The 121,896-nt window shown below is 37.4% G+C and overlaps 2 protein-coding genes across 3 annotated transcripts in view; one reads left to right on the forward strand and one right to left on the reverse strand.

Moving 5' to 3' along the window:
- The window catches only part of LOC127952436 (nucleus accumbens-associated protein 1), a 15,397-nt gene extending 15,212 nt beyond the window's left edge, over positions 1–185 (reverse strand). The window contains exon 1 of one of the 2 annotated variants that reach the window (XM_052550878.1): positions 18–185. In XM_052550878.1, coding sequence (XP_052406838.1) covers positions 18–75 — 58 coding nt within the window. In that variant the 5' untranslated portion in view covers positions 76–185. The remainder of the gene's footprint in view (positions 1–17) is intronic. The other variant, XM_052550877.1, reaches the window with a different exon arrangement.
- Positions 186–6,681: 6,496 nt separating this feature from the next.
- Positions 6,682–97,150, forward strand: LOC127951751 (protein phosphatase 1 regulatory subunit 29). Its single transcript, XM_052549751.1, has 3 exons — positions 6,682–6,855; positions 31,470–31,633; positions 86,994–97,150. Exon 3 carries the CDS (start codon positions 87,252–87,254, stop codon positions 89,952–89,954), a length of 2,703 nt encoding a protein of 900 aa, XP_052405711.1. The 5' UTR covers positions 6,682–6,855; positions 31,470–31,633; positions 86,994–87,251; the 3' UTR covers positions 89,955–97,150.
- Positions 97,151–121,896: the final 24,746 nt, after the last annotated feature.

Consider the following 121,896-nt stretch of genomic DNA (forward strand, 5'->3'; position numbering starts at 1 on the left):
AAAAATGAAGCACTCACTGTATGTTCGAGTAATCCATCTAAGTTTGCGCGCACCAGACCTGCAGGTGACGTACATCTATGTTTCTGAAGCTATACGACCGCGTGACGTCACATGCTGACCATATAGATGTCCTTACATTACCCCGGTGAGATGCATTTCCAATTGCATTTTTTTTTGCGTCTGGAAAACGTGCGCACGGGCTTCCGTAGTCACGATTTGGTGAATGTGAAAACAGTGGGTTGCCAGATTGGGGTAGGTGTAGTATCTCACTGCATTTCTTTTTGTCATGCATTTTTGTTTACTTCTGCAGAAGCTCTAAAATCAGACAGGTCCATATTATATACCATTTTAAGCGAGGGAGGTTATTTTGCGATTTCATTAGTGGATTGGACTACTAAATCATTTTTTTTTCGATGTTTGTTTTGTTGCTTTCAGTGGGGTTTTTGCTTGAGCGCTGTAACTTGAACCTGAGACACATTATCCAGTTTTGATAACTCGTGTGTTACATTGTCACTTTATATAAACAGGATCATTGTGTTTAAATGATATTAAGAGTAACTCTTAAAAAAAAAACGATAAGTGACATCTCAATTCAGATAAAATGTTCAGTTTACAACCATTACTGTAATTTTTCAAAAGTAATATTTATAAATACCGTTTGTCTATTTAATCTGTCATTAAACTAATTTACTTCTCTTTAATCAAACTAGCCATATCCGAAATTTAACTGACCATTTGTTGAACGAATAAATACATAAACATCCGGCCCCATGTTGTACCCATAGACTGTAAAAATGTAGTAGCTAATTTGAGGAAAGTGATGATGTAAAATGTATACGTTGGAAAATTCAAACAAAACGTAACACTGCCATCTATTGGCATTGTTACAACATCTCAGGATGTAGAGGGTTTTATTTTCTCTTAAAAAGAAGCTCCAACCCTTTCAAACCTTTAGTCTATGTATTCTTTCGGTGAGCGTGATTTCACCAAGAACAACATCCTTATTGATCCTGGAAGAACATTCCTATCAACCAATCAGAATTGAGGGATAACTTTTCAGGAAATGTCTGTTTTAGGCTTACATTCAGAGTTAGGTGCTTCTACACCCTTGTTAATCAGCACTCATTCCATACTGATTTTAAGAATAAATTATGGGTAGGGTTCGGTTTAGGGGTAGGGATTGGGTTAAATACACATTTTTATTTATATGTCATGTTGATCCGAGAACATGTCTTATTTGTCAAAATCAGAGCGACCATATTCTTACTGCATTCCAGTACATGGCCTTTTACGAGTCTTCCTTTTCCTTGTCATCTACTAAATTACTCATGCAAAGTCTATTAAAGTCTATTAAAGAGTAAGTCACATTTGAATATCTTGTGGTTCAGTGCCACATCTACTGCATATCAGAGACCCAGTCATTACATCCTGTGTACTATGTATATTATATAGCTAGTATGTAATGCACATACTTTGTATGAAATGTGTTAATATATGCAGGTACATTTATTTTATTGATTCTCTATGTTAGTTTTGTGGTGCTTTTTAATGTTACTATTAATATTTCACCCCTTTAATTCCTTTTGTAGTTTGGTCATATGTCATGTGTGTGCTGTTTGCAGGTGAGAAGCAGCCTCCTCTTTTTTATGCGCTTTAGCATCTGCAGGAAACAGTAAATGTGTCACCACTGATGGCAGCTGCTGTGTGGCCGGAAATGACATCCACAGTTAATTCACAGCTTGAGCGCAGATTGTCTGGAGAACAGAGTCCTCAGCTGACAGATGGCAGGGGTGAAGAGGGAAAATAGCTCCAGATGAGGTTTAACAACAGTACAGTAGGAATTGATTGGTTACTTCTGTTCACCACTTGATGGCAGCACTTGCACATTTAAACTTGGTGACTTTAAGCTGCTGGAAGAAACACTGACGTGCAGCGCTGAAATGTGGCATAAATTAACCTTATGGGTCGCGTGAGTTATGTAAAGACCCTGACAATCGTTAGAAAGCCGTTAGCTATAATAGATCCATTTGTTTCATGAGATGCTCTTTCGATTTACACTGTTTTATACAAGGTTTCTAGAACAGGTATTTTTTTATTTTTTTAGATGCTATGGCCCCCGAATACGATCATCCTGGTGTGAGGGCCCAGAGTCCTACAATTTTAAAGGCAACTATATATTTTTATTTACAAAGACAAAACTAATAGACCAAAAGGGTGTCACTGAAGCGGTATTCAAAAGGTACTGATATGTAGGCCTACACTCTTTTGTACATTTAAGGTACTAATATGCACCCTTTAGGGGGTAAATAAGGAACAAAGGTGTACTTTTTGAAAAAGATAGCGTGAAAGATACCTTTTGAAAAGACAGCTACTGCACCTTTTTTTGAGAGTTTTTTTTGTCAAAAACGAATATCGTAAACATGTAAAATATTATTTGGGGAAAAATTAAGCTTGTGTTTTGTTGCATTATTACTTTTGTCTACTCATACTGTACTATAAGATGTATTATTAATAATTTAAATTAATTATTGGAATCTTTTTGCATCTTTTTTTATTCTAATTCTTTATTTATCTGTTAGTTAATTGGAACTTATTTTTTATCATTTATTTTTACATATTTGCCCTGTTTTTCTCTAAACTTTTTCACAGAGCCCCTTTAGCACACATTCAGCTTCTGTAGACTTTTCCATCTTTTTCAGATCTTTTAAATATGAACCAATTCTTCTAGTTCCCCCGTTCTCAGATGACAGTTGAAATGGCCACACATCAGTCATCCAAACTATCCTGCTCTCCTCGCAGTCTTGTATGCTTCTGCTCAGTGCTAATTACGCTTCCCATTCTGCAGACAACTAACAGCCTTTATCCAAGAACGAACTTAGCACAGCTATTAAGGACCATGATGAAACATTGGTGTGAATTTAACAGCTGGCTAAGATTGGCCAGATGGGACGTCCTGCACTATAAAACAAGTAAATCATTCTCATTCACCTTAGCAGGCAGAGAGAGACGCTCAGGTCACGGATGTGAGTTCCTTAAGGTTTACTGTACGCCAGAATACTTCTGAAGACTTCTTAAAGGAGAAAAACAAGCACTCAGAGCCATTCAGACAGATGGAGAGAGTGGTGTGAGATGGACTTGGTGGTTAAAATTCACAAGTGTGCCGAATCTGAGAAGGAGGTGCTTGTTGAATGGATGATAACAGAATGAACAAGTGATCGGGTGAGTTCTCCACCACAGAAGAAGAAGCCTGTAGTCTACTACTCATCCCAGCGCGTTCATTTATTCACGCCATCATTTATTCATCTTTCCTCTTCTACCCTGATAATTCATTTTCAAAGTGAATTTCTAAGTCCCTCAGCGAGAGACAGGTACATGATGTTCTTTCTCCAAGAAAGTTCTCTCGTCACTCAACACAAAATAAGACCTTTGTACGTCAGCGTTGTGTATTTTTAGTACTTTGTCGGCCGTTTTACACACAGTTGGGTCTGCGTTTATGAAAACACTGTGTCTGGGTCTCCAGTGCTCCCTCAGATCGACGTGAGAGAGTGACAGTAATGGAGCGAGAGGAGGAGAAGGATCTGCCTTTTTTAAGCAGTGTCACACACGATCTTTTCGGCTCTACCTTGGCTCATTGCTTGTCTCACTTCTGCGGCACGTTGCCATGGGAACACAGCTGCAGCACTCGAGTCGTGAGTCGGGGAGGCTGGGGGATGCTATTTAGTAAACACATTCGCGTTTCTTCATTGGATTTAGCAAGTTGGAAGGGAAAAGGTGGCTTACAGAACCTACAGTCATAGCTTTGCCAATAGTGTGAGCAAATGTGTTGTTTTGTGTTAGAGGCTTGAAATGTTCTCATCTTGGAGGGGTTTACAAGTCAGCTCTCTGGAGGAGTGCTCGAGAACTCACTCTATCACTTTTTCTGGTTATCTAATGTGTTAAACATGTTTAACATGTACAGATTTCTTACTCAGACTCAATGTCAGGAGACCTTTATTGATGGGACAGGTCACTTACAAATCATTAAGCCTTTATGTTAGTCCAAACCTTTGTGATTTTTGTTTGTGAAACTCAAAAGATGATTTTATTTTGGTATAATGTATAATTTGTTTTTGTTTTTTGCTCACTGTATGGACAATATCTGTTCAGTCATTCTTCTAAATATCTTCTTTTGTGCTTTTCAAAAGTAACTCACACAGGTCGGGAACAATGATTAAGTAATCGATGACAGAAACCAAATTAGTTTTCCAATCCCTGCTAAAAATAATAATCATTTTGGAAACTTTTTTTTTTTTTTGTTCTGGGTGAACTGTCATCTTAAAGGAATAGTTCACCCAAAAATGAAAATGTTGGCATACAGTTGCTTTCCTAACTATGGAAGTCAATGGGGACCAACAACATTTTATTTTTTCTTTAGATCTTTTTTTTATGTTCATAAGAAAGAAACTCATACAGGTTTTGGAACAACCTGAGGGTGACTTAACGATGATTAAAAATGTTCATTTTGGGGCGAACTACTGTATTCCTTTAGGCTATGCGTTTAACGAGGCATTTTCTCATTTTTCTTCTCTCGTATACTTCACTCTTGTTTTATAGAGTCTCTGATGGCTTTAACTGTGCTGAATAAGAATGTCATCACTGGCATAAACACATAAAACACATACAGTCACCATACTATGTTGTTCTCCCTTTGATTAAGAGTCCAACTCTCAGCAGGCCTGTTACACATTGCACATGGCATAATGTCGATAGTACTATTTTCAAATAGAATATGTCATCAGCCATTTTTGTAGCAGTGATGGACACTGTTAACAGAGAATGCCTGAACTAAGGCTCAGTTATGTTCAAGACATGCAGTCACTGTTGCTTAGTGAGAAAACTCCTGGAAGAGCGTCAGAAGTTAGTTTCTAAGAGTTACGCTTTGTAAATGTATGCAAACTCCTAAAAATATAGGTACTGTGTGATCATTTTAAATGTGATTTCCTTCAGCATGTAAAAAAAAAATATATATATATATATATATATATATATATATATATATATGTGTGTGTGTATATATATATATATATATATATATATATATATATGACTATATATATATATGACTTAAAGATCGGGGCCGTTGCTAGAGGGGTGAAAGCTGGTGACGTTTATATGGGCGGTGCCCCCAGCGATTTCAACCGACTGCCCGAGACCAGCATAAGAGATGCTCAGGATAGCTGATGGGCAACTGCTGCACGTCATCACGAAAGCTTATCAGTTGCTTGTGTTTTTAAAGGGTTAGTTCATCCAAAAATGAAAATTCTGTCATTAATTACACCCTCATGTCGTAAGGTCCAGAAAGGTAAGAAAAACATCATCAAAGTAGTCCATGTGACATCAGAGGGTCAGTTAGAATTTTTTAAAGCATCGAAAATACATTTTGGTCCAAAAAAAAAAAAAAAAAAATTAGGACTTTATTCAGCATTGTCTTCTCTTCCGGGTCTGTTGTGAGCGTGACCATACATACATTTTCAATGGAGGGACAGAAAGCTCTCAAGACTAAATCTAAAATATCTTAAACTGTGTTCCGAAGATGTACATAGGTCTTACGGGTTTGGAACGACATGAGGGTGAGTCAATAATGACAGAATTGTTCAGTGAACTAACCCTTTAAGACTTGTCAAGAATTTAAAGCATTCAAACACAAGATGTGAAAGAAATCAACTGAGTACTTGCGTGCCATGCTCGGTGCGCACACAGAGAGCTGTGACTCAGACAGCGAAAAAAAAAAAAATTAACCGAGTTTTCCTTTGCGTCCTCCTGTGCCTGAACGAACAAATACTCCTCAACAGTTTAAACATGCAAGATGCGAAAGAGCCAAATTCAGCACCCACGTGCTGTGTTCTGTGCACACTTTGCCCACGCAGAGAGCCATGTCTCACAACCCTTGAATGCAACTGAGTTTTGCCTCTTCTTGCGCTTTAACGGACAAATACATCCAAAAGTGTCGAAATACCCTTCTCGGTGAGAATCCTCGAAAAACTGTTGGCTGTGTCTTAAGTGGTTGTGTCTTAAGTGAACAAACAGTTGAGAAAGATATCGGATGTGTATCATAATTGCATTGTCTCTTAAAGTGACTGCACCCTAATTTACTAGCTACTGTCAGTGTCCTTAACGTCAATCCAAGAAAATAAAAGATAGAAAAACATTAACTGCTCTTGATTGAATTACTTTGTAATTTTAATAAGAACTAATCTATAATTAATTTACACAAGACAATGAAGTCTATTTGATTATTCAGTTTCTGTACCTGAATACCTACCAACATTGTTTACTTTCTGTCTATTTATTTATATGTGCTATTTACATGGGTGCAACCTGCACCAGGACCCCATAAACCACATTACGGCCCGCTTAAGACATCTGTTTTGTAAGTTCCTCAGAAAACCGAGCATTTTGAAAAGCTACCGAAAGGTTCTTCAGAGGCTTTCACCAGTCTGGGGCTTTTAAAAGTAATACATACTAACAAACAAACTCGAATTTATAACCGTAAACATCATTAAGAGCAGCTTGTCCACGAAAAAACACATTAGGTGAGTGGGTGGATAGTTAGCAGTCTTTGATCCTTTGTAGATAACAGATGGTCTTTTTTAAAATGGTGACATCTTCCTCTAACATAACGGGAGGCTGCATATTGCGGTTGAGATCACGCAGGAGTGGCATCATCCCAGAGTGGAGAGGTCTACCCCGATCTTCACTCTCTCACTCCCCCTCCCATTCTCTTTCGGCATCTCTCACCGATCCCACCACAGTGTAGTAAAGCGGATAGGCAGCTAAACAAACAGCGAAATCTTTTCAGTGAAGACCGCGACAGAGGTAAGAAACTTTTATATGTTTATACCACCTAAATCCGCGATAATCGATGCTGGGAATGCCTGGGCGAAATAGATGGAGCACCTCGTTACACAGTATCGGAGATCAGGCATCGTGGTTGCCCAGACTGCGCATTGCTCTTAGGAGAAGCCACCTGCACGCGCTGCGACTCACTCGCTTTATCCAGAGATCACGGAGAAGCCGTTTTCTGTTCATATGCATGTGGCTAAAAGCATGTGGGTTTTGGAACTCAAAACCGCGATTTTTCTCGTGAATGTTACTTGTGTCGTGAAATCTGAAAGATCATGTATATTCTTACATAGGCTGTAGTTCACTGGGGGTGGTCTTAATCTATGGGCATGTAATAAACATGGAGAGCGACTGCGGGAGATGCACTTAGGGCGCACCGTTAGTTCGCCGCTGACAGATGTGCGGAGGGGATTTGGTATTAATATACCATGGCGGGGTTTTGTTGGCGAACTGCGTGACACGGTTTCGGCTCACAGCAGCATGCATGTCACCGAAGCCCCAGTATTTCATAACTTTGACATGCTTCGTTTCTTCTCATGTATTATGCATGTAAGAAAGCATTGCGTCTCCACGAACTGTGGTGGAATTACATTCCCAGCTCACAGGGTGTGCGTTTTTGTACGGGTGAGAGAGTGAGAGATTTTAAATAATGATCAGTGTTTCTTTTAATATGCATCGAGAGAAGTAACAGTGTGACACTGGCTTTGATTAGTCTCTATGACAGTACAGTTACAATGTCCAGGATAACCTGTTGGACATTCACATTATGGTAAAATAATATTTTTATTGAATTGAATTCTTGTTCTTTGCTTCTATACATTTTTTCTGTGTAAAATCAAAATAAAGAATATAAGACACATTTTAAAAATGCTTTCGATATAACCATATTAATACCACATGAGCAAAAATTCTATTGTGCTGAATTGGCCACTGGTCATTCCAGCTGTGTTGATATTCAGTGCTACAGCATAATTGTGAGTGGGATATTGCTTATGAATTATACTATATAATTTATAATGTAATGTCAAATAACCTATGGTTCAGACAAATACTGAACAATTGGTTATATCAGTATATTTCATTTCTATCAAAGAAAATATGTGTCAAAGCATCACAATATTGTTCTATAAGCAGTGCACAGCTTATAAATTGGTCTTGTGTAACATCAGTCGATTCATATCACATCATCTTGATTGGAGTTAAAGATTTAACCGCACACATTCATCAGTAAAACATCTCAATACTGAAAAGAAATGTAGAAATTGCTAATCAATGTCACTAAATGACTTGAAAGTGACAGTGACAGTGACAGTGCTTATAGCAGACTTCAGCAGGATTACAATCCCGTTGGTTTGCACAGGTGGGTGCCACTCGATCTCAAACTATCGGTCATTGATGCCCAGAGCAATTAGCTCAGTTCCTCAACCGCATGAGTGCAGTGTTTGCACAGGCGGCCTAGGGCTCAAACGGCTATGGACACAAAGGTCAAGCCAGGAGGACATTTCAGACAATGTCTACCAGCATGACTCTGTTTTTACATCCCTCAAGCTTCATGGTTTGAGGGTGCACAATCTGGTCTTTAAATGGCCAAATGCGGTAGATGCTGCTTCGTGTATGAGATGAAACCGGCGTAATGAAGGAAATGGGCACTATGGATGATGTTGTTGTTCTTGTGCACTTAATGCATCTTTCTCCTCTCTGCACAGAGAGGCAGTAATTATGATGCCAAGCTCAACTGTCCCTTTGCTCCAAATACATCCCTAAAGACCGGATCCCTGCAGGCTTTCAATGTGCCTTTTAATTAGAGCCTTATAATGATATAAGAGAGACAGAGACTGAGGGAGAAAGTGTGTGTGTTAAGGGGGAGGGGTGTCTTATATCCTGCTTCCCATTAATGAATAATGGCTTTGATTTAGTAATGAAGACTGTGGCTGTGTTGCGTATGATGTCTGAACTGTGATGCTTTTGGGGGGCAGTAGTTGTTTTTAATCACATCAAGTTCAGGCAGCACATTAATTCTGTGTAAAATTAAATATAGTTTAAGTCAAGTCAGTTTTGCTTTGATTCAGTGGTAAATTCTGTTTGGAGAGAAGTGAAGTAGAGAAGTGCTGACGAGTGCTATTTAAAAATCATAAGACTTGCCGTTTTAACAAGCGATATAATCTATGAAACCGAAGAGCTGTGGTGATTAGTTTTAATGGTGAAGGTAGCAGTGAGAGATGATATCTGTGTAACTCTGCATCGGTTAACATTCATCATGATGTTGGAATCCTTCTCACACAACGGACAGACGAACCTGGACTGTGTATTTGTTGGAAGTTATTTCAATGAATCTCTCAACTTCTCGTTTACATAGATCTAATGTAAATCTGTACATTTATGGCTTTCAGATTTCTAAAAATCTTTGGAAAAAAATGTTTTGTAGTTATTTATGTATTAATATTACTTAATTTATTTGTATTATTATTGTTTATTAATTCTATTTTTATTTGTATATATTTTTTTTTAAGTCGACCAGGCAGTGGGTTCTGAATTTGCACAGTTGCATTTTGTTTTAAACTACTGTTCCCAGAAGGAAATTTCACAAATCAGTTCTGAACCAAAAAAAAAAAAAAAGCATTTATCAAAAAGGTTTTTGTTCTATTGTAACGTCGAGGAAAGAAATAGGATGTCTTTGCCCTTGGCAAGTAAGGAACCTGTTTCATCTAGCCAGTATCTTGCATTTAAGCAAATGTTGTCATAGTAATGAGGCTCTGGGTAATTAATAAATTATTTGGCTTATGTAATAGCAGATTTTTTTTTTAATGTTACACACCATGCTGTGATGAAGTAACTACACAACATTGCATTATATTAGAATGCAAACTAAGCTGATACTTTAGGTATTCTTAGATCTTTATTTTATAACTACACTTTACCATCACCAACAATTTGGAAACAAATGTAAAAAAAATAATATAATACAATAATGCAATATATACACTACCATTTAAAGGATGAGAAGTTTACAAGCACACATTTTTTGGTGAATAGAAAGTTCAAGAATAGAAAAGAATAGCATTTACTTGTCTTTTTTTAACAATCAAATAGTGTTTACTATTCATTTTGATCTGTTTAATGCCCCCTTGCCGAATAAAACAACGTAACAACTCTAAAAATGACACTGTGTGCTTGTCACTTCCACAAATGTATACACTTACTCATTTTGAGAATTCAAATCAATTTATAACCCTGACATGAAAATGTAAATGCTTGATATTTTCACGTTTTTTGCAACTTGTGCTATCACGATGCTGCTGGCACATGATTTCACCTCTGAAGTTCATTTGGAATCAGTTAAACTGATGTGTTACAACTCAAATCATGTTACAACACTCCCTCTGAAGTAAATTTACTTACATTTTAAGAGACATGGAAGTTCTTAAAGACTCATGCAGTATCTTCCAGGTATTGTCTAATATGTGTCATTCCATACACACATTAGACCTACACAAATTCACACATGATTTGCATTGATTAGAATGAATTTTCACTTGAGTGTGTGAAAGCAGATTTGTTTCTGTGGGCTGGTACAGTGGACGTGTTGCCCACCTAAACATGCTTATCATCTTGACACGTTTGCCCAGCGATGTCAAGACTCTCCTCTCCAGATGATCTACAGCTTCCTGCCAGTCAGGCTGTCTGAGTGTGTGTTATGATGATGCACTGATTGTAATTGTTGTGTGTGTCTCCTCATTACAGAGTCTCATGATGATGGGTTAATGAGGCTTGCCTGTTTACCTTACTGTCACTTCCTATTGGCTGGCTCAGGGGGCTAATTACACTCTCAGTATTACGGGGGACCCTAAATTACCTTAAGCACTGCTATTACAACACGCATCTGGTAGACTGTGTATGCAGACAGTCTACAGACATGTTTGTTGAGGCTTTGAATATTCATATATATAATACATTCACAAATAAAGTATGGAAATGTTTCCAACTTTTCAGTCGTCACCTGAAAGTGCTTCTTTTTTTAGTAAGTATTTTTCCTTCAAAAAGTGCACTTCTCCTCAATAAGTTGCATGATTTTTCATGCGCGTACCACAAACAATGTGAGTTATGCATCAGTAGTAATAGTGAATGCTTTAGTAAGCAAAACCAATACTTTGAGTTTGCATGAATACCATGGAAAACAAACAGACATTTTTATCACTATATGAGTAATTCTACACCCGTCACACCGATTGACCATAAAGTTGTTTAGTATCATGTCGTCTATGTATTTTTTAAGCCTTTTCTCTTTTTTGTTGGGTCTTATTTTCATCACATCTAGACTGAGCCGCTCTTAGAGGTGGATTGGGATGGAAAATAGATTGATACTGTATGTGAGGAAAGAATGAAAATGACAGAGTGCGTAGAAAGAATTGATTAATATTCTCTCTGCATATATATGTAAACTCATTTTCTGAGAGCTGACCTCTCATTCTCCTTCTCTCTCTCGTTCCTTCACCCACACCATTCGCACCTCTGACATTTAAAAGAGCGATGTTACGATGTCCGTCTTTGTACTTTACCAACTCAGAGAAAATGACCTTTCATTCACTCAGAACGACACTTAAAAGTATCTAACAGCAGGAACTTTTCAGAGTAAGCTTTCTGTTCGACATTTAGTCAACAGTTTTACATTATTTTATAACACAGCACTCTGGAATGGCCTACTTGATTGTGATTGGTCAATAAATCTTGGTCAGTGTAGGTTCATATTTACTTTTTGACGGGAATGAAAATGAGGCTATGAGGGATAGAAGTATTGTGCATTCAATGGATTGTACTATTATTTACCTATAATGACCTTCCAAAAACAAATAAACAAACAAAAACAATCGTTCTGTAGACAAAACCTCCATAAACAGCCTATACAGTACCTATACAGTGTATTTATGCCATTGAAAAGATTGAAAGTCAGTCTTCACAGCCTTGTATTTATCTGTCAAATTCGATGTGGTGTATAACCTGACTAATGTCTAATTTGATCAGTAAACTTTCTGTTTGTTATACACATGCACTGCAGGTGCCCGCTGCTTTAAATATTCAAGCTGCTTAACATCATGTGGATTCTGATTGGCTCTCAGTGTTTTTCATAATTCCTCTTTGTTGCTATATTTATAGCTGTGCTATTCTCTTTTATTTTATTTTATTTGTTTAGTTAACGTTGTACATTAATAAAACAAAGGCTATTTTTCATCCATAGTCCCTGAAAACTTGTATTACAATTCAGTGTTAGGAGAATATCATAATTACATATTACACAAATCATACAACAGTCTATTAATCAAAACAAATAAGGTCAATTAAAAACAATATAGTCAGAATACAAATAATAGGATAGCTAGCAGATATACAATTCTAGAGTTGACAAATCTGAGTACTAATTAACCAGTTCTTCAATTGAACCCTTAATAATACATATGTATCTAGATCTCTTATAGTTGTTGGAATAGTGTTCCATTCTCGTGCAGCTTTGACAGAAAAAGCAGACTGACTAAGATTACTTTGTCTAAGTGGTATGATACAGTCTCCTCTTAATGCACCTCTTGTAGAACGATAAGCAGTTTTTCTAATACTAACTAACTGACCAAGAGGATTGAATTTAACCTGCTTGCAAACCTTTTTAACTTGAGCTTTAAATGTAAGTGTAGAATCAATGGCAGGTATTTTTATTGAGACACTATCGCAGCCTCACCCCTGACATGTAAACATCCGGGTCTTAAGTAATACTGTTAGATTTAGAAAAGAACATGCATACTGTTTTGGACACAAAAGCAAGCAATTCTCTTTTAGCCATGCCGATACCTTAACCATACAATTCATAAGTTCATTTGCAACTTACCATGTAAGCAAACTATTACCATGTAAATAAATTACAGTATTTTCTGCATACATTTATATATTAATACCAGGACTTGCAAGATGAACATAATTTATATAAAACAAGATCTCCTTTATCTACGAGAGTTTTAGTACTTTCTATAAAAAAAAGTATTTTGCTCTAAAACCAAACTGCATTTGATGCAAGGAAAATGAACTTCTACTCAAGTAACAGCAAATTTGATCTGCAACTAATTTCTCCATAACCTTAGACACAGTGAGTGAGATAATGATTGGCCTATTATTGTCAATAGAAATGGGATCACTTGGAAATTTACCCTGAAAAAATTGAAAGGTTAATAACTTTAGTAATTGGTTTGATTAGAGTCAAACTAGACTCTTTGAGCATAACAACATCCATATTTGCCTTTTGCTTTAGATGTTTTAAGAGATCTAATTGTTCTCATAACATCAGAATCACTTACAGACCTTATTCTAAAAACTGGACAAACATTAGTATATTCTGGCAGAAAGCATGAGTAATGGTATCTACTGAGTCAATGAAATGATTAAACATTTCTGCCACCTCAGCCAGATTTTTTATCGACTTTGCCTTTACTTTAAGTTCTACAATTTTCCTGTTTTCATTTTGTTGTCCTGTTAATTTTTTAACTGGTTTCAAATAATTATAGGATTACCTCTTGCTTTTTTTTATCATGGTGAGGAAAAAGTCTGCTCTAGCTTTTCTTAATTACTTCCCAAGTTTCACAATTCCATCCCAAGACAGAAAAAAAAATGGTCCATCACTCTTTCTCAAACTGACGATCATTGTGGCGATAATGTCCGAAGAGCAGTGTTTTACACCGGCTGCAACATCACCACACAAACCTGATAAGAGAACTAGGGACAGAGAGAGAGGAACAGAGGAGGAGGTTTGGGAATTAACATAGATATCCAAATGTGTCAAATACGCAGATGTGTCAAATGCACATTCAATTTAAGGTCACTGCAATTTGCCCCCGTTGAAGGATTTGATTAAAATATTTGCAAATATTATGTTGCTGGCTATTTATAAGCCTCTCTTACTATAACAAACAACTTGTATTTTATGCTTGGATGACTATGAGCACTTAAAAATAATTCTGAAGAGACATTAGTGACTTGACCTGAAACTAATTGAATTGTTTTGTTTTATAAGAGCAGTAGGTATAATTTCTTCTTTTGTACACATCTGAAATAGATCATTATTTACCATTTTACATTTAGTGATATAATGCATTTGCAGTAAAGATTGAAGTGAAAACCGATATCCCAATTAACACCTGTGTGCAGCATTTTCATCATGCTTACTGATCTTTCATCACCTAGCTAAGTTGGATTTTGCATCACAATGAGTGCATCAGAATTGTGTTTTTATTTATATCTTACACAAACAGGGTTAGTGTTCAGGCTGTACACACAGAAACTGACTGCGTGCTCATATATGAGAAAAGAAGGTGGTGAGAGACTTGTGTGTGTGTGTGTGTGTGTCTGTGTGTGTGAAGGGGTACCATCTGCCATCTACAGCCCTCTATGCCAGGCCTGTTACCCCTCATCATCCACTAGTGAGTGTGTGAAGCATACAAACCTGGGAGACAGAGAAGCTGAGAAATAGGAGGATTTGTAGCAATAAGTAACCGCGGATGTCTTGGTGATCCTTTCTTCTCTCTTCCCTGCTTCGGTTAGAAGAGCCACTGTTCAGAGAGCAGCTCCAAATCACAGATACTGGTGTTTTTTCTTCTGCCTGTCCCAGTTCAGTGTTTTGGCAAAAACATTTTTCTGAGTCTCTGCCCACATCTCAACTCCCACCCACCCTCTCTCTCTCTCTCTCTGTTTCTCTATCACCAGCACCATGTAAGAATCAGTCTCAGTATGCCACGCTTTCTGTAGTTTTACTGGTTAATTTGATATGTAGTTGTTCTCTATTACATTTAATGTTGTTAAAGGAAAGAGCAGGACCTCACAGAATCTGCAGGAGCAGAATTCAGCGGGGGTTGGTTGCACCAGCTGTGAATAACTTACAACTCAGCCTAGTTGGAAATTAAACAAGCGGCGCTAAGCTAAGTATGTGGACATTACACTATTATACTTAGTTAAAACATAATCTTATGGAGTATCTAAATATTCACATAAATATTCGCCTCCAACCATAAGTAACGTCTGGAACCGAATGGCAAGGTGATTGGATTACAGAAATGAGCTCATGTTCTGTGTGAAAGACTTAAATCCTTCAGACACATACGCTGATGTTGACATTTACACTGGTATAGCTCTTAAGAGATTGAACATTAAATGAATAAATGTGTTCTAGTGGGTCTTGAGCACAAAACCTAAACAACACACTTTCCTTTGTGTCGCCTGATGTTTCTTGTTCATGTAGGGCTTCATTTACTACAGCGAAAATCTAAATAAATAAATGTCAACTTTTCCAATTTGTTTTGTTGGTATTTTTGATAGCTTTTATTTATATCCTTATCTTACAGTAAGATAGACTTTCTAAAATAGACTTCTTGATATAAATTATATATATAACTATAGATTTTATAGACTGTAGGTTTCATGAATTATTTAAATTTGAATGGAATTTCAATACCATTGACTTTCGTTGTATGAGCAATAAATAAATATATAAACAACAATGAGACGTTTCTCAAAATACCTTTATATGGAACAACATGGAGAAAATCTTCATTTTTGGGTAAATATCACATTAAGAACTAATGGTGCAATCTAATTAAGTTAACTGAGTTTTAACTTTTAGTTTGGTGCAAACTCTGTCTCACTTTAAGTAAGTCCAACCCATACAAGTCTTTTACATCCACCTTCTGAAAACGGACGCTTTCATTGAACTGCAACTGGACATTTCCCGTCTTCAAAATGTAATGATGCTTTAATAAGGTAGAAGCAAGACGCAGAAAAATGAGGACATGTAGCTTCCTGCCCTGCACAGTGGTGTTTTCATTACCTAAATCATAATGATTTCCCTAGCCCTGGATTGGTGCACAGCATGGCCCTGAATAGTTAAGGGACACTTTAATAAACACTGTATGGTGAAGTGAGAATTAATTTTACCACCCATTCACTGCCTGTTTGCATTTAGTTTTGTTTGCAATCTCACTGCAAGATAAAAAAAAGCAATGGTTGAGCCTGTTGTGTGCTTTCTGGTTTGATTAGATTCTCTCCCATACATATTTATACTGCCTGTGCACTTCAAGGCAGGCTGGAGTAATGTGTTTAGTGTGTTAAATAAGAATGCAAATGGTTTTAACGTTGGTTTTGTTTGAGCTTGATTGTCGCTGAAAATGGTAATGATATTCATGCGCTTTATTTGTAATAATGTGAACAATAACTGAAAACACACCTGGGAAAGTGCTCATTAGAGTAGTCCTCCAGAGAGCAACTTCAAACACGATAACCTTCTAAAGCACATAATCCGTGAAACTGTGAGGATCCCACAGCTCCCACTGGAATTGTTGCTTCTTTTTGGTCTTTCGTTAGTGCAACGATTCTACAAGAGTGACTTTCGCTATGTGTGTACTTTTTTCACAGCAGTCCTCTGTAGGAGTTTGAAAAGTTGAGAGTCAAAAAGAATCCCGGCTCGCTTCGTTGAGCTGAAGTCAGTAAAGGAAAACTGACACATAGTGCTGCATCTGTGTTAGAAGTTAAGCTTAGACTGGTTGCATCAAACTGGCTTTCCCCGAAATTGATGACAAAACTATTGTTGGCTTAAACAGAAATACGTATTTTTATTTTCTCAAAAAAACAAGGATATATTGCTATATCTCTGTCTATAAACAGATTTAAGAGGTGAACATCTATGTAAATAGCTCAAGAAGTTTAGAGAATGCTTCAGGCGACACACAGAGGTCATTGGTTTGTTTTCCTGGGAATGCATGCATTGTAAAACTGTATATTTTGCATGCAGTGCAAGATGATTTGGATGAAAGAAACTGCTTTCATCCACATGCATAAATGTAATCTGTATGTGTGTTTTGAACATATGACCTACAGCACACTGTAACACTCTGAGGTCACTAGAGTCAGCTTTACTGCGAGCCTTTACAGGGATTCATTCATTTGGCTTCACTGAAGAGTTCTTTTCTTCTTGAATACGCTCATTAGATTTGTTATGCCCACTGTTGCTCAGCACATATAGTTTATGTATTTATTTTTTTATTATGAGGTTGACTGAGCACAGTAATTATAATGAATGGAATATACGGCAACTGTGTTGGTTAAATTACATTTAGATTTATAAAACACACATTCCTATTTTGAACACTTCTTACGAATATAATATTGTGCCAACATTTCTTTTCTTTTTTTTTTAACAGTTACAGTGTGCAAATATATTTCTCCTTGATGTGATGCTCAATAAACATATAAATAAGAGTATTTTAAGTGTGGTTAATTCAGTAATTAAAATTTTCGTTGTTCTGGGTACTTACATTTTGACGAGTTCATTTAGATCAATCTTTTTTTTTTTTTAAACAAGAACCGTGATATCTGTAAAAGTGATTCTGTTTGAGGGAAGTGCATCCTCGGTGGGCAGACACATGCAGCGGCACACATTTCTGAGTGTGTGAACGTGTGTACAGAAGAGGTCACTTTACTGGTCTGTACTCAGGCCCTCATCAGGCTGACATGTTCACTCAAGCACAGCATGTTTGCAAGGTCAGCAGTCACCAATGGGACTTCCATTTCTAACTCTTTTTCCCTGTGGACCTACTCTAGTATTATACAGCTACTGAGGCACATAAACGGAGACACAGCCGCTAGACTGGGGCTAAATATGTCCGCTGAGACTTATCAGGACACTTCTCTTCTGGCGCTTTTTAAAACTCAGTATATATACACTGCCTTTCAAAACTTTGGGCGCAGTGAGATTTTGAATGTTTTTTAAAGAAGTCTCTTATGCTTTTTTGTTTTCTGTATTCTGCCTTTGTGAGCATAAAAAACTTGCTCACTTGATCAGCTGCAGTCCAAATAAGCTTCATTCTCATCTATTAATCTGTTAACTTACTCTCATTCTCTGTCACTATTTCTCTGTGTGTGAGTCATGACTGACTTCTATTTTCAGAACCATGGACAGCTCAGTTACTTCTGCGCTCAATCAGGAAAACATCACATGCTGCAGACTTGCTCCCATCATGCAGAGATGAACTGCTTTCTGATTCACAGGGTTTTACATGCTGAGCAGGGCAGGCGCATAGAATTGACCTATCGGTAAGCCCCGCCCACTTAGTTACTGTTCCTCTCTTGGACAAACAAACTGAGCTGCTCAGTGTCTCACAATGACAGCTGTCAGTGTGAAAACCTCATCCCACGATGTTTTTGCACAGTTTTGGACACAGAAGGGCCACCATTCAAGTGACAATATAATATTCCATGGAGGGATACATAAAAGATTTTAAAATAAATACAGTGGGTAACTCGAAGCAAGGGTTTACAGATCACAATGCAAGCGGGAGATGTCTGATCTTACAGTCGTCACGATCACAGACCACAGGCACATTGTTTTTCCTTTTTTTTTTAGCATAAACACCATCAAACCGATGAAAGCTTCAGATCTTCCAATGTTTCTCTCTGGCGCTGAAACCTAAAGACGTCCGAGTTGTGCTCCCCTTGCATCTGATACTCGACTGCCATTGGCTCATCTGCGTTTGAGGGGAGGGGCTTACCAACTGGTCAATACAATTTACTTGGCATTACTTTACTGTTGTATTAATTTTCAGAATATAGAACTGTAGATATTTCGTTAACCATGGAATTTCCACATCTTTGATTATACTCTTTTTCAAATCATATTGCTGACTCAAATGTTGAAAGACAAATTTACTAAAATTAATTGGCGCTTCATTGTGTGCCACGCTGATTTTTGTAATAAAAAATAAAAAAAACCTGTAAAATATATTTCTGATTTTAAATCAAAGCCTGGATAACTAGACACAGTTTGTTTGCATTTTTGTTTTGTTTTTTTGCACAAAACATGGAGGTGAGCATGTAGTCTAGAGCCAGAAGAGATCACTTTACTTACTATTTTACTGCAGGATGTAACATTTAGGCTTCCCGTTGAGCCAAATGTCTTACGAGGCATATAATGGATTAGAAGACTTTTATTTCCTTTCAAACCCTAATGTTCCCTTTAAATTTTGATGAAATAATCTTGGTAATGGAAGAGGCCAGAGATAATAGAATCCTATTGAAGTTTTTAGATTCACAGAAAGGGGTGAAGTAGAGGTCTGATGCTGAACATTATGATTCATTTAGCCTTCGCTTTGCTGTTCACTTCATTCAAAACCGTTCTCCAGGATAAGCACAAACCATGGGTGTTTTACTGATTTTGCACAATTCCTCCGTCAGTGGCCAGCCCCTCAATAAGCTGCTCTTTGTGCGATCTCTAAATCTGATCTATTCCATGATTTAGCATTAGTGGATTAGTAATGATGCATTGCCCAATGGGCTTCCCCCGTGCATGTGATTGGGTCAGGGGATAAGGAATCAGGTCAACTCGTGTCTGGCACCACAGCATTTCCCACAAATCTCAGTAGCCTTTGTATTTCAGGGTAAATGTTTATTTCCATGCCAGAGCAGGGGGACTTGAGAGCCTCGGGGGCAGTGATTCCCCTTTACAAACAAAAATTTCATATCTCTGCCTGACAACCAGTCATAATGATTTATGCTACTTGTGCAGGATGCATGCCTAATTTGTTCTAAGTGAGTCATATGACACATCTGTTGACTTGAATGTGTGTTTTCATGCACACATCAGTGAGGTTCAACTTTTGTCCTTTTGACACTGACGTCAGACAAAAATGCTCTTGACTAAAACACAAGTTATTTCTAAAGCACCAGTATCATTTACCAAGTTTCTACCAAGCATTTTTCTTTTAAATATTGTGTACCTACAACATTTTAGATTATTCATATGGGAGGATTTATAGGTTTTATCCCTGTGAAGGATATATAAATAGATGCACAGTTAAATAAATCATGTGGTAATGGCAGCATATTGAATAACTTTTTCGACACAATAATGCCAGTTTGTTGTCTAATTTTGCTCCACCAAAACGTAGTTTCGAAGGATCACCTAGCGTTTCTGAAATCACTCTTTTTGAAAGAAATTGTGATTCAGTGATTCACTTGCCTTGCCCCTGAATGAATCAACACATTTGAACAAAACAGTTAAATAAATCATTTAATGATTCACTCATACATACAGTCACTTACTGCCACCTTCTGGCAAAAGGATGTAACTGCAGAAAGAGTCACTGATTATTCCCACTACAAAGTGAAACAAGCAGCGAGAATCCCAGTGCTGTTAGACTTTGTCAGGACTCTTGGGACACCGCTCATATTCAAGTACCATAACTAAATATTGCATAATATGAAATAAGTTTTCCCAAACCAAATCCAGCTAATTTGTTCTTTTTTTCCTCCGCCAAAAACCTTTGCCAAAACATTCATCTCTGTGTATTGCCAAGCAATGCACAGACTGGAACTGTAAATTTAATTAAAATCCTTTTCACTCCTTTTGACTGATTTCCTTTTTAATAGCTATACACCTCAGTCTCTTCACACCCCATTCACAGTCTGGTCATCCTTCCTCACTCCCACATTACCTCCCTGCACTGCTCGATTATCACAGGCGAGCCAGCGCTGGGCGCACAGCCGTATTCAGGCTGGTCGAGGGAGATTGAGCGTTGAAAGGTGTTTATGAGCACATAGTGTCATGCTCTGCTGCTTGCAGGGGCTAGAATGGCAAAAGTCGGGGATGACTGTGCAAAATGGGATTATTGCGGTGTTGAGATTGTAACACACTGTGGTCCTAATGGTCCTAAACAATACAAATGCAGCAAGAGGAGGCAGTGCATGGGTTGATATGGTAGGCGCAGCTGTTCAGTGTGCACACTAGGTTATACTGATCTGGTTTACTTTGTTGAAGTTTATGAAGGATATGAGGAAGCCTGCAAATGCAGCTGTTGGTTTTAGTAATGTTACCGTATTGAAAGTACTTACTGAAGGGCTTGCATAAAAAGAGTTTGTTTGAGGTTTGTAAATGCTATAACCGGTGTACAGTAGTTTAATTAGCAAGTGTGGCCTGGTTATGTAACACTTATTAATTCCTAGTGGTTGGTTAGTGTAAGGCTTTAAAAACAGATGGCACACATGGACAAGGAAGGGAGAGAAAGAGATTAACTGAGATGGAGGGAGATGCACACAGATTCAGAGTTGAGTGAAATCATCAGGAAAGAGGGATGGAGGGCAGGAGAGATAAAGAGAGAGAGGCAGCCTGTTCAAAGCAGTTCACGCCCTACTGACTCACTAACACCCCAGAGAGCCACATGACCACATGCATGGAGGCGTCAGAGCGCCCGGGGACAATGAAAGAGAAGAAAAGATGGAGTGAGAGTTAGGGCAAGGAAAGAGTGAAGCTCAGTTGCCTTTGAATATATTAAAGTTAACAAGTCAGTGTGAAAACCAACAGGGAATCTAGCCAATCCCTGTAAAAAATAAAATAATAATAATTGAACTGCGGTCCATATGACTTATTCCCATTCATTTCAAGAGGGACTACCACACTGACCTCTTGATTTCAACACACTAAAAATGAAAATTGGAAGAAGAAGAAAAAAAGAAGGTTTAATTGCTGCTTTAAGTTAAAAAGAAAGGGAAATGAAAGTGGAGATAGTTCATCATGCATTCAACCACAGTTTATTTCTTTGGCTTGGAAAATCGAGTTGAAATACTTAAAGCTCAAAGTAGAAATGACAGAAATTATTTTGGCAAATTAAATGCATGTTAAATGGCTAAGCATCTTGAAGTGGCTTTTAATTTAGCTCCTAGCACAGTCGTCCTCAAATCTGGCTCGAGAGATCCACTTTTCTGCAGAGTTTAGCTCTTATCAAACACACCTGAGTTTGCTAACCAGTGTCTTCAGGATCTTTAGAAAATCACATTTGTTTGATTGGGTTTGGAGCTAAACTCTGCAGGTAAGTGGATCTCACGAGCCAGATTTGAGGATCACTGTCCTAGCTGTATATTTTAAATGGCAAACTTTAGTTTTATGTGGCTTGAACCCTGGAGATCCTTTCTCAACTGCAGTGAGAGGTCAGTCCAAAGCTGTTGACATGATGTTGAAAACAACGGGATGCCAGGTTCCCCGCTCTCTGTCCATGAGCCGTGTCGCTCTTTATCACCTGCTCAGGGTGCAGCGGCACCAGCACTCGCAGCGCTGGAGGGATTCTGACTGCTGAAAATCCAGCTTTGACATCACAGACTCATTTACAATATTTTTTCAAAACAAAAATAGAAAAGGGAAAAATTATATAAAAAAAAAAAAAATGCAGTCTTGACCAAAAGCATTTTATTTCAACATTTTTCTCACCGTAGACTTTTAAACTGTAAACTTAAACTTCAAAAAGTATGTTGTGTTTTTTAAAAGTTTAAAAGTTCCAAAGGCACTGAATTAAAGGAGAGACCCAGGTAATAAAACAACTTAAGAACAGGTGACTTTCCTCTAAAAACTTGATTGAAACTTAATGGGTCTATGCGGTGACATTGTGAGAGTTTAAAAGATGATAGTTCTTGGTTGATTAAAAGCACAGGTGCTCTTGTCATTGAAACTTTCAGAAGAACCAGTACTCAATCATGAGTCTGACTCATGGGTAAGGAAGTGTGTCAGGCCCTATGAAGCCCTCTCTGTCTAGAAATGAGAAATGTGGATATTTACTAAGAAACGTTAGTTGTGGGTAGAATTATTGCTTTGTCTGGGAGTGTTGGAGAGTCTGTTGAACACTGGCCCAACAATTTATTGTCCTCGTGTTTCTGGTGCAGACCTAGTTGTTCACATATCTTCACGGTGTCATGAGTCCTCAGCAAAGAGGAGAATCTGGCTTTATCCACTTTAGAAACAAGTTGACATAGCTGCATCACATTTCTCCGGCCAAGATGATGGACCCTCCAAGTTTTACGTCATAAGGCTTTCATTACACAGGCAAGAGCCACTGAAAGAAAGCCAGAAAGGTTTCATTCCACACAACTACTGTAAAATGTAAAGGAGAGACTGTCTACAGTCAGGATGAAACTCACATAATGGACTTCTAGCATATGGTGATGAGCGAGCTGATCTGTTTCTTCATGGCCTACATGATGGAGTGGCAGAGAGATGATGGTTATCGTTCCCAAACCTCCTTGGCAGGGAATCCTGAAAGCTGTCTGTGCCCACAGAGGAATTTAAATGAGGTCAAACTGATGGATTTCTGGGTAATTCTTTAATGCCAAAGAGGATGTTTAGGATCCTGAGGTCGCGGTCTAAAGATTGAGAATATCTGAGAGCCAATTTTCCTCGCTTCACGCGTGTGCCATGTGCTTCTGTTTATTCACAGGCCAGGATGTTGAGTCATCTGCACAGTGTTTTACAGAGTGATGATTTGCATGCGGGACGCCCAGATTCATACCTGCCTTTGTTCCATATTCAAATTATATGACTTATATTAATTTATGGTGTATGTTCATTTGTTCTTCCAAAATATGCTTGCTTAATTTTCATTTAATGTAAATACACAGACAGAGGTCTGACTCCAGGTCCATGACTCGGCGGGTCAGTGTTGTTTTGGCAGCGGAAGGAGGACCTACAGCATACTAGACAGGTAGTAAATGTTTTGGCTCATTGGTGTATAATATATTTTGAAATGTAAAATCACTCACACATATGCAGTACACACACATTATGATGCTCTGAATGTATCCCAGCCGAAGTGCACACACACACACACACACTGTGAACACACACCCAGAGCAGTGGGCAGCCATTTGTGCTGCGGTGGGCAGTGAGCAGTTGAGGGTTCGGTTGCTCAAGGGCACCTCAGTCGTGGTATTCCAAGTGGAGAGAGCATTGTACATTCATTCCCCCAATCCACAGTCCCTGCCAGTACGAGACTCAAACCCATAACATTTTGGTTATGAGTCTGAATCTCTAACCATTAGACCACGACTTCCCCTCTTCCCATGACTTCTAATGTGTCTCCATCACTCCTTGTTCTTCCTTACGTCTCCTCCTGCACCTCATTATGCACCAGGGCACATGCAGGGTTAATTCTGCAGGTAGTTAATGAGTCACCCTCAGAGCAGAAGGCAACAGATTGAGTCCTGGGTGCAAAACTGGATGAATAAACAATGAGTATAAACATTTGGCACATCGCCCTATGTATTGGAAGAGTTTCAAATGTGATATGTGTATTTAGTGATGGTATGTATATGTGTGTGTGTTTTTAAGACACATGATGACTCGGGTGCTCTGAGATCACCTAGCAGATGGAAAAATACCGATCTTCTTTTCTCTCTGCAGGGTTCACAGTTTGACTGCTACTAAAAACCACACTCCTGCTTTCCCTCAGCATTTCAGCACTCTTGCTGTCTCCCGCTTTTGCTCTCTTTCTTTAACTGCAGTCTGTCTTCACCTACTCCAAAACAGCCATACAGGCCCATAATGAAAAAAAATGTCTACTACAAAAGAAGTTCCATTTCTGGCCTTTGTTTTTTATATTTCCTAATGATTTTTAAATTAAACTTTGTTATTTTATTTCATTACACAGCTCTCTGTAATTACTCAATTCTTATTATTCAGCATTGAGAGGTCAAAAAAGACACTAAACTGCATATTTGACCATTGTTATGACAATTTTCATGTAGCTTGTATCACTCCACAGTTCTAACTGGCTCCATATTTTTTCATAACAGTTAATTTTCTAAGTAAAAGCAATATTATAATTTTTTTAACTTAAACCAACATGTTCATTTATTTATTTATCCTTCTTGTTCTGATCACCAAGTTAGGGTATATATTTTCAACAGTGATGATCCTGTGAGCATGTAAGAAATACTGCTGCTGCGCAAACAACACATATTAAATAACCCCCATATATAGCATACGTGTAATCACCCTGTAGCAGATCTATACAGGTGGAGCTGGGGAAGGTGGAGGGTTTCTGAAGCGCACTGCAACTGCTAAAGCAAGCACTAGCCAAATATTTGAATGTTGAACAGCAAGCTCATTGGCTGCTGATACAAAAAGACCAATCAGCCTTTAGAAATCAACCATTTCTAAATTAGAAATTCTCACTCTTATTAACATGAAAAGATACCTTTTATCGCATGTCGCAGTGTCTCTGTGCATGTAGTTAAGACACAATGTTAGACTTATTTGACTGCGCCATCTAGAGTTTCATGACTTTGGATTTCAAAAACGTCTTAAATGAAGCAGCTAATATTTTCCCCTCGATTTTACAAATCTTCAGTTGCTGTTGGCCATCAGCAATTGGCATCCTGCTTAAATAGATTTTCTCTACTTTTTATTTTTATTTTATTAACCCTACATATTTCAATAAATGTACAAAGTTTGTTTTTAATTCTGGACTTAAATGTGGAATAACTGGGCAGTCATTCATAGCTCACAGTATTTTACAATCGCTACCTCACATAAATGTAAATAAATACTTTAGCATTATATGTCTGAATTACTGAGCTGATTGCCAAGGCCTGCTGGTTGTTGTGTTTGTGAGCTGGGTGAACAAGTTAAAATAACAGCTGTGTTGTAACTTGTTTAAATATACACAGGGCACATCAATCACTTTAACTGCAGCTGCGAGCGATGCTAACAGGAGGCAGTAGTCATTAGCTGAAGTATGAACATAGTGACTTATTGCAATTCCATTTTGTTCTGCTGAGAATTTGGACAATAACAGCCAATTACTGTTGGGTCTTCTGAGTCAGAAACTCTGTTCCTCATTTTACAAAGAAAGAGAATCTGATGAGACACCACAGAGAAGCCATTCTGTGTGATCAACAACCATTAGTCCCTTTTCACACCATATGTGAAAGCGGTCAGTATTTTTTTTATTTATTTTTTTACCATTAATATGAACAGTATTGGCTGTTATTGGATATTTAAGTGTGCTCATTTTTTTCTCTTTTACATTTAGACTACCATCTAGTATAGAATTAGATATAATTTAATGCTCACTTAAATTGAATATGACATAATAATAAACAGCTCATCAATGGATATCTAGTTTGGATTTTGGCTACCATTCTGTGTAAGTGAATTACCTTTGGGATGTAAAAGTGATTTGCATCTAAATATTACATGTCTGGTTTATTTAAAATTAATGACGATCAAGTCACCCACCTCCAGGAACCATTTAATAATTTATCCCCATTAATAAATAAAAAATACTTAATGTGTTAACCTAGGAATTTAGTTATTCCTTTTGTTTGAACAGCAGATATGTCAACAGAAGGTTGAGGAGAAGCACATGAGGACCACTGAGACCTAACAGCGCTGTGTTTGAGACAGCAGAGGGTGGTGTAATGATACTAACGCCTCGGGCAGACTGACACCTTATCGATAGCCATTGATCTGAGATGGAGAAATGAGGCTGATTAGATCAATGACATAATTAGTATGAATAATGAGCAATTTGGACCTTCTGGGTCTTTCAACATGCAGGTCATGTTTCTTCTGAGACCCTGGCCCATGTGTATTCTCACAGCTGGTCTCATCTAAGGGAGCATGTGTAAAACCACACAAAAGAGCACAATCTATGTTCTCAACCTGACCGTTTGTGGAAAGAGCTCTTTGATCTGTTTCATCGTATAGGCCAAAAGCAATATCTGCAGATGAACTCCGTATGGTCATTTTAACAGCAAGACGCTTTAAAGCATGGCAATCTCTACTTGAATCCATGCACTGTTGCTGAAAATTCAACTTTTCACTCTCAAAGTGCATCCCCGAGGACAGAGGGAACAAAATGGAGAATGCAACAGAAATTGAAGGCGGCCGCAGGGTACCAGACAGAAGTCAGAAGAAGTCAGAAGACAAAACAAAGTTCACACTGCTGGAAAATAACTGTACCTGTGCGCCGGTCCAAGATTTGATTTGTCTGGAAATCACAGTGTGACTGAAGTTATTCTGCTTGTGGCTAGCAAAGGGCCAAGATACAGATCAGGACTCTTTCGTCAGTCAGATCCCTGTAATAACAGACACCTTTAACACTGCCAAGGGTTCCTAGAGCTCTTTTATGGCTGTTATTGTCTCGCAGGTTTATTTACCGTGTCAGCGGCGATATAGTGGGTGTGCGGGTCGAATATATTCGCGCGTATGTGTGAGAGAAAGTGAGCATGGTATGCTGTGCCAGTGCACATGTCTGTGCAGATAAATTCAGGGATTAGTGTGTTAGAGATGCACAGACTGACTGACAATCTCTCCTCCCTTCAGTGCCACTGTGAGACAACTGAGAACTCATTAACTCACTGCACTAGTGGACCGAGAGAGAGAGAGAGAGAGAGAGAGAGAGAGTGAATTGAGACAGAAATGAACATGATGGCGTAGAAATAGAAAAAGCAAATATGGTGTATTAGCAGCGAGGCCGTGAGCGATCGAGGCAGAAAGAGTGAGCGAGGTTAGGCCAAAAAGAGAAAAGGCTAACGGTGAACAGCAGAGGCTGGAGGAAGAGGAGGTGTGGAAGAGAAGGATGAAGAAAGGAGAGAGAGACAGAGAAAGTGGCTGTTGCCAGGGACGACAGCATAATAGAGAGCGATCCTCCTACACAACCTCTGCCTTATTTTACTCCTCCTCCACTGTGGCTTGATTCTATCTCTCCCTCCGTTTACCTGCCTCAAGTCATGTCTGCCGTGGTCCTTGTCAGAGTCAACAGTGCTTATTGGCATCATTGTTAAAGGGACGGCTCATCCTGAATGGAACATTCTGACATTTACTCGTCCTCATGTCATTCTAAACGCAATTTTATATCTTTTATTCAACACAAAACACTTTAGGCGGGATGGTCGTTCTTCTCTTTTCTGTATATTGAATGTGAATGGTTATCTGTGCCGAGTTCCATAAAAAAAAAAAAAAAACTATATATATATATATATATATATATATATATATATATATATATAAGTATTACAACAGAAGTTTTAATTGCAAACATTTAATTGCATTGCAATAAAAAATAAATGAAATTTATGGTCTTTTTTGACCCACTTAATTGGAACTTAATTTGTATATTTTCATCTGTAATATAATTATTCCTGTTTTCTTTGAAATATGATTCCCATACTCAATTAGTGCTCTGCATTTATCCCATCCAAAGTGCACACACATATCGTGAACACACCTCAGTCATTGTATTATAGATGGGAGAGAGCATTGTACACACACTCCCCCCACCTACAATCCCTGCTGTCACAAGACTCAAACCCACAACCTTTGGGTTATGAGTCTGACTCTCTAACCATTAGGCTAAAACTTCCCCAAATTCCTATTTATATCTCATGACTCGTGCCACTTTTCTAACAATGTTACCTACCAGAATCTCTGTATCTTACCCATGATTCTCCTCAAAAGTTAATGATACCTATCCACAGTAATGATGCATCCACAGAAACTGATGCATTTTGTTTATCAAGATGAAATTATTCAATATACATTACGCTTCACTTTCACAGGTTGCTAATGTTTGTAGCTAATTAATAAATGGTTCGGAGGTGATCACTTTACATTTAGGTGCACTTTCACGGGTTATTAGCGTTTATAATTCATTCATAAATGGTTCACAGATGTTTACTATACATTAAGGTGCACTTTCACATGTTATTAATGTTTATACATCAATAATTAATGCTTCATTACATTAAGGTTCACAAGGAATATTGGAATTAAATTTTTCAATATTAGTATCTCATCAAGTCATGGTTGTGCCCAAAATAAAAATCAAGATGATAATTTCATCTTGATAATCAAAATACATCAGTCTGTAATCACTGATGTGGATAGTCATCATGAAGTTTTGCACAGGATCATGGGTAAGATAGAAAGTAGATTCTGGTAAGATACATTGTAAGAAAAGTAACACGATCCATGAGAAATAAATGAGAAAACTATAAATACAACACCCCTCAGTCTTGCTACAATAGTACATTTTTGCAGCATCATGAAATAAATCAGGAATCTGGTTTTGAGTGAAATAAGTATTAATGAATATTTGTTAAGCATTTATGATGTGAGTTAGAAATGCCTCTCTAACTGGCAGGTATTGCATTAAAATCACACTTTTATTCATGCCGTGATAACTGCATACAGTATTTAGTCATCTATTAACACCTTTTTAAACCCTTTAAAAGGAACCTTAATGTAAAATGTTACAAATTAAATGACTTATCAGAGTCCCGACTCTCCTTTTATTCTTGTTGGTCTGGCTGCCACCCACTGTCCCTGTGGGCAATGACACTCTGATACATATCTAGCTGATGTAAGGGGGCCGTGGTTTCCTCTTCTAGAATGATTTTTATCATTATCAGTCAGTATGGGGAAGTCTGGAAACCATTTTTGAAAAAGTGGTTTATATTTTGATTTACTAAATCTTTTACCCTTTCACCCAGGGCTGAAATCAGATTAAAATAATGATTTAACAAAGCATTACTCAAATACAGTTAATGAACCTAAGAAATACTCAAATATTTACAAATAAGCGTCTATCTTGGTTTATTTTTCTCATTGCACACCCACCTCCACCTCCGGTCTCTCTCCTCTGTCTCTGCTCACGGTTGCCTGACTCATTGATTTGGGTGTGTGATTGATGGAAAGATCTGCCCCATCATTCCTTCCCCTCCCACCTTCCCTCTCCAAAGCCAATACCAGAACTTTTGTTTGCTAAATTACTGCATCTACCAGGCAGGCGATGCACTGATCTCCCCGGGCTCATTCCAGCACACTTATCTTTCATCCCGTCTCTACAAAATACTTCAGTGCTCCTCTGTCTTTCAGCTCTCTCGCGTTTTCTGAAATGAGTCTGGAGATTTGATTTGTAACTGGTGATGTTGATTGTATTACTTGGTTCTGTTTTGTACTATATTTTATTGTACTACCTTGTTTTTAAAGGGGGGGTGAAATGCTCGTTTTCACTCAATATCCTGTTAATCTTGAGTACCTATAGAGTAGTACTGCATCCTTCATAACTCCAAAAGGTCTTTATTTTTATTATATTCATAAGAGAAAGATAGTCTGTACCGAGGCGTGACGTGTGGGCGGAGCTAAAGAATCACGAGCGCGAGTAGGCTTTTGCGTTGAGAGCGTTTGGAAGCTGTGACATTACCGTGAGGAAAAAACCATCATCCAAAACAAACCATGGCTAACAGTCAGATTCACCCGTTTATTTATGATCCAGAATGATCCAGAGGCTGAAATTTAACAAGAGCAGCAGCAGCAACAACGTCTCTTTGTGGTATGTACTGAAACTGTATATATTTGCTTAGCGGTTTTGGAAAATGACTAAGTTACACTTTGTCGTCTTTTTTTTTTTTTTTTTGTGGAAAGTGCAGTTTGATGACAACATCGCATGTTGTTTACTTGATGTGCTTACACGTCGATAGCTAACTTAACAACACAGAGATATTTGAAGCAGTTTTACTCACCGCCTGCGGTTCCAACACACGATCGGGACCCTTTTCCGTTGGGACTGCATTATCCTTAAGAAATAAACGATGTGCAAATCCGGCGTCAAACCGGACCTTGTTTGTAAAACAAGCTTCTTCGAAATGCAGGGAACAAAGAAAAACACTTGCACAACTCCGTTGATGCTCTGTAAAAATAAACTCCATCCACTGGTCCCTTAATGCTGTTTTTTTTTTGGTAATCTGTGCAGGGTTGTCTTGTCCTGGGAACCAAAAACACACTCCTTTTGTGACATTTTGCGACGCTCTCGCTCTGATCAGTGAAGTCTGTTGTGCTCTCAGTGCACTGCTATACGGGAGCGCGCGCTCTTCCGGCAGAAGTGCCCTCAGGACCCATATAAGGAAATTCCGCTCCATCTAACGTCACACAGAGCCATACTCGAAAAAAAACTTTCCAAAACTTGTGACAAACCGGAAGGAGTATTTTTGGAACAGAAATACTCCTTCAAACGTACAACTTAATTTTTGAAACTTTGTCCATGTTTAGCATGGGAATCCAACTCTTTAACAGTGTAAAAAACTCAGTATGTATGAAATTGCATTTCACCCCCCCCCCCCCCTTTAAGGACACACAGGAGTCTTCTTATGTTTTGATGTACCCCCTGATAGATATAGCATAAAGCATAGATTTTTATATGAATAAAGTAATGTGTATAGTGCCATATTGATGTGTTACATTGTTATAACACTTATTTTGCTAAGCCATTGACATAGTCATTATTGACGCACATAATTGTGTGATACAGTTTCACTTTGCTAAACATAAAGTAGTAACCCAAAAAACTGAAAATTCAGTGAAAATTGACTATGTATATGAAGTTTGTTTGAAATCAAAATAATAAAAATATTGCTACTAACACTTGGTCTAGTTCAAAGTATAAATGAAAGAGTGCTACAAATCTAAAGTCTGTCTTTCCTCAGTACATTTATACACTTTCATCGCTCCTGCTTTGCTTGCTTGCTTTCTTTCTATTTCCACTCTCTCTCGTTCCCTCTCTTTCTCTGATGTCTCTGCCTGATGCACTAAGTGACAGACTATGCCAAGTCTGCCACCTTATTTAGATTCAGGCTAATTAATGAAGCCAAGTGGGTTTGCAGCGCCACAAACAACATTATTCAGACGTTGCACCATCTCTTTAACTGTCTCTCCCTCTCCCTCTCCCATCATCTCTTATTTACAGCTCAGAGCTCATCTGTTCCCAGCCCCTGTTTCCTGCGACAAGTGGGTTTCACCAAAGCTTAAGCATCAGGACACTTGAAGTCTGCAGACCTGGTCTGGCGATCACACCTGATCCACTGCACAAGACGACATCTTATCAACGTAGCGTCAAAGGAGGGAAAGCAGGTAAGAATTGGCATAATCACACAATACATGGAGACGTGATGCAGTATCTGTCCCTTCCTTGAGTACTGATTGTCAACCTTGTTAAACAGCACATATGAAAAACTGTCTGTGTGCAATTTCCCAGCAAAAGCATTTGTTCCATCCGTTTGCAGTTTTCAACAAGCATCAGACCTGCCCCAAGCTGACAGGCACTGTGGTTTGTGTTTTTGTAAATGATGATGGACCTGTCATGTCTTTTCCTCTCTCTTATTCACACACATCGACACACACACACTCAGCGTGAAGAGAGATACCTGTCCTCTCTTGTTTTAAATAAAGTCTCAAAAGACAATGTATTTACATTTAGCTCGGTCTAGGAAGTGTGCCGTGGTTTTTTAAGGGTCCTACAGATGATTTCTGCTCTCTTTAACACTAAAATGAAATGGTTAAATGTCCTTGCTTTGCTCCCTTGAAAAAGGTCCTGCTCACTCATGCTTACTGCAGTCCGCTCAATGGCAGCGAGAGGCTTTTAATGAGTCTGGACCACTGGAGCTCAGCTGTGACCCTCTTTACCCCCTCAGTCCTATAATGAAGGCCATCATTACAGCACAAGTCCACAAATCACACACTGTGCTTTCTCGTTTCCTTCATAACAAATACTTGCAGAAAAAATATAGTATGTGTAAATAGAGCCTGTTATAGGACTAAAGTCTACTACCAAAGAAGTTCCATTTCTGGCATGTTTTTATATTTCCTAAGGATTTTTTAATTAAACTTTGTTGATAAAGGAAATAATGAAATGATTAAGAACTTATGAACAATAGTTCTGAACAATAAAACCATCAACACGATCTTGAGACAATTTTTGTTGTTGTTGTGGGGAAGGGATAGCAGGAAGTAGTTTTTTTTTTTTTTATATGCTTCATGGGCATGACAAATATTTTGTATTTTTATATTAATAAAGAATTTCCAGCTTACCCTCTTGCAATGAACATTGGGAAAAGAAATTAGAGAGTTGTTGAAAAGGAAAGATAAAAATGGATAAATACTCAGGACCCTACCAGTTTTTTATTATATTATAGTATAGTATAGTATAGTATAGTATAGTATATTATATTATATTATATTAGAAATTAAGGTTAAAATGTGTCAAATTTGCTGAATAAATGTGGCATGGACACAATTAAACTTTATCTTTGGTTCACTTCATTAACTAACTAATTAATAACTCTAAAATGTATTTTTCAAATGTTTAAAATAATTTTTTATGCATAATTTGTTCAGTTTGTCGAGGTTAAATTAAGGTTAAAGGTAATTAATTTACATTATAATTTACAGTAATTAATTTACTAGTAATTTACATTATGTTCTTGTATATATATATATATATATATATATATATATATTATTATTATTATTATTATTATTATTATTATTATTATTATTATTTATTTATTTATTTATTTATTTATTTATTTATTTTTATTATTATTACTTTATTCATTGACTTTATTCATTTTCTTTCCTTTTGAATAAGTCTGTTACCATTTACCATAATAAATTAAGAAAAAGTTTGTTGACAGCACAAAGCAACTGAAAGAGAGACAGAGAGATAAGGTTGTGTGATTCGTGTGTAGATGGTGTGTGTGTTTGGAGGCACAGGTTACCTTCTATGTTTAGTAAGAAGCCGCGAGGGCTCATCTGCTGATTTTCCCTCTGGCTTCATCACCGCAGGGAGAAAAGTCATATTGCGTGAGGTGTCTCTCCTTGCCCGGCCCCTGAGAGGTGAATGTGTGTATGTATGTGTGAAATGGCTATTCTGTAATGACTGCTGTGGCACTCTGTTGACAGTAAAGGTCGGTCATGTGGAGCACATTAAGCCAGGACCTTTAGGGAAGGCACACAAACACAATGAGTGAGAATGAAAGTGTATGTGTGGTTCTGTGTGTCATGTGAGTAGCGACTACACTATTGAGAAGAACATAATGGCTGCCTCTCCACCCACAGTGATTAACACAGGAACTCTGTTATTACTGCCTGACAACAGTGCTTAAGTGTACTGTTTCCACCCATGCCCTGCCCTGCCCTGCCCTGCCCTGCCCTACTCACATCGACAAGAGCTGGAGCTCTGCCGTTACAGGGCCACAGCTGGAGATAAATTAAATAAATTTATGCATTTAGCTGACGCTTTTATCCAAAGTGCGTTCAGGCTAATAATTTTTATCTATCATGTGTCCCCAACCTTGCACTTGATAACACAGTGCTCTACCAATTGAGCTACAGGAACACTGTAAAGATATGGGTTACCATCAGGGGGGATTCACAATGATTAGTGCACTTTCTTTACACATGCATTATTTTGGGGGGTTGGTAAGATGTTTTTGATAGAAGTTCAGTTGATAGTTTTCATGTGACGTCATACCCTTATGGGAACTCCCACCTGGAAGGCAAAACCAAGCTTTGCTTCACTGTCCAACAGTTAAGTATTAAGTAGTAATGTAGTAGAATGCTGATATTAAAAGGTAAACACAACATTGATGGTGTATATTTTGTACAGGCAAGCAGATGAAGCCAGAGTAAATGCAAAGTTTCACGTATTTCCCATAGAAAACCATTAAAAGGAAAACACTGTACCATTAAGCTGATTGCTTTCATATTCCGGCCTCATCTGCTTGCCTATGTAAACTATGCATCATAAATATGGTGATTACTGAATTTGATCTTTTAATATCACTGTTTGAAATATATTAAGGCATTTTAAGTGTTTTTATAACATTTCATCGCACTGTTTAATGATTGAAATATTGCTACGGGTGCTTAATATGGATTGCAAATGGCCAAAACTTGCATTTTGTTCTCATACCCTTGTTTTATTCTTTTGAGAGGTGATCTAAATATTTTCGGCTGTGAAACAGATGGAAAACTGACAGGCTTGTCTTGCAGTTCTATGGATGTTTTTCCCACCAGGTCTTCGAGCCGGTCATGTGACTGAAATCTATAAATAAGTCCGATCAAAAATGTAGTAAAAACTATTGTCAAATATTACTATAATTTAAACAGTTTTTTATGTTAAAGGGGTCAAATGATGTGATTTGATGTGAAAGTTTTCCTTTCTCTTTTGGAGTGTTTCAAGCTGTTTGTGAATAGATGAGATCCCTAAAGTTGCAAAGACTAAAGTCTCACACCCAAAGAGATATTCTTTATAAAAGTTTAGACTCAACAACATCCTCCCAAAACACCTTGTTTAAACACGCCCCCACATGTCTACCTCACTGTGTGGAAAGATTTGCATAAAGCCATCCAAATGTTCACGTAAAGAAAGAAAGGAGTAACTTTGATTCTCGCTGTTGACGTCAGTGCCATGTCTTGGAGACACGGATTCGTTGTGAAAACTAAAATACTTTATTTGCCCTCCAAAAGAGGACACAACTAGAAATCAGTGGTTAAGTTGGATTTATAACACTGTTCCAGAACAGTTCAAACCAAATATTCAGATGTGCGCAACGCATTTTATGGAGGACTGTTTCCTGATCCTGGAAGAGAGGACTACAGTGCTGTCTGTTTTGACTCACAGACTGTAAGTACATTTACATATTTAAAGGATTTGTCTCTGATGATTTGAGCAGTGTAGAGTAGCGCATTCGGCCAATCACAATGCACTGGATAGCTGGCCAATCAGAGCACACCTCGCTTTTCAGACTGATGAGCTTTGTAAAAAACGATGAGTTTCAGAAGGCGGGGCATAGAGGAGAAACAGTAATGTACAGTATGTGGAAAATAATGTGTTTTTTTTTTTAACCTTCACATTTCATAACACCATTACACTACATCATATGACCCCTTTAATATATTTTAAAATGCAATTTATTCCTGTGTTGGCAAAACCACATTTTCAACAGCCATTACTCCAATATTGTTTGGTGAATATAAAGGAAAATGGAAATAAAATGCATTTATTTGAAATTGAAATATTTTGTAATATTATAAATGCCTTTTACTGCTAAATAAAAGTTTTATTTTCCAGTTTGTTTTTGCAAAAGGCAGAAGGAAAGTAGAAAGAAAGCACCGTTGCATCTGTAAGAAATAACAAAAAAGGGAGTTTCATAGCTGAAGAAATCTTTTTTTTTAAATATAAATTGGTTGAACAAATAGTTCACTGACTCACTCACAAGACAGTCACTTGATTTGCTCATAAATGAATCAGTGTTTTTGAACAAACTGGTTAAATGATTCACTAACTCGGTCTTCATCACTTTTTGACTCTGTATGATGAACCCGCAGAAAAGTCAGAGCGTTTTTATTCAACTTAAGGATCCAATCGAACTGTTGTATAAAATACAATAATAATTTATATGGAAAAGAGGCCTGTTTGGCTTGAAAAGAATAATGATATAATGTAAATGCATTCAGGGCAGTATTATTTCAGCACAAGTAGTACTTTATTAAACTGGTTAATAATGGTTGGTGCGTGAATAAAACTTTTTCCACTGAACTAAATGAGGCAGCCATCAATGTAGTGAATTTGACCCTCTGTGTTTCTCTTTGTCTGTAAATCTCTCTATGAACTGTTCAAATCGTTTGGCTGAGCGCAATGAGTTTTTAAGAGGATTTTGATGTCGGACAGCGGGACTATATTATTTATTCAAGAGGCTATATGCTTGCGCACAGATGAGTCATTTAAATGTGGACATGGGCATCATTTGTGATGCTGTCTCTCACTGAGGGGTTAATGGAGGACGCCGCGTATGGCGAGATTGTGACGGCTAAACCGTATAGTGTCTCTATCGTTGACCTTATTATAGGAACATTATGGTGCACTTTGACCATCTCTAATATTTTAATGGGTTTGATCCTTCTGCTCTCGGTAAAGCCTGAGTGTTTGTCTGAAAGGTCTAATTTCAGAGGAAATATTCAGTCCAACCTCCTGTAAAATAATTGAGAAGTCAGTCAGCAGCTCTGGCTGCAGAACAATCTATTGTATTGCACCGTCAGAGACACATTTTAAATGAATCTGTCTCGTTCATGACTGACAGTTAATTCTTTAATTACACAATGCTTTCGAAGCAACAATCAACATCATTCTGGGAAGTCGCTATGGTTGGATGGGGCCTGACAAGAAAATAAATAAAAATGCTGTGCAACTTGCATTGTGTTGGTTTTTAGTCAAATCACTTTCTTTTTTATAAGATGTACTTAAAGATTTCTAGAGGAAGGATGATTTGAGTCATTCTGTGCTCTCTCTTAAGAGACAAAAGACAGCAATTGAGAGTTCTAATGAAAGTATTGATCAGAGGCCCGTCTCAAGCTATTGAGGTTGGTTGGAAGGAGTTTGTTTAGTACATAGTTGCAGCTCTTGGTTTTTTGTTTCAGAGCATCTTAATGGCTCTATATTGTGTAGTCATGTTGAACACAGGCCCATGGTTCTCTGCTGATATCATGAAAGCCGTCCAAACTGGATTTGAAAAGATTGGATTTATATGTTCACACTGCTCAGATCTAATCTATAATCTAATCTATAATCTATGTCACATGCAAAAGAATAATTGGATTTGGGCCACCACTAGACTGAATCCAACCTAATAATGGAGAAGATAGAGTCCATTTTGCTAGCTAGAGCCATTTGGATGTGAGAGAATATAACTTTCTTACAGAATGAGAAGTGCTTTCACTTCACTCACATAGAAGCAGTCACAGTCAGACTGTCAATGTGGGGCCGTCTGTGGCTATTTGACATGTGTGTCCAGGCCCGTCACAACAAGGCAGGCAAACCAAGCAATTGCTTGGGGCCCCGAGCTGACCTGGGGCCCCAAGACAACGACTGGTTAAGAATAAAATGCAACGACACTGTGTGAGCGCCCCTTTGATCGTCAATGCAGTAACATGTAATGACACTGTTATTGGGATCCCCCTCAAGGGGGCCCCTCTCAGTTGTCGCTGACAGCAGCAGGCCAACCAAGTGATCTCTGCTTTTTTTTTTTCGAACGGAAGGAATATGGTTACTGTAATATGTTTTTTTTTAACGGGATAAGGAAAACGCAGATCAGAAATCGCAGACTGCAAGGAGTCAGCAGTGTTTTGATTTGAGGGCTCAGGCAAACATAAAGAGAACGTCGTAGCGTGTTTCGATTGCAAGAATCGCGGAATCCAGTCATAAAAACGGAATTTACAGTTTAACGCAGAATGACACGTAATTTGCCAAATTTTGAATGAATGAATTAAAAATAGGTCATTGCACTTACATCAAACCACGATACGGAAGACGCACTGAAGCGCGCGTGACGCTCGCGGTGATTTCAGTCTCGCGTCTGATGTCTCACTAAATAAGGATGTGAACACATGAACAACATCTACAGAACTGCTCTTAACAAAAACTTTAGTTTGCTTAATTTTCAATAATTAAAAGATAAATTAATGTTTGGTGTTTAATGTGCATCTCAGAAAATGCTTTATTTAAAAACCCACCTGAATGGCACTTAAATGCACTTAATTCATCTGTCAACTTTATTGTCATTGTATAAAGTACAAGTACAGACAGAGAAACAATTATTAATAATTAAATGTTTTTTTTTTATGTATGCATTGCATTCTATGCATTTTAAAAAAAAAAAATCTAAAAAAGGAAACTTTTAACGCACCCCTGAGCTGGTAATAGTGACCTCTTTCAATATGCTAACAGTGAAATGGTAAAACGTACTTCACAGGTAATTTCAGATTTTTGTTTCAATTATTTCCCACCCAGCTACACCATCAACTTCATCCTCAGCATCAACAGATGCATCACTTCTCAGTGCTGATTTTTCCGCTATAAAGCACAAAGTACCAAAAGCTCTATAATTATAGCTGATATCCTGCACAGCCCAGAGTTTAAACTAAGTTTGTGCTGTAAACTTTTTTTAATTTATATAAAGTGCGGGTGAACTTAAACTGTATGGCTATGCTGTGGTTCCTGTAGGCTTTGCGTGTGTGTGTGTGTGTGTGTGGGGGGGGGGGGGGGTGTTGTCGGGGGGCCTCTATGTCCATTTTGCTTGGGGCCCCCAAATTCCTTCAAACGGCCCTGTGTGTGTCTGAGATAGATTGTACCCAGAGAATTTTATCCATAATGGCCAACCGGTCACTCAGAAATGAGCTGTGAATACTGAAGGCGAGACTCTCGAGTCTGCTCTCTCATAGAAGACATATAAGTTTTGAACAAGTCAGATGTAGGGTTGGGAAGTGAGAAACCATTCTTCCGTTAACAGTTCTCACACATGCATTAGTTCACAGTCTATAATGCATTTATTTGCAGAGATTCTTGCACTAATTATTTTGCAGAGCTGCAATAGTGAAACTGAATTAACAGCGCGAAAAAGATATTGCCTCGTGTAGTTCAGTTGCCGAACAAATTAGTTTAGTGAATCAAAAAATATGCAGCGCAGCTACTCGTTTCTAGTTCTTTTAACAAAATAAAACAAAAACACAAGTCATCAGTGTAGTTACTAACTGGCAGTTAATTTGACAATTAGGGTATCTTGCAAAATTGACAACTTATCAGAAACATTCATCAAAAACCACTGTTTTAATGGGTGTTGATGGAGCTTTTTTATGTCATAGCTACTTTTTTGTTCATGTTTAGTTTTGTGGGCTTACTCTCTTGTAACTGTGTAGTCCAGTAATAGTCTTGTCTGACTGCCATTCTTCCTGTAAAGCCCCTTTCACACTGCATGCTGGATCCAGGAAATTGGCGGAACTAATGCCATGTCGTAGTGATGACGCACGTTATTGTGCAACTTTTTTACCAGGTGTTTTGTAGGAAGATCAATGTTCGCGACAAAAAAATATGTGCAAACTGTAATGAAGCAGAGATCAGTTAGTCCCTCTCTCTCCGCGCTGATGCTGAGATCGTTCGCCAGCTTCAGTGAAAGTATAACGTGCCTAGCGTTTTCGACTCATACATTACACGTCACGCCTTGATGACACGTGTCGTTATAGGACCTTTACGGGTTGTGTGTGAATGCACGTACATATCCCGGGTAATCACTGGCACACTTTCACACTGAAAGTGCAAAATCTAGTGACCCGGGAACAATTGCTGGGACACATTACCTGTGTATTTTCCGGAATTTCTGTAAGAAAAGGGCTTAAGTGTGAGTGAGCGGTGATTTATCTGGTGTTGCTGTCCGTGTGATGTCTGTAAAGCAGACCTTGTTGAACCCTGATGTCACGCTATGGTGAGATAAACGCACAAAGAAGTTGAACATGAATGCAAATAGTCTTTACGTAAACCAACCAAAGGATAAATCCAGGACAGAACAGAGAGGAGACACATGTAGGGACAAAGTAGATCGGACCAGAGAACACAGGACTGAACACAACTATATACTGAAGACAATAAAGACAATTAAAGACACACACCTGAAGTAAATGACTGGATCACAGAACACATGAGGGAAAAAAAAAACACAACAAAAGTCCAAAGGGGTGGGACAGCTCAGTCTATGTGGTGTTATTTACTGTAGCTAGTTACGGCCAATTATTGGATTGCATATATGTTGCCTTTAAAAGACTGTATAACTGTATACACACATTTTTCAATAATCATTTTACATTGATTTATTTCAATGGACTAAGAAGCTATTGTTATTAGCGGTGGAGGCCGTTTAGTGAACTGCAGTCAGCAACTTATGTAACGTACAAAATACTGAACATGATTCATAGCCCTGATGTAGGATCCTCATTGCAAATATATGTTTTCGCTTTTTGCTTAGAAGTAAACAGAAGTTGCAAATAACTTAACAGGGATATACTGTTAATGAACATCCTGACACAGTGCTTTCCTCTCAGTAACAAAATAAACACAGCAAAAATGACAGCAGTGAGAAAGGAGCAGTTAAGAAAACATCTGATCAAAGTGATGTGGATATATTTGCCAATAACTCTGCAATTCACCAGCATTGTGTCGACAGATGAGGTAATTCAAACTGCACTGCTAGGATAGTTTGATTTTAAAATAAATTTGAGATTAAATACATATGGAAATACAGCTATGTTAGACTATAGTTTTAATTACACCCCTTTTTTTTTGCAGGACAGTACAGAATAAACATACATTTTATGTGAGAGGTTCTACGGAGCATGTATAAATGTCACATTTTCCCAAAAATATTAAGCAGCCCAACTGTTTTCAACATTGATAATAATGAGAAATGTTTCTTAAGCATCAAATCAGGATATTATAATGGTTTCTGAAGGATCACGTGGCACTGAAGACGTAGTGGCTGAAAATTTATCAAAGGAAATGTCTCCACTTTGCCATCATAGGGATACAGAAATAAAGCCTCTTCTTCGGCATAATGGTTCCATGAAGAACCTTCAACATACATGGAACCTTTTCATTCGACTAAGACACTTTGTTTAAAAACATTCAAACCTTTTACAGCCCCCAAATTTTGAATTGTGCTGTATATATTTATTAAAAGTAGAAACAAAAATAATTGTTAAATTCTTCATCTCTTTTCTGATTCCTCAAACCTCTCAGATCGTTGTGGATGTGTGGTACTTTGATTCATGTGCATCTCAATCCACTCCATCCAGAGCTGTCTCTCTGTGTCGACACATAAGATTAATCCGAGGCTTTGGTTTGAGCTACAAAGAGCTGTCAGAAGAATAACAGTAATTCTTTATCCAGACATGTGTACCTATGGTTCTGTGTTATTCTGGAATCTACAAGCAGATGGCCTTGCATCTAAGAAAGATTTTTTGTTTCTTGGTGGGGGGAGGCACAAGGCTCAGTGATGAAACGACTAGTGGAAATCTCTCCCGAGAGTTTGTACGGATCGCATATCAGTGTGACAGACAGAGTAAACAGCAGTTTCAGCTGTGATTGATGCTGTTGTGAAAGATGTTAGACCTACTGATACACATGTTGTAGATTGCAGGGCCAAAAGTGACTGAACAGGCGCTTATAGACACTTATTTTGTAAAATCAACAAGTCCTTAGAGACCCGATGGCAAGTAAAGTGCACGAACACGCACACATCTTCTGAGGTGCGTCTAAACTGTGCTGTTCACACTCTCAGCCGTTCCACATGGAAAGTGACAGGCTTGCAAGGAGGGAGGGCTTTGTAATTGAATCGAAATGACAGATCGCTGGAGAAGCGAAGGTCGAAAGGACCCAAAAGCCTGTGTAAGGTTCTGGAGTAAATGAATGTGAGAGGAGAGGTTTGAAAGGCTGTGTCAGTGTTTGGGATTGACAGCGGTATTTACTAGCCGGTGTGTCTGTGAAATTGCCCTGTACACACAATAACAGACAAGAACAGATCGAATGCTGTCATATGAATGAGCAACCAAAGTCAATCCTCTTCTCTTGATAGCCTCGTGTAATAGCTGTAGCCATAGTGACAGATAATGATAGTAAATCTCAAGACTTTGAATTGCATCTTTTTTTTTTAAGCTTTCTAGCATTTGATCCTCTTTGGTCACGAGGTAGTAACTTGAATATAGAATGCATTTGTCACTTTTACATAACTGAATTGTGTATAAATGTTAACTCCAAACAGGACTGACAACCATATTGTACTGCTATATGGGCATAGCCGAAAACAGTAACTGCACTTTCTTGTAATGGAGTACATAATGAACACTTTATGCATGCAGTGCTATGAAAAGCTGTCTGCCATTGTTGCTGATCCAGAGCCTGTGCTTTAAAAATAGCCATGTGTTTACTCAGCCCCACAGGCCAGCATTCTCCATTAGCGGCTGATTTACACACGAGAACTGCTTATTCTCTCCAAACATATATTTAATGAGTTCAGCATCGCTTGCCAGATTGGCAGAATGGGAGCCAGCCCTTTTAACTGCTTGATGCATAGCAATAACATTTAAGTCATAGAAAGTTGGGACAGTACATTTGTTTTAAAGGTGCATTCAGAATTTGTCTAATTTGATCATAGTAGTACTTTTGACTACTCTTTAAGATTGCATGAGCCAGATCTATTTCATATTCTCTGTAACCCTCTTCTCACCAGACCCTTTCGCTTGCTGAATTAATTCATTGTGACTTGACTGTGAATAGTGTGTTTCTATTGGTGTTGACTGTGTGTGATGTTTCATCCACAACACTAGGTGTCATTCCGGTTTGGCCGCCAAATCAGCACAACATGTACAAAAATGATTAAATGCATCTTTAATCAGGCGACCAATAGCTTATAATTTAAGGCAAGCGTTGTTGCTGGTTAGAGACTTTAGACACACGTAGCAATATAATATACAGTATATATAAATTAAATGAAACATTCTCTCTCCAGTGAGCATTTATAGGACTAAAAGATGTATCATTTTGGTTGTATATTTTCCAGATTAGCAATGAATGTATTAAATGCATATATCAGGTTAAAACATAAACTACCTGTAAAAGCTTATGACCACCAGAGCAATGAATGTTATATATTTTAAATTGCATTTCATTAGTGGAATATCAAAGCTAAATTTTCAGCAGTAGTTACTCCAGTCTTCAGTGTCACATGATCCTTCAGAAATCATCAGAATTAGCTGATTAGCTGCTCAAGAAACATTTGTTATCATTACCAATGTTGAAAACAGTCGTTTAATATTTTTGTTTAAATGTTTTTCTCGTTCAATGCGATTTTCAATCTTTAATTTTATGTTCTTACATGTCATACACCATACACCATCTACAATCCGCACCATACTTCTTACAGTACATGTCGAAAGAAACTCAAGGCAAACTGCTTTAAAAGTGACAGAATCTGCTCTCGGTATGAGATGATCTCTGATGTTGGAGCCGGAGAGAGTCAGGTGAGTTGAGCTCTTATTGAGCACTCTGAAATGACAGAGTTGTAGTCGCACGCTGAGACTGATCTTGAGGTGAGAGCACTTGTGCGATGTGGGGACACAGACAGTCTTTCCATAGCTGAGGTGGTAATTAATATCAGGGTCTGGGGAGTGTGTTCTGGTGTTTCATTAAGAGCTCCAAACTCTGTCGTGATTACTGGCTGCCCTCTCTGAATGAAGGTCCCTTTATGAAGTGATGGACCAGAGAGCTTTTCTGCTTATTAATGGAGAGCATCTGAGATCTGTATTGAGCTGCTGTTTCTGAGAGCACTGCACAGGGGAGCATTTGTGCAGTCCCTGTAGCTCTCATGAAACAGCACGACCTCACCGCTCCACAAACTACTTTATTAGGCAAACCTGGGCTGACTAATGGTTTCAGTGGACCTGTGGACCCCTGAGTCTAAACACAAGTGGGCTGATGAGTCAGTCAATGTAGAAAACTGACTTTATAACGCAAGCTGTGGACAAGAGAATTGGTACGTGACATACTTCACTGAGATAGTATGTATTTAGCATAGTAAAGATATTAATTCGGATTAATTCACATGTCATTCAATCACTCTGATTCACATGATGTCAATCAAATGTTAGTTCTCTTGCACATAATGTGCACCAGTGGCGATAATTTAAAAGATTCGTGGCTATGAATCATAAAGTGAACTCTGCCCTTTTCACACTCGCTTTTACAATGATGCATGACATCAAACAGCGTGAGTCATACAGTACGAAACTCTGCTTTAACGTAACCTCACACTTACTGTGATTCAAAGCATATACTGAATGTGTTATTATTTGGATAGTATGATCATTATGTACAGTGATTTCTGTTTGAAGAAAGGCATGAGACACACAGGAGGATATAAAGAGTCCAGTGAGATGGTCTATAAAGATTAAGCAGATGCCCGTTTTCAGTGCAAAGACACTTATCACCTAATGAACACCAGAAGCGTGTGGTGTGTCGTGACTGCATCTGTCCCACTATAATGAATGATGAATGCCACCGAATTAAAACGACACCGACTTGCAGACTGAAAACACGAGAAATTAATTAGCCCCTTTTGCGAAGTCTGTTGCAGTAAATAATTAATAAACATTGATCTGAACACCAGGGATGCGCTGCATTCAGAATTGAATCAGAACGCTTTTTAAATTCCAAGTCAATTCCAAAATTTGTATTGAGGTTGAGGCAACAAACAGGATGCACAATTACAATAAAGTAGAATTCAAAATCTCAGTAAACAAATCTCAATCTCAACTGAGATTTAAAGACAATTATATTACTGCAGTAAGTGGAATTTCTGAAAACACACACAAACGTATGAATTTTATTTTATTTATTTTATTTTTAGTGCTTTCTCTTTAAAAAAAACTATAATTATTCTGCATTGGTGCAATGATTTTTTTTTAAATATTTATTCTGCATATAGTGATTTTTTTTCTTCTAATCGTACATAGGGCCTCACAAATAGACTATGAGCAAGAGAATAATAACCTAAAAGAACCCTGCTGAATCCTATAAAATCTGAACAGGTTTGCCAAGTCATACCTTTCCAACTAAGAAGATTTAAATAGGGATCTCATTACCCTGTGCATCGTCTGATTCATGCAGCACATAGCCACACATTTGCACACACAGGCTTTCCAGGTCATGGTACACCTCCACGTCCTCTGTCTTTCTGCGTATCCACAAATACTCTCAGCTGTCAGCTAATTTACAATGCTTTATGCTGCAGAAATGTATACAGTAGTCAACACATGCAGTTTGTTCATCTCAGAACATCACAGTTGTGTGAGGCGGTTGTGTTGTGGTTATGTTGTGCGAACTGAGAATGCTTAGATATTTGAATGTACATTTTCCCCCATGCCCTCATTAAAGAAGAATAAGACTGATTTCATGAGACTTGAGAGAGAGCAGGGAGAAGGAGATAAAAGACAGAGATGGAAGATAAAGTGAGCCACAAGCAGCCATAAACAGCTTGACAAAGCATGAAATATGCATCCCAGATGAACGCAGACATCCTAAGGCATGAACTTCAGTACCCTCTCATCTTCAGCACATTTCCACGAGCGGGTTCGGTGTGTGTGTTTTTTCCCCCCTCGTTCTTTTTGGCTGAGTGAATTCTGCATTGTTTTTCAGTTGTTTCTGGATTATTATGTGCGCGCTGATCTGATTATTGCAAAGATAGGTCAGCTTACATAATGGCACAGCTCGCTAGATATAAAAGAACTTTTCCTCCACGTATCACATGCTCAACATACAGAATACATCAGACACATCCGTATTTCCAGTCTGATGCGACAGATAGAAAGTGTAGCATTTGATGTGAATAATCTTTGAAAACCAGACGTCGATGGTCACAACAGAAACACTTAATGCATCGGGAGACGTAAAGCTGATTCTCTTTCTGCGAGATCTTTCTTTTTCTCTCTTTCTGTCATGTGATATCTCTGCCATGTTCTTGCAGGCAGATGCATGCGCGAGACCCCCTACCGATCTCTTAACACACAACCTCCAGATCACTAAATTTCCATCATTTCCCAACTATTCATCCTATCTGTCTTTATGGCTTTTGAAGAAATAACTCAATTTCTGTATATTGACATGTTAGTGATGGAAATAAGGCTGATACAGGCTCACGTTCGGTTGTGTATTCTTTCCGTCTTTGTCGCTTTTGCTTTTTCTTACAATCCTTTTCAAGTGTTTATCATCTAAAGCAATATTTCCCAGCCTTTTTAAACGTATTTACTCCTGGAGCGCCTTTAGTGAGGTCTATGGACTCCAATCTTGAAATATATTGCTGTAAACACAAACTATACTAGCCTTTTCATTAATAGTGGCTATTATTCTGCTTTCAAGCAATCAATATTTTTGGCGAAAAACAAACTCGCAAAGCCACTTTCTCGCGCTCTTTAATGAGACAGCTGATCTTATTTGTCTGAGCGTTCACCTTCATTTTGACATTTCTGGGGAGAAACCATGCAGAAAACATTTCTCAGAGAAAGACCTAAAGGCGAATTTATCTCTACATCCAATACAAATGGCATATTTAACAAAAGTCATTTGCAGTTTTTGTAAATACCATTGAAATGTGAAATGTCACACAGGAGCGATTACATTGTCATTTGTATAATTTTTTTTTTTACATAAACATAAAACGAAATGCATACTGCTTTGGGAAGAGTGGTTATAGATTGGTCTGGTGATCAAAACTTTTAGGCATAAATACTGACTCCTTAAGTTGCACCTCAAGGACTTTGTGGAAAAGCATGCACTATAACCTTTGTAAAAGAGAAGTGTGCTTAATTGTATTGAATGTGCACGTTTTTATTAAACTGCGCTTATTATTCCACCGTGGTTATGTTTTTAACTTTCCTGTGTGTAACTGATGTGCTAAATTGCAGTTTCATTATTACAAATCTGTAATAATCGACAATATATATATATATATATATATATATATATATATATATATATATATATATATATATATACAACATATAGGACAAGTTTCAATAGAAATTACAATAAAGTATACTTTAGTATACCATAAATGCTTTTTTTAGTACATTTGGCAGGGCGCTTTAACCATATTTCAAAGGCAATATTAATAATTATGAAATACATATGAAAATGTCCTACTTACAGCAAATGGGTCAAAAAAAAATTTTTTAGATGATTGCGTTAATATAAATTTAAACAAACTATAATGGATTTCCATTTAATTTCAGTTAAAATGCAATTAAATGTACAGAAAATTACATTCAGTTTCCACTTACACTGTTTTAATGTTTACTATTTCTAAAACAAGCACTCTTTTTAAAACTATTATGAAGTTTACGTCTTTTTCACAAGGGCAGGTCAAAAGTTTGCTTGGCCCTCACTTTTTTTCTGAAATAGGGAAACAGCCTCATCCTGATCCTGTTCGGTCCAGCTTCTTACAGAGGTGCAGGGCAAATGCAACCATAACAGGACAAACATGACCTGATGACCATCAGCTCAGTCATACAGTCAGATTAGCTTCTCTAGGAACAACAGCACAGCCGCAGGGAACTCACTACGACAACACGAGAGATGGACCTTACGCAAGGGCCAGAGACCTGAAAACAGGAAATTCACTCTGATGTCACTCTAACCAGCTTTGAGCTCATGCACACACACACACACACACACACACACAAACAAAACAACGCACTGCAGTCTAGGGACTCTTGCTAGTTCAAGTCATACATACCTAATTAAAACAAGGAGGCAGCCAATTAGGCAAGAGACCTGATGACAGAATTAGCATTTCAAAGAGAAGAGGAACGAGGGGACGAAAGTGAGGGAGAAGAAAAGATAAAAAGGTCGAAAGAAGGAAGCAAAGAAAACAAATATTGGGCGAGAGGTATAAATGGGGTTTAGACAGCACAGCAGACGTCTAGTATGACTTCCTCGTTGCTCTGATCCTGTGTCTCATGCGGTGCAGAACCCAGCAGGGTCTTAGCACCATTATTTAAAAAGAGTGCTCAATACGCTCCACTTCTGAAGGGCGGAGGACGGCCGCTTCTCCAGCCGCATACTAAAACATCAGTTCACAGAGACGCACTTGAGAGGCTGATGCTGCGAAGGTTTGAAATGAAGCGAGAGCTCCCTGAGATTTCTGAGGCAGAAAATTAAACAGATGGCAAAAACACAAACAGAGGGCCTGTCTTTTTCCCAGCTGTTTTCTCTTTCTTGTTAGTGGAACTGTTTTTCTCTGTGAAATCATATTATCTTTCATTTAGGATCTGTACAGTCTTTTCTTCCTCTTTATCAGTGTCTATATTGTTGTGTAGCTCCTTCTGCTGAATTAAAAGTGTTGGCTCTTTTTCTCACGGAAGAAGAATACTAGTGTCAGACCTGTTTGGAGTGCTAATTCACTCTCGCAGATATGCAGGGCTGGATTTGGAGAGCAAGTTCAAAGTCAAAGTCAACTTTACTGTCATTTTTAGCACATGGCAATGGATAAAAAAAGGAAACCGCTTCTTTACATGGGACACTCATAGATAATACAGACAATAAAACAACAATGTGCACAGAGTAAAACAGAACTGACAATGAGTAGGCAATGTATAAATTGTAGCAGCAGTTGTATATTAGTCATTAGGGAATATATATATATACATATAGTTATTACTGTTATTAAGTTAATATAATATATAAAGTTTTGCATTTAAGTAATGCAATAGAAAATTGTACTTTTGAATAAGGTTTTAGATTAGAAGGTCAACCTTAGGGTGTGTTTACACTCATAGTTTGGTCTCATCTTGTGACATCACATCCTATTTTGTTTTGTATAGATGCCTTTGGTCTGTGTTGCAATCATATTTTGGTCAAACAGCACCAGAGTTTATGTGGAAGAGGCTGACTTTTTCAGGGGTTCTCAGTCCACTTGTTTGTTGCCCTCCAGGTTCGGTTACCAGCATTCACACTTACTCAAAACGAACTGCACTAACAGAGCAACCACACCAGGGTTCATTTTAATTTAACCAAACCTGTGTCTGTAGTAATGTACTGCTGCTTTCTGACTGCATGGAACCGTACTGGAGAACCAGTTGTCTGTTACACCCCTCTGGTGCCTCATATGTATTGTGCTCTTTCATGCTGGGTTCTGGAAACTTAAAGAGAGAGATATGAACTGTGTGCATGAAGGTTTTAGATCCTGTTGCTGTCTGTTCGCACCAGATTTGATATCTGAACATTCATAGCCACTGTCAGTTAATTAAGATTTGACAGATGAACTCTCAACTCGACTGGGCTTGTTTATTAAAAAAACGCTGCATGCAGAATTGTGATAAGATTTTCTGGTGTTATAGAAGCTCTCATATTTGATATTTACATTAGTGGCTGCCACTGTGGTTACAGAATGTTATGCATGGCTATCTCAAGAAGAGGAAAGGGGATTACTTCAGTATTCGATAAGCTTGGGTCTGTGGTTTTTGGTAATTTGAGAGTCTGTAGTTAATCAACATTAACCAATAGGTCTGAGTATATAATATAATATAATATATATTATATAATAATTTGGTTTGAGCCAGGTTTCAATCAAGCAGAGTATATCAAAACTATTATCTGTAGTCAATTCTCTTATCATTTACTCACACTCATGTCCATTCAAACCTGTAGAGCTTTAATCTCTGTGTTTTTTTATTATTATAATTTTTTTTACATACAGTTTGAAATATCCTCTCTTGTGTTTTCAGAGGAAAAAGTAAGTCATACAACAGCATGAGGGTGAGTGGATGATGACAAGATTTTCCATATTTTAGTACCACCTCTATACAAAATACACATAATTGTAAAAATATATATGATGTTCATATGAAATAAAATAAGCCTTACCCACAACATAAAGCATACTGTATGTGACCCTGGAACACAAAACCAGTCTTAAGTCACTGGGGTATATTTTTAGCAATAGCCCAAACATTGTATGGTTCAAAATGATAAAAAAAATATTTTTATGGCAAATATCATTAGGATATTGAGTAAAAATCATGTTGTATGAAGATATTTTGTAAATTTCATACCGTAAATATATATGTGGCGAGTGGGGCGGGGCCGAGAGGCGTGGGAACGAGGAGTGAGGCCAGGTGTAGTGATTGGAGATGAGCTGCACCTGCGCCCCACCGCCAGTATCGAGTCCCACGTAGGAGATGGAAGGATATAAAACTGGAGCGACTATAGTGAAGGACGAGAGAGGACCAGGCCTGGGACATTATTTCATGTGTTTATTTTTGAATATAAAAAAAAAAAAAAAAATCCGGTTCCCAGACGCACTGCTGCTCGGCCCTCCACCGGCTGGGTGATCTCCTCCGCGGTGCCCGGCGGTGGCACTGGACGGCCCTCGGCGGACGGCACGACACTCCTCCGCCGCCCGGTGGACGGCGACGGCTCCTCCGATTTTGGGCAGCGGCAGGAGTCCCCCGTTCCCTGCCCCTCCGGATTCCGTCACGGAGGCGGCAGGCTCCGGCCCCCTGGCGAACGGCGCCGACTCCTCCGCTCCCTCACGGACGGCAGCCGCCCCTCCATATCGTGGGCGGTCGGCAGCGAGCTCGCCCGTCCCCGGCAACTCGCTCCAGCCCACCGCCTTGAGCGTCCCTGGCGGCACATACCTCGCCAGCTCGAGGGCACCGCGGATTCACCACAGCGGCGAGGGATCTTCAGCAGCGCGTCCCTCCTTCTCCCGGGTTTCGGCACCACTGTAACGATAAAACTCCCTAATCATCGGGAAGAAGGAGGCGGGAACCGGCGCACAATCAAAAACATTTTAATAATCAAAAATAAACAAAACAGCGCGTCAGCCCCTCACGGTGACTGACGCGCACAAATAAAAAGCAAACATAAAATAATGTCCCAGGCCTGGTCCTCTCTCGTCCTTCACTATAGTCGCTCCAGTTTTATATCCTTCCATCTCCTACGTGGGACTCGATACTGGCGGTGGGGCGCAGGTGTAGCTCATCTCCAATCACTACACCTGGCCTCACTCCTCGTTCCCACGCCTCTCGGCCCCGCCCCACTCGCCACAATATAAAAACTTAACTTTTGGTTAGTAATATGCATTGCTAAGAATTCATTTGGACAACTTTAAAGACAATTTTCTTAATATTTAGATTTTTTTTGCACCCTCAGATTCCAGATTTTCTAATAATTGTATCTCGGCCAAATATTGTCCAATGCTAATAAACCATACATTAATGGAAAGCTTATTAATTCAGCTTTCATATGAAAAATTGACACTTAAGACTGGTTTTGTGGTCCAGGGTCACATACACTTTATAGTGTAAAGCATAAAAAATTCACAACAGTGTAAAACATATGACATTATGTTTAAGTTGAAATTAGTTCTTTCAACCAGATTAATTGCATATATTTAAGAAATGTATGTTATATATTCTTATGTATAATACAAGTGAAATATTAATATGTATATATTTATTATGTATATATTTCATTTAATGTATCTCTATATTTCTAAATATGTAAATATTTCATAAACACATTATGTGTGTGCATTTATATGTAAACACAAACTTTTATTCCGGATGTGATTAATCACGATCGATCAATTTGACAGCACTCATTGAAATACATTTACATTATTGTTTATGGTGTAAGTTTATAGTTTTACAGGCATATTTTTGTCATTTTGTATCTAAATATATTGTTTTCATTGACTAAAATGTTAAAATACACTACATTTAATTAATATGCCATTAAGAGATTTGCACAAATGCTTAATATGGGAAACCCACTCCTTACACATGAAGTATGCATGAAATGGTGCAGAAGAAAGGAAACTGACGGGGGAGGAAGAACAGAGGAGAGGAGAAGGCAAAAGAGGGAGAAAGACAGAAAGAAAGAATCTCATTGTCTTGTGATCAGCGGCAGCTTGTCAAAGACTCCCCTGCCGACACTGCACTTTCATGATTAATGATTTGATCTATGATCTATCATTTATTTCCAAAGCAATGCCTTTAATCGACTTCTTCTTATGAACACGGGTGGCTTATGATCATTATTTCAGCAAGTCACAACCTCTCTCAGTCTCCTGACTCTCACTCTTATTCTCCTGACACGTTTAGATTTTGGCCGTGTTCTGTAGAAGCCTTACTAGTGATGTTTGCTTAGACAAGTATTGCTTAATATTACAGTTAGGACTTTGAGTAGTTGTTCAACTTTTTTTATGTTGTGGATTCCTGCTGGAGTGACCTGATCTATATCTATAGACTAGATACTTCTTCTGTTTTGGCCTCTAAGTTAAAATAAGTTTACTCAAATGCATGCAGAGTTCATTTGGAAGTGGAATGAACATACAGTTCAGCTGTATGTTAGATTTTTGATGGAGATGTGCTACTCTAGTGGACATCAGCTGGTCTTTCCTGTCAGATGATGTGTTATGGAGACTGTATTTGGGATAATTAGCACTGTCCCAGGTGAGCCTGATGGCTGGTGTGACCGGAGGCGCCACACTCGGGTGGTAGACAGAGAATGATCAAAGTTTATTCATCCAGGCACCCAGGTCACCACACCATCTGGCTCTCTTGGGATACAAGAGAAGCCAGTGTGATATAATTAATTATTCTTTCACAACTCACAGCATTCATCCTCTGTGTATTCTTTGGTTCCCACTTTTTCTTGTTAGGCAAAATTAGTTTAGATCAGTCCACACCAGAGAAATGAATTTAATTCTTCACCAAAAAAAGATGTTGGTGTTTGCTCAGTGCATTGTTTTGTACGTTTTCAGGAGCTACCCGCCAGACAATGACAAAAGACAAAGACAAAACTTAAAAATACCAAAAAATATGTTGAAGAAATTTTAAAAAGCCATACATTTTTGTAAAGTTTTGGTGTAAAATTAAAGGGATAGGATAGTGCAACCAAAAAAAAACATTCTTATTTTAGTATTATTCATTTATTTATTTTTAGATATTTTCAGTTTTCATATAAATTCTAGTTTTAGGGTGTTTTATGTGCTTTTTAAATGTTATCATTTTTAAATATTCTATATAAAAATTTAGGATTAATTCAGTTTTAGTTTTATTCATTTTAGAACTTAAACTTATTTAATTCTGTGGCCAAAGCAACATTTCTAATTTGTACATTTTTCATGTAATATTAATATATGTATATTAGAGTTATATCAGTTACCGGAAACAACTGTATTGGTTTTAGTTTAAGGTGCACTAAGCACATTTTGCAAAACAGTGTTGACATTTGAAAGCACCAAAACAAACACACCCATGTCCCAACAGGACCTCGCCCCTATTTTGATATCTCCGCCTCACATGTACGTACACAATATTTACGCGGGTCCTACCTCTTGCCTGATCGTAACCCTTATTTTTCTAAGATGTTGCCCTCTTTTTGTATCTGTCTTCTCTCTCTATCTATAATCGATCTGCTAATATCTGTCCTGTGTACTCAAATTGAGCGCTCTCTTCTCTCTGTCATTACTAGACACACCTCCTTACTGCTGATTGGTTAAGTGTGTTTTGGGACAAGGTCTAACACTGCGGTCAAAAGCGTTTTGTAAATATTGCTTAGTGCACCTTTAACATCAATCTTCATGTTGTCCCAAAACTGTGGTAAACAGATGATATTTTGACAACATATAAAACATATTTTGTTTGGTTACCAATATTCTAAAGTATATCTTCTCTTGCGGTCCACAAAATAAACTCTGGAACAATGTAAGCGTGAATAAATTACAGTATTTTATTTTTGGGTGAACTATCCCTTTAAGAGAAATAAAATATCATTAGCTTAAGGTAAAATCATAGAAATGGATGAGAAAACGTAAGTGTGATGCGTTTTGAGAAATCCCTGCTAAACAGAAGAGTGTTGCAGTCAGAGATAGATCAGTATGAACATGTAGAGGGATCTGGGGTCCTGGACCTGAATGAAAGAGAGAGCCAGAATTGGAGAGAGAGAGAGCATTAGAGTGAGATATGGGGAGTTATTCTCAGTGATAAATCAAATAGATGTTCTTGTGAATGTGACCAGAGGATTGAGTGCTCTTTAATATCCAAACCTGCTTATGGAAGCCCTCCAGATAGGTGCTCTGTGCCCCCTCACACAATCTCTCACGATGAGCAGTGCCTCATGAATACACGTACAGTATGTACTGTACACCTGCACATGTGCACAGTGCTGTCTCACTCAGCCACCGCATGAGCAAGAGTGTGGGCTTGGAGAACAACAGTAAACCATACAGATGCACAGCTACAAATCCTGCACTCTTAGTTTATTCAAGTTCATTACCAGTCACGATGGAAGGTGAATTGAAATTTAGCTGAAAGAGGCCGTGTCAATCTAATAAGAGGTTTTGGCTTCACTCTTGATGTCATGAGGCTAAGATAATCATAAATGATTGAATGAATAAATCAGTTTGATTTCATAAAATTATTTTCAAAGTAAAAGTCAGCATTTTGAAGCTCTAAAATATCAACTGTACAGAAAAAAAGCAACTTGAAGCCAAAGACACACAGGCAGTGGAGATTAATAAAGGTCTGTAATACTTGGAAAATGCTATCCATAAGCATTCTCAATCATCTAAATGGCACATACTTGGCTGGCGCAGGACTCCCCAAAAGTATGCCATGTGAAATCTAGATTGTAGATATAATTATTGAATCAATCACCTGTTTCGAACTTTAAAGGGATAGTTCTGCATGTCTTCAGTCAAACTTTCAGATATTTTAAGAAATCTTTTGGTCTGCGGTGCTTTTGGTTTAGATAATTCAGTCATATTTTGATGTTTTGTTCTTTTACCAGCCTCCTTCATTTTATAGTAACATTTGTGAATGTTGAGAAAATTATCTCCCTGCAATGAGAACATGACTCATCCACGAACGTCACCTCAGCATGCTTAATACCCACACACACGAGGCAGCTATCATGACCATCACCCGATCACAGGTAATGACCGCTTCCAGACATGCATGAATGACATGTTGTCTGTAGCAAGACGAAATGACCAACGATATGTTGGGTGTAACGCCTTACTTAGTAATTCAATTATTATCCACTGAAAAAGTAAAGTGAAGTAATACTGATCATTTTAATAATCCATATGAAACTAAAGTGAGGTACAGTCTTTCCTATACCTTTTCTTAAGCTTTTTTGTTATTCAGATATGGATTTAAAAAAAGACAATAACAATATATTACAATTTGTCAACATTATGTCGACTGTGATTGTTGTTCTACATTCTACATTTATGCATGTGAAATTCTACATACAAGTACACATCTACTAGTTTTCTCACAAATGTCAAAAAAAAGAGAAATCTCTTCAGCTAGGAGCAGCCTTTAAAAAAAAATAATTTCCACGCACTGCATTTAAACTTTTGAGAGCTGAATCTTGCTTAAATCCACAGTGTGCTCTGCTGCTGGAATGAATCCAATGGAAATAGCCAGATGGAATAAAACCACACACACACACACACACACACACACACAAAGACCTCCACACGGTGATCTGAATGTGTAATAAAATGTTTAATTCATGACCACTATAAACACATATCCTTGTACAGCAATCGAAATCCACGGGGGATCGCTAACAAACGTCTTTGCTCAGTCGGTAGGCCGTTTGTAATTGCATTCTGAGTGTGTGTGTTTGCGTACGCTCCAGACATCCTGTACGCCTCACATCTGTGGGTCTCTCGCTGCTCCTGTGGTTCTTAACCCTGCCGACTAGTTGGGTGAGCTATTGTATCATTTGTTATCCCTGTCTTACCTCGCTCTCTCTGGCACGTTCCCCAGAGTCCTGGCACTGTGATGGAGACACTAGACTTGCATTAAGGAACTATGTTTGTTTGTGCGTGTGCAGGCCCAACAAATCTCTACCTCGCACACTTGTCCACTGAGTCCCACCGCCCCCCATTCAGGGGGTCTCAGTTAGTTTTTTCCTTCAATATAAGAGCCCAAATATCCTTGTAATCCTCCCTTCTCCTCTACCCAACCTCCCAGGCTGCAGCCTCCTGTAATTGAAAAATGGCAGACGAGGAGATTAAGCGAGGCTTATCCCTCTGAGGTGTGTGTGTGTTTTATCAGCAAACAGCAATCTCCCCTCCGCCCTCGTCCACAGGAAACTTTCGCCTTCCTTTCTGTACTCCTTCCTTCCTGCCTCTTTACTCTCTCGCTCTCTTCGGCTCTGCAGTGATATGCACTTTTGTAGTGTAGAGCCTCTGTTAGCACTGATGGCTCTGAATTGAAAATGCTTTTTTCTCTTTCACACACCCACCATCTCATTGGTAAGGCTGAAGTAGCCCTTTATGGACACCAAATCTGAAATGTGTTCTTTTAAACTTTCAGTATATTGTACTAGATATCCAAATCACGTCCTACCAAGTCAGTGCCATTCACAACTTATGCCCTCATGGGAGAGTAAAATGTTTTTTAGATGCAAACTTCAAACTCTCAGTGGATGTAGTAGTTTATTCGGATACTGTTTGTCAACTGTTTTATAAATACTATGAATTTAGCTAAATTTTATACAACATAGTTGGAAATTAGGCATACCCAGACACAAGTTAGTTTGAGTGATTTATTTGAATCACTGACTTAACCGATTAACAATTACTTAACCAATTCATTTAGGCAAATGCTGGTTCAATATGTTGTGACTTTGTTTGGAATAATTTTTTCAATTGTGTTGGTGTAAGGGAAATATTAATTAATTAAAAGCGATATCACACTTCCTAATGCCAAATTTTTGTTATTATTAAAGTGGGCATCATTACAATGATTAGGCCTCCAGCTAAAAACATTTGATATAGTGGGTGAAAAACAGACTCACTAGTAGTTTCTGTCTTTAATGAGACGTCTGAGATTGTATTACACAACTCTGGATATTACTGGGTTCAGCCATGGAGAAAATTTCTCTAAGGCTATGTCCACACAAAGCCAGAGCTTTCCCTGTTTAATCTTTTTTTCCCCTCATGTCAAAAATATTTGCGTCCTATCGAAACCACAAACCAACACAAAACGATGTAGTATACATGCCAGTCCAGTATGTGGCGCTGTAATTCTGACACATGCAGAGATACACTAAAAATGGAGTAGAAGACTTGGTCTATACATATAAACCTTGCATGCAGTATACAAATGAACATGGAACAATACATTTATTAATCTGTGTTAGTTCATAAATAGATAATCATTCAGCGTTTGTTCATGTTTTTGTTGCTGTTACGTGACATAGTGGTGTCTGAATAGGGGCGAGATGTGAGCCAATGGCATCAGCTTTTTTAGAAAATATACGTTTTTGGTGTCCACACACGAAAACGCAAGGTTTATATTATTATTATTATTATTATTATTATTATTATTATTATTATTATTAATGTTAAATGTTGCTGTACAAGGTCAACATTAAATATGTCCCACTATTGATCATACAGTCATTTGAATAATTCATTCTGCTTTGTAAATTGTATATAATTTTATTAATCATCATTAATTAATTAATTTATTTATTATTGTTTTTATTGTTTTGTTTTTTGTATTTTATTGTCAGACATGCTTTTTAAAAGTAAGGCTATTAACAAAACCACACCGTTTTGTGAAAGATAAAACATAATTAATCTCTTTTTCCATGCAGTATTCAAGAGGAATAATTTCATGCTTTTAGGGAGTTTTAATTTCACTATTGTCACTTTTCACTTTATTTCTGCAGCGTTACGGGCAAAATTTAAGTTTTTTGTGGGGGGGGGGTTGATTTATGTATTTATGTATCTATGTATGTTTGTATTTATTTGTAAAAACCACTATACAATCTTAATTGAAAATATTTATACATTGATATGTTATATTTAACATTAATGAGTAGGAATAAAGATGAGCTTAATGCAACAAAAACATTTTCAGATAACTTTTCTTTTGGCTTTATTTAATGAAAATATAAAAGCAAATTATTATTTTACAAACGGCATATTAATATATATGTATATATATATTTGTGTTTAATTTTTCAACACAGTAAATCTAATCTGCCCGCTACAATTTTCCGAGCACAATGCAGAACTGTGGCATTTAATTCACTGTCGCTCTACAGACAGCAGCGCTAAACCTTAATAATAATAATATAATAATAATAATAATAATAGCATTTAATTTTTTTAAGTTTACTATAAAATAATTATATTTGCATTTAATACTCCCCTTTTATTTTTAAATAAAATAATATTGTCACACCTTATTATTTAGTTTATTATTTTATAAAAACTAAATAATAAATAAAAAACTAAATAAATTGCAATAATATTATCACTATTATTAATTAGGACCAAACCAAATCACCTGGTTCTCGTATGAGAACAGGGCTGAAAAAAATTATATGTACCCCTGTTTATAAAAATACATACAGTAGCTATACAGTAGTAATGGGTTTATACTTGGGGGTCTTTGCGATCAAGTTTCAAAACACCTCACCTGAGGTACACACATCCCTTGTTGGGAATTAGTGAATGAATCAAGGCTGCAATGGGTTGCTAAAGTGCTTGTTATTTTTACTTTATTACTTTGTAACGGACAATATCTGCCTGGCACATGATAAAATTGGGGAAAATGTGGAGAGACAAACTGGCAAACCCCGTTAAACAAGCTAAATTTGCCGTGACAGGGAGAACCAGAAAAGACCAGCAAACCCCCTCAGGCTGTATTTTTCATGTTATGATTTAGAAAATTCTGACTGCCTATTGTGTGAATTTCTTCAAGAATTTGGATGACCACAGCCTGCGGCTCTTCTCCTCAAGCAGCGTGGGAATCAGATGCCACCCTTTTTTATTGCACTTCAGATGATGCACCAGAAGGCAGTGTTTTTGCTACTAAGTGGGAAAGAAACACAGAGAGAGGAATGAAGAAACTGTGTTTTTCTACTTAACAATTACTTGTTTCCATATGTAGCATCTTTTCAACATAGCACATATAGAACATTCCACTACTGCACTTAAGTTTCCATCACATTCACACATTCACCACAGGCAACTCCTTCCCTTTTCTGAGATGCGCCCTCAAAGCAACAGGAGCTCACAAAACATGACCCATGTGTGTTCCCACGGGTGGATTGCTGTGCTCGTGTGACATGTACAAAGGCATGAAGGACTTCAAACGACTGTATCTTAAGATTCACAGATGTCCATGGTCCCTAATCCTAAATGATCCCCACAGTTGGTGGTAACGGCTCCAGTGGTTGTCTTCATGGTGGTTTGAGGGACAGTTGTGTGGGAGGTGATTTCAGGATGGATGTTCACTGTCTGGCATCAAGCTCAAGACCGTTGATTAAGCCGGTTGGTGAGAACACGCTGTTCTGACTGAGGATTTCACATTGACTGTGCTCAGTCTAATTTGCAGGGTACATTGCAAGAAATGATCTTATTGTTTGTCAATGTGACGGCAAATATGGGGTAAACAGCAGAAATTGGAGGGGCTTTGTATAGTGAACAGTTTGTCCCTACTGTTATTGGAAAGAGAGAGAGAGAGATGTAGCATGGGAGATACAGTATATTCCCTATAGCCTCAGATACATGCACTATCACGCACATAAACACACACACACACACACTTGTGTTTGTTTATTTATTTATTTAGTCATGATTAGGACTTTTCATTAAGTTTTTAATGATTTAATTATATTTTTCCATCCTTCCATCTCAAATAACCATCACCAAACTTTGAGCTTTTTTACATTTTCATTCAGACTTTATTCATTAGGTTTATTAAGCTGTTTTTCTTGTGGAGGGTTGGCTGGTTCCCACAATGTAGGCGAAATGTAGACAATTGTAGCTATATTAGTAAGGATATCTCATACATGAAATCATTACTATACATTAAATAACGTTTCATATTTTTGCACGATAGCAGATTGTTGGAAATAAAATATTCTGTTCTATTTTATTCATGCATTACGCATCTCCTGTTTCATCCCAAGCATGCTTTCCATTTATTTCTTGCCTCGGTAACCAAGTACATTAACTTTTGATAAACCAAAAGGCTAACATTGCTCATTATAATGAAAAGATTATATTTATCCATCCATCCTTCCATCCATCTGTCTTTTATGCTCACAAAGGTTGCAGATATTAGACCATAAATACAGTAAAAAAACATGAAAATGAAAAATATTTCTTATACATTTCAACTTAAAGTAGAGTAGCTTTAATTGTTTCACAGATTTAAACAATTCCCATTATATAATTATATAACTTTTCTTAGTTTAAGCATGAGTCTAGATCAGGGGAAAAACAACAAGCTATACATACTGTAAACGCCATTTACAAGAGTAAACAAAAGCATTTTAAAGTTTTACAAAACAAAACAAGGTTATTTAGATTTTCATATAACAAAAAATATATTACAGGACCCTGTTGACATTGACATCAGATTTGAAGCGCACTTGACTTTTATGAATTATGAGCATTTCAAATAGTGAGAACCATTTCAAATCTCTTTAGAAGTTTTTTTTTTTTCGGTAACACTTTAGAATAAGGTTCCATTAGTTATTGTTAGTTAACTACTTTCGTTAACATGAACTAAGCAAGAACAATCCTTCTACAGCATTTATAAGTCTTAGTTCATGTTAATTTCAACATTTACTAATGCATTATTTAAATCAAAAGTTGTGCTTGTTAACATTAGTTAATGCACTGTGAATTACCATGAACTAACAATGAATAACTGTATTTTCATTAACTAACATTAACGAAGATGAATAAATACAGTAATAAATGTATTATTCATTGTTTGTTCATGTTAATTAATACATTAACTAACATTAAAGGGGGGGTGAAATGCTCGTTTTCACTCAATATCCTGTTAATCTTGAGTACCTATAGAGTAGTACTGCATCCTTCATAACTCCAAAAAGTCTTTAGTTTTATTATATTCATAAGAGAAAGATAATCTGTACCGATTTTTCCCGGAAAAACACGAGCGCCTAGAGGCGTGACGTGTGGGCGGAGCTAAAGAATCACGAGCGCCAGTAGGATTTTGTGTTGAGAGCGTCTGGAAGCTGTGACACAGATCCAGAGGCTGAAATTTAACAAGAGCAGCATCAGCAAAGGCTTCTCTATGTGGTATGTACTGAAACTGTATATATTTGCTTAGCGGTTTTGGAAAATGACTAAGTTCCACTTTGTCGTCTTTTTTTTTTTTAAGCTGTACATGTGGAAAGTGCAGTTTGATGACAACATCGCATGTTGTTTACTTGATGTGATTACTCGCCGATAGCTAAGTTAACAACACAGAGATATTTGAAGCAGTTTTACTCACCGCCTGCGGTTCCAACACACGATCGTGACCCCTTTTCGTTGGGATTGCATTATCCTTAAGAAATAAACGATGTGCAAATCCAGCGTCAAACTGGGTCTTGTTTGTAAAACAAACATCTTCGAAATGCAGGGAACAAACACAAACACTTGCACAACTCCGTTGATGCTCTGTAAAAATAAACTCCATCCACTGGTCCCTTAATGCTGTTTTTTTTTTGGTAATCTGTGCAGGGTTGTCTTGTCCTGGGAACCAAAAACACACTCCTTTTGTGACATTTTGCGACGCTCTCGCTCTGATCAGTGAAGTCTGTTGTGCTCTCAGTGCTCTGCTCTACAGGAGCGCGCGCTCTTCCAGCAGACGTGCCCTTAGGACCCATATAAGGAAATTCCGCTCCATCTAACGTCACACAGAGCCATACTCGAAAAAAACTTTCCGAAACTTGTGACAAACTGGAAGGAGTATTTTTGGAACAGAAATACTCCTTCAAGCGTACAACTTAATTTTTGAAACTTTGTCCATGTTTAGCATGGGAATCCAACTCTTTAACAGTGTAAATAACTCAGTATGCATGAAATAGCATTTCACCCCCCCTTTAACTAATGGAACCTTATTCTAAAGTGTTACCGTTTTTTCTTTCAACATGTTTAACTACAGTATATTTGTGAGGATTTGCTTTCACCCGTGCATCCACAGTGCTCAGAAAACGATTAACTGTGCTGCAGGTTTGTCAATGATTATCCTCAGACCAATAATCTGTGGGGTCTGTTTTATAGATGAAATAAGAGACTTTGTGTTACTAGTGGAATTAGATTGAGTGAATGTTAGTATGAGTGTTTCTCGGCATCAGAATCAGATTCAGAAAGAGCTTTATTGCCAGGCATGTTCACACATACAAGTAATTTGTTTTAGTGACAGAAGCTCCACAGTGCAACAGAATGACAGTGACGAGACAGGACACAGATAATAAAAAAAAGTATATACAAATAGACAATGTAAGGAAAAAGCAAAACACAAAATATAATATAGACAATTACATATGAGTAATATAGGTATGCATGTGCATGTCTGTTTGTTTGATCGTGTATGAGTAACTGCACCCACTGTGTCAGACCCCGTAGCAAAGCAATCTCAGTACAGTACATTACCTCGAAGGCTTTATGTGTTTGGTGACATGCTTCAAGACAGAAAGCATGGAGCCGTTTGTGAGTTTTGGAAAGGTCTCGCTTTATCCCTCACCTCAATCACGACAAACTCTGCGCAGATGACCTGCCTCGCTCTGCTCACAAAGTCATTTAAACTCTCATGTTGGGCATTAAACTGTTTCCTGGATACTGTAAACGTAATGTCAGGATGTAGCGGCAGATATTGCTGATTACGGGGGTGTGCGGCTCATGCCACATCTCACGATCAGAGTAAATGAGTGGGGTTTTGCTGTCTAGCCGAGCTCCCACTGACATCTCACATGACCCGGCTTTTATTTTGCAGCTGTCTGTCTCAGCAAGTGACAAAGCCATGTTGACCTTTTCAGTCAGTGTGCAAAATGTCCACAAATGACAAAAGTTAACATTTCAGCCAATAAACAGGAAATTCAGTGGGGTATCAGTACATTGCCACATTTAGCTGAAAAAAAAAAACTATTTTTTTTTTCCAGTAGACTAAAGGCCTGCTCACACCGAGGATGATAAATACAAAGTTCTGTCTGTAACTCAAGATGACGCAGTCTGATAAGTGTAACTCAATCTGAAATAATGACATCATCACATGATATGGCTGATTGGTTCTCTCCTGTATTCGTAGCCAATGAGCTTGTTATTCAACATTCAAATATTTGGCTAGTGCTTGCTGTAGCTGTTGCAGCACACTTCAGAAACTCCCTGCCTTCCCCAGCTCCACCTGTATAGATCTGCTATGGGGTTATTTCACATGTGTTATATGTGCAGCAGCAGTATCTTTTACTTACTCATGTAACAGCATGCTGTGGATGTACTGGCAGCAGCAAGTCTTGGTCTGCCTCAGCAGCAGCAGCAGCATATCCGATCAAATCCACCCAGACCAGATACATTAACATTGTCATGAACATTACCATGCCAGTCCTTCCCAGAGTTTTCAAGACAGAACCAAAGAGATAACGATATAGTTCAAAATAGTTCAAAAGAATCACGCAGTGAGATTTACTAACATTTGCGCTCATCAAGTTACTGGTTTGCTTCAGGATATAAAAGTAACAAAATTATTGTACCATAGAAATGTTATTCTGCTGATGTTCTTATGTCCATCACATTCTCTGCAGTCTTTAACTTGTATTATGCATGTGTTTAACAGCAGTGTTTCTGGGGTTTTTACTATTGTATATAAATTATGTAATTTTAACATAATTGACTTCAAACTTGCTTCATGAGGCAGGCTGGGGATGATCATCAGTGCATAAAGATTAAATTACAGTCTTTTTCCCAAAAAGAATGTTCCTTTGACTTATAATCCTTGCATTTTTGTAAGATAAATATCCAGATTTCAAACGTAATAAACACTTTTTTTCTAACATCTGCTGACTGTGGGATGCGGAAGACGTGCAGGCAGAAGATGGAAGATGTATGTGTCGTGCGAGCACCTCTGGGAAATGTAGGAGCAAAGGAAACAAAGTTTCATTACTTTAGCAAAAGAAACCCAGTCTCCTCTTGGCTTATTTCAAAATACTCAGATGTTTTTCTTTACAAATCCTACTTTTGTGCTTCTAATTCATAATCAGCATATCATGACCGCGCCCAAGATTTCTGCCAAGGATAGGGGTGTGTGATATGAAGATTTTTGATCGTGGACGATAAAAATGTCTCCACGATCTGCTTTTGAAGAAATATGGTTGTATTGTGCTGCAGAGCACATTCTATCAGCTGCAGTTCTGGCGACGCAGGAATGAATATACTGTGACATACATTAACATCAGTTTTAACTCAGCGGTGGATTTACACAAAGAGAAAAATCACTCAATACTCGACTGAAAAACTTTAAAACAGTTGATTTAATAGGAATCAATGTATATAGTGTTTTATTTTTACTTGTTCATTCAGTTTTTGAATGCTACTGCTAAATACTATTGTTCATGAAAACAAAAACAATGTTTATTTTTATTTGTATATTATTTGTATTTGTAATGTGGATCTTTGTTTAAAAAAAATTAATAACAAAGATAAAATAATGACAAAGATTTTTATCTTCTCCCACTTTAGCCTAAATATCCGCCATTTCACACCTGCCCCTCCAGAGGTCTGTGCCTTTAATGAACATTTTATGTATATATATATTGAGGAAGTGTCTTTTGTGTCCCACGGCAAACAAAATAAAAATTAAATGATTAGTGATGATTAAATGATGAAAGAAGTTTCATAAATTTTTAACATTTTAAGGTTTAGCCTTGGGTAAAGTGATGGAATACATTGAAACAAGTTGATTAAAGCCTGTTTCACATATAATCCGTCTGCAGTGCGTATGCAGTCCGTGTGCGTTACGTATGTGGTGCTGAAGCAGCAAGGACTCATTGTGCTTTCACACAGGACGTGTTTGCAGTCCGTTACTGATCTGCAGCTGTTTAAGCCACACAATACAACATGTGTCCATTATTTTGAAATCAAATCATGAAAAAAAAAAAAAAAGCTTTTTCAGCAATGTGATACTCTTTCATCACAGTACAGTAACAATCTTTCATAGACATTTAAATTCCAATATAAACAACGTATTACTCATGCATTTGACTGCTAGGTTTTTATAAGTTGCTGAATAAAGCTGCAACACATTTAAACACAACATCAGCCTACTTTTCTTGTTAGGCTATCACAAACATTCAAAATTAAAACTCACCACAGACAGAAACAGTCGACTCTCGTGCCTTTTGCATTTAAATCTTTATTACAAGCAATCCCACGGGTCTTAAATAACTTTGTTTTTCTTCCTCTATAAAAGTGCATATGTAATGTTGCCTTGTTTATCTAAAGTTGCTCTATTTCTTGTTTTAAATCTACTGTGTGAAACACAGTAGGCTTTAATTAGTATACATTTATTGTGAAATGACTGCATTTCTGTGTCAATCCATGTTCATTTTTACCGCGAACAATGCGGTGTCACTTTAATACAGCACAGCAAAAATAGAGTCTGTACGTAAACGATCTCTGCACTGCTGCAGAAGCACTGCTCCTGGAACGGACTGACGGACCACAACCGCGTGCAGTGTGAACGCTGGAATCCGTTAACATGGGTGCGTAAAAAAATACGCAACGCATATGCACCGCAGACGGAGTATGTGTGAAACGGGCGTAAGGCACCAGAGTGACATCGAAAGTGACTTTTTTTTCTTTCTTTTTTTCTTTTATTGATGAGCAATAAAAGTCAGTAGAGTGACATTTGGTTCTAAGTGTGTGTTGTGGAATCAGATTATCATTCGGTAACGCTTCATTTCGATAATCCACTTTAGACATTCTACTAACAGTAAGTAACTTTGCAGCTACATGTCAACTAGCAGTTAGTAGAGTATTAGTAGACTGTGTACTTGATATCTTCTAACACTTTCTTTGCCAACTTATTTTCAACTTATGCTGACCCTAAACTTACCCCTAACACTAACCCCAAACCTACCCTAACAGTCTACTCTGAGAGTTAGTAGATATTTAGTTGCAAATTAATGAGAATTAGTTGACATGTAGTTGACATGTAGTTACAAAGTTACTTATAGTTAGTAGATATCATTCTTATTTTGCTTAATGTACTTTATTTTGCAGTTCTCAATAAAATTATACATGATGATTGATTTCATTGTATTTATCTATTTATTTTGCACCAAAGCCCGTTTTTACTCTTATTTTTGTGTTTGAACATTGGTCTTGATGTGATGGAGACCCGCTGCGGATGTTTCCTTCAGAGGGAGCAAGAGACACATACTGTAAGCTGATTATGATCGAGCATCTGTTGGCCTCTCACGTCACATCTGTGTTCTTTATGTCTCTTGATAAATGACAGTTTTGCACGCTTTTAGTATTTAGGCATGTAAACATGAGGCACATGTTGCCATGTGTGTGTGTGTATGTGTGTGTGTGTGTGTGTGTGTGAACATGTGGTCATCTAATACTAATAGCTCTCATCAGGCCAAATCAGGACAACAGAAAAACTGCTGTTTGCTTTACAATAATCATCAAAAATGACCTCAGAGGATGAATACTCATTTTTCTAGGCCAGTCATGGTAGTCTAGGCATGATTTTCTGTCATTCAGCTCATGACTATGTGCACACACTGCCAACATCCCGATAAGAGCCTGTTGTCATTGCTTGTGCTGAACGGCATCATTCGTGTTACTCATCGCTCATCTGCTCTCTTTTCTTCTTATAGCTCTTCCTACTCTTACATCCTTCCTTATTTTCCTTTCTGTCTTCCCTTTTTACATTGTCCTCCTTTCCTGTCCTCTTCCTGACACATTCTTCTCTGGCCTACTTACATGAGAGACCAAAATCCAAACTGTTTGCACACTGTGCCGTATCGACCACTTTTGTTCTTCTATTTTGATTTTCTACCTTTGTGAAGAATCTTAACTTCATATGAAGTTTTAACAGTGTCAGACTTTTTTGTACCTTATCTATCCCTTATATTCCTTATGGTACTGAAATGTGACCTTAAAGGACTAATAGAGAACTAATAAGAGCATAGCGACTTGTTTGTGGGTGTGTGAGAGAGGTAGATGTTCAGTTACAATGTTTATACTTGCATGTCTCTATCATTTACAGCATAAATATCTTGTTAGTTTGCTCTCACTTCATGTTTGGATCATACTTGCCTCTTCCTGCCAAGCCACAGACTCCAGACATTCAGAGAACTTGCCATCATTAGTGCAAAGGCTTGTTTGGGCCTATCAGTATCATTTCATATTCGCATGTCAGTGAGGATTTCACCCAAACGGGACACAGATGTTGATGTAAAATGGCCTGTCAATGCTGTCAGTCATGAACAAAGTTATGCACAATCATACCTCTTGTTAAGAAAAAGAAGAATTGCACTTTAACTTTTTTTAAGTATGAAATTAATGTAATGTTTTCGGACACTTTATGTTGTTTGCAACTGTATTATTGTTCACATGTATTTAAAAAGCAATGAGTTGAACTTTTTGATCCACTTAAGTAGGACTCAAGTGCATTTTTATTACATCTGTTGTATATTGCCAAATGTGCCGATAAGCAGTTATGATAAACTAAAATATACTTGAATGTCCTTGTATGTATTTAAATATATTTCTATACTCTTGTAATCATGAAGTTGCATTTTACAATAATTTACATTAATAATTTAAAATATATTAACTAAATATAATGTTGAATAACACACTACAGTTAAAACTGTAATCAAGTGCTTTACATGCTTGGTTATCATTTGCTTTACTACAGTCAACACATTAAAATGAGTGTTTGAAATGAGTGCATGAAAAAATATTAGTAAAGCATAAAAAGTGAATAGTTAAAAGTGTAGAAACTTTTTAAAAGTGTACTTAAGTGTGTTAAGAAACAGCAATGAAAGTGTATTCTCTTCAAGAATACTTAAGTGGCCTTTAATTTTATTAATATGGAGTTTTAAAGTATAAAAATATACTTTTAGGATTAGAAAGGGACAGTGTGACACCATCTGCCTTGGCTTGTACTCATATTGTACTCAAAGGACTTTAGGAAACATGGCTTTTACTTTCTGCCAATGTGACTGCCATTAAGACAATGGAAGATGTTGTTTTTGTCACATTTCATAATAAGGAAAGCAATTGGTAGATGTGGGAATGAGTGTAGATGATTGTGGCTAATTAAAAAGCTGTGTAGGAGAATAAGCGCTGACATTTAGTCAATAGATATGCAGGGAACAGTTTGAGTCCTTACGTTTGATGTCTCACTAAAGCTATCCTTTAATAAACTGTATGTAGTTTCATTACATTGTCATGTTTGGTTTCTCTGTTCTGCCTCCCTTTCTTCTTCCCCCTCTCTCTCTCCGTTCTCTTTTCTTCGTTTTCTCCTCTATGCCTGAAGACAGTCAGTGCCCTAGTTTATTAGCAGGTTTCCTACCATCACCACTGAATAAAAGAGCCAAAACAATTCACTGCTATGAGACGGCAGAGCGGAAACACACGGCAAGCTGTTTTCTTGCACTCTGAATCAAGCTCAAGTTCTGGTCTCAGATATATGCTGCAGATGCACTGAGGTGCACCTTATTTCTCTGTGCTGTCCAATCAAAGTGAAGCTTTCTCTGCTAAAAAGAAGGTTATGAATATTGATATCTTTAAACCAGTGGGTCCACGACCATTAGGGGTCCAAGGGTTTAGTGCAGGCGGTCTGCCAGTTATGTACAATTTCAAACCTTTTTCAAACGTTTTTTTTTTTTTTTTTTTTGTAATGTGTTACAGTTTTTATTTTTATTTTTTAATCGCTTTGGAGCAGTTTTCACAAGCAATTGGTACATTTTCAAAACTCTTAGTATTAATATCACAACAGATTATTAAAAGTGCACTTTCTTTCAAACATTACAGCATATTTTTAGTTGTTTAGTACAATACACACATCACAAAATATCATTTTCACTACACAAAATAAGTGTTTTATCTAAATAAATGTTTCATTCACCGTAACTTCCTTTCTTGAAGCTATTACTATCAAAATGTTCATTAGCATGACTTCTCATTTGTCTATTATTAAATCTAACTCATCATCTAACTCAATGATTAATAATTGAATAATATGGTGCATCTATAGATATAGATTCAATAGATATTAAGTTTCTTTAGATCATGATTGCAATTTAGGGATAACCAAATGCACTGAATTATTTTTACAGTAAAAGTGATTTATTTAATTTATTAATTTAACCACTATTTTGTGTGTATGGTTCAGGTAAACCATATTTTATGGGGACAAAATGTCCCCACAAAGATATATCTGAAATCATTGTCCTTTATTGGGTCCAATAAGAAAAAAAGAAAAAAATATTTAAAGGTAGGTTTAGGAGTAGGGTTAGTGTAGGGGGAAACAGTTTAAAACCCATTACTCCTATGGAATGTCACCATAATGATAGGAAAACCTATGTGTGTGTGTGTGTGTGTGTGTGTGTACACCCACAACCTGTAAACGGAACAACCTGTATATTCATTCCACATAATATTTTTTTTTCAAAACACAAAATCATTGTGATATGTATTGAGAAAATTTGAATCAGTCACCAAAACACAACAGTGTGATCTTCTTTCAGTTTAGTCCAATCAGTTCATTCAAGAGCAAACAATGCAAGATTCATGTCTCACATCACCTTTGTTGCTGAAATAATTAATGTAATACAGATCATGTTAGGGAATACACTTATATTACCTAACTTGCATATCTCACATAAAATCAATATTGTTTGTAAAAGTATTTATCCCGTGTGGTATTAAAAGTTGTGGTGAAAGTATGACATAGCCACAAGGTTTTGTGCTAGAACAGAGTTCAGTGTCAGTGCAACAAATGTCCTCACCGTGCCGTTTACCTGAATCTATATTCTAGCTGAATATTAGTAATATGTCTTTACCATGGCCATGCTTCTGTATACAGCATCACATGGCACAATGTGATGTAAAATGCTGTATTCGATGCCATGTGTTTCCCTTCTTCTGATCAATCTCTGATCAGTTCCTCTTCCTTATGTCCTACTGTATGTTCACAAATAGCAAAACACACGGTTCTACAAATGATGACTTCTTCAAAGAAAGGTTTTTGGTGATTTTGGAAGTTTTGCTTACTTCTGGGTACCAATTTGTCACCAAGATATTCTTACAGTAAGTAGGAGCACACACACACACACACAGAGAGAGAGAGAGAGAGAGAGAGAATCTGTAACCGGAAGTTTTTTACACTTTAGGAGATGCAGAAAGTGTTGTAAATGCCTTGCCTCCAGTTCCTTTGTGACAGGTTATTGTAAACACATTTACAAGTGATGAGTAGTTTACACTTTAGATCAGGGGGTGCAGAAAGCGTTGTAAATGATTGATTCATGTATTTACAACAGGTTTTGAATACTTTGTAGTGTGTACAGCAATGTAAGGGCTCACTGGTGAGGGTTTAGACAGATGTCTTTTCTGACACGCGTGGAATATTTTAACGCTGTGCACTTTAGTGGAGGGTAAACTTTGGTTTACATTATCACTAGATCCCACCCACTCCCCACACAACACAAGTCTGTGCTGATACACTGTGCTAATATATTAACTACTTAGTTCATCTTTAACGTATTACTTAAACATGACCTGTAAAGGAATTAACAAAACACACATATAACACGTATTAATCGCTTATGAATGTTTTGTAAATTATTAGGTCATCATTAACTCATTAATCTATTATAAAGTGTTACCAATAACTTCAACTCAATAATATATCTGCATATTTATTTGGTGAGTACTCTGAATTAATAACGACCAGCTGAGTGTACATTATCTGTGAATGACGGTAAAATTAGCCGCCATCCAGAGTAAGTGATTTCCTGCATAGCTGCACTTGTTTCACACTTCTCTTGTCTTTTATGTCACTCTATGATTTATTTCTTCTCGTGAGAAAATGTAATACATAATCAAATAATCATTTCAACTCGTGTCCATTTATTTAGAAAGTAATAAGCTTCACGTCACCCTGATCACACCGCCAGGGGTTATTTTGCAATAATTACCAGCTGGCTGCATATGATCTCTGCGATATTGAATCTGAAGGACCAAAATAACCAAAGAAATCAGTTAAAACATCAGTGCTCACTTGGCAAAGGTAAGTGAGTGTTTGGTTTCTGTTATGTCATGCTCTCTTCCATCAGTGAATATCATGCATTTTCAGTCATTGTGGCTCTGCTATCACAAATATTCACTCTAGTGAGGAGCGGGCAGCATTAGGATGCTCACTGCACACTTGGATTGGGATGTGTGGCAGACAGATTAGTGAGGTATTCCCCCACTGTGCTTGTGTGCCGTTGGCTTGGTCCTCCGTGACAGGTAGTGGCATGTGTGTGTGTGTGTGTGCGTGTGTGTTTGTGTGTCATGGAGGTGGAAAGCATGCTGGGACCCACCCACTAATAGCCGACGATCTATCAAAGTCAAAGCACATCTCAGCTCTCCCTCTGGAACAGTGCCTTTCTGATACACTGCGGAAAAGAGAATTAATAAGAGCCATCATTATCAGAGTATGCCGTGTGCCTCCAGGGGAAGAGAGGAGAGAAAGAATGGAAGAGAGGAAATGGAAGAAGACATGGGAAGAAAAGGAAGGGGGTTCTTAAGATGTCGATGCCGATGCACAGAGAAAGAATGAAGGGGGTGTTAAAAACAGACAGAGAGAGGAAACGTTCTCATCTTTTCACATCCAAATTATGTTCCAGATACACACAAAAAATGTGACTATGCTTCATTTCTGCTGCAGAGTAGTCATAAATGATCAGTAAATCCAAGTTCAGTTTATTAAAATATTTTAATAGTTTTGATATCAATAACAGAATACACTAGACATACATGGTTGTTATCTTATCTCATCTCATCTCATCGTATGCTATTGCTGGAATTCTGTTCTTGATTTTACAAATATCTATTTGTATATAATATTATATAAATCATGCCAGCCTCAGACTTTTGAACAGTAGTTTGCAATTATATATATTACACACTGCCATTTCGAAGTTTGGGGTCAGTAAGATCTTTCTTTTTAAACACATTAATACTTTTATTCTGGAAGGACACAATAATCTAATCAAAAATGGCAAAGACTTTTACAATGTTGCAAAAAAATGCAATTTTAAATAATTGCTGTTCTTTTGAACTTTCTATTCATCAAAGAATCCTGTGGAAAAATGTATCACGATTTCAACACAAATACCGAGCAGCAACTTTAAAATTCTTTTTTTCTTTTCTTTTTTTTAAACAATAAATCAGCATTTCAGAATGATTTCTGACGGATCATGTGACCCTGAAGTAATGGAGAATTTAATTACTGAATATATATATATATATATATATATATATATATATATATATATATATATATATATATATATATATATATATATATATATTTTTTTTTTTTTTTTTTTTTTTTTTTTTTTAAATAGTACACAATTATTTTAAATTATAATAATATCTCACAATATTACTGTTTTTGTTGTGTTTTTATATTTTATTTTATTATATATATATATATATATATATATATATATATATATATATTATTATTTTTTTTTTTTTTTTTTTTAAATAGTACACAATTATTTTAAATTATAATAATATCTCACAATATTACTGTTTTTGTTGTGTTTTTATATTTTATTTTATTATATATATATATATATATATATATATATATATATATATATATATATATATATATATATATATAAATGCAGCTTTGGTGAGCATAAGAGACTTCTTTCAAAAATCTTACCAATCCAAACTTTGAACAGTGGTGTACACAGTATAATATTATTTGGCTGCACTGCAGTATACTGACTACATGCTACCGAACTGACTCGAATCATGACAAATGAATGTACTTCCTCATAGCTTTCCCAATATTTCAGCAGTGTAGGGGGAACCTGTCAGCAATCTCAGCGTGTGAGTGTATTAATGAGTGTGTGTGTTATCTCATATTTGTGTGCTTCACTAGACAAGAGCGGTGACTCACCTCTTCATTCCTCATTAGCATTCTTGGTCAGTAATCATTTAGTGAAGCAAAGGATGATGGGAGGGGATTCTATCCTCTTTCTTCTATCATTCAAACTGCCTCTCTCTCTCTCTCTCTCTCTCTCTCATTCTTTCTCTCTCTCTCTCTCTTGCCCAAAATTCAATTTGTATTGCCGAAGCTGAAACAGATTAGCTGCAGACAATAGATTGAAGACAGTGAAGAACAGTAAATAATGAAAAAGGCAAGAAAGAACAATAATAATCGTAAAGAATGATAATGGAATCTCTCTCTCTCTCTCTCTCTCTCTTGCAACTTCTCAGCTTCTTTCCATTTAATTCTCTGGAACATTATGACTTATTAAATATATGGCGTTTTAAGCTGTCTGTCGAAATGGCCCTTCCTGCAGGGACTCGGTCCACTTTGAGCAGGTGTAACGGCGCACCAGGAGAGAGCCGCTATTAAAATAATAGATTTTCACAGCACTTTTCAGTGAATTTAATCAGCTATGAGCCTTTGGGCTCTTTTAGGAACCAATCTGACCCAAATGCCTAAAGCCACACAGAAATCCTTATCATCTGTGCCTTTTTAGTACTTCCCAGTCTGTAAACGGTCTCAGTTCCAATAACATCAGCATACGAGCTCTGATAACACATTTATAAAGATTTATATGCAAAATCTTGTTGTTATTGATTATTCAACTATTAAAAATAAAGTTTCTTTAAAATAAAATGCATATTAATAGATAAATATTAGAATTAAAAAATTACAGAAAATTTAAAATTTTGCTTTATTAACTAACTATCCAAATTGAAACAAGTTTAAGCAGTAAAATTACTAAAACTGAAATACTGTAATAATAATAATGCAGCTAAATAGAAATATAAAAATTAAAATCACATAACACAATCATGCTGAATATCAAGCAAATTGTAAAATATAAAGTTACATTCACAAAGTTAATTATTGCATATAGGTTTTTGTCACCGTTATTAATGGTTGATGTTACATCTGAGACTTCTGAGAGCATAAAGATTAAGTCTTTGAGAAAGAGCAAGGCCTCTGAGATTTGCGTTATAAAGTTTAACTCGTGGTTCTGTTTTCGGTGCAAGTGCTGATTTAAGTGAATTATTATTATTATTATTTTACATACATTCTTCTAATTACAGGTTATTCGCTTACAAGACAAGCCTCCCTTAAAGACAATGTGATGCATATAATTATCCATGTAGTGCCATATATGTGGAGCCATTTAAAAGCATCAGCTACCTTGATGCACTGGTGCACAGCAGTACAGTAGCATGCACAATATGATCTTTTAGTCATATGAAGAGTCTCTAATCTGAGTTTTATAATGGTTTGGATGGTATTTTGTGGATAGGTTGGATGTTTTGTTGGCAGGTTGTACTGTTCTATGGCAGTGTTATATAGTCTCCTTTCCTGCTGCAGAGCCACAGACAGCAAGGCAGTTGCATGTCCTAACCTTGTCATACCCCTCCACGGCTAACACGACAAGCCAATACGACCACGCAGGTACACACAGGTAAAGATATCGGCACACATCCTCAGAAACATACGAGCAGATTTAAGAGAAAATGCCACATACCCTCTTAGGGAACAGACATATGCGCATAGGCAACTACTTTCAGTTCAAGCTGTGCTGAACGATAGACCTGAGAGTCTTCTTGTTCGTCTCTCAGTCTCGACTTCACACATGGGTTTTCTGCTTACTATAGAAGTGAAACGGATAGTTCACCTGAAATGAAACTCTGTCTTCAGTGACTTGTTCCAAACCCGTTTGACTATCTGTCTTCTGTGGAAAGCAAAAGGAAAAATTTTGTGTCCAAGCTACTTTCAAGCATTACATGAAAACAGATGGTGTAGAACAAAACGCAAAACCTGAGGTGACAAAATGCTCAATGACAGCCATTTTCATCGCATGGAAAAGAGCAGCTTGGACATCCTGCTAAACTTCTCCGGTTGTCTTCATTGGAGGAAAGTCAGTCAGTTTTGGAAGTAAACCTTGCATGAATTATACCTTTGAAACTGCATTCAATGGCATATGTGAACTTGTGGATAGTTGTAATACAATTTTCCTATACGATACTTAATTTGCAGATGGTTTTTAAACAGTTTTCCCATTGCTGAAGTATTAATGTCTGTCTCTGCTCATTGCTATTTGAACAAGTGTAGAGCTGCATTTCTAATATTAAGAATAACTTATCATAGCGACTGCCAAGGGAATAATCTCTGTCTTTCTCTCTCTCTTATTTGTTCAGCATTATGTTCATCTTCTCATTTATGAGTATTCAGTCAGAGCTTTGAGATATCACTGCAGTGTTGCCATAACATTGACAAAGGAAAAGCTGGAACATAAAATTAGAGTCAGTGAGAAGATGAGTTTGCCAGCATGAGCAGTCTCCCCGTGTGCTGCTTGTTTTTACACAGACAAAGATGCATTATACAGCCAACATAGTCTGTTATTTTAGTTCTTAGCAGCTAGAATTAGCTGCAATTAGAATGGTTTGATACAGTCAAAAGATAAGGATTGACAATAAAAACCTGGAGCCAGTTCAATAAAGATGGTGTTCTCCATGTGTGATGTCAGCAGTAGTAAAACAGTTTGTCTTATTTTTAAAAGAGTGATTTAACTCTTAAACAAAGCATGTTATATGAACTTGCGCTTTATTATCAGTAACGATACTTATGCCAAATAATCAGGTGTGAGATGCTCATGGTAAATCATGGTAATTCACTCAAGTACAAGATAAAATAAACCTGGAGAAAAAAAAAGTAGAAGTACTTTAAAAGTCAATTTTGTGTATTTGGGTGTAATGCAGTGTGTTTATGTGGTTTAAGGTAAAAGATACATTGTTTTACACATACTGTATATTATTGTTTCTCTTCTATGCCAAACGCGTACATTTTTACAAAGCTCATTGGTCTGAAAAGCGAGGTGTGCTCTGATTGTTCAGCTATCCAGTGCATTGTGATTAGCCAAATTCCTCAAGTGTGTGACGGAAATGTTACACCCCTCACCATACTGTGATACTATGTGTCCTGGCACGACGAGACAAAACCAATAAAACCCATTACAAGCGAGCCGTTTGTTGCATCCAATGGGGACATAATTACTGATTATAATGACTTATACTGTCTTTTTACATGTTGCATTGCGCATCATGCTGCATAAACATAAAACCATGTCTGCATTTGTGATCGGAGAAATGACCAACATTAAGTGCTATTTTACACTGCTCAAAACTCACGTTTGAATCATCAGTGGCAAATCCTTTAAATATTTAAACGTATTTACAGGCTGTGAGTCAGAAGCACCATACCTTGCAAAGCTGGAATTGGCCCACTTTATAGAAACAGACACCATATTGTAGGCTACTCTCCCAGGAAACAGTCCTCATCCTCTGTAAAATGGGCTGTGCACATCTGAATATTTGAGTTGAACTGTTCTGCAACAGTGTTGAATACACTGGTGTAGGGCCATAGAATATACAGCACACGAATAGCAAATTGAGTCCTTTTTCTTGTCTGCTTGAGCAAATTCACAGAAAAGTATGTTTATATGTATTAATAAATAATAAATTGCACTATTGCACTTAATTGTATTAACCTCATCAATAAACCCAAGAGGAAGGCATAATAAAGTATGTGGGTGGGGATCGTAAATCCAGGCCATCATTTGAACTGTATTGTTATGTACTGCATCCCTGCTAAGCAAGGTTATAACCATGTCTATAATCACTAGATGTGACCTTTTTTAAGTGAATAAAAGTAGAAATACTAGTAAAATAGGCAGAATTTATTGTAAAATTAAAGTAATTTTGATATTTGCATATATTTTTTTATTATTTAAAAAATACATACTCATTTACTCCTAATCGTAGACCTAATATATTTAAATAAGCTGTGTTTCTGGTTTTGTGTATTTAAGAATGATACATTACATTAATATAAATGGTTAAGCATATTTTTATTTAAAACCTACATTTCTTTTTTTTTACAGTTGAATATATTAATGAGTAATTTAACCCTCATTCCTGTCGTAAAAAAACGTTATATATTATATTATACTACATTTTAAGCTTCTCACATCTTACCTTACACTCTTTCATCAATTAAAATGAAGCATCATGCTAGAGTTCTTTGAACTGATTACCTTCTCCAACTGTAAAGCCTGCCTTCTTTGATTTGATTGGTTCTCAATCATTGGTCTCAGTCATTTTTAATTGGCAACTGCCTTTAGACTGCAGAGTCAGACCAAAACCACTGTTTAAGACTTGCTATTTAATTTGTATATTACTCTAAATCTTTTGACAATTTTATTAATACATACAACAACAACAAAAATTTATGGGGTTAACTATCGGCAAATGACTTGTGTTCAACTTGAACCACAGCACACAAATTAGCACCTGACCCCAAAGCCACGACTCAGACTTTCAATGCAGAGATTTTCAGTGGAATTGGCATTGAATGTGTGCTGTTAAACAGTAGTGGTAGATGCAGGAGAATAGTCAAATGTAAAAGAATTGCTTTCACTCTCACCCTGTAGGATGAATTATACTAACTATGTCTGGATGAGTACAGTGTTTCTAGATTATCAGTTCATGAAAAGAGTTAAATACTGCCCTGCAGAGAGAAAATGCAAAGTTTAAGAGCTGAAAGTCATGAGTTAGTTTGTAAAGCACGAGTCGCTGTGTTAGTCCAGTTAAGAGGCAGGAGCACATGGCATATGTGTCATGAAGTGTAGGTGAAGGGCAGGAATGTATGCTAAATACTCTCCGGTGTGGTTAAATGCAGGATTTGGGACATTCCTCATCTCTCTCTGTGGAGACCTGAGATGCTGGGAACTGGGTCGCACAGCTCCGTCCTTTGGCGAGGCATGATGGGACATGTAGACCTCATTTCCTTCCCTTATCCACTCGCTTGCTTCTCTCCCGTGGGGCAGAGAGTGCTGCTCTAGTCTGATCCCTGGCGTCTGAATTCCCCTGCTAGGCCAAACCTCTCCACAGAAGGGGCTGTCTAAACAGAATGGGCGGCTGTCCCGTGAACAGCCCCTTGCTGCAGGAGATCGGCATGTTTTAGTGCTCAGCTGCATTAGTGCTGGGTGTGCATGATGTTTTTGTGTGTGAGCATATGTAAGGCATCAGTCTGCTTGGTTAGCCATAGATCAAGTGCAGAATCTGTTACTTCAGTTCGGCCAGGGGCATCATGCACATTTTGTTTATTAGTTTATTTGACATTTTCATTAAAAAAAAAATAATAATAAAATAAAAACTATTTTGAAGTAAATGTATTAATTCAATAATAAATCTTATAATGCAACTGAATTTATACATGTATATGTTTTACATATACAATAATTCAACCTTCTCTTATTCTATATTCTGGAAGTAAAAATATTTATTCAAATAAAAAACATACATATATATTTGAATTGATTCAGTTGAGAACGACCCAAAGTGAGCTCTAAGTTCAGTAATCTCTGGTGTATGCTCCTATGGAAGCCATGAGTCAGCATTATTTCAGCTTCATTTTTGAATTATATTGAAGTTATATTCCAGGTAATAAACCACTGCACATGACTCCTGAGCGAAACATCCATCAATCAGAGGACTGAGGTGAACAACTGAAGCTCAGCAGTAACCATCCACTTCTATGAAACATTGCATGTGATGAAATTTAGTCTCTTTGCTCTCTTTAATCAAACTTATAATAATAATAAAAAATAAAAGAAATACAATACTATACTAAATATTTAATCAAATTATTGTTTCCTATTGTATCTGTACTGATTCTTCTTCTTCTTCTCTTCCAATGGGAGTCTCTGGCAGCCCTATGAACAGAATATAGTAAATGATGAACACTGGCACACTTGTAATGATGCTAGATTTAGCAGAGAGACCGTTTCCCTTCCTTCTGAGCAGAGTTCAAATGAAAGATCCAGGCACACAATGCCCTCATCCGCTGCTTAAACAGTAAAACCTTTCACGATTAGATGAACACTTGCTCAAGGCGGACAAACCACTGCGTGTGGGCCAGGATTTCCAAAAGAAACTTCTCATTCTTCCACAATCACACATATATACACACACACACACCAAAGCCTAGAGGCCAAACATAAACATGGCGCAGTGGACCGTACAAAATCACAGTGTACAGGGATCAATCTGCTCTAATTAGAGAAGGGAGCGCAGACCTCCCTGCTGGGGAGAACAACGCTGTGCCTCGCCATGTTACTGCAGGGGGCCTTGTGTGTATATGTTGCTGTGTGAGAGCATTTCCACTAGTAAAGGTGCCAAATCTGAATAAAAGGGTTGTGTGTGTCTATCAGAGTGTTGCCTGCTAGCAGAACACACTTCCCACTGGAAGGATGAAGTTGACTTACACCGTCTGAATCTCACTCACACATCACAGGCTGGGCAGACTTTCTCACTTTTGGACTCACTTCTTTCTCAGTCCGTCCTTTACATTGTCTCTGGGGAAAGTACAGTATGAGCATCGACTGAGAGACTCCTGGACACATGGTGGCGGTCAGCCTACTGAACTACTCTCAGATTAGCATGAGTAGACTGTGCCACTTTTACTTGAAGACATCATTCGCCCATAAATTATGTAATAATTGATACATGCAAACACTGGTATGACTTAAGGTCTTTGCACACTGAGCACAACATTGCATGTTTTTTTTTTTTTTTATTTGTCATCCTACAAATTTGTCACACACAGAAACCGTACACAATGGTTCCAATGCATATTAATTCATCTGTTGCGAAGAAATAAACAAAACAACATGAAATGGAGTCTTGTGGCGATGATTTTGTTGTTCTCTGTCTTGGATGGACCTAGTATTTCCTCTTTAAAAGAGAAAGAGGAAATACAGTGACTATGTTAGAAATAAAGGATAGTCCCACCTTTTTATAAAGGAGCTTTTGGATTATCCCAAGCATTTATATTTATATTTATATTCATATTTATATTTCATATCTTTGTATTCAGCACATTGCTTGTAATAAAGTGCTTTGTGCTTCCAAAACAAAGTGGATCAACTTGTCAGTGGTCATTCTGGATTATTTTGGCATTCAATTATACGGTGACATTTGGATTGTCAAAACAGTGTGTAAACATGACTGACACAACGCAAGGTCATATTTATTTTTTTAATGCGCAAAACGGACATCAGACTTTTGGAATTTTGGACTCAGTGTACAAAGACCTTCAGTGTGCAATGACCCTTACTTTCTTTTGTGGATATATATAAAAGGTGTGAGTGTTGGTATCTAAACAGTTTTGGTTCCCTTTGACTTCCATTGTACAGTAAAGACAAAAACACAGTGAAAAACCATTGGAACAAAACTATTTTTTATGACAGAATTGTAATTTTTGGATGGATAGTCCTAAATTGTGCTAAAGGCATAAATATGATATATTACACATAAATGTGTTTCTAGATGTTGTTTCTTATCTGAATTGATAGTCAGCTATAACAAAGAGGTTAAATTAAATAAAATCACTCATACAGCTCAGCTGAAGCATCTGGCACACTACCTCAAAAAATAAATAAATAAATAATGAAATTTAAGTAAATGTCATTCACAATACTTCATAAAATGTGTCTTGTTAACTTTTTTCTTGTACCTTTTGGTTTATTGTGAATAATTATAACCAAATGTAAAATGCATAGTGTGACAATGAATTGATATGTGTTTTGGGGACAGTTTTACTAACAGCTTATCCCAGCGCAAACCATCTTTTGGCGTTAAAATAGGACTGTCAGGTTTTACTAAAGACACGCAGTGACGAATTAGCACTGAAAAGGTGTGGACACTGTTATTTTTGTGCCTGACCTTATTGAATAGGCATTTGTAGGAATTTCCCTTTCAGACACAACATTTATGGGAGGAGAGTATTCAAATAAATCACGCAATGAGATTTACTAACATTTGTGCTCATCAAATTACTGTATTCAACACCCAAATAAAGTATGTTTTAAACTATTTTGTGCTTGAAATGGATGCAGTTTGTTGATAGGAAAGTTACTGCAGAGAACAGAGAGTGCGTGGTAGAAGGGAGAGGATTATATTTGGAAAGAACACATTAACCATATTAACCATTAAACATATCGTTTGCCAAGCCATGTTATTTTTAATTTGCTTCAGCAAAGACGACTTGGAACCCATATCTAGGAGTCACGCAATATCAGCTCTATCAAAACTGTTGCAACTCTTAATTTTTTAGCCTCCAGTTCTTTTCAACATACTGTGGCTTATTTATTTCTAAATTGTTGATTTGGGACTACGCTAACTAGGGCTGTGCTTGCCTGGTAAATTGCGTTGGTTGATATGTAAATGAGATGTTGCGCCTGTGTTCTTTAATTTGTGTGTTGTTTGTAAATCACCCGCAAAATTTCCACGCCCACCGGTGCTGTTTTGGAATTGTAGTCTCGAGCTAATTTGCCCTGTTTAGTAAAAGTGGCCCATAATTTAGCTATTAACTGTGGTTACAATTTTTCACAAGATTGCAATATAAGGTGCATTACACAGCATAATTAATGCATCATAAGTACTAACATAATGCATTATATTATATATGAGTTATGAATAAAATGCCTTTGTCCGTGTTTAGTGCGTCTAGAATCACGGCTCGGTACGCTTTCAACAAGTTTTAATTTTTTTTGTCTCGAGTAATACATTGTATGTCATTCACGTTACATGATTTGACAGATTTTTAAGTAGAAAGTGCAACAATGCATTGAATTAAAAGAAAATACATAACCAAATTCAAAAACTAAATTAAAATTAAATCATCTTTGAAAGAATAGGGTCCCCCTGCTGTTTCAGGGGCCCTACGCAGCTTGCATACTTTGTGTATAGCTCTGCTTATCATGTACATTTTATCTTTTCCGCACATTATACTGGTATTCTCACATACAGGTGCCAATAGCATAATGACTACTAATCATCCCCACTGCACAACACATTCTGTGCATGTGTATAGACAGACATCTCTAAAGCCCAGCTATAAGTATAGTGATGTTGTGTAAGGTAACAGGTGCGTGATACACAAACATCTGCTCCCTGTGGGTTTGTTATGGGCTTGGCATGGCTCCTGCTGCAGATGTTATGCAGTATTGGCGGAGCTCTGGCTCACCACAGGCAAACAAGCCTGATGAATCAAGCAACCTCACACAGTCTCAGATCGCTTTACATCATAGGTGGAAATTCCTGAGGATTGTCCCCCCTAAAACATTTTTAAAACCACACTGTATATTGTAAATAACAATGTTTTATACTTTGTAAGTAGTAAAACAAAACAAACACAAACAAGACAAAAATACATTTTAAGTTTAGAAACCTTTTGAGTCTCCCCGTACCTTACCTCAAAGTTGCTTTCCTCTTTTATATCACCTCACTCACTGTTGCCAAGTCCAAGTACTTTAACACTGTTGCTGTGGGTGGTTTTTAATGTTCGCGCCCTGAATCGACACTAATAACTTGATTTTTATCCTGTGGAATGCAAATTTAATTAGGGCACCCCCCTCGAAAATGTGATTGGGCTCATTTTGGGCAAGTTTTGAGTAGCAATTGTTTTTTAAAACCATGGCATCCCTGCATCACCTACACACACAAGTCCAATGAGCGAGAACAAAGTCAATAGTTGTGGAACTCTGCTGTCAAGGCTATTTTATAAACTTAAACATCAGATGAAGTGATTATTTTCTGTTTAATACGGATGATGCCAATGTATTTTCCGATGAGTCTGCTATGTTAGCAATAATGAAGTTACCTGCTTGACGGATAGTAATGTTTACAAAGGACACGAACGCATTCCCGGTGTGACCAATGTCTATGACCAATGACCATGTCTAATTTGACACCTTCTCCCTGCTACGCTAACAGTAGTAAGGCTTTTGTCTGTGTATACATATACTTACAAGTTCAATTTTAGCTGTATTATTTGTGTCCACTTCAAAAATTGCTCTTGAGAAATTTTATGTTTATGGTCCCCCACTACTGTAAGATGAAATTTACACCCCTGCCATGCCTCACACTAATAGTCTTACATCATGTTACTCTGCCTCACGTTGCTTCATGCCACCTCATGTAACATCAGACTGCTTCTCATCACCTCACATTCCTTCAAAAAGACTTGTATCAAGCCACACTGATTGACATTACTTTAAACTTACTCTTATTAGTTTCACAATGTTTTAATGCATGGTAATAATAGAGGGTTACGCTTCATTTCAAGGTGTCCTTTTTACGTTGTAATTATACATTAAATAAACAATTTCTTCATGATACATTAAATCGGTCAAAAGTGATTTCTATTTCAAATAAATGCTCTTTTTAGCTTTTTATTAATCAAAGAATCCCCCCCCCCCCAAAAAAAGTCTTATTCTGAAAAGAACCCTGTATCACATTTTAAAATATATAAATAAATGCAGACATTAATAGGAAAACACATGTAACAAGGGTTGAAATTAACAATTCCAGACCTGGGAGAACAGAACGGGCTAGGACTAAATAGGGCAGATAACGAGGGGCAGACAAGTGAGGAGGATAACTAATAAGAAACAGGTGACTTCTAATAAAGAGAACAGGAACCAAACCAAAAAGTACAAACAGGAACATAACGGAACCATCCACATGACATTTACACATTACATAATAATAATAATAATAATAATAATAAATTAAGCATGATATGCAATTGACCCTAAACCAAATCCTAAGCCTAACCTTAGTAAGTACATGTAGTAAATTAATATTACTCAGTATTAAAAAAAACTTACTGGCTTCAAAATTATTAATTTTGATATGTTTTGTAAAGATACATTTTGTAATATACTTTGCCATTTGAAGGTTTAAATGAAATATGTTTTCAATTAGTTTAGTTGGGCTAAAAGTTAGAAATAGTTTGGCCATGGTTTTTTGTGCATCACCTCTGTCTTTCAGAGCAAGTGCACTACAGCAAGGCCAACTGTTGTTCAATTAACATTTATAAATATGAATTCTACATGAAGCTGAGCTACAATTTCATTATTAAGATCAGTTTTCCAGCAAAAAAACAGTGAGGTAAGATTCCAATCTTACTAAAGCATTTGCATGACATTTTATTACAGGGCAAATTATTATTTTAGTCTGACTGACACGAAACTCTTAAAGTGCATGTGGCTCACATTGCATCAGACTGTTTCAAAGTTACTCCACCTGACATCACTTAAAATTGCTTTGTATCACCTCACATTGCTTCAGACCACCTCACACTATCCCACCTCACGTTGCTTCAGACCGACGCGTATCACTTCTCACCACCTCGCATTGCCTCAAACTGCCTCACATCACCACACGCTGCCTGACTTTTCCTCCAGAATAATGGTACAGGAAAGCATGGCCAGCCTGCTCTCTTGCATCAGCGTCAACACTGTCCCAGATACCTGTCAGTGGAAACAATAAGACCATGGTGATGTGCTGTCCGTATAGCAGCTGGTCTCAGTGCTGTTCTAGTCAGCAGCAATGAGGACAAGGCTCCAGCAGAGGTACGGTGTCATAACCCTTCTCCAACCCTCAGAAGTCACCTAGAGATCCTCTCCAACCAACGCCACAGACCTCCTGAAACGTAAACCAATGCCAGATCTTTAAATATGCTATTGCTTTCTTAGCTTCTCTCCTCCTCCTCACATTTCTCACCCTATAGTTCTCATATACTTTAAAACAAAAGTACAATATTTGCACTTGAGTCTTGTGGAAAGTTAAAACAACACATCTGAAATGTATATAGCGCAACAACCAGATTGTCTGCATACACTTTTGTAATGCATGTTTATATAGATGTTCTCTGGGGATTTCAAATTCAGCTATCGACACCACACAAAGCAGAACCATGGCAAGGTGTGTGTTGTTCTGCGCCTACGCAGTACATATATTATCAAAAGCCTCTCGTGTGTTGGTATATCTCGCAATATCACATGAAATCATGGCACATATGTTCCCACACACACCTATCTGACATGAAACTTCTTACACTTCCATGTAGCAAACCACCCACTCAGGCCCTGTTAGGATTTACTCAAAGAAAACAAGAAACTTAATATACTTATAACACTGCCAATAATATGTACTTACCTGTATTTAAAAATAGGCTCTCTTTGTGTACACAGATGTCATTTAGATATAGAGCAATATCATCGTAACTAATTAGGTAATAGTCTTGGAGAGACACCAATTATTAATTGGCACTCCTAACAAGAGCACTTTCCAAGTTTAGACCAGGTGCCAATCTGTCTGTTGCTCTGACGACTGTACGAAACGCTTTGTGTGCAATCAGTCAATATCTCATGGTGTAAAGGTTTTGAGTCGCAAAATAAACAAGTGATTTCTATCCCACTGAGATTGTTTTAATTCTTCATTTATTTTAGCTGGTCTCGGTCTCACACATACAGACTGCTCTCTCATTGGGATGCACCTCCTTGCTTTAGTGCCAGCCCTAATTAAAGCTTCCTTTGGGCCTCACTATGTGGAGCACCAAACCAGATCACATCTCTGGTGGGCTGAGGAAGAAAGTGAGAGAGAGAAAGAGAGGAACAAGTGAGATAAGGTGGAGGGGCATCCAGATGTAGGCATGATCAGACTGCAAATGTTGCCTGCTAGTCTCAGCCCTTAATACGACTGTTTTGTGCTTGCATGTTTTCACTAAAATTGTCTTTGTTCTTGTTTCATTAATATTTTGCAGTGTGGGATTCTGTAGTGATCTAAAAACAATAGCAGATGATCTCTAATTACTCTCAGGGCAGTGAATCACGATTAGCAAACATTTTTATTCAATATTAGAAAAATAAGCTTTTGTAAGAAAGTATTGAAAGAAAGTATATTGAGGGGAAGTGATGGGAGAAAAAGAGGGAATTGTATCTGTGTCAAAGAAAGGTTTAACAACCTTGGCCTTCATAGTGGAGATAGCTTGGTTACTAGGACTTGCTGCAAACTTTTTTACAACCTAGATTTCATATTTGAGGCCACTCTAGACTGTTGTTTGAAAGAATTCATAAATTTTTTTCCAGATGACATATAATTCTAGGACACAAATTCGTGTAACTGTCACTTGAGTGTTTACTGATGGTGCTCAAGGCTAGAACATAAGAATAAAAGCTACTGTAAGACAATACTGAACAGCAATGTTCCATTGCGTTCAGAGGAGGGTGATGTCTGGCACAATGCAAAAGCATTTTAATCCTCCATTTCTACACATATTTTCCTCTCTGACACACAGCGGGCCTGGAATGCTGTTCATGAAATGGGAAAACTTGCATGGCTGGTTGATTAATGATGTTTGTCATATCACGATCCCCTCTTGCTGTCTATATGGAGGCCTGACTGATAGGTGGCAGGGTGAGATAAATGAGCCCTATTCTTGAAAGCCAGCACACGGCTCATTTACTACTGTCCTAATGATTAAGACAATTAAATCCAAGGGTAGGGCACTGTTTGTTCTTACAGCTAATGAATGATTTTGTTGGGAAACGTTCCAAATGGAAATGGGTTTCCCTGGTTTTATATAGGGAGTTTACAGCAGCAACTAAGCACATATACACAAATTCATGCATTTGTGCCAGCTTGTACAAGTGCTTGTGGGATCTCATAATTAGCTGTGATGAAAATACGGACCAGTTTAAATGTTTGAACTAAGGCATGCATAGATAAGATTTGAGATTCTCAAAAAGTTGTTGAAGTGGTTTTCATTATTGTGCAGAATCGATTAGGGGATGTTATTGTGTCATGTTGTATGACTCATATGTTAGGAATGGCTACATATTCTGTTTTAAAGTGATAAATATCCAAATTATTATTATTTTTTTTTTAATGAAGCTATATTTGACAAATAGTTTGTAGAATTTGACTAAAAAATTTGTCATGATGTATCATTTATTTTAGATTTTATATAAAATCAAATAAAAATATGTGTGTATATTTGTTTTTATTTTTGTATTTGAGATTATATTTTGTCATATTTGTTCAATTAAGCTCATATGTTCTTTCTCTGTTTTATTTGACAGATTCAACAGAGAGGATTCCAGCAGTTGTCTTTCAAGTCAAAATCAGCGTGCAAAATATATCAGACACGGTCTCAGCTATACTGGATATGAGCAAAAATGGCTCTGCAAGAAACTATGACAAGTCAACAGTTTTGACAGCCCAAAAGAAAATCAATTTTTTGCATATGTGAAAAATCTGTATTCTCAATAGTGGACTCGCATAAGAATCCAACCTTGTTTGCCTTTATTTTAAAATAACCCTTCCTCACCACTCCCATCATGAAGAGTTTATTGACTGCCCTCACTCCTTCCTTTACCACCCTCCTCTTCCTTCCCTTTTTCATGCTCTTATGCCCGCCAGCATTGGTCAGAGGTGACTGCTGGCTCATCGAGGGGGATAAAGGCTATGTGTGGTTGGCCATCTGCAGCCAGAATCAGCCACCATATGAGACAATCCCACAGCACATCAACAACACAGTACATGACTTGCGACTTAATGAGAACAAGATCAAAGCGATTTTTTTCACCTCCTTGAGTCGCTTCACGAATCTCACCGACCTCAACCTCACCAAGAATGAGATCTCATACATCGAAGATGGTGCTTTTGCAAGCCAAGCAAATCTACAGGTGTTGCAACTTGGATATAACAAGCTAACCAACCTGACTGAAGGTATGTTGCGAGGTCTGGGACGTATGCAATTTCTTTTCTTTCAGCACAATCTCATAGAAGTCATTGCCACCAATGCATTCTGGGAGTGCCCCAGCCTCAGCAACCTAGACTTGTCATCGAACAAGCTTGCCCGGTTAGACCCATCTACTTTCACTGTGTTAGGCAGACTCATGGGATGTGAGCTAGCCGGAAACCCTTTCCATTGTGGCTGTGAGCTCTACAGCTTCCTCACCTGGTTAGAGGCTTTCAACAATGTTACACACACCTATGATCGACTTCAGTGCGAGACCCCACGGGAGCTGTTTGGCTATCCATTGCTAAGTCCTGTGGCTGGGCATGGAAGGAGTGCTCGCTATATCCTTTCCTCTGTTTGTCGGGATGGGGTGCTAATTCCAGGGATGACATCTCTGCCACCTGATCCTGATTATTCTGGCATGGGTCCTGGCATGTTTGACCACATTGGACCATCCCATCAGCCTACAACTTCTTCCTCATCTGACAATGCATTTAGTCCAAGCATCAAACTGCAGCATGTGTCTCTCTCCTCTGCATCCCTTCTGATCCAGATTCCAAGGCCATACAGCAAGATGTACATCCTGGTGCAGTATAATCAGAGCTTTGTGTCAGATGTGATGAAATTAACAAATAAAAAGGAAATGATCACCCTTAATAAGCTCAAACCAAACACCAACTACACCTTCTGTGTGGCTTCTATACGCAACTCACAGCGCTACAACCACACTTGTTTGTCCTTTTCTACCAGAGCTCCAAATCCAGATGACTTGATGCCTCCACCCTCCACGACCACCCACTACATCATGACAATTGTTGGCTGTCTCTTTGGAATGCTGATTGTTCTCGGGTTTGTCTACTACTGCTTGCGAAGACGACGCCGACACGAGGAGAAAGAGAAATCCATTTGTGTGAAGAAGACCATTCTGGAAATGAGATACGGACCAGAGGTGGCTGCAGCAGTTGCAAATGACCCTTCAGCTGTCCAGAAACTTCATGAGCAAAGCCACCATCAGCATCACCATGGCAAACTACCCATGTCCTCCTCATCTAGTTCTGCCATGCATGGCCATGTTTCTGCCAACACTAGTTCCTCACGATTGTCCTCCATCCCTCAAGTAGAGAAGATGGCAACTGCCTTCTCAGAAGCCATGGCCACTAAGGGCAACTATATGGATATTAGGACCTCTATAGGAGTAGACGAAAGGGGGAGAGATGGAGCTGTGGTACATGGTATTCGGGAGGAAGACCTCAGGGGGGATGATGGAAGCGACCTGGGTGATGATTCAGATGATGATGGCCGTGGATCAGCTTCTGAGATTTCAACAATTGCAATGGAGGTTGACAAGGTCAACCAGATAATTAACAACTGCATTGATGCCCTAAAGCTGGACTCTGTTGGAACTTCTACTGTTTCCACCACAGCAAGTGGTCCCACCTCACCCCCACCTACCTCTACCTCCTCCCTGACCAGAGGACTGATTCCCATTTCTACCAGTGTCAGTGATACTTGCCAAGTCCTTCCTTCCCCAAAAATTCCTCCTCCACCCCCTCTTCCCTTCACAGCTCCACTGTCCGAGAGACCTGGGATCACAGGGGGCGGCTTTGTGTCACCGCCATACCGTCCGCCTCCCCCAGCTTCTGCAGTGAGGCCTATTCAAAGACAGATGAGTGCCGATGCAGCTGTCATCGTCTCTTCTTCCAAGAGGCACTGCCGCCCTTCCAGTGGGAAAGGTCGTGTTTACAGCCTAGATGTTCCAGAACCCCACAGCCCAGATCCCTGCCAGTATCCAGACAAGGGCAGCCCACTGGGGTGCAGTGAGCCAATGGAGAGGCTCCCTTTAGTAGGTAGTGGTGGAGGTGGTGGCTGTAGCATTGATGGTGGTACTGTAGATGGGATGGGCCTTCAGCAACACCTGGAGGTGCACCCAGACTACCACTGTGCAGAGCATCGTCATTCAGTCCCTGCCCTTTACTATGAGGGTTTCCATGACTCTCCAGCCCAAAGGGTCTCTTTTCTCAAGCCTCTGTCACGCACCAAGAGAGACGCTGCTTCCTACTCTCAGCTCTCTCCCCGTCACCACAATTACTCTGGCTACTCCTCGAGTCCAGAGTACTCCTCCGAGAACACATTGCGCATTTGGGAGCGCTTCCGTCCCCATAGAAAGGGTCCACGCGAGGAGTCCTGTTATGTAACAGCCGGAAATGCCTTGCGCAAAAAGGTCCAGTTTGCCAAGGGGGAGGACTTGCATGACATCCTTGACTACTGGAAGGGTGTGTCGGCACAGCAAAAGCTGTAATCTATGCGACTGCGTGGAAGCACAAGGTCTCCTTCACTGCCTGATAAACCGAAAGAGCGACTATAGTGAGAAGTCAGGTTATGGATGCAGTGTACGAAACAGAGCCAAGTTTGTCAGGATTTGAAGACAAGACATTTTAATCTGTTTTTGTACAGTGAGCCAGAAAGAGAGTAAAAAAGCCTGAGGATACACTACATACATACGATAACATTTAGAGATGTAATTTGGAGCATTGTCCATTGTCCTACTCAGTGAAAAAGGTCAGATGGGCTTATCATTTGTCAACAATTGAAATAATTGTATTTTACTCAGTATTCATCTGTGTATTCATCGTTCATATCAATGGTGAGACCTATGTAACCTGAGTCCTTCGTACAGCCTGAGACAGAATCTCTGTTTATACTCCCACTCGAATCACAGGCCATCACATTCATTTGTTAGGCGGGAATGTGTATGAGTGTATGTTTTAGGAGGATAAAATGATGTGCTGATTTTCTACAAACCTGTCAAAAGCAGTTTCTCCCTTCCATATTGCAGAGACTATGCACAGAGCAACCACATTTACATTTCAATAGCACTCCTCATGTGAAAAATAAAGGAATGGAGGGAAGGGAAAGATAAAAAATGAAACAGAAGAATCTCCCTGGGGAGCTTTGGAATAGTCAGCCGTGTTTGGCAGCTGCTTGCTGTGCTGAGCAGGATGACATAAATAGTGCAAGGGGTGCTAGAGAAAATACTGTAGATTTACTAGGGTCTGTGGAAAATGCGTAGATCTGTGTTGTAGTTTAAACAGACATAGCTCTGTGCATCTCTCATCACTGATGCATTATTAATAGCATTTCCTTATCAGAGGTTACCTTGTCACCTGTATCACAGCATGAGCACAAAGTGGCTGTTGGCAGCAGAAATGTATGTATTCTGTTCCTCTGCCCTAAGGTCAGTTTATTTAGTCAACTAATTGGCTTTTGGAAGCCTGTTGCTGACAGCTGAGACATTCAACAGGCAAAGTGACCTTGACCCTTTTAAACTGATGCTTTATATGACATGTTTCTCCAGGCTTTTTTTTGTTTGTTTATTTATTTAGTGGGGTGGGGGTATTATCCGTGATGCTGCCATTGAGATTATGACAGAAGGAGCAAGAATTAAATTATATAAAAAATTACAAATAATGTATTTTTAATGAGTAGATATTTTATGCTCTTTTTATCACCTACCGACCTTGGGATTCAAGCTCTTCCTACTTATTGGACTTTTCATCTCATAATACATTATTAATGGTATGATTTACTGTAACAAATGACAAATATTATTAAATCCAGCACCTCTGTCAGACATTATTTTATTAATGTCCAGTTATATAAGACTAACTAATTAGCAATTAACCAAGGCTATATCCTTTAGTGTGCAAAGGTAAGCAGCCAAGACCTCCAATTTGATTAAAATAGATCACTCTTTCTTCTTCTCTCAGAAACCACATTCAGTCTACAGTTCCACTGCCCAGTAAACCAAACAAATTAGATTAGTGGCACTGTGGGAAAATATACATCAGTTTCCAATGCACTCTCATATTGTAAGTATGAAGTGACAGGTGAGACATCCAATGGGCACATGAAATAAAATGAATGGCATTTACTCAGTGAAGTATAATTATACTCCCACCCCTAAATACATGGCTTAAGGGGATAGTTTTAAAATTCTGGATTCAGTCTTGTGTTGTTCCAAAACTGTATGACTTACTTTCTTCTTCAGAACACAAGAGGTGACATTTTGAACTGACTGTTTTCCATACATACACAATAAACTGAGCTTTCAGTGGACTGAGCTTTCAAACTTCAAAAAGGACACAAAAGTCTGTTTCTCAAAGCTATTGTGTGTCCTCAGAAGACTTGGAATGTAGCATACGAGCCACATAAAACACTTTCATGACACTTTCATGCTTTTGCATCCTTTTTGGAGCTTAAAAGCTGCGTCATGATTCATTATAATTCCATGGAGAAGAGCATGGGAAACTTTTCAGAATTCACAATTCATATGGGTTTTTCTGAGAACTTATTAACAACTTTTCTCACAGGCATTTGACATCACTACTGGTGAAACATGTCTGAGATGACCCAATTGAAAATCATGAGATAAATTAGATAGAAACAGTTCATATGGGGTTTAGCATTAGCCAGCAAACCCCTTTATTTTACCCCATTTTTTCAGAATCAGGTGTTTATGTGCCTTCAGTAAAAAGGTCCATTATTTGTTGCAGTACCACATAAAGAGCTGTTCATGATTTGTATGCTGTGTGGTCATTTTCTGTAAATCCCTTTATTTAATAAGGGGTTCACTGTACATGCATTTATATACCATCTTTCTTACCATTTCTCTCGATTAAGGTTTCTCATTGTAAATATGTGATAGATAGCCTACCTGCCAACATTTGACATACAGTACACTCAGGCACAATAAATCTTTTTCTCTCTTTTTTCCGGGGGCTTTAAAAAATCAGTCCAAGGTGTACAACAACAGGTTGTTTATAGGATGCTTAATGGTTTACACAAGGAGGAGCAGCAGCAGCTATAACATATGTGGATTATGAGGGGACTATTTGTGTACTTGAATACATTACAGAGAGATAAATTGGACCATAACTGGACAAGCCGTTTTCGGGCAATAGAAATTGACCCACGAAAGACTGCTACCGGAGGCTTACTGTGACATTTTCCTTACTTTACAAACTTGATTTTAAAACCGCTTGGACTGGTCTGAAGGAACTAACCATGAAAGCTCAATCATAAATGACTTTGCTTTTATAACAGTAAAATCTGATGCCCAGCTTTGTTTTTAGATCTGGTTTTTATTGTGCATCCCCTCATTGACAAAGAAGAAAAGAACTTTGCACTCTTGTACAAATGCTTGTCAAACATTTTTGCTGTGAATTCAAAGTTGAGTAACAAAAGAGGGAAGTAATAATACTATTGGCATGGCATCTGAAAGATTTTCTGTTATCTATTATTTGTTTAACAAAATGTGTACTTGCTGCATTTCTTTTCATACTTTGCTTGGGAGTAAGACTGTGGTTTTCTTTTTTCTCTTTTCTCAAGGCCAATCTCCTTGAATATTCCCTCAGTATTTTCCCTTTCATTCAGGACAAACAGGTGATTCGGTTATTTCAAGTTGAGGTCTCCCTCCACCAGATCACAATTTTATATCTAACCATTATTCCTATGCTATTTCATGATATGATTATTTATTTCTTTTACTTGGCCTTTAACTTTTGACTTGACAAGTCATGCACAAATTCCCAACATGTTTGTTTACTACCCTACTACAGAGCTAACAGTCATTTTATGAGTGGCAGTGCCACTCTCTTAACGCTGAACTGATCACAGTGGATGGTTGAGGTTAGAGCTTCACCTCTTGGAATACAGCTTTTTTTTTTCAGATTTCAATAATGCATGTGTCTGTCTTTCTTCTCAATCCTGTACTAAATTATTATTATATTCCTGCTCCATGCCAGTCTCACTGTCAACATTATGATTTTGCTAACAGTTCAGAAGTTCCTGAAGGACCTATTTTGGCCAGGGGTGTCATGTCAACTGTTGATGCCAGCTCTAGTTGAACAAACTATATATTGGACTGTATACGGTTGACATAGGATATTTGACAGTGTTGCATAATTCACGTTTGGTCATAGACCCATATTTGTAATAGCCTCTTTATACTAGAGAAGGGCCTCTCGCTTTAGTTGTGTTAAGTTGGTTGTACTAAGAGTAGAAAATAATTTGACATGAATCATTGTCAGCATTCAGCAATATTACACAGAGCGTAAAGTGGATTACTCTTCCACAGCAGTTTTTACTTTTCTAAGCTCTTTAGCCTCCTCTTAGTGTTAGACACTATGGAAGGAGATTGGCTTGGAGAGAGCAAAAGAGATAATGGTTTAATGCTTTGAAACAAGATTTTCATTCTTTTTAATGGCTTTGGAATCAGAAGGAAGTGATAAAAAAGTGAAACTTTTGTAGGTACAGTAACTAGTTCTGTCATATCATAAATCCCTATTATTCATTACTTCTTTTGGAACTAAGAGTCCATAGTCTTCACCAGAGCTCTCAATATGTAATGAACACATTTAAAATCATTAACTTCTTTATACAAGAACAGAATCCTTAATAATTACTCAGGACCAAACGTTGTTTTGTCAGACTTGTTATTGCCCCTTAAATCCAGTACAAAGGACTACATGCAGTCACCGTGTTCTGATTTGTCTTTGAAGGTCCCCCTCATTGGCTTTGCCTGTCTTTGTTCATGCTCAAAAGAAGCCTAGAGAAAATCACTCCAAGAGTCTCTGGAGTCAGGATAATTGTGCCTCTTATATCAAGCTTTTAAGTCGTTTTCTCTCTCTTTGCGCAGAAGAGCACCACACTGCCACGTTTTCCCTCTGATATTTTCCGCTTGTTTGTTCTCTTCTCTGAAATGTTCTCTGAACTGTGGTTTGACGGCGGGGTGAAAAACATGGCAGGATTGCCAGAGACAGGCTACAGGATTGGATAACCGCAATTGTTTAGAACTAGAGGAGACAATAAATGGGCCCGTTTCTGTGCTTCTCCAACATGCAGCCCATGGGCTTTGATAACCTCATTAAGGCATAAATCTTTGTACTAAACTGTGATGGAGAGACAAAAGTGAACTGAGTGAAGAAACAAGTGCAGGAGAGAGGGGTTAACTCTGAACGAACTCATCAAAGTGAGTCAGAGAATGTCGGTATGATGATGAAACACATTAAACACTCAGGATCAGGAGGAGACAGTAAATCAGGGCTAGAGATGATGCAGCAAGGGTGTAGGAGTACTTTGAGAGGAGAGAGAGAAACAGAGTACGCAAGCTGCTTTAACCTGATAATGACTGGAGCTTGAATGAATAAACAACATGCCCAATCTGTAATAATATAAAGGAGGGGAAATGCTACTTTAGATGATCAGAGAATTTCAATTGCTTTTGATCACAGATTTAGATCCAAATGTTTGTGGTTCATTGGTACGGTTCAAAGGAATAGTTCACCCCCAAAATGAAAATAGTCACCCTCTGGGTGGGTTTTGGTTATTTTATATATATATATTTTTTTTTTTTTTTTTTTTTTTTTTTTTGTTACATCATTACAGGTCAATATGAAAATGCAATAAGATTATTTTAAAATATCACTTTTTTGTTATTCCATAGAAGAAAATAAATTATTCGCATTTTGGAATGTAAATAACGTCAGAATTATCATTTTTCAGCTTTGCTCTGTCCACTTAGAAATCGTGGGAAATGTTTCAAATACTCGTGGAAATATCAGAGGAGCTAACTAGGATTTTCCCAGCGATTCACACCAGGAGATCACGCCAGTTAATCCTGAGTTCTGTTAAATCCATCTCCACCACTCACTTCTCAATTAACTTCAGACTCCATCAGCTTGCTGTCTTTGTAATCTTTCACTCATTCCCTCTGTAGTCTCACTCTCCGTCCACAGGCCAACATATCAAGACATCACTGGAGCATCACTCCCATATTCAGACACTGCCGTCACTGCCGTCTGAAGATGAGAGTGGTGCTCCAGTAACATGTTTTGAAGAAGAACAGAGGACATTTAATGAAACAATTAAGACTAAGACTTTATTATTTCTTGCAACAGCAAGTGTCCATAAGCAGGGCTTACAGAGAAAAAGAGCATGGCATTTGTCTAGTTATGTGAAAGGGACCCTCCATTACTAGAATCTGACAACATTTTTAATATACTCTGTCGTTTATCTGATTATTTTTAACAGTCAATTTCAACACTCAAATTACTCTTGCTGAACGTGAGGATAAAAGGTAACCCAAGGGGCTTTTGCGTTTCATCTTGTTTCGTTTTACTCCTCCAGTATAATAGTCTCCTCACATGATGTTGGCATGCGGTTGGCGGGTCTGTCTATGTGCTCTTGAGCATCTCTGAGCCTTCACCTGTCCCAAAATATGGCTCAGGAACTTTTATGACAATTATTAGCTTGCATCTTCTTTTCTCCTCGTTTGATTTATCAGCCCTCCTTTCAAAAATATGATTTCCTGTTCCAAAAAACAGGAGGTAAATAGTAGACAAATAACTATATTTGTGAATTTCAAACTTTGTAAAAAAAAAAAACTGTTTTTTGTCACTAAATTTCTAGTTGTAATTGTTATTATTATGTTTTGGGGTGGGAGGTTTCGGGTGATCTACATGTTGTATAGCTTCTGACTGGGTCAATACAGTGATCCACGTTATACAGATCTGATTCAATCTGAGGCCATGGAAAGTGGCGGAAAAAGAAACAAAGTGTTATGTTTGCATGATTTCCTGTATTTTTTAAAGAGATGAATTATATTGTGTATATTGAGTGGACATATGTTGCAAACAAAGCAAAAATTAGGCACTGAAATATTGTAAGAACTTGCCATAATTTTGAGGGATGATACTGAGGTGTATTTATACCTTACATGCTGAACTACTTCCATTGCTGTCACCGAAATACTTATTACCGTTTTAAACCAAGAAAAAAGCGACCTGAAACAATGCCATGGGAAAGCTTCGTATTCTGCCATAAAAAAAGAAAAAAGAAAAGAAAAAAGGATTTATTGGACAGTCTTGTTTAGTGCCAAAATAAGACGTTTATCACTTATGGTAATTTCTGTGCAATGAGCTGGGTCAATGAATCCTCTGCAGAACTCCAGATCAATAAGTGAGAGTATACAGCACATCTACTACATTAACCTTGCAGGTGTCCCACAGCAGCTGGAGAAAAACATTCTCCCGTGCACGGCTGCTCACTGGATCAATGATAAAGTAAACATCTGCAAATGAATGTTTCAGTGGTTCTGAGAAGCCAGTGGGTGGAATAGTCCATGGGCAGTGAAAGAGGGGTACTTGAAGAGGGGCCGGTCTGTTTGGGAGGCTGGAGTCTCTGGAGGCTGTAGAGGATGTCGTTCTCTATTTGGCCTGACTGAATTGAATAGGCCTGCATTGATTATTTAAGGCTGAGAGGCCACAACGGCATGTCTTGAGCCAAACCACAACAACAAACTAATCATGTCTGAACTCTTGCCAGTGGCCCTTCACTTCATTCTCCTCTTAGAGCACTATGCATATATCAATAATAGACTATATATAGCTTTTTATTGGTTGAGAGTAAGATTCAGAAAAAGGCATACACATTTGATTGCTTTTTTTTTTTTTGAAGTGGAAAGCAAAGCTTTTCCATGTCAGCATACAAAACATCTCCAACTGTGAGTGAGCTTTATAATACTTTAATATTGGACTTGATAAGTATCTGAACCTTCAGCTCCAGGATTTGACAGAATTGTAAAGGAATTGCAGTGATTTTAAAGAGCCTCATCCACAGACAGATCAGCTGTGTTTTATTTGCCTCTCTTTCTATCTAAAGAATGGATCTCAAGAAGGACACAATTTCTTTGATGTGAAAGGGGGGAAAAGCCTCTGAAATGGTTTAGTTACATTTATTTTGCTGGTAATTATATCCTACATCTTCACCACAAATTCTGTACAAAAGATCTATTTCTATATTTGCAATAAATTTGTAGTAAAAAAAAAAAAAAAAAAAGCTTCAGATGCATTAACTGGTTTATTCACACAAAATATTGCCACATATTTTTGACCAGGGTTTTGAGTGTTGCTATATTGAAAGATGCTAAGTGACTCTTTTGCATGGTTTTAAATCTTTCCTTGAATCGCAGATAAAAAAAATGAGAAATGTAATGCATACAGAACATCTTGCAGAGCCAACCTTTTTCTTTTTGGCGTAAATGTTGGTTCATTTTGCAGCTTATTCTGGCCAAAGCTGCCCACATGAAAAGGAGAGACTATCTGACCAACACGCACAATATCTAACTATATTCAATTTTATATGTGATGTTTTAAGTTGAATCTAAATTCAATGTGTCTACAATCATATACTGTACTACTGGTAGCTCATTCAAATAATGGCAGAGCAACCTTCAAAGCGCAAACAGCACTAAAGACATTATTGGAAAACATGTTAACTTTGCCCTCAACATTTGGTTATAGGTTATACAGGTTATAATGCTCCTCTTCATCATTTTATTCTCATTTGCTGAATAACTGCAGAAACGTCTTGCTCATAATGCTACTTTGTGTTTTAGAGGACCAAAGAAATCATCGGCACCCTGACTTACTCTAAATGAGTAAAAATTGAGAAATCCCTAGCCATTTTCTATCAGATGGTTTATGAATTTATGAGATCAAACTGTTTTTTTACCATCATGTCCAGTAGTAGTATGAACCGTAAATCATGATGCTGTGTGGGTGAAAGTTGAGATGTTTCTCTGCATGTTCTCTCATCACAGGAACATCTCGTAACATCTCTCAACTTTTCTGAAGTAGTCTGTTGCACTTCGAGGGAAAAATATATACATATATACTAAATATGTCCTAAAATATAATATGTGTCTTAAAGGAGAAGCAGTGAAGAGAGCAGAGATCAAAGAAAGAAAAAACACGTAATTCCTTCTTCTTGTTACCTTTGAACACTCAAAATATGGGACTGATTCAATAGAAAGCACATGAATCATATCAATTAATAATAAATCATTCTCACTTTTCTTAACAATAAATAGTGTTATTTATCTTTCCCCTCTGTGCTCTCATTGTTTATTCTTTTCATTTTGTCTTTTGTTTGCTTTCCTTTCTATGAACATTTCCTCGGGGTCTTTGATGACAGTAAGCTTGTACAAATGACTCCATATTTGCCAGGCTTTATAGAATGCAAATGCATGAGGTCATTTAAGCCTATTCATTGAAGTGAGCATTTTTCTTTTTTTTTCAAATCCTTGAGCAAAAGACAGAAGTCCTGAACTATAGAAATAAAATTCACCTCATTCAATAAGAAGAATGACTAGAGCTCCAGTAAGAGTCCATGCATCTTTCTCTTATTCCTTCAAACGCACATTAAGTCATCAACACACAAAGCCCACTAAATTATGAAGCAATTAAAAATGTTGTGTGGGAGTGCATGATTGATGAGTGGGTGAGTGATACAGCAGGGTGGATATGAATGTCCTGGCCAGGATAAATCATTCGTGCCTGTAGGAGAGAGACTTTCAGTCAACTGCTAATGAAGACTTAAGACGTGCAACAAGTTCTCCTTAAAGCTGCGGAAAGAAAGAGAAAGAAGATGGAAAAAGCCTTCTAGATGAAGTGAATTAGAAACTATAGAAACTATGAAGGTCCCTCTATTTTAAAAGACCCTTTTGATTTGCGGTTATATGAAAATATAATGGCATCGGAGTGCCAGTGAGAATCTCTGAAACGTGTATGCTTATATTGAAATATATCTCAAAGATATGCGCTTGTATTTGACAGTAAGTCCACGGATGCTATTTGTGGTTTTTGAAAAAACCCACTGTGGTCAAAAAGCCACCCACGGTGCAGAAGAGAAAGATGCCGAATGCTTCAACTTCAATAAACTGTTTTCCATAATCCAGCAGAAATGGATTAGTTGTAATGGATGTGCAAAGGGGGCTCATATTAAATGCTACGATCACAGTGGAGATGCATTTGTGAAGAAAACAGATTATGCAATGCTGCAAAGTTATTAAATAAACAGAAAATTGGCAAATCATTTGCTTTAGAGGTCATTTAAAAAAAAAAAGTGCTGATCTTGTTTTTTGAGAACTTTCATACAGAGACAAAAATATTACCAGTTTTGCTGCTATAATTTTTGCATCTCAAGCTCCTTTTAAAAAAATCAAATGTATTTATACAGAAATGGTTATTCCATAAATATAAATGAAAATTTTATTTATTTATTTACAACTATGCAAAAGTTTGGGGTCAGTAAGTTTTATTTATTTATTTATTTATTTATTTATTTATTTATTTATTTATTTATTTATTTATTTATTATTATTAATAATAAAAGGATCCTGGAAAAAAAATTATCATCAAAAAAAAAGAAGAAGTTTTCAACATTGTTATTTCTTCAGCCGCAAATCAGCATATTAGACTGATTTCTGAAGGATTATGAAAAACTGAAGACTGGAGTAATGGCATATCATTTTGAATTGTAAATATATTTTTTCAATATAACTATTTTACTGTTTCTTTTTGATCATATAAATGTGCCCATGGTCTTACAAACCCCAAACTTTGAATTTACACTTTTGCGCAATAAACTTCACTGTAAGTTGACAAACTGAACAGTAATCAGAGTTGCAAGAGGCTTTGAATCACAGGTGCTGTACAGTCCCAGAATTCATGGTTGACTTGTTGGAGCATTAACCTTTGAAACAGATGGAAGAAATCCCCGGAGGACAGTGAGGTGAGGCCGAATATTCTCCTGAGCTGGGCATGACCCTGCAAGACTTCATAAGGCCCCTCAAGATATAATACAGTGGGAAGACAGAGCGCAAGTGCCAAAAATAAAGGATTTCGGGAAAGACGTGTTAAGTATTTATGATCATTTTTCATTGTTTTCTTCCAATGTTGTCGCATTCATGAGGGAAAAAAACATTTTCTGTGTTGTCTTTCTCTGAACCATGAATATCTAGCTAGTGTCATTTGTTATCAAGAAAAATGGTCCTGAAAAAGTATTTAGACACATCAGTCACAGTTGTTGTTCCACATCAAAATGTCAAAGCCACTGACATTAATTTTAAAGAAATATAGCACACTTTTTAAGCAATACTTTATACAAAACAACATTTGTTAAGTTTAAGAACAATAAATGCTACAATAAATGCTGAAAAGTAAAAATATATTGTGATTATTTCTGACTATCAAATGTCAGTGAAGCATATTAATGTGATGAATGCACCTGAAATCATACACGTACACTAAAATCACTTTAGTGACCACCAGTAAAAGTCATAGTAGAATCAATCATTACTACATTTTTTAAGTGTCCAAATATGTTGGAGCCCCTGTACATCCAGACACAGAGAGCACAGGGTCTCACAGGCTAAATGCTGCTCTCAGCAGCACAATAACTACTGGACAGGATGAGGTCAACAGATTTACTCGTGGCAATACAGAAGACCGACTGATTGAATAATGCAATACACCTCTTTAAGCTTAATGTGACTACTGTCCCACAAACATTATCAACAGTTACATACTCAGCTTTTCAAATAGTATTCATTCATTTATTTCATGCTCTCTTATGATGAGTGTTTTTCACAGATACATCAGTGGAGAGGAGTGATCTGCATTTGTACAGCCTGCAGTGCAGCCGGCAGCTCTGTTCGTTCCTGAGGGGGGGAAACGCCTCACTGACACCATGCAATTACTCTGAATATAGTGTGTCATTGTGCAAACGCTTTTAGAGGCATGGACAGATTCTCGTGCATACTTATGAAAAGATTATTGCTCGTTTAAGTTCACCTTTGGGGTTGTTCTTTCCCTCCTTTTCAGTCCATCTCCTCCCTGTTTCCCTGCTGTGTTCTTGTACACTGTCGCTGTTTTTAATGCACTCTTACTGCTTCTGACATCATTTGCTTTATTTATATTCACTTAATAATAAAAATGATATGAAGTGCCAAGTAGGACATAATGATTATATAAAATCTAAATATATAAATGTAAAATATTTACTAAAGTATTATATGTAAATAATTTAAATGCTATCTCCACTGATACATGGATGTATTGGCATACTGTTTTCATAAAATATATATATAAACTTGCCCCTTTTAGACTTGCTCTCTGTTCATTTACTAATAAAAAGAATAACGAACGCTAGCTTCTTTAATCTTTTTGTAATCTGTCTATTTGTTTTCTTTTTATTCATTATACAGTACAGTTAACAAAAGCAAAGAAGGCCTCTAGCACTAACTTGCTTTATTCTTTTTCTATTCAGTCTGGTTTCTTTTTATTTATTATATAATAATTAAAATAAAACTTGTTGTGTGTACTTTGTTATACAACTGAGACTTGTCATTTGTATACCATTGCTCTTTTGTTGATTTTGGTCGATTCCGTTGTCCTCGTTTGCAAGTCACATTGGATAAAAGCGATAAATTACTTATTGTTAATGTAAAAATTTAGATTTGCATTTATATATTCAAGGTTTATAAATATACATCCGATTTAGAATTTTATAGTCAGAATTTACATTTACATATTCAAACTTGTAACTATATTTTCAAATGTACTTATATTTATTAAAACTTTAAAATATAGTCAGAATTACTTTTTACTCATATATTCATGATTTACATGATATATTCAGTTTTGTATCCAAATATTCATATTCATATTTACATATTGCAATTTATATTTACATATTAAGATTTGAAAACTACATTTTCACAATTAACATTTACACATTACTATATCTGAATACTTTTTAAATTTACCTACTACTCATGATTTACGTTTATATGTGTAAATTTATACATTTATATGTATGAAAGTATTTATATCTGATTTATAAATATATATTCTGATATATATATATATATGTGTGTGTGTGTGTGTGTGTGTGTGTGTGTGTGTGTGTGTGTATGTATATTCAGATTATAAATTATATATTTTTGTTCTTATTTAGTTCTATATTTTCACAATTTACAACTATATATTAAAATTTTACATAATTATTTCATATAACAACAACAATAATAAAATGTGAAGTAATAGTATATTTAGTATATTATATGTGTAAATTGAATTAAAATTGTTTAATTTAATTTAATTTAATTTAATTTAATTTAATTTAATTTAACCACTTAAATAAAAGCTGACCTGGAAAATGTTGCATGACCTACAGGGTTTAATGTACATTGAACCATTATGCCACATATCCTCTGTGTCTCATATCTTGTATTTGTCTGTTATTTGCTGTGACTAATATAACTGGGTGGGTTGAAAAAAGTTCAAGATGCATGTGTTCAATTGAATACAGCTGAATAATACCAATCACAAATGTATAGTTGTTTGTCTGTCATTTTGTATTTTCTGATTATTTGATTGAGTGCACACTACTCAAATTTGTAATTGACCTTAAAAAGATGGTCGTCATAAAGGGTTTTCAAATCCAAAGTCTAACAATAATACAAGCAACTCTCATGGCCGATAAAAATGCATATAATGAACCAAATAACTGCTTTCATCTTGAATTTGTTAACTCAGTTTTGAGCCTTTCATGCCTTATTCATACTTATATGTGTCTACAGAATGAAGTAAAGCAATGAAAAAGTAAGAGAAAGTAAACTTCCCTTTGGCTCTAGATGTATTTTCATGCTTCACCAATCGATTTGGTTCACAGGGAGGCTGAGCGGCTGGAAATTCAGCACATAAATCAGTGCGGCTTTGTGCACGAGTGTGAGTGTTATTAAGACCTGGGCAAACGGACCTGCTCGCTCATTGATGACTTCACCTCTGCTGGAGATGTTAGAGGCTCAAACACCAAACACACTGTCAGCTCCAGTACGGTGCATTGTCCAAACTGCTTGTCCTATGTAAGCTGGAGCCTCTCAAATACAGTATATTATTTCAATATCTGAAATTATGTATTGTGTTTAATAGTATTCTGAGCATTTTTGTTATGTCTTTGGAATAAAATATCTGACTCATTTATCTTACCCTGTGCCAAATATGCCTACTTCTATACTAATCAGTAGACAGAAAACACTATGTGAACAGAGTAGTATAACCAAATCCATAGTGTTTATAAAATAATAGGTGAAAAGTACCAGGATGACTTGCTACTTCTGGTAAAGTTCTGAAGTGTGCATCTGGAAACTTTACTTTCCCATGAGGCCACGGGAAAGGATTTGTGAAGCAATGCAACTGACGCTCATGGGTCACATGACATATGGTGAATGTTGTACATCTGAATTTCATTCATACTGCACACATTCATACTAACATGCTTTTTTAATAATCTCAAAGTACGTTGCAAGCTAAATGTAGTAGGGGAGACCGGGGATGGTTGTAACACTTTTTTCTTCAACGCCTAAAATTACCTTTTTCTTTTGGCAACAAGTCTAAAACTTCTGGGCAAAGTACCCACATGTTTATACTACAAATGGCAACAATTTAAATGTATTCAACTATATCACAGACTTTGTGAGATGATGACAAATACAAGGTGGTCCTTTGTTACAACCTACCCCACTACTGGGGTAGGTTGTAACACATACTGGGGTAAGTTGTAACAGGTAGACTAAATATACAAAAACTAAGGGTACTCCAAGTGATTTGACACAAAAACAGTTTTATTTTAAATGAATGACTCCAACAATAAATATGTGTGAATATGGGGAGTGTATGATCATATTGTGTGTTTTTGTGCATGTGTGCCTTTGTGTGTGTGCATGTCTGTACGTGCACATTCGTGTGTGTGTGTGTGTGTGTGTGTTTGTGTGTGTGTGTGTGTGTTCTTGTTTTTGTGTCATATCAGGACACAACTCTGTATAATGACATGGGTATGACACAGGTATTACAAATGTCCCCATTTTTCAAAACACTTATAAATCATACAGAAAGAGTTTTTTTGAGAAAGTAAAAATGCACAAAGTTTCCTGTGAGGCTTAGGGTTAGGTGTAGGGTTGGTGAAGGGCCATAGAATATACAGTTTGCACAGTATAAAAACCAATACACCTATGGGATGTCCCCACTTTTCACAAAATGTGTTTGTGTGTGTGTGTGAGCAAATTAACAGACGTATGTTTATCCATACTCCAGAGAATGAACAAATGAAATGCATTCTTTACCAGTCACAAGTTCTAGTAATTCTGTAGAATTGTTAAAATCACAAAAATGTTCTTGGTTGTATGTAAGGGGATGGTTGTAACACTTTCAAAACACGTGTTACAACCTACCCCTTCACTGTCACCCAATGTTTAGCAAGCTGTATTAGCTGTATTAGCATGGTGCTTTGAAATTGGCAGAAGGTTGATACACCATTCTTTACTAGAGAAACTACAGTTTGACCTGATATAACTCATACAACATTATCTACAACGGTAGAAGTACTAAACAAAATATTATCTTGTTAATTTTTTTTACTTTCTGACCTCAGAATTAGATTTTCTGCTGTAGCTTAAGGAGAGATAGCAACACAGACTGGAAAACCTCCATGTGGGATTGTAAAGGAAGCCTGATGAAACTGAAATTGTCACATGACTCCTATCTTGTCCCTGATTCATGGAATTGGTAGTGTTACAACTCTCCCCGTGTTACAACCATCCCCGGTCTCCCCTACATATTAGACAGCATTTGATTTCAGACACAGTGTTGCCAAGGTTCATTTTATAGATATTTGTATTTATGTATTATTCTCACAAATAAATAGAGGCTATTGAAATGGTTATGCTAATTTCACCCAGTTTTAGGTTGTAAACATTTTAAATAATTAGAATATTTTCTTAATGGGTTTTTAATGTTTTAAATTTTAAAATGTCTGTTTCTGTGGCAAGTGTAAAAATCACTGCTAATTTTAATAAAAATCAACCCTTGAATATAAAAAGGTTCCTGAAACATTTAATATTAATTTAATAAAACCAAAATTTGAGCAAAATATTCAACCACACTGAAAATCACTATATAATTCACATACTGCAATGACTGGATATATTCCTCAACACTGCTAGACTCATTCCACTCCTGCTCTTCATTTGATTTATATTAGTTCCACAGAGTTTGGATACCCTATGGCCTCCCAGAGCTAAGACTGCAATTACCCAATTATGGAGGGAGTCTTTCTCAAAATCTTATAATGTGAGATAAAACAGAACAGAGGCAGCCATGAGCTCCTTCATCCTGCTAATGAGAAGTTGATTTCACAGTGCAGTTGGTGTTTGTCGTGAGAAGTGGTTTATGAGCTAGATATCATTATAATCTCAAATTATCTATTACCATAATCACAATCCAACCTATGACGCATAGGAAAATTTGTCCAGTAGAAGGGATATTAACAATGGACCATTCCAGCTTCACACTTTTAAAGTTCAGTGACTCATTCCCAAAACTAGTTTAGTAACTGGAAAAAAGAAGCCAACTGTTCTTGTTCTCTAAAATGGTTGCAGAAAATCCTGTTTTAGATGTTCTCTCTTATTCATGTAATCGGGCACACCAGTTCATTCATATGTCACATGGTTGATTCCGGCAAATTGAGGTGAGGTTGGTATAGGGAACCTGGGCAGCAGGTGATGATTTAAATAGTTTAAATATGACCCTATGCCCCATTTTCTAGATACCCTCCATCTTTCGCTCCTCTGTCTTCCCCCAGGCTTCACATTAGAGAGACATTAATGTTTCAGTGTTAACTAACCTGTTGGAAAAGCGGTGTAAATATTTCATTTTTCCAGTTCACTGCAGACTGTCGAGGAAGGAAAATAGAAAAGAAGAAGAGTGCACTCAGCTCTGACTGTAACATATGTAAAGATAATCATGCTCTCTCTCTCTCTCTCTCTCTCTCTCTCTCTCTCTCTCTCCCAAACACACATGCACTCACACATTGGTTGTAAAACTGTACCGCTTCATACCAGGACTGGACATAAAGTGATGGCCTGGAGCATTGTTACCTGTTCTTCTCTGAATAGTAAATGCAGAAAACTTCTCAGTTATGTAGGATGTAACCCTTGTTCCCTTATGTCGTGACAATGCAAAGGCTTTATAATCTTGCGAAGGTGTTCGGTCTCGCCCTACCCACAGCTCTACAGATGTCTGCCAGAGAGGTACCATGCGCCAACTCATAGGCAGAGGCGACACTCCGTGAGCTCTCACCCCCAGGGGGCACGGCCTTAGGACCTCTGCTTGAAGACATCCTTGCCGTTCAGCTGACCTCTATAACAGACAAAGTGCTGCTCAGAGCTTCTGAAGCTCTGGGTGCGGTCTACGTATGTGTGCAATGTAGCGCCCCAGCCTGCACTGGAGGCATCCGTAATGACAACAACATGCCAGGACATTTGTTCTAAGGGCACCTGGCCCTTAGAAAGGCAAGGTCCATCAAGGAGCTGAATAGGCAGAGACACTCCGGTGTGATGGTCACGTGAAGTGTGCCATGACGCCATGCCCATCTAGGGACTTGGGAGTGTAACCAGTGCTGAAGTGGTCTCATATGAACAATCTGAGTGGCGAACTGCAGCTGTGGATGTCATATGCCTCAAGAATCGAGACATGAAATTAAGCATCCTTCAGTTCGACTGATGCATCTGATGATGCACTTCTGTGCCAACGTCTTGAATTGGAACTTGTGAAGGAACTGATTCAAGACGCGCAGATCCAGGATTGGCCAAAGGCCACCGCCTTTCTTGGGCATGATGAAGTAAGGGCAGTAAAACCCTGACTTCATCTCGGCTGGAGGGACAGGCTTGATTGTATCCTTCGCCAGTAGGACAGCAATCTCATTGTGTAGGACAGAAGTATCTCAAGCTGCCAACGAAGTCTCGAGAACAGAGCTGAACCTGAGGGGTCGTCTGGCAAACTTAATTGCGTAGCTGAGTCGAACTGTCTGAATGAGCCAGTGGGACAGGTTGGGCAGCGCAATCCACATTTCAAAGCTCTGTGCAAGTGGCACCAAAGGGACAATCAATGCACCCACAGTGGTGCAGTGGTAAGAAGTGGATGGCGAAGAAAGCATTGAATCCCGGCTCATCACAGTAGGATTCCCCCGTGTACCCATAGGGAATGACCAGAGATGTGTGGAGAGGCAGTGTGTCCCCGAGCTGCTATAGGGGGTACCAGGGGCAAGAGTGATGAGGCAACATGTCGCTCATTGCCAAAGCATGAGACTGATAGCCCAGAGTAAAAGGAAACTGGTCTTAAAAAAAAAGAGGAGTACCACTGGCCATTGGAACAGAAAGAAAATGAAACAAAGGTTTATCCGCCCTCTTTTGGGGGAAGAAGTGGCGCTGTCCTTGACATCTCCTAAAAAAGGGCAGCTTCCTAAATCTCTGGATTGTCCATGGCAGGGCTGCTTCATCATCTTTTTAGAGAACTTATGGGCTGGCTGGGACACGGTGGACACACAGTCCTCTGAGAGGTCTAAACGCGCCAGCTTCTACGGTGTCTCAGGACTGGGTGGACCCTCGAGGACTCAGTGGGGTGCCTTCAGCAACGAGCAGGCTGAGTTATGGCCAATGGCGGAGCATGGGAAGCTGGAGGATCATGACCGGGCAAGATGTGCTGGAAGGCCTCAGTCTGTCTCTGTACTGCCAATAACTACGAGATGGGAGTGTCAAGAAAGCTGACTTTGTCAACATCTCATCTTAGTGAGGTTGAGCCAAAGATGGCACTCTGGGGCCACAAGTGTGGACATCGCCTTCCCGAGGGACTGTGCCGTGACTTTTGATGGTCGCATTGTCAGTCGCCCATCTCAGTTCCTGCATCAACCCCGGGACAAGAACTACTAGTGAGCATTTGTTTGAGTGCTTTGGCTTGATGGACCTGCAGGATACCCTTGGCATGCAGGACAGTGGCGGCCTGGCTAACAGCACTGTAAGCTTTGGTGGTGAGAGAAACTGTCAGCTCCAAGTGGCGGCATTTTGCTTGCGGCTGCCTGGGAAAGCATGGCCATCAACTCCGGGTCTGATTTGGCAGAATCAGCATCTGATTGGGCGACACCCAAGGGGGGCAGCCCCACTAAATCTTCATCATCAGAGGATGATAACCCATCGCCCAGTGCTTTGATTGACATTTGATTGAATGTTTCCTCAGATCTTCTTGAGCTCTAGCCAATGATCATCTGCTTGTGACAAAGACACCGGGATGGATAGAGACTGAGGGTGCTGCTCTTGTCCTCATGAGGAGAGAGAGACGAGATCGTAGCAAAACTATGCTGAGACACTCACTATGAATGCATGAGTCATCCACAAATGCAGCTTCAGTGTGTTGCATGCCCAGACACTGAAGACAACAGCTGTGTCCATCGACAGAATACAGGTAATGACCACAAACAAGAGAATAAAGATAGAACGGCATTTTTAAAAAGACGTGAGACATCTGTGATGAGAAAGAGCTCTTTTAGTCGAAGCACCCAGGCAAATTGCTGATTCAATAGGGACACAGCTGCTTGTGCCATAACGCCAACCAGGAACAGTCTCTTTCTTCCATTCAGAACAAAAAGGCTTTGTGTAGAAGAAATCATTCACCCACTCTACTCTGAAGCAAAAATCTGAATTAGATGTACCTGTCGCCTATTTATACTTGTATGCGCTAGCCACATTTTATTGGCCTTTTCTCATAAAGTCAGAGCAGACTGGGGCTCTCAAGTAAACCCCCTATTAAGTCAAGTGAAGTCAAGTCACTTTTATTGTCACATCACCACAGCACATGTGCCTTGGTAAGTGAAATTCTTGGGAGCGTGCTCCAGAAATTGCAGAAATAATTAACATATAACCATACAGACTTCAACAGGTGAAAACAACATAACTCAAAGTGACAGACAGATATGGAATTGTATATTTTACTGTACATTCTTGTTTCAATTTTTCAGCCCAACTCTAATGGAGGTTTGAAACTGACCTTGGCCAAATATCACTCCTTCTTTCTCTTTCCTGTATGCACTTTATAAATGAAGCCCAGAAATTGAAGTATTTAAACAATACGCTGCTGTCGACTCATATAAATGAATGAATGAATAAGCACTATCATTTAAAGGACTGTGGTCACTAAGATTATTACATATATATATAAAAGAAATAATAGGAAATACTCTTATAATGTTAAAACAAAAAATATATTTCAAATAAATTATGTTCTTTTCTGAACTTCTATTAATTAAAGAAACCTGAAATAACTGTCAAAATGTTGTGGTGTCCACAAAATTATAAGCAACACAACTGTATTCAACAATGCTAAAAGTAAGAAATGTTTCTTGAGCAGCAAATCAGCAGATTAGAATAATTTCTGAAGGATCACGTGATGCTGAAAATTCAGCTTTGCATCACAAAAATAAGTTGTTTTAAAAACTGTTATTTAAAACTGTACTAATATTTCACAATATTACTATTTGTGCTACATTTTTGATCAAATAAATGCAACTTTATGAGACTTCAGTATACGAGACTTCATTTCTAAACATCTGAAAACCTTATTGACCCCAAACTTATGAGTAGTATTGTAAATACAGTTTAATAGATGTAAAAAGACTAGTATATGGATCATATTCCTTAAATAATAACATGAAATTGTTTTGTTAAATGGACAAATACTCTCAATTTAAAAAGAAAATGAATTATGCTATACTGCATCAGCAGTTCATCTAAAAATTCACCAAATTCAGGCCCAAAATTTACCATGCTGAAACCTTACATTGTCTTTTCAACAGCCAAATGGGCACATCATACAATTCAGCTGAAACAGCGATAAGAGAAATGATAAGCCATAATAACTGAGATCAAATACTAGAAAAGAGATAAGAGAATCGTGATAAAGACTAACAGATATAAGATAAACATTAAAAGATAATGGAATAAATGAAAACTTTGATGATAGAAATATTAAACTATTCAGTTTTATTATGCAGACTTGAGTAGGATTTGTATGTGGGATGTTCATGATGCCACATCTATGTCTTGTCTATAAAATCAGAAAGAAACAGGCACAGAACGACATACACTCACGGACACAGAATTCCCAACTAGCTCCTACCGCTCTCTTTCTCTCTCCCGCTGACCCAAAAGGTCCCGCGTGACTCTCAAAGAAAGGCTTGTTTCTATCTCCCTGTCATCTTCCATGTTCACTCCAGAGCAAATGTTCCAGTGGGAGCCCCGTTTCTTCCACAGCCTAGCTTATGTCCAGATCCCCAGAGGAAACAGAGGATGATGATAATGAGTTAATATCAAAACAGAATGATTTGATTCGAAGAGATCAAACAGACAGCTAACAAATCTGCTTCATTCATTTGGGATCAGGGATCAAATTGAATTTCTGTGTTCCTTGCATTGAATTGGTTTTGCACAAAAAAATGCTCTAGCTGGTGGTTCTAGATGAGCCTTTTTATAAATCTGTTTGATGTGAAAACTCCTATGAAGCTGAATGAATCCCTTGTTGTTGAACGTGGTTAATCTAATAAACAATTAACAGTTATTAAATAAAACATGAAAACAGGGCCGCTGAGATCAACTTCATACATGTACATGTCTATACACCTCAAGGTATGAACACTTTTAGTAGTACGCTATTGGAAATCAGACAGTATGATTTACTAATTTCATTGTGAAAACATATTTCTCTCAGAGGACTTCAAAAAGAGCCAGCAATGATCATTTCAATAGTTTACATGTTACCAAGGTTATAAGAGACTCTCAGAATAACCCTATTTTGCAATTTAAAGTAATTACATCCAACATAATTATAAATTATAATTATAACCAAAGGGTATCATTAATTTGATGACACATCATGCCATTTTGAGCCTAACCAATTACAAAATGAGAAATGAATCGTTCTGAAAATCATTCACTTGCACAATCAAGAGTTCATGGGAAAACTGAAAGAGAATACAAACACTGGTGTGTTATATAAAGGACCCATGGCAGTTCTCTGATGAGGTTGTTGGTATTCGGCTCATGTCTGCGTTCATTAGGTGAGCGGTGAGGAAGAGTAGGTTCTTCTCACCTCACCTGGACACTCTAGCAGAGGTCATCACTAGAGCTGTCAGTTCCTCGGAGCAAACACAGGCAAAGTGTTCACACAGAGACACAGCAAAAATAGGAGGGAGAAGACTCACTGGACATGTTTCCAATGAGTTACAATTTCGGTGAAAAGACCTTGTCTTGAAAGAAGCCTTGTTGCGGACAGGAAGACATTAGTCTAACTACAAAAGACTGGTGGCAAAAAAGGAAGAGAGGGAAGAAACAGTGGCTTAGAGTTACTTAATAGAGATGGAATGGTACATAGAAGTTTTTGAAGAAGTCTCATCTTTTCATCAAGGATGTATTTATTTGAGCAAAAAAAAATAACAGCAATAAAAAACAGCAATATATATATTATATATATATATATATATATAATATATATATATATATATATATATATATATATATATATATATATATATATATATATATATATATATATATATGATTTCAATTTTAACTTTTTTCAAATGTAAATGTCATTTTTAAATTGAATTTCTCCAGTCTTCAGTGTCACAATATCCTTCAGAAATCATTCTTGCATAGTATATAGGACACGTTTATATTTTTGTCTCACAATTCAGTTTTTTTTTCTTGAAATTGCGAGATATAAATTCACGATTGCTAGGTATAGGCTAAAGTCAGAATTGCATGATATAAAGTCGCAATTAAATGTTATAAAGTCAGAATTGTGAGATATTAACTCACATTTCTCAGAATTTTGAGTGTATATCATGCATTCTGAGAAACAAAGGCAGAAATTTTAGAAAAAGTTGAAATTTTTTATTATTATTATTTTATTTATTATTTATTTTTTGTGGTGGTGGTGGAAACAGGCATAAATTGGCATATATTCAGACATATAAAAAAAATTTAATCCATATTTTTCTTTCAAAACAAAATTGTGCCCTGGTTAAGGATGTAGGCCTATACTAAAATATTAGCCTCATGCTTTTTGATATAGGCACTGCATTGTATGTCAATACTGCATGTGAATACTCACTCTGGGGATCTTGACAACATTGATTGACATGTCAAGATCGCACATGGTCCCAAGCCCCTCCAAAATATTTTACAGGGTGTAAGAGAACAAAATACAGGCGAAAAAGACACATATACTATATGAACCAACCCTCAGGAACAAGCACAGAAACCAACCAAATAATATTAAATTCAATAACCAACTCTCATCTACATTCACCAGCCATCTTCCCATTCAGACCATATCCATCTTTTAAAATAAAGAGATAATAAGAGATCCTCAGGGCAGAGTGTGAAAAACAGAAGACATGGTCAAAAAGTGATGAAAGATGTAACCATGGATCATGACAGCATAGTCTCTGGAGGAGAAAGAAAGTGATGAAAGCATTTCAGCGATGAGCTCTGCTCTCTGTGTCACCCTCTCCCAGCACCAATAACAGCACTATGAACAGAATCCATTATTCATAATTACTCTTAATTACAAGTTTCAGAGAGACTTACAATGTTACTTTGCCATTCCCTCTGTTTCTTTATGCACTTCATTTTCTGCACTCACTACCAAGGACAGATGGAGCAGATCTGAAAGCTTCAAGACCTCTTGGGTGCCACTGGAACCAGATGATGAAATCTTTAATATTACTGTCTGAAACCTTACTATGTTCACAAACAAAAATGCAAGTGGATTGTAGAGATGTAAAGTTTACTTTCAATTGTTTCAGCTTAAGGCATGCAGGAGGCTCTTAAGAGATCAGATTAATTCAACTATTTTTCCTTGATGCAAGATATGTATTTCAATGTTAATGACTAAAAAAACACATAGGTACTAAAACATTACTCAACCGTTAGTTCTGCTCCAGTAGGTGGTGAGTGTGATTTCACCAAGTACATGTTCCTGGATCAACATTCCAATCAACCAATCAGAATTGAAATATAACTTTTCAGGAAATATCTGTTTTAGGCTTACAATCAGGGTTAGGTGCTTCTACACCCTTGTTAATCAGCTATCATTTCCCACTGATTTTAGGAATAAATTATAGGTAGGGTTAGGTTTAGGGGTAGGGATTGGGATTGGGGTAAATCTATATTTTTTTGACAGTAATGTTGATCCAGGATCATGTCTTACTTGGCAAAATCACGGTGACATATGACTGAAACTCAACCGATTCCTTGATCAACACTGATTCATTCAGAAATGAAACACCACTGCTGGGTTTGGATGATGTATCTGGCATCTAAAATCTAAAGTACCTTATATTTAACTGTCGCTAAGCATTAATTGAATATCAATAACATGAATTTACCCAAATTATTTTGTTTTCTTTAAGATGTGTTAGCCCTGCAAAAAAAAAAAAAAAAAAAAAACAATAGAAAGCATTACAGATTTTGGTGTGGTTTTAGCGCAGTGGATAAGACACATGCTTTTGGAGTGAGAGACCCGGGTTAAAATCCACTGTGGGACGCCAATGTGTCTCTGAACAAGACACTTAACCCCTAGTTGCTCCAGAGGCGTGCGACCTCTGACATATAGCAATTGTAAGTCGCTTTGGATAAAAGCGTCAGCTAAGTGAATAAATGTACTGGTTATAATAGGAATTGAACTTGTTTTAATGGAAACTGTAATGGTCCCTGTTGGTCTCTACTGGTAATTGGTCGCCTACCATTGGTGGTTTGTTAAAACCAATCAATTATTATGTAATATTTCCCAAAACACACTACAGGAAACCATTTTTTAATGTTTTACAGGTTAAAAGTTGATGGTTTGCAATGTTTGTAATGCCATTTGTATGGATTGATGGTTTCAGAATTTTATTTTATTTTTTTCAGCAGGGAGCTAAGGATGTGACAATGGCAATAGTGATTAGATTTTTCTACATAATTTCATGTAGAGAAATCAAATCCTCCTTTGATAAGTAAAGAGCTTGCAACAATTAGGCCTAATGCTGAAACATACCACGACTGAATAAGTGAACATATGGAAATATGTGCTGTGGAAAAGTTTATAATAAACTGATTCCTGAGCTTGAACGTGACTCTCATGAGTTGCACTTGAATTGAAACACACTGCACTTGTTAGGCAGAAACATTTACATAAACCCTTCATTATCCATCTGCATAGACAGGTTTGGGTCTAATCTGATCCCTCAGGTATAGTGACTCAGGTTGTGTTTTAGATGTAATCCTAAACTGATATGTCAAGTTCGTGTCAGAAGTAACAACGGCTTTTATGGACTCAGACCTTCAGCTGGTTCAGTTGTTTAATAACTACATTTGTTACTATACTTGTCAGCCTTGCAAAAAAAGATCCTCAATTCATAATGCTTCTGAAATAGTCCTGTTTATTACTTTCCCTCTTTCATCCTTTTGTCAGAGGTTATATAAATTGCTCCTTTTGTGTTGCCTTAGGGCAAACAGGATTGTGCTCCAACTGCTAAGCGTTCAGCTGTCAAGGCTGACAGAGAAGGGGTAGCTTGAATATACCTGCCCCTCATTATTGCTGTTTATGTATAAAGCATACTTAAATCAAGCAACAGCTACTCCCTGCAATGCTGTAATGAGAATAATAATACCGTCCCAACAGTAATCATAATATTGTGTTGAATTATTTAATGATCTAATTACTGTTTCCCTGGGACAACTGAATATGAATGTGTTTTGTGTGCATTAGGACATTGTTGGTAAACAGAGAATTAAAATGAAAGAGTACTATGAATTTTCATGCTGGTATTTCACGATGAGGCATGCTTAGTTATTCATACCTAGAGTTTGTTCAGTTCTCTAGCCCTGACTGAATGTGCATTGATTGTAAAGTTACCTTGAGCTTTTAGACACATACTATCCACCTTATTTAAGATGTTTACATATAATAAACACTAATATGGACAAAAATAAATAAATAATCAAATCCCATAGGCATAACTGAAGCAGGCACACAAGTAACCAGGAAATTCATAATGACAACCCAGGACCTAACAAATGTTTCTATCCTCTATTCTTTAAAGAAATCTAAATTAAATTGAAGCCCTGGGCTAGAACTGATGTGTTTACAGCAAATGGGAAGGTACCCTAAGATGTCTGTAGCTCGTAGAGGTCTTGAATTTGTTCTCTGTATTCTGTGTTGTCTGTGTTCTCTCGTAGAGAAAGACAGACAGCAGGTGAACGTGTTCCTCCAACAGACAGATTGAGATGAATATAGATCACTTGAAATACATTCACAGTTTTACAGCAGTGTATTAAAGGAGGAACTGATGCAGCGTATATATGGTTGTTAAATGCTGCCTGGGAAGAAAGGCCGCTTAATCACTGGTGGATCAGAAAGAGTGCTCATTATGGGAATAATTCACTGCAACGTCTTCAGGAAAGAAAGGTCACCGTCCTTTATGACTGCGCCAGGCTTCAGGATGAACATTTTCAAGATTTGAACAAGACATCAAAAGAGTGCCAGAGCCGTGTCATTCATTAGCTCTTATTGTAAGCCGTGACACAGGCATAACATGAGTGCTACACATTTAGAGGATCATATTTCAAGACAGACAAGACTTAAAACTTTTATAGTCAAAGCTATAAATCAGAAACATAGACTGACTAATCATGTTATAGATGGTGTCTTTTTTTACATTCCTTATAGCATGTTGTAGCCATTATATACTGATTTGTTAGCAATTTTTCTAAACAACACCTTCATTACTATTAACTTTAAATATTACCCTTTATGTTAAACAAAACATGTCTCTTCTAAAGCAATGTTAAGTACCGACAAGATATAATCAGCTTTGTACCCTCTTCCTGTTTGCCAGCAAATTGACGTCACAACTGAACACTTCATTTAAAGAAAACAAAGGTTTTATACATTTGTGCATCAAATAAGTGCTAAGCGACTTTAATCATTTTAATGAAGATTCTAAACATATGATTAAGGCTATTTTGATGAGGAATGGTGATTAGGACAATATTGTTTCGGACAGTCCATTTCAACAGCGTCAATGACAGTCTATTATGTTGTACTATAGAGAAATGGCATAATGCTGCTGAACAGGTAATGTGTGTGGTTTGGTTGATGTCTGTTCCTCCATACTTGATGTGTTTTTATTGATATTTGGGTCACACTTTATTTAGGGTCCAATTTTCACTATTAACTAACCATTAACTATGACTTTTGCCTCAATTAACTCCTTATTTGCTGCTAATTAATATTTTATAAGATAGTTGTTAAGTTTAGGGTACTGGGTAGGTTTTATGGATGTCATGCATTATATGTACTTTATAAGCACTAATAAAAAGCTAATATGTTAATAAAAAACATGCTAATAAGCAACTACTTATTAGTGTGAATTGGACCTTATACTAAAGTGTTACCGATATTTGTATACAAATCCAGAAATGAAAACACTGGGTAGATGCAGACTCAATGTGTATATTATTTTTTGTATATTACTATTGTATTAAAAATGCATGTGATGAATACAAAAGCTTCAGAAGCTTCCTCTCTGGAGGCAGAAAGCTTTACTTCATGAACAGCCGCCGCTGCTGTCAGTGGGTGTGTGTGCATTTTGTATGCTGAAAGAAGAAATGGAGAAATACTGAAAATAGGGTTTTCAAAAGATGCTAAATGAAGAAATAGAAAACAATATAATGATGTTATTTTATTGAATAAGATATTTTTATGAATTTATTCATGTTTCCCAGAAGAAAATTTTTTTTTGGAATGGCATGAGGGTGAGTAAATAATTGCACTTTTGAGTAATTTTAAGTAAACTATCCTTTAAAGGACTGATGGGGGAAAAAAGAACAGGAATTAACTTGTAAAAACTGGAGCATACATTTGCACAGGCTGAAGAGAGAGAGATAGCAGTTGACAAGCCAAGCGTTAAACTTTCTCCCCAGCGTTAAGATGGACCATTTAACAAGTAAGTCTCTGCTAAATAGTGCATGGATCTACCAAGTTCAAAAAGAGAGTACGGGTAGTGATGTTGTGGGAGTTTTTATGGAAGCACTGGGAAAAACTAAAAGAACTGACACAAGTGTGCATCGTTTCTCTATTGCGAACCACAGAAGCACAGAAGCACAGAAGACTGGTGTGTTAGTATTACGTTCTGTCTTCATGGCCTTTTGGAGAATTATGATTGTATAATCAAATGCAGTATCACATCTCAGAGTGATGGCCTGGATAAAATATCGCTCATGTATTTTGCAAAGGCTCTAGCCAGGCCATGCTAAAAGCAGAAAAGTGTAAATATATATATCACTCGGACCAGAATATAGTTCATCAGAACTCATGTATCATCAGATTTAACTACCAAAAGCTGAAGAGAATTATAAAGACTGAATCCATTTTTTTCTTGTATGGTATATCTTATTAATCTAATCATGTTTCTCTGAAATAAAATTGAATCTGACATGATAGAAATTTGGTTTTACGTTAAACCATACCTCCTGGGGTAAAGAGCTGCATTTCAGAGTCCTAGCCGTCAAGTGCTTCCTCAAACATCACACATAGCCTACTGCAGACTGACGAAAATCCGCTTTCTTTCCGCTTCCTTTCTTTTTTGTGATATTACATAATTGAAGGGCGTGAAAAATTTATAATTCCCAGATTATCTTTTGAATGTTGTCGGCGTCTGGAAGACAGAGGGGAAACTTTAATGACGTCCCAGGCTCGGCGAAGCCATCATTCAGAGTTTCACAGCCTGAAAAAGTCCCTGCAGAATATCACCCGCCAAGTCACTGGTCTTAAATAGACAAGGCAGCGAGACGCTTGTGTCTGCAGGAGGGCACAGAATCTGCACTGAAAAGAGTAATCATGCGTACACGCCGGTTGTATACCATACATGTTTGTTTCAGTTTTGACAGAGGCATTTACATAAAAATGAATAGAGAGGAAAAACAATTCAAGACAAGCCTGCTTAATTAATGCCAGCTTTTAGACAATGATGTCAGTTATGACAGAGACTGACAAAGCAGCATAGTGGAGTCCTGCGGTCAATTAAATATTTATAAAATTAGCAAAATACAGTGAATATCTACAGTGAATGAATGTGGCTAGTTTGACTTTTCCTGGGTTTTCTGCACACTCAATGTTCGGGTCCTTTCACCTTCAGGTGAAGAGGGACAGAAAAAGTTGATGGTTTTGCACTTGCTGTACCTGACCTATCATAGTCTCAGTGTGCTCAGATGTGTCACTTCAAAGAGTTTCTTTGACTTCCTGTCACTCTCAGCAGTTCTCCAGTCAACTTTACTGAGCTTTTTCTGTGAAGGTTACAATAAATACAGTATATTCTTTCTGTCTGTCTATATCTGTCCATAGTTCTGTCTGTACTTCTTTTATGGTGACTTTTAGTTTGTAGTCTTGTGCTTTCATTTCCTGTTTCCCTCTTATTTAGTCTTATTGCCTTCAGCCGTGTCATCTACTCTCTGACTAGGTACTTATTTTAAATACTTAGCCACCAATAAAAGTGTGTTCTATACAGTATAAATGTGTGTAGCATGAATGTAATCTGGATACACGTTAGTCATGTTGTCATGTGACCAACCACAAATCCGCTCCCGTCGTCTCATGGGATAGTAAACCGAAGTAATCAGATGGGCACAAATATTAAATCATCTGGGGCTTTTTATGAATACTGTGAATTTAAACATACTATTCAATTCTGTTTTTTTGCCTACTGTGTCATTTCTTTACGGATGGTTCACAGTTATGTTCCCTATGTTCCTTGTATTCTAGTTTTTAATAAATTCTGAATCTAGGATTAGTGTCATAATTAAACATCAATCCACCGAAATAGTGAATACGAACATCCAATAAAATTATACATAATGCTTTAATTTATCTTTGTTTGAACAAGTTGGCAACATTGTATAAATTTCAGCAGTGCTATATCCCCAAACCATTTGTACCAAAGTCTATTACCTTTTCTAAAGGTCATTAGTGTAACAGCATCATGATTAGATATCAGGTGCATAATTAGAGTCCTCGCTCTAATAACTATAATTCTATTCATATCTATCTATCTATGGTGTACAGGTTTTTATTATGCTGACCTCTTTCAAATCAAAAAGAGTCATTAGTACTTTAGGTAGGAATCACTCTATCAGGAAATGGTCCTGAACTAATGTTGTATAAACCATTTAAAAGATCAGAGAAGCTTCATATTTGATCACTGCATTTATTTATTTATTTATTTATTTATTTATTTATTTATTTATTTATTTATTTATTTAATACTTTTATTACGTGGTTATTTCATTAAAGGGATATTACACCCAAAAATTTAACTTCTGTCAATAATTACTCCTGATGTTGTTCCAAACCCGTAAAACCATTGTTCATCTTCTTGGGTGAACTAGCCCTTTAAAGACCCTAATCAACCACTGTCCTGTTACAAGTTACTTGTATTGTCATTGAATTAAAGTGTGCGATCATGAAGTGCATTGGTGTTTTGCATTGTGCGTATAAATCCTTAATGAAAGTGACAAAGTCTTCGTGGACTGTGCTGTGCGAGCGCCACTGTAACAATGCCACATGTTCAACACCGAATAACACAGTGTTTAATGACAGTGTTTTCTTTCCTTTTCACCCTGTTAGACTACTACTATAAGTGAATTTATCTGTGCACTCAAGGTCTGTCTTTTCCCAGATAACTAGCTACCCAGCGATCCATTCATTCAATTTCTTTATATCCATATCAGTCAATCTCTACTGAGTTGGCATGAGCCCAACAGTAACTACCTTGCAGCAGAGCAGCAAATGTCCATCTCTTTCCTTATTATGAAGCTATTTACAGCATAACTTTTCAATATCTGTTATTCACAGAAAATACTCTACCTAGAGAGACATGCTCAAGCATCTAATCCATCATTCAGCATCATTCATATATACTTCATTTGTCACTAGCTATTGATTTGCTGTTCTGACACATCCTCCTTGCTTGTCTTTGTTACATCACTCACGTGTCTCAAACGGGTCCTGTATTTGAATGGCATACGAGTGATCCGGGTGATATAATTCAAGTTTCTGAAGGTCCTTGCGTGTCACCAATGAGGTTTGATGTTGTTGATGTATCAGTGATATGATTTGATTTGAGGGTGAACAGTGCTTTAGAAAACTTGATTAAAGTTGCTTACACATCTGTTACCTCTTTATGTCCTTTTTGGATTTCAAAACCATGGACTTTCATTGTATGGACAGCTGAAACATTCTTCAAATATTATTTTTTTTATGTTCCACAGAAGAGAGAAAGTCAGAGGTTTGGAATGACATGAGGATAAATAAAAAATGACATTTCCCTTTTTTTTTTTTTTTTTCTTTAATCCTTTAACAAAAGCTTCTGACTTTTAAATCATTGTCTCTTTCTTCCATGCAGAAACAGGGCTTCAGTTAACACATTAGTCATGTTTTCTGGAATTAAAAACTCAAGGGTACATTTGTAAAGGCTGTGCTTCTTTCTCGTTCTCAGATCTCTGCCTGCATATTTGACCCAGTGAAGAATAACCAGTATTGTCATTCAAAGACTGATTCATAGAGTATGAAATGGTGACATCAGCCTCTGTGTTATTTGGATAGTATGAAGGCGGCACAGACACTGAACTCTTGACCTGCTCCTAAGGACTAGAAATCCAGCTTTGCCTGCCCCCACCAAAAAAAAAAAAAAACATGTTATTTGAATTCTTTGCATGTCACAATCGAACAGATGGAGTAGGGACGAACGTAATCTGTTGAAGGATGATGGATTAAGGCTTGTCAAAGTCTTCATGTGATGGTCAAGTATAAAGAACACCCACAGCCTCTGGGATTTTATATACTGTGATGTAATCACCCACACTTTATACCTAGAGAGTACGACCAGTGCCTAGTTCTCACATCTTTAAACACGCACACAAAGACAGCAGGGGCAGATCTGTGAAGTCTGTAATGTAATGCAATCAACATGTTTCACAGGATTAATACCCCACTCAAGCACACTAGACACAAACCTGGTTATTTTCATACAGTAGGTATAATAAAGGAGTTCACGGCATGAGGTGCTGTAGAATCGATGGCGTTATTTTTTTCTTCTTTCAAGCCTTTTAAATGTCTGAGCCTGACTGTCAGAGTGAATAGCAATGATTAGCATATGTGCAGAGACTGAGCACATCAGCGCAACACTTTTACTAGCATCCACGTGATCTGACCTGTGCAACAATTAAAGAGTATTTGAAGAGACAGAGAAAGCCTCAAAATCTACACAAAAGACTAGCATGCTTTGTTGCTCATACTGTGCACTAGTGGAAAATAAATATACTTTATTTCATGCTAAGTATACTACAGATACGTTCACATATTTATGAACTTAATAAAAATAGTTGTACTTTTGTACATCGATATTATTCA

The sequence above is a fragment of the Carassius gibelio genome, chromosome B3 (genome assembly GCF_023724105.1).
Source record: "Carassius gibelio isolate Cgi1373 ecotype wild population from Czech Republic chromosome B3, carGib1.2-hapl.c, whole genome shotgun sequence".
Classification (NCBI taxonomy): domain Eukaryota; kingdom Metazoa; phylum Chordata; class Actinopteri; order Cypriniformes; family Cyprinidae; genus Carassius; species Carassius gibelio.

What these genes read in the sequence shown, in the direction of transcription:
- LOC127951751 (XM_052549751.1), top strand. Translation starts at nt 87,252, where the DNA reads ATGAAGAGTTTATTGACTGCCCTCACTCCTTCCTTTACCACCCTCCTC.